The sequence below is a fragment of the Protopterus annectens genome, chromosome 1.part2, assembly GCF_019279795.1.
Source record: "Protopterus annectens isolate FY-2018-M chromosome 1.part2, PAN1.0, whole genome shotgun sequence".
In the NCBI taxonomy this organism is placed as follows: domain Eukaryota; kingdom Metazoa; phylum Chordata; order Ceratodontiformes; family Protopteridae; genus Protopterus; species Protopterus annectens.
The window spans coordinates 663,153,654-663,297,832 of record NC_056727.1 but is presented as its reverse complement, the minus strand read 5'-3'; positions in this window follow the sequence as shown (position 1 = coordinate 663,297,832).

Here is a 144,179-nt window from a genome sequence, read left to right as displayed (position 1 = left end):
AAAGATAGAGTTTCCCTCAGAACAAATCCTTCCTTCTTTCTGAAGTGAATTTAAACCAATCTATAGAATTGCCTGTGTTTTTTCCTAGCTATGTCAACAAGACAGAATATAAGCTTCACCAACTGGATGTGCATAGACAGTTGCATTTTTACTTGCATAGGACCAAAGATTTCAGAAAGTCAGACCAGTTGTTTGTTTCCTATTCAGAAAATAAAAAAGACATGGCAGTCTCAAAATTACTTTGTCTAAATGGCTTACTGAGACCATCATGTATGTCTATAATTCTCACAATAAAGAACCGCCAGGGAAAGTTAAAGGACATTCAACTAGAGTGGTGTCTATTTCCATTGCCTTTCAATATAGACTCCCATTGGATTCAGTTTGTGCTGCTGCTACATGGGTTAATCCTCACACCTTTATCTCTCATTGCAAAGTAGATGAGGCTTCCCAGAACAGGGCATCCTTTGGTTCCACTCACCTGAAGAGTTTATTCCCTTGAGCCACCCAAGAAAAAGGTGTTGGGGACTCTGTCCCAACCAGCAAGAATGAAGGCGAGATAGGACAACATAACATATAGAAGTTATGTACTCACCATAATGTTCCATGTTTGTTGTCCAGTATCTCACCTTCATTCTTGCATCCCACCCATCCATTCCCCCTCCTGGAGAATCTAGAGGACTTTACAATTGGCAAAATATGGTCTGATTCCCTTCTTGCCTCTTTACCTTTATGACCAATATATTTCATACAGTTTTTTCTGTATGTTAGCATACTCGTCTAGGGAGTAGTCTCTCAAATGAAATCTGGGGAACAGCCGCTAGGCATCCTGGGATAGGTTGTAGCCTTGAGCCAGTGGAAGTTCTCGAGCTTTGGTATGCAGCCGAGTCAGAGCTGAGGATCGGCTCTGAACCCAACCAGCAAGAAGGAAGGCAAGATACTGGACAACAAACATGGAACATTATGGTGAGTACATAACTTCTTTTTTTTCTTCGAGTTCGCCAGAAGCCTCACATTCCGCCAGTATTTCCTTCATTTCAACCTGTGATTTCTGTATTTTTTTTCTATGTTTCGATCATTTTGTTATTGGACTTTATATATTCCTGTAGTGTCTTCCTTATTTTACCCATGTCTGAGTGCATTTGGTTTATGTTTTTCCCTAAATTACTGGAAGCCATCTCTTTCACTAAAGATGAAAGTTGAACTGCTTCTTTGAACAGCTGCAAGTTTTTTTTCCAAAATAGAGCTTTTTCCCTCTTGTCTGGTCGATTTTCACTTTATTTCTTCAAATCTTTTCATTGCTGACATCCAAACATTATAATTACTAGCCAGTAACTGAATTTTACCCACACTGATAAATTAATCCTTGTTGGATTTTTAACATTTTCTCAGTGTTTACTGTGGGTGTGCAGCCATCTTGGAAGTCTGTGATACATAACATTTTAGTATGCAGACAGATACAGCAGGGTATTATTGTCAGAGGATAGGATGTGCTGCAGCCAGCTGTGAAAGAGGGCCTTGGTGAGAAGTCATATTTTGACCTGAATGCAGGATATAACCATTTGAGGTGGAGACAGGCATAGTATGCTGTGATAGTGGCTAAGAGGCAGCATCTTGTTTACAAATTTGGGCCAGATTAGACATAACAAACATTAAGAATGATGTATATAGTAATAGAATCAAGCTATGCATTACAGTGCATGGACTGGGCAGGTTGTGCATAAGAGAGAAGCTACCATAGTAACACAGTACTGAGGGCAGGACATGGTTGTCATCATAACCACTGGAAGGAATGGCTATAATGTCAGGGGTTAGCACCTGGCACAGAGAAGGGAATTAAAGATGTGGATGTGCATGTGTGCCATGGCCTAGTGACTGCAGTGAGCTTGAAAGACTGTGCAAAGAATGGGTGGTACTTCCTTTTTAGGGTAGGTATTCAAAAGAGGGGAGTTGTTAGTCAATGTGTTTGTGGGTGGACAGTGCCCCTATGGGTGTTGCTGCACTGTGGATGTGTGTCTGTGACAGGTCTAGAAGCCTCTCTCTAGGTAATGCTGCTAACCATGCATGTCCCCTTCTTTGGAGACATCCTCACAGAGGAATTACACTAGCATGATCACTGACTGGCAAAGAGGAAAGTAAGCTTTGTGAGTATGAATGGTGGGCTGTGCTGAAGTGATGTCCAACATATATGTCTTGTCTACAGAGGTAGCTATGGAGGGCCACATCACCTTCAAAACTAGTAATAGGCATTGGAGGATGTGGTGCTATATAGGTTCATAGGTTCATAGGTTCATACTAGGCTATCTGCCCGAGGGCATTTACAAGCCTAGCCCATCGTTTTGTGGCTTACGCCACCCCTTTAGTATGGGGAACTATACCCATTATTTTGCTGTGCCTCTGTCGAGCAGTGACACTGAGGTAATCCCTGGGGTATATCTGTGATCTCCCATCCATTGGTCAAGATTTCTCTTGAACAAGGCCAGCGAGGTGCTCTGCCTCACATGTACCGGGATTTTGTTCCACAGCATAGGGAGTCTTTGGGCGATGAATCTATCCCTCCAGCACGTCCTATTAATAGCCGTGCCGAGGTTTAAGTCTCCCGCCCTTGTGGCTCTGATGGATCTAGATTTTTTGAGGTGAAGCATATTCATCAAATCTGGGTTTGACATGGCCTTGTATGTTAGGCAAAGGTCACCTCTGAGCAAGCGGTAAGCGACTGAATAGAGCTGGAGTTCTTTCAGTCGGGCAGCATAGGACAGATTTTTGAGACCCTTTATCCTTTTGGTGAGGAACTTTTGTGGCCTCTCCAGCTGCTGCAAGTGTCGGGTCAGATACATCCCGAATGGGGCATTGTACTCAATCATTGGTCTGATGAGTGATGAGTAAAGGGAGACTATGACCTCCCTTGATCTAGATGAGAATCCCTTCATGATAAGGTGGGCAATGTAGAAGGTCTTCCTAACTACTTTAGCTACATGGGTGTCGAATGACAGACTACTATCAACCTGGGTCCCCAGGTCCCTGATAACTTCTTCTGTGCTCAGTGGATTGCCACCTATTTGGTAGCTGGGGGTAACCTTGTTTTTCCCAAAGGGTATGACTATGCATTTTTTGGCATTTAACTTCAGGCCGTGGCTCTGGCACCAGTTATCCGTTTCTGTGAGACCCTTCTGAAGGATATCTGTGTCAGATGTGTTTTCTACTATGGCGCCCAGTTTGTAGTCATCTGCAAACTTTGTCAGCCATAACCCTCCTGTGTTTGCTTGTACTTCGGAAAAGTAGATGCCAAACAAGAGTGGGCCCAGGACTGAGCCCTGTGGGACACCACTTGTGACAGGCTTTGAGTCTGACATGGCGCCAGCAACTCTGACCCTGTGGGTTGCACTGACTGGCAAAGAGGAAAGTAAGCTTTGTGAGTATGAATGGTGGGCTGTGCTGAAGTGATGTCCAACATATATGTCTTGTCTACAGAGGTAGCTATGGAGGGCCACATCACCTTCAAAACTAGTAATAGGCATTGGAGGATGTGGTGGAGGATATGACCTTCCCATCCCACAGTGTGTCTTCCTTCTGGAGCCAGATGAAATTTGCCCATGTGAATGATGTCAGTCACAGTGTGCTGCAGCAAAAGGTTTCTGGAGGATATATACTACCCTCACCCCCTGTGCACTGCCAACATGTTACCTATTTACACTAAGCCGTTTCTCAGCTTCTCTTACAACCCATGCAGTATGGCAGCCAGCTATGCTGTAGCCTCAGTGGCATCATCCTGTACCTGGATGACTATCCTGCACATATATTGTGTAACAGCCACTGAGACACACAGCGCAGGCATGGGGTGGGATCTATGGCATTGTCTGCCACTGGCATGCTGTCCTCTATTGCTGTAACCATGCTTACTAAAACTGTCAAGGCCAGTGTTGGTTTGTGGCAGGGGATGAATGTGCACCCTGTGCTGCTCCTTTCCTTCATTGGTCACATAGGATTCAGGAGCAGGTTGCAAAAGCTGTGTCTGTAGAAGGAGTAGGTAATGTGCCCACTGAAGTACCCATGGATGACAGTAGAACTGTGGCCACTGACTGCACTATGCTCTGGCTGCCATTATTGTCAGGATTGAATGTTTCTCTGATATCAGGTATGTCCATATCCATGGTGGAAGACCCATACACAAAATCACATCTGAAAGCAGTCAGAAGCACCTTTGTGTTTCAGTGTTATATAGTGACAATCTCAGTTCCCAGTGCTGCAACAGTTTTACAATAGTAAGGCATGCAGTATATCTAACTCCATGTACCTTGTGCAGAATGTTGTGACTATTAGGGATGATATGATTCATGAGAGCTCAAAGCTGTGGTGTGTTGCACTACGTTATACAAACATATATAAGGTGCACTCACCTAATGCCCCACGTGGGCATACCAATCTGGGGCATTACCCATAGACACCCATGATGATAGATGACATTCTTTACCAATGTCCAGTCCTTCAGTGGCTATGAGGGAGAGGTCTATTACCCCAGACAGAGATATCAGAAACTCTTCCATTTCAGTGAAGGAAGTCTGAGTTGATGTTCCCCTCCCATGGCCATCCTCTCCCATGCAAGGGTGGTATCCTTGTTTCAGGCATGGTTTAATGTCAGTGTCCCTATAGAATACTTGCAGTATAAATCTATTATGGCTATTATTGCACTGACATTTGTAACAAGGTTCTGCCGTACATGTGAAGCAGAGTTCCTCCCTAACCAAATTCAAGTGTAACTTGAACAGTTGGATGGAGAACAGGAAATTCATCCCTGGTTTGGCACCTGTATTTATAATGGAGACAAGCATCCTGTAAATGGTTCATCTCTAAGGCCCCTACTATAGCAATAACCCATGCCTGGGTGTGGGTAATGCTGGATTTACCCACGGTTGGCATGGTTTGGTCACGAGGGCGAAGCCCGAGTGGCCAAACAAAGCCAACCGTGGGTAAATCCAGAATTACCCTCACCCAGAAGTGGGTTATTGCTATTATACAATGACATTATTTAAGAAGAAAATAATTACTTTTCTTAAATAATGGCATTGTATAATGCTTCCTTGTTGCCCTTCCGCAGCTGTCTGGTATTCTGCGGCAGTTCTGATATACTGCGCATGAGTATGCCTACGCAGTACATCAGAGCTGTGGGCAAAAGCAACGGAGAAAGCAAGATCTCTGTTGCTTATTTTAAAGCTGTCTCGCCATGTTAAACCCATTTAACATAGCGAGACAGGTTTTAAAAAAAGGCAACTGAGAAAGCAAGATCTCCATTGCTTTTTACACACTGTCTCACTATGTTAAAGGAGTTTAACATAGCGAGACAGCTTTAAAAAAAACAACGGAGATCTCCGTTGCTTTTTTAAACCTGTCTCGCTATGTTAAACTCCTTTAACATAGCGAGATAATGTTTTAAAAAAAGACTTATACTAATGGAAAAAGTCCGGGCGACCGGACCTTTTTCCATTAGTATAAGTCGATTTACAATGTGCACGCTGACCAATCAGCGTGCACGTTTTGGAATATTAATGGGGGGTCATGGTATAATTGGAAATATTTCATCTCCCAAGCCCCTGTTTATACTCATCAAGGGTACCAGAGCATGTCAGAGATTTGGGATGCATTGCTAGTGGTTGTTAGCCTAGTTAACACACATGAACCTATGTCTGCAGAAGGCCCAGTCACTTTTGTCAGTCTTGAGGATCTAGCAGCCATGTATATATAGAACCTGCAGTAAGATGCCGGTCTCTGCCTCAGAGAACTTCTCCAGATATTTGTACTCCTTAAGAGCCATCTTGCCCTTTAAATGGTAACATATAGCTATGGTCTGTGACTGGGAAATGATAATTGCTGTAATCACACTACAGCTCCTCCATCACTATATCTGAAGAGAGCATAGACTTTACAATGCCTTACTCACTACAGTGGCACAAGCCCACCCCACGGATTGCTGCCATAAAATATCTATCTGGAGCTGAACACAGGTGGTCTGTACCATATCATACCATCCAGTATGCTCCAGAAACACCTGTTGTCACAATGTGTGGCTCCCATTGCATCATTACATGTGATCTGTGTACAGTTCCCCCACACCATCTGGGACTGTACCTACTTGTTGTCTCTTTCCCTTCATCATTGCCTTGCAGCATGCAGTACCTACATACTAGGCAGCATGTTGCTATGTTCCATAGTCTAAAAGAATAAAGTTCAAACACAACAAACCTATGCTAACACTGTGGCAGTTGTCAAGTGTTGTGTGTGCCCCAACCTTAACAGAAGTACTATACAGCAGCATGACAAGGCTCACATCAAGCCATTCCTGAGTATTTTAGGTACAACCCCAGACTTGTTCCCCAGGTAATTAGTTGTAGCTAAATGTTCTTAAAACACACTCCACCAGTAGGGCAAGTGTACACGCATACAATTTACCACAATCCAGATAAGTGACCTTACAAGTGTTGCAACCACCCCAGTATTCCTTAGAAATCTCACAGTCAGTCTAGTATCCCACTGGTTAATAATACTATAGTACGATGAATACCATTATGGTAGTGGCTGTTTTTATTACACATTTTATGGGGCATGTAGCATGCCAGTTTAAGCTAATGAGGCAACTGAGGTTAATTATATCTGAATCACAAGTTTTACATATTATACATATAGGTGTAACTATGGACGGGATTTTGATTTATACAAAGTGTGCACATGTAAGCCAGTGGGTCGTTCTCACCCCAAGCACCACTCTGGCATGCTGTTCATTTATGCATGACTATTACTAGCAACAAGCACTGTCATGCTGCCCTGCTGCCCAGTGATGCCCATCGTGTGATATTCATCATATTGATCACTGCTGCTACTGTAGATTTAGCTATATGAGATACATTATGGCAAGGGTATAACAGCTGACCAGCTTCCAAACCTTCAGGGCTCCTACCATTGGCCCAAATCATCAGGCAGCTCAAGCTTGAGCTGACTAAAATGACAGGTTTGTGAGCCAAGTCCTTTAGAGCTTTCCTGCTGCTGAAGAATATGCTCCTCTGAGGCTTTCAAGGATCAACAATCAGATTGTGCTATTCTTTTGATCAGCAGATAAGTCCCCTTAGTGGGAAAAAAACTTCCACATTTAATAACACTTTCCTCTGCAGGAAAATTATTTTAAATATGTAAAACAGTTGATCGATCAGCCAGCACAGTAGAATGTGAGACAAATGCAACATTTATTCACCATATAAAATAAAATGAAAGGGTAAGTGCTTTCATGCCAAACAACCTGGTGCTTCTTCAGACCCATAAAGTAACAATCACCAGCTTCTAATATACAAGGTTTCAAACTCAGCGGTTTAACCCATGTGACCTAAGAACTGGCTTTAAAGGTACAGAATCATTTAACCCCATGCTATCTGCTTGCAGCTCCAAAATCCATTTAAGTTCCAGGCACTCAGTTTTAGCTTTAACATCTCCACCTTTGATATTCACATTAAAAAGTTGTATCACAAAAATTCAAACATATGGTTAATATCAGCATTAAGTTGCTGCCTATATAATGCATTATTTTTATCACACCTTTTAATGTCATGCTGGCGGAAATTGGGCTACTGTTGGCCAAAGGAGGAGAAGAGGTGGAAGGCATGGCTGAAGGCAGGAAGAGAGAAGAAAGGCTAGGACTGTGGTAGTGAGAGTCGGAACTTTGAATGTTGGCAGTATGACTGGTATAGGGAGAGAGCTAGCTGATATGATGGACAGAAGGAAGGTTGGTATATTGTATGTGCAAGAGACCAGATGGAAGGGGAGTAAGGCTAGGTGTATCAGAGGTGAGTTCAAATTGTTTTATCATGGTGTGGATGGGAGGAGAAATGGCGTAGGAGTTATTCTGATGGAACAGTGTGCGAAGAGTGTTTTGGAGGTGAAAAGAGTGTCGGATAGAGTGATGTTTATGAAGCTGGAAATTGATGGTGAAATGATTAATGTTGTTAGTGCATATGCTCCACAAGTTGGGTGTGCAATGAATGAGAAAGAAAAATTTTGGAGTGAATTGGATGAAGTGGTGATGACTGTACCCAAGGGTGAGAGAGTGGTGATTGTAGCAGATTTAAATGGGCATGTTGTTGAAGGGAACAGTGGGGATGAGGAAGTGATGGGTAGGTATGGTGTTAAACAAAGGAATGCAAAAGGTCAGATGGTAGTGGATTTTGCGAAAATGATGGATATAGCTGTGGTGAATACATATTTTAACAAGAGGGAGGAGCATAGGGTGACTACAAGAGTGGGGGAAGATGCATACAGGTGGATTATATCTTATGTAGGAGGGTCAGTTTGAAGGAGATTGAAGACTGTAAAGTGGTGGCCGGAGAAAGTGTAGTTAGGCAGCATAGGATGGTGGTTTGCAGGATGACATTAGTGATCAAGAAGAGCAGGAGGATTGTGAGGGCAGCACCAAGGATCAAATGGTGGAAATTGAAAAAGGGTAATTGTGAGGTGGAGTTCACGGATGAGTTAAGACAGGCACTGGGTGGCAGTGAAGAGTTACCAAATAGCTGGGTAACTACAGCAGAGCTAGTAAGGGAGACTGCTAGAAAGGTGCTTGGTATCACATCGGGACAGAGGAAGGACAACAAGGAGACATGGTGGTGGAATGAGGAAGTACAGAAGAGTATACAGGCAAAGAGGTTGGCAAAGAAGAATTGGGATTGTCAGAGAGATGAAGAAAGTAGACAGGAGTATAAGGAGATGAAGTGCATGGCAAAGAGAGAGGTGGCGAAGGATAAGGCATATGAAGAGTTGTATGAAAGGTTGGGCACTAAGGAGGGAGAAAAGGACCTGTACCGATTGGCTAGACAGAGGGACCGAGCTAGGAAAGATGTGCAGCAGGTAAACATGATAAAGGATAATGAGGGAAACATACTCACAAGTGAGGGGAGTGTGTTGAGTAGATGGAAAGAGTACTTTGAGGGGTTGATGAATGAAGAGAATGAGAGGGAAAGAAGGTTGGATGATGTAGGGATAGTGAATCATGAAGTACAATGGGTTAGCAAGGAGGAAGTAAGGATAGCTATGAAGAGAATGAAGAATGGAAAGGCTGTTGGCCCAGATGACATACCTGTGGAAGCATGGAGGTGTTTAGGTGAAATGGCAGTGGAGTTTTTAACCAGATTGTTTAATGAAATCTTGGAATGTGAGAGGATGCCTGAGGAATGGAGAAAAAGTGTTTTGGTACCGATTTTTAAGAATAAGGGTGATGTGCAGAGCTGTAGTAACTACAGAGGGATTAAATTGATCAGTCACAGCATGAAGTTATAGGAAAGAGTGGTGGAAGCTAGGTTAAGAAGGGATGTGATGATTAGTGAACAGCAGTATGGTTTCATGCCGGGAAAGAGCACTACAGATGTGATGTTTGCTCTGAGAGTGTTGATGGAGAAGTACAGAGAATGTCAGAAGGAGCTGCATTGTGTTTTTGTAGACTTGGAGAAAGCATATGACAGGGTGCCTAGAGAGGAGTTGTGGTATTGTATGAGGAAGTCAGGAGTGTCAGAGAAGTATGTAAGAGTGGTACAGGATATGTACAAGGGTAGTGTGACAGCGGTGAGGTCTGCAGTGGGAGTGACGGATGCGTTTAAGGTGGAGGTGGGGTTACATCAAGGATCAGCTCTGAGCCCTTTCTTATTTACAATGGTGATGGACAGGTTGACAGACAAGATCAGACAGGAGTCCCCATGGACTATGATGTTTGCAGATGACATTGTGATCTGTAGTGAGAGTAGGGAACAGGTGGAGGAGACCCTGGAGAGATGGAGATATGCTCTAGAGAGAAGAGGAATGAAGGTCAGCAGGACTAAGACAGAATATATGTGTGTGAATGAGAGGGAGGCTAGAGGAATGGTGAGGATGCAAAGAATAGAGATGGCAAAGGTGGATGAGTTTAAATACTTGGGGTCAATAGTTCAGAGTAACGGTGAGTATGGAAGAGCGGTAAAGAAGAGAGTACAGGCAGGATGGAGTGGGTGGAGAAGAGTGTCAGGAGTGATTTGTGACAGACGAGTACCTGTAAGAGTAAAAGGGAAGGTCTACAAGAGGGTAGTGAGACCAGCTATGTTATATGGGTTGGAGACAGTAGCATTGTCAAAAAGGCAGGAGTTTGAGCTGGATGTGGCAGAGTTAAAGATGTTAAAATTTGCACTGGGTGTGATGAGGGTGGACAGGATTAGGAATAAGTATACTAGAGGGTCAGCCCAGGTTGGAAGGTTTGGAGATAAAGCCAGAGAGGCAAGATTACGTTGGTTTGGATATGTACTGAGAAGGGATGTGGAGTATATTGGGAAAAAGATGCCAAGGATGAAGCTACCAGGTAACAGGAAAAGAGGAAGGCCTAAGATAAGGTTTATAGATGTGGTGGGAGAGGACATGCAGGTGGTTGGTGTGACAGAGCAAGATGCAGAGGACAGGAAGAAATGGAAACAGGTGATCCGCTTTGGTGACCCCTAACGGGAACAGCTGAAAGATGATGACCTTCTAATGTCATACATATGCTCCCTAATGTGATCCTTTAAAGCACGATTTGTCTTGTCAGTGTAAAACATCTACATGATGTACACATACCCAAACATATCATATTACTAATTTTACAGTCGACATAGAAATTAAACTCATATACTTGCTTGGTTATAAGATGAACATATCTATTATCATTGCAAACAAATTTACACATGCTACAAGCTCAGCAGGGAAAAATACCTGTCCTAACATATTTAACCATTTCCTTACCTAGTGACTTGTAGCATCATTTTCTCTTCAAAGAGCTGTTATTCCTATAATAGAACTGAGGTGTCTCAGCTAGTAATCTCCTAAAATGATTTCAAGTCATAAAGATTGAAGAAGCTTGCAAGGGATATAGCTGACTTTCGTGACCTTTTTATTTTATTTTATATGGTGAATAAACATTGTATGTTCTGTAGTCCTATCTCACCTTCATTCTTACATATGGGTTCAGAGCCGATCCTCAGCTCCAACTCTGCCAATTACAAAGCTTGAAATCTCTTAGTTGGCTTGTGGCAAGGTAGGTATCCCATAGTGCACTAGTAAGAATCCTCAGATCTTGTTTGCCGCATCTATGAGTTCAGAAGTGCTCTCTTTCTTGGCAGTGGCTAAGTTGGATTTTTCTTCATTATTCTTGTCTACAGTGAATATTTTTGATAAATATTAGTAGCATAGTACAAATAGCTTGATTGTTGTTATTATGGTAGTAAAGTAGTTAGCGTGTTTTTTGACTTTTTGCAAAGTTGTTGTTGAAAACTTTTTGGCCATCGCTTCCGCAGGCCCCTTTTTCATCTGAGTGGTATCCCTTCCTTGGTGTGCTAGTTTTTTTGCTATATTTAGATATCTTAGGAGTAGGTCCGTGTTTGGGTTAGGACCTTTTTTTCTAAACTTGTGTTTTTGACTAGGATAAGTAGTATAAAACTAATAGTTGTGTGCAGTGCTCCTTTATTAACTCGTATTAGTTAGAAATATTAGTTGGAGTGTTTGTTGAATTATTGCAATTGCTGTTGCAAATTCTTGACATAGCTTCTCCTCTGTTTACAGCTAGGTCCATTTAAGTTAGAGGACCTAGCCGTCTAATGTGAAGTTGTTCTATCTCGCCATTTTGTTCTTGCACGTGGGTCGGAGCCGATCCCTCTGCTCCGAATCGTCCGCTTTCAAGCTGAAACTCGCAGAGAAGCTCGAGACATAATGTATATCCCATGATGCTCTACTGTGAATCCCCAGATCTAGTTTGCCACTGTAATGGATCAACAGCTCGTCGGAGGAAGCTCGGGCCAGTGATTTAAAATTTCTTATATTATTAGGATTTTTTGTCTTTAAATTAGTATTACTTAGATTTCAAACCTTCTTGATAGGATTAAGGTTTTTTGCCTGTTAGTATAACTTGTTCAGTATTTCTAAAAAGTTTTTCTTCAGGGCTTTAGGCCTCTCTTTCTTGGGCGTGACAGGGCTCTGTCAGCTATTGTGTTTGTGTGTTATCTTCAAATATAATCTTGTGTGCATTATAAATCTAGTGTGAGTAGTTAATATTAGATAGTGTTTATAAATATATATACATACATATATATAATATTCTGTAGGAACTTAGTTAATACTACTGTGTTGTTGTAGTTAAGTAACTATTTTTCTTAGACCAAAATTTAGGGACCTGAATTATTTAAAATGTCAGAGAAACAAAAGTCAGGGTTTAAAAGGTGTGAGTGTGGTCATAAGATGTCTGTTACAGACAACCACTCCACCTGCATCTACTGTTTAGGTTCTGTACACCTACAAGAGGTGTGCTCTATCTGCCACTCCTGTAGCGCCAGAGTTCTCTTGGAAAGACGGAGGAAACTGGTAGATAGAGGACTCCTGAAGCCTGATTTTCAGGCTACCTTAGACAAGGCTGACCTCTCTTCTAAGGCTTCGAAGGGGCAAAAGTCTTCCAAGGGATCCTCGGAGCCCAAGTCATCGGCTCCGAGTTCCTCTGGTATGGTTCATGCATCGGCTCCACAGGCCTTGGAGCCGTGCATCGATCCTCTACCTCGGAGCCCAGTTGTGGAACCGATATTGAAGTCTCCTCAGTCTCCAATTCTTCAATCAGTTCCATCTTTGGCTCCTTCGACCCATCCCTCGACGCATTCTTTGAGGCTTTTTGATGTGGATCTGGACCGAATGGTCAAGAGGCTATTAGAGAGCCCGGCCCTGGCCAAAATGCTGTCTGCTTCGAGCCACTTGGCTTCAAAGCCTGAAACCCCAGCCATAACTTCGCCACCTCCTCCTCCGAAGCCAATCAAGCTTTCGGAGCCGGGGCAGGCGGAACCGATGTTGGTAGAGCCTTCGGAGCTGAGGTTTGATCCACCTCCCTTGGCTCCATCAACCTTGATCTCCTCGGTTCTGACCGGGGAATCTTGGGGCCGACAGTCCCTCGCTGGCTCCAGGGGGGGAGAGTCGAACCAATACCTTGGTTCCGACCCTTCCACTCGGGGCTTCAGCACAGGTGGCCTCGTCCTCTGGATTGGAGCAGGGGGGTCTCAGCTCGGGGAGAGCTGCCGGCCTCTTTGGAGCCGACGGACTTCTCGGACTGAGATTCTAGTGCCTTTGATGCCATGAGGAAGGTCATGTCTGCTAAGACCACTACCTCCTTGGATCTGTCTTCCCTTCCCCCTAAAGGGCCTCGTTCCACCTTTTCCCCACAGATCCCCACCAAGCGTCGAGATCCAGGGCCTCAGGTATCCCCATTGGGTGGCCCCTCCTCCCTGGGGACTTCACCGGATGCACCCACCGATGAAGTACCTAGGAAGAGATTGTGCAAGAGGAGGCACTTGGATTCCCCACAGGAATCCCTGACATCGGATACCGACTTGGAGGAATCAGAAGGGTCCCCACGATCCCCCTCAGAAGATGTCTCATTTGCAGACATATTGGAAATCTTAAGGCAGAGGGGTGATTGGCAGTCCCTTGCCCCTACTGAGGACGAGTCTGTCCTCCTGAAGGCCTTTGTTCATTACTTTCCCTACTGATAAGGCCTTTCTAACAAAAGGAGTCCCGGTTGATGCCATGGTGGTGGCGGCAGCCACCAAGAAAGAGATGTCGGAAACCTCTTCTGCTGTCCATCCTCCTAATAGAGATTCTAGGACTACGGACAGATATGGGAAAAGCATTTTTAGTTCTGCGGCATTTTCCATGAGATCGCTCAACTACCTGACACATTTTACCCGTCTTCAACAAGATCTCCTCAAAGAACTGGGAGATACTCTCCAGGGTAACATAGCTGATGCAGTTTCTGAGAAGGTGACTGCACAACTCAACACCCTCAATTCCATAGTAAACTCATCCATGCAACTCATTTCTTATGCTGCCGATGGATCGAGTAGGGCGGCAGGCTCAGTGATAGCTCTTCAGAGACAGTCCTGGATGCACCTTTGCTCCTTTGCGGAAGGCTTTAAGTCTTCATTCGTCAACACCTCATTCGATGGATCCGCCTTGTTCGGACCCAATGTTAAGGAGACACTTACTAGGTGTGAACAAGAAGGAAAGACTCTGTCTGCCATCGGAGTCCATTTTTCCACTCCAACTAGACCGTACCCCAAAGGGCAATGAAGTGGGAAAATGTGGTTCCGGAAACCCCAAGGAGCTTTCCAAAACACACCTACTGATACCCCCTCTAGAGGCAGAGGAGGGGGGGGCAAAAACGGAAGACGCTATCCAAATGACAGAGGCGGTCCGCAAAACCAGGGTGACAGGGAACCGTTCTCTGGGAAGCCCTACCAGCGTTCCTGAAAGGAAGCCTGGCTGTCCTACTCTGGAGGCAGTCAGGGGTCACTTGGCTTTATACCCAACTGCCTGGCTAAGCATTACAATGGATTCTTGGGTAAAAAGCATCATTGCCAGAGGTTACTACATTCCCTTTACAAGACCCCCCCCCCCATGAGTACAAGGATCCCAGACATTCCACCCAGTCTGAGAGAACTAGCAGCCATAGAAATTCAAAACATGCTAGACAAAAGAGTCATCCAGCCAGTCCAGACAGACCGAATAGGATCCGGAACTTACTCAAGGTTCTTTTTAGTTCCAAAGAAAACAGGGGACTGGAGGCCCATACTAGACCTCAGCAAGCCCAACACCTTCGTCAAGAAGGAGGGGTTCTGGATGGTCACGCTGCAATCAATTCTCCTGTTCTTAGCAACGGGTGATTGGATGTGCTCTTTAGATCTCAAGGATGCTTACTACCACATCAAAATGGACAGAGCATCCAGAGATCACCTGCATTTCCGGCTGGGGGCCAGTCATTACCAATTCAGAGCCCTGCCCTTTGGTCTCACCACAGCCGCCAGGGTGTTTACCAAATGTATGGCAGTTTTCACGGCTCACCTGAGACGATTGGGATTCCGGGTGTTTCCATATTTGGATGACTGGCTCCTCACCGCCACCTCCAGGCATCAACTAATACAAGCAAGAGGCTACACCATAAACCTTTGATGTTAAGTTGTCAATCTCGCCTTCATTCTTGCTGGATGGGTTCGGAGCCGATCCTCGGCTCCGACTCGGTCAATACTAAAGCTCGAGAGCTAATTCCACCAGCTCGAGGCTCCCCTATATCCCACAATGCTAGGCGGTAACTACTCAGATCTTGTTTGCCGCTTAGCTGACGAGGTGCTTCTTCTACCGGCTCTGGCAGGTTAGTAAGTTTTCTTGTTTATAAACTTCAATTTCTACCCCTATTTTTTCCATTTAGTTTAGTTTTATATAGAGTATTCCATTAGTTTAAATCGGGCCCCCCTTGTGTTAGAATTCCCGTTTTATCCCCTTTTTAACTTTTAGGCCTTTGGCCCACTCCCTCTCTTTTCCCTGTCCTTCAGTGTGACTGGATTTTTATTTGGTTAAGGGTGTGTCTGTGTGTTGTGTTTTTTTTTTTTTCACACAGCTTTTTAGGATGTCTAAAGACTCCAAGGTCTCAGACTTCAAGAAATGTGATTCGTGCTGTCAGAAAATGTCTCTGACAGACGGTCACACTTCTTGTGTATATTGCCTGGGACCTTTGCACCTGCAGGACTCATGTGCTGTGTGCCATGCATTCAGCCCTAGAGTCCTGCAGGAACTCAAAAACAAGTTAATTCTTTGAGGCTTGTTAAAGCCTGAAGGCCCCCCGACCCAGTCTGCATTGGGGAAGCCTTCTAAGACTTCCAGGCTGTCGGCTCCAGTTTCAGAGCCGTCCCCTGGAAGCATTAAATCGGCTTCAACATTGGCTCCGGCTGGAGCCGATGTTTCAAAATCTCATACCGTTACCTCGGCTGCGGCTCGAGCCAAGGTTGGCAAGACTCAGTCGGCTCCGATAAGCTTATTAGAGCCACCTTCAAAGAAGAGGTCTAGGTCCCCTTCCATCAGCTCCATCCACTCGGCTCTGGGATCCCCTCTTCTGTCGGAGCGGAGCCATAGGTCTCATTCCTCTCTGTCCTCCAGGCTGTCCGACCATGATTTACAAAGGGTGGTGAGTAGACTTCTCAAGTCCGAGGCACTGGCCCAAATGCTGCATAGCCCTACTCAACAGTCAGCGGCTATTTCCATCCCTGATTTTATTCCTCCTCCGACTCCTTTGAGTTCGGAGCCAGGGCTCATTGGAGCCGTGGCTGTCGGTGCTTCGGAGCCGATACCTTCCCTTTTGGCTCCGTCGTCTGCTCCGATTTCCTCAATGGAGGGATCTCGGCGCCGAGCTTCCCTCGTCGGCTCCGAGGGGGCGAGTGTCATCGGACCCTTGTCCGACCCCGTTCTCCCTCTCGGGGTGTCGGCGCTGGTGAGTTCGGCTCCAACATCGGCCTCGGAGCCGTCCCTGTCGGTGCCGGGGGGGTCCTTGTCTCCTCCGAGTGGGGACCTCCGGCCTTGGCTGATAGGGGCGCCTTCGAGGTCATGCGGACCGTGCTAGACCCAGTGTCTACCCCACAGTCGGCTCTGTCAGCTCCTCCCTCTTCAGTGCCTGCAGTGGTTTCTACCCGTCCCCTTGTATCAGACCACAGAGAGCCAGCTCCTCAGGTTTCCCCATTGGGAATTTCCTCCTCTTCCGAGGCCTCTCCTCATCCGGTAGGAGAACCCCCTCGGAAGAGACAGTGCAAGAGGAAGCACATTGACTCCCCTGAGTCTATCACCTCTGACACTGACTTGGAGGAATCTGAAGGTTCCCCACGGTCCCCCTCTGAGGATGTCTCCTTTGCTGACATCCTTGAAATCCTGAAACAGAGGGGGAACTGGCCCGCCCTTAACCCTTCAGAGGACGAGTCAGTTTACCTTGAGGCATTAAACTCTCGCCCTTCCACCTCCTGGGTGTCCCCTCCCTTTGACCCCCTTATGGAAGTGGTGGCAAGGAAGGCTTGGACGGCCCCTGATTCAGTGGAACCTACCCCAAGGAGGCCATCAAAATTTATTACTCCCCCTAAAGAGAAAGAGTTTCTATCTAAAGGTGTCTCTGTTGATGCCATGGTGGTGGCCTCAGCCAGTAAGAAGGAGTTAGCTGATCCTTCGGTACCTGTCCATCCTCCTAATAAGGAGTCTAGGACCATGGACAGGTACGGTAAGTGGATGTTTTCATCAGCGACCTTTTCAATGCGGTCGCTGAACTACTTGTGTCACTTCACCCGTCTCCAGAGAGATTTGCTCAAGGATATGGGTGAGGCCATACAGAATCCAATAGCTGAGGGGTTCCAAGACAAAATGAACTCCCAGTTGGCAACCCTGAATTCGATTGTTAACTCCTCCATGCGGCTTATCTCATATGCTGCTGATGGGGCGAGTAGGGCCGCAGGCACAGGTGTAGCTTTACGACGTCATGCCTGGATGTGGCTTTGCAATTTTGCGGACCCTTTTAAGGCGTCCTTCACCAATTCCCCCTTTGATGGCTCAACATTGTTTGGTCCTCAGGTGAAGGATACATTGACTAGGTGCGAGGAGGAAGGTTAGACTCTCTCTGCCCTGGGAGTCCATTTTTCTACCCCTTCTAGACCTTATCCAAAAGGTCAGAGGGGAGGGAAAATGTGGTTCCGCAAACCTCAGGGAGTCTCATCTGACGCACAAGTTCGATTCCCCTCTAGAGGCAGAGGGGGGAATAACAATAGATGCCGCCCTAGGGGCAGAGGAGGTCCGCAAAACCAGGGTAGCATAGAAACTTTCTCTGATAAACCCTTTCAGCATCCCTGAGGAGCTGCCCGGCTGTCCACCTTCGGAGGCAGTCGGGGGAAGATTATCACTGTACCCAAAAGCCTGGCTTTCCCTCACTCAAGACAAATGGGTACAGTCAATCATATCCGAGGGTTACAAAATTCCCTTTATTCACATCCCAACCCAAAGGATCCCTTCCAGATGTTCCACCCAGTCTAAGGGAACAAGCAGCACTAGAAATATCAAAGCTGCTGTCAAAAAGAGCTATCCAACCAGTCCCAGCAGACCAGCAAGGATCCGGAATCTACTCCAAATTCTTTTTGGTACCAAAAAAAAACAGGTGACTGGAGACCAATACTGGATCTCAGCAAGTTAAACAATTATATCAAAAAAACAAAATTCCGGATGGTCACGCTACAGTCCATTCTACCCTTCTTGGGTCAGGACAATTGGATGTGCTCGATAGACCTTCAGGATGCGTACTACCATATCAAAATGCACAGACGCTCCAGGAGTTTTCTCCGCTTCAGGCTGAGAGCCAGTCACTACCAGTTCAGAGCCCTGCCCTTTGGTCTCACTACAGCCCCCCGAATGTTTACCAAATGCATGGCAGTGGTCGCGGCTCACTTGAGACGTCAAGGATTCCAGGTGTTTCCATATTTGGATGACTGGCTCCTTACCGCCACCACCAGACATCAACTGCTTCTATCCAGAGACTTCACCATCCAAACTTGCCAAGCTCTAGGCATTTCAATAAATTTCGAAAAATCTACCTTGTCGCCTTGTCAATCTATTAACTTTATAGGCGCCACCTTAGACACACTCAATCTTTCCGCCAAACTTACAGAGCCAAGAGTGTTAGATATCTTCAAACAAGTTTACCTTCTACAACAATGCAACAAGGTCAAAGCCAGGGTAGTCTTGAAGGTATTAGGACTCATGGCAGCTACTATCACCCTTCTCCCCTTAGCTCGTTTCCACATGCGGATCCTCCAGTGGATGCTGTTTACTCAATGGTCCTTCCAACAGCTCCCGATGTCTCACATCATCCTAATAACTCAATCATGCAAGAATCACCTGTCTTGGTGGATCACACCACCTCAAGTTCTCCAGGGCAGACCTTTCATTCCCCCCCCCCCCCCAGTCGCCAGGGTGACAACGGACGCCTCCCTGATCGGGTGGGGGGGGGGGCATTATCAGGGCAGGACAGTCCAGGGCACGTGGCAACCTTTCGAGTGCCACTTGCACATAAATGTCTTAGAGATGAGAGCAGTGCTTTTAGCGTTGCAAGCCTTTCAGGACTCTCTTCCCACAGGGACTATTGCAATTCAGACGGACAACATGTCTGTAGTGTGGTACATCAACAAACAGGGTGGAACCAGGTCCTACCCCTTATGTTGAGAGGCACTCAGACTTTGGCAGTGGGCAATTTCTTCTCACCGTTTTCTGATAGCAACGCACATTCCTGGGAAGTCCAACGTGATTGCGGACAAGTTGAGCAGGGCCATTCTCATGCCACACGAGTGGTCTCTAAAGAAATCAGTGCTGGAAGAAGTCTTCCAAAGATGGGGCCAGCCTTGCTGCAATCTTTTTGCTACTCCCCAAAACAGCAAGTGTCATGACTTCTTCACTCTCTTCCCGTTACCAGTCCATCCCACCAGAGACGCTCTAGTCCACGATTGGCCCCGGGGACTTCTGTATGCTTTCCCACCCTTTCCACTGATATCTCAATTTATTCAGAAAGCTATCGCCTTGAGAGTTACAATGATCCTCATTGCCCCTTACTGGCCTCGGCAGATATGGTTTCCTTTCCTCCATCATTACCTGTTGGAGCAGCCTTGGCATCTGGACCCGGTGCCAGATCTTTTGACCCACCAGTCGGGCCAGCTGGACCTCTCCCTTCAATCTCTCAACCTCACAGCGTGGTTTCTCCGATTCCTACACTAGCCAGGCTTCCCTTAATCTCTCATTCGGTCCGAAACATCCTGATAGCCTCTCACAAGTCTTCTACCAGGAAGATTTATAATAGTAAGTGGAAACGTTTTTCCTTCTGGGCAGCATCAAAAAATATAGACCCCTTCACTGCAACTATCCAGTCTATCCTAGACTTTCTGGCAGAGCTCTTTCATTTAGGCTCTTCCTCATCTACCATTAGAGTACAACTAGCTGCTATATCTAACTTTCATGTAGGTGTCTCAGACTCCAGTATCATGTCCCATAAGCTCTGCAAAGCCTTTTTAAGAGGTGTTTTTCTGCTCAAGGCCCCAATCAATGATCCCCCACCTCAATGGGACTTGAATTTGGTCCTAGCATCCTTGATTCTCCCCCCCTTCGAACCAGCGGCTTCATGCCCTCTTAAGATGCTTTCATGGAAAACACTTTTTCTAGTAGCCATAACTTCAGCTAGAAGGGTATCTGAACTTCATGCTCTGTGCAGTCATCCTCCTTACTTAGTTTTCCACAAAGACAGGGTGTCCCTCCGGACTAATCCGTCCTTCTTACCTAAGGTTTCCTCTGAGGCAAACCTAAACCAGACGATTGATCTCCCCGTCTTCTTCCCTGATTATTCCAACAGGTCGGAACAAAAGTTACATTTTCTAGATGTTCACCACCAACTTAGATATTATTTAGACAGGACTAAACAGTTCAGGAAATCTGATCAGCTTTTCCTGTCTTATGTGGAAGGGAAATTGGGCCTTCCAGTTACTAAAGTGTCCTTTTCAAGATGGCTTACCTCTATAATTACCTTCATCTATGAAATCAGGCATCAAAAACTGCCTTCAAGACCTAGAGCTCATTCAACTAGGGCATTAGCTACATCTGTAGCTTTTCAGGACAGGCTGCCAATAGATTCCATTTGTGCAGCAGCCACATGGGCTTCTCCTCATACCTTTATTTTACATTACAAATTGGATATGGCCTCCAGAAACCGTGCCAACTTTGGTTCCACTGTTCTCAAGAGTCTGTTCTGATAGGCCACTCGGGATAAGGTGCTAGGGATGCGGTCCCATCCAGCAAGAATGAAGGCGATATTGACAACTTAACATTAAGAAGTTATGTACCTACCATAACGTTCCATGTTAGTTGTCTTCTTCTCGCCTTCTTTCTTGTGCCCCACCCTCCTTCCCCCTAGCCTGGACAGACCGATAGGAAATTTTGGGATCTTCCTTTGGGGTTTTCCTTCCCACATGTTCTATCACCTCTATTCTCCCTTTTATGTTTGTGGTAGCTTACATACAGGTTTATATAGAGGTGGGTTCTTTTTTCTCCATACTGTGGAGACCAGAACTGCTTGGTTTAGCTATCAAACGAGATCTGAGTAGTTACCGCCTAGCATTGTGGGATATAGGGGAGCCTCAAGCTGGTGGAATTAGCTCTCGAGCTTTAGTATTGGCCAAGTCGGAGCTGAGGATCGGCTCCGAACCCATCCAGCAAGAAAGAAGGCGAGAAGAAGGCAACTAACATGAAACGTTATGGTAGGTACATAACTTCCTATTCCCAGTTGGGTATAACCCTAAACTTCGGAAAATCTGCATTATCGCCCTCGCAGCATATTACATTTATAGGGGCAGAACTGGACACCGTCAATGCAAGGATCACATTGCCCCAATCAAGAATCGTATCTCTAAAAAATCAGCTGTCCAGCCTGTTAGCCCGGAACAAAGCTCCTGTGTCCCAAATACTGCAGCTTTTAGGCACAATGGCAGCCACACTGATAGCAGTTCCGTTAGGTCGAATGCACATGCGAATACTCCAGTGGCTAGTCTTCGCACAATGGTCTTACCAACGTCTGCCCATGTCACATGAGATCCGACTAACGAATCTTTGCAAGAAGGATCTCAATTGGTGGTTGAACAATGACCAATTGATAATCGGACGTCCCTTTGTTCTTCCCCAAACCATAGCCACAGTTACCACGGATGCGTCCCTGATAGGGTGGGGGGGCTATTTCAGGGAAAGAGTGTCCAAGGCACTTGGTCAGTCATGGAAATACATTTGCATTTAAATGTCCTAGAGCTGAGAGTGGTGTTCCTAGCATTGCAACACTTTCACGATTCTCTTCCTCTAGCTACAATTGCTATCCAGACAGACAACATGTTGGTAGTCTGGTATATCAACAAGCAAGGAGGAACCAGATCATACCCCTTATGCCGGGAGGCTCTAAGAATTTGGCAGTGGGCTGTATCCACCAGACACTTTCTGATAGCAACGCACATCCCGGGGTCATCCAACGAGATAGCGGACAGACTGAGCAGAGCCATGCTGTTGCCTCACTAGTGGTCTCTCAAACAGAAGGTGGTGGAAGAGATCTTCCACAGATGGGGCCAGCCTTGCTGCAACCTATTTGCTTCACCAATGAACGCCAAATGCAGCAGCTACTTTGCCCTTTATCCCCCACCGGGGAACAAACCAAGGGACGCACTCGTACATGATTGGCCCCCGGGCCTCTTATATGCCTTTCTGCCAATACCCCTAATTTCCAGATTCATACAGAAAGCCAAAAGTCTGGAAAGGACTGTGATATTGATAGTCCCGTCTTGGCTTTGACAGATTTGGTTCCCCTTCCTGCGTAAGTATCAAGTGTAAGAACCATGGATCCTGGACCCAGTGCTGGATCTTCTGACTCATTCGTCGGGAGTTCTTCATCCCTCACTCACCTCTCTAAAACTGACAGCTTGGCTGCTCCAATTCCCACATTAGCCAGGTCTCGAGATTTGTCTTCTGCGGTCCAGCATATTATAGTTTCTTCTCATAAACTATCTACCAGGAATTTATACAATAGCAAGTGGAAATGGTTTGTTCACTGGGCCTCTCAACATGACATTGATCCTTATGTTGCACCTGTTCATATCATCTTAGAGTTCTTATCTTCCTTGTTCCATAATGGTGCAGCAGCTGCCACCATTAGAGTGCAATTGGCAGCTATTTCCAATTTCCATGTGGGGTTTAATGGGTCTAACATCATGTCGCATAAACTATGTAAAGCATTCTTAAAAGGAACCCACCATCTCAGACCACCCATCAGACATCCTGTCTCTCCCTAGAATTTGAATCTGGTTTTATCCCAATTGATGCTCGCCCCCTTCAAACCCGCTTCATCCTGTCACTTAAAGTTCCTGTCTTGGAAAACTATATTCCTGGTAGCCATTACATCTGCACATAGGGTCTCCGAACTTCAAGCCTTGTCCTCCAAACCCCCATATTTGATTTTTCATCCCGATAGAGTTTCCCTTAGGACTAATCCTATCTTTCTTCCCAAGGTCTGTTCAGAAGCTAACTTGAATCAGTCCATTGAGCTTCCAACCTTCTTCAGGCACCATACCAACAGACTTGAATATATGTTACACAAACTTGATGTACACAGACAATTGAGGTTCTATCTAGATAGAACGAAAGATTTCAGACAATCGGATCAACTTTTTGTCTTATGCAGAAAATAAGAAAGGTTTTGCAGTATCAAAAATCTCATTGTCTAAGTGGCTATCTGACTGTATCAAATCCATTTATGCTTCCACTAGTCAGCCATTAGAATCTAACGTCAAAGCCCACTCGACACGAGCTGTTTCTATGTCATTAGCTCATGCAGCTCGATTACCCTTAGATACCATCTGTGCAGCTGCCACGTGGTCAAAACCTCACACGTTTATCATTCATTACAAAGTGGATAGGACCTCCAGGGACAGGGATTCCTTTGGTTCCACTGTGCTCAGGAATGTTCTCCCGTGAGCCACCCAGGATCAGGGTGCTTGGGACGCTACCCACGTGTAAGAACAAACGGGGAGATAGAACAACTTCACATAAATAAGTTATGTTCTTACTATAATGTTCCATGTGAGTTGTTCATCTTGCCTTTTTGTTCTTACATTTCCACCCACCTTCCCCCTCCAGTCGAACAGGATGGTTGCCTTGGTAGATTGGTCAAGTTGTCAGTCTATATTGCATATTCTATGTTTCCTATCTACAAACTTTTAGCTACCTTCATAGGTAGACACTATAGTTTCACTTATTCCTGTAGGCTGTCTTGGTTGCAGCATACTAGATCTGGGGATTTACAGTATAGCATCATGGGATATACACTAGGTCTCGAGCTTCTCTGAGAGTTTCAGCTTGAAAGCGGCCAATTCAGATCCGAGGGATTGGCTCTGACCCACGTGTAAGAACAAAAAGGTGAGATGAACAACTCACATGGAACATTATGGTAAGAACATAACTTCTTTTTTCCTTCTCTAGTGTGTTGTTTCCTCAGCAGGGCTAGGCCCATTTAAGTTAGAGAAGCTAGTCCTCTGTTTCTTGCTCGTCCTTGCATGCTGTTCTTGAGCAGGGCTAGGCCTGTTTAAGTTAGAGGACCTTGTCCTCTCCTCCTGCTTTTCCCTCCTGTGATTGTGTTTTTGTGACAATATGTCTAAGGAATCAAAGGATCATAAACCTTCGGGTTTTAAAAAGTGTCTCAAATGTTCTCAAAAAATGTCCCTGACTGACAAACATAGTAATTGTGTTTACTGCCTTGGAGCCATACATCTTCAGGAGACGTGTTCCTTTGGTCACTCCTTTAGTTCTCAAGTTCTCCAGGAAAGGAAGAACAAATTGATCCTGAAAGGTCTCCTTAAGCCTTCCTTTGAGTAGGATTTAGCCAGCTGTTCATCATCGCATTCCAGGTCTCCCTCTTCTAAAAAAGAGAAGGTCAAGTCAGCCAAGAGACATTCTCCCACTCCAACTATTTTATCTGGACCTCCACAAAAATTACAAAAGTGGAAAAACCTTTTACCTCTTCAGCTCCATTGTCCTTGGAGCCGTTCAAGGTATTCGACATCGACACTCCAGTATTGGCCCCAAGTTTTTCGGAGCCGACTACTGAACACGTATCTCAGAGCCGATCTAGAGAATTATTACCAGTCTCCCCAACTCTCAGATCTCCTATTTTGCAGAGATCTAGATCACCTACTTTGTCTTCCAGATCCTCCAAGAGTCTTTCTGAAGAGGATGTAGAGAGAGTAGTGCTTAGACTCTTAAAGTCATCAGCACTAGCTAATTTGTTGCCGGCTCTGACCCAATCAGTTCCGGAGCTGTCTAAGGCCATACTTCCTGTTTCTCTTTCTCCTCTGAGTCATGTTGGTCCATCAGAGCCAGAGCTATCGGTGCCACTTGTTGTGGAACCATCAGTTCCAGCACCTCTTTTGTCTGTCTTGGAGCTGAGTTCCACTCCGACACCTTTGGCGCCTTCCTTGGTGTCTAGGAGCCAAAGCTCACCTGTTGGCCCCGGCAGGGACACTTGGACCGAACTTCCAAGGTTCCGAGCCTATCTCTCAGTGCGCCAGCTCGGTTGAGCTCGGATCCTACATCTATCTTGGTGCCGATCGCTTTGGAGCCGAGAGCTACTTCCATTTCCTTGGAACCGGGGGTGTCTTTGGAACAGGAGAGATCTGCCTTTGAGATGATGAGGAGTGTGCTGTCTAGGTCTTCAGCTCCAAACAAGGGTACCGATGCTCTTCCCCCTCAAGCACCAACCTCTGTCTCTGCACCATCTCTCTCTCTCTTGACAGCAGAGACCCGCAGCCTCAGGAGCCCCCATTGGGTGGCCCTCAGTCTTTCAAGACCTCCCCAGAATACCCTTCTGAGGAGCCTCCTCAGAAGAGAACTTGCAAGAGGAAGCATGTAGACTCCCCTGATGAGCCCATAACCTCTGACACTGACCTTGAGGAGTCAGAAGGGTCCCCTAGGTAGTCCTCTGATGATATATCTTTTGTAGATATCCTACAGATCCTGAAACAGAAAGGTGGCTGGCCCACTGTCACCCCTTCTGATGAGGAGTCAGTGTACCTAAAGGCTTTCGGGTCTTAACCTTCAGCCTCTTGGGTGTCTCCACCTTTCGATGAACTCTTACATTTAGTCAGTCGAAAGGTGTAGGAGACTCCTGATGCCATGGAGCTAGTCCCCAGAAGGCCCAACAAATTTCTTTCAGCCCCCAAAGAGAAAGAGTTTTTGACTAAAGGTGTGCCTGTAGATGCCATGGTGGTGGCAGCAGTCACAAAGAATGATAGATAGATATGGGAAGTGTATCTTCTCTTCAGCAGTTTTTACACTCAGATCGCTGAATTACCTCACCCATTTCACTAGGCTTCAAAGAGATCTCTTAAAGGAGCTAGGAGATACTGTCCAAGGTACCTTAGCTGAAGGAGTCCCTGAGAAGGTTACTGCTCAGTTGTCTACCTTAAACTCCATTGTTAACTTCTCCATGAGGCTGATATCTTATGCAGCAGATGGAGTGAGCAGGGCAGCAGGTTCAGGAGTTTCCCTTAGGAGACACTTCTGGATGCGTGTATGTAACTTTGCGGAGCCCTTCAAATCTAAATTTACCAATGCCCCCTTTGACAGTTCCTCTCTGTTTGAACCAAAGGTAAAAGATACACTCACCAGGTGCGATCAGGAAGGGAAACTCTCCCTGCCATGGGAGTACATTTTTCCATCCCATCTAGACCATACTCTAAAGGTCAGAAGGGCAGGAAAATGTGGTTCAAGAAATCTCTGAGATTTTTTCCGTACGCACAAGGTGATTCTTCCTTCAGAGGCAGAGGAGGAGGAAGTAATGGTAGCTGTCACCCTAGAGGTGGGGGGGTCCACAAAACCAGGGTGGCAGTGATTCCTTTTGTGGAAGTCCCTATCAGCGCTCCTGAAGGGAGGTCTGACTGCACATCTCTGGAGCCAGTTGAGGGTCGCTTATCTTTGTATCCAGAAGCCTGGCATGACATCACCCAAGACAAGTGAGTACAAAGAATAATTTCCAAAGGATACTCCATACCCTTCTCTTCTCCACCTCATCCCACCAAGAAAATCCCAGATGTTCCACCCAATCACAGGGATCAAGTAAATATAGAATTCCAAAAGTTGCTTAAAAAGAGAGTCATCCAAACCGTCCCCGCATACCAGATAGGATTCAGAACTTACTCCAGATTCTTTTTAGTGCCAAAATGAACAGGGGACTTGAGGCCCATTTTGGATCTCAGCAAGTTAAATGAATCAGTGAAGAAGTCCAGGTTCTGACTGGTGATACTGCAGTCTATACTCCCTCTGTTAGGGAAAGACAATTGGATGTGCTCCATAGACCTCCAAGATGGGTACTATCACATAAAAATGGACAGAGCATCGAGGAGTCATTTATGCTTCCGGCTGGGAGCCAGTCATTACCAATTTCATGCTCTGTCCTTTGGTCTCACCACAGCTCCAGGGTGTTCACCAAATGTATGGTGGTAGTAATGGCTCACTTGAGACGTCTTGGATTCCAAGTGTTTCCGTACCTGGACGACTGGCTCCTGACTGCCACCATCAGGCACCTCCTTCTACAAGCCAGGGATTCAACCATCCAAGTCTGCACTCAGCTAAGGATTACTATAAATTGGGAAAGGTCTGCCTTGTCGCCCTCGCAATATGTGACTTTTATAGGTGCAGAAATAGGCACAGTCGCAATCCTTCCTGTAGACAAAATACAAAATCTAAGACAGCAGATATGCAGTCTACTTCCACAACACAAAGTCAAAGTGAAGACAGTGCTCAAACTTCTAGGAACCATGGCCTCTACTATAACTCTAGTTCCACTAGCTAGACTACATATGAGAATTCTTCAATGGCTACTGTTTTCTCAGTGGTCTCTTCAACAACTGCCTCTGTCTTATCCTATTTTGATAACAGAATCTTGCAAAAAGGACCTTTGTTGGTGGATCCAGTTCAATCAACTAATGATAGGGACACCATTCATTCCTCACCAGCCTGTTGCTACTGTGACCATGGATGCCTCCCAGATAGGTGGGGGGGGGGGCATTATCTTAGCAGGACAGTCCAGGCACATGGCAAGAACATGAGGCTCACTTACATATCAATGTTCTAGCGTTGCAAGCACTTCACGATTTTCCTCCTCTAGGGACAATAGCAATCCAATCAGACGATATATCAGTGGTATGGTATATAAACAAGCAAGGATGAACCAGATCCTACCCCCTATGTCGAGAGGCTCTTCGTGTTTGGCAGTGGGTGATAACTTCCCAACACTTTCTAGCTGCTATGCATATCCAAGGGACAACCAGTGTGATAGCCGACAAGCTCAGCAGGGCAATCCTGATGCCTCACAAGTGGTCTCTGAATCAGAAAGTCGCGGAACAGATTTTTCGCAAATGGAGACAGCCTTGCTGCGATCTGTTTGCCAGCTCAATGAACGCCAAATGCAGCAGCTACTTCTCCCTTATCCACCCCAGGGAAGACACAGAGAGATGCACTTGTTCCCAATTGGCTCTCGGGACTTCTTTATGCCTTCCCTCCCTTTCTGCTAATATCAAAAGTGATCCAGAAAGCAAAGACATTGGGAAGCAGAATGATTCTTATCACTCCTTACTGGCCTTGTCAGATTTGGTTCCCCTTTCTCGGGCCTCACCTTCTGGATGATCCATGGACTCTGGACCCAGTACCAGACCTTCTGACACATATGTCAGGCACCTTCCAGCCCTGTCTCCACACCCTCAACTTGACAGCATGGCTGCTCCACTTCCATCCCTAGTCAGACTTCATGATTTCTCCCCTGCTGTTACACAAATCCTAACGTCTTTTCGTAAGCCTTCTATGAGAAAATTGTACACTATCAAATTAAAAAGATTTTCTACCTGGGCACGAGAGAAAAACATAGATCTATATACAGCCCCCATTCCCTTGGTGTTATAATTCTTAACCAAACTTTTTCATCAGAGATCAGCTGCTGCTATAATCAAAGTTCAATTAGCAGCAATCTCCAATTTTCATTTGGGACAGCATGAATCTAATCTTATGGCTCACAGATTGTGTAAATCATTTTTGAAAGGGACTACCTTGCTAAGACCCCCCCCCTTTCAAGAACCTGTATCTCCCTGAGATCTAAATTTTGTTCTGTCCAAACTTACTTCCTCACCTTTTGAACCCGCACATACCTGTGAATTAAAGTTCCTTTCATGGAAGACCATTTTTCTAGTTGCCATCACAAGCACTGTCAGTCAAAACTCCTTACTTGATTTTTCATAGAGACAGAGTTTCCCTTCGTACAAATCCATCCTTTATCCCCAAGGTTTCTTCTCAATCTAATATAAATCAAACTATTGAACTGCCAGTCTTTTTTCCTAATCATTCAAACAAAGTGGAATATAAGTTTCATCAACTTGATGTTCACAGACAGTTAAGATTCTATCTACATAGAACCAAGGAGCTTAGGAGATCAGACCAATTGTTTGTATCTTTTTCTGAGTTAAGAAAAGGTATGCCAGTCTCCAAGATAACATTATCAAACTGGATTTCCAATTGTATATCTTTTATTTACTCTTCTAATGGCAGAGAACTCCCATTTAAAATTATAGCTCATTCTACCAGATCTCTATCCACATCTGCTGCCTTTCAAGCCAGAATTCCAATTGACAGTATATGTGCAGCAGCAACTTGGGCTACCCCCTCATACCTTTATTACTCATTGCAAATTGGACTTGGCCTCCAGGGGTAGAGCCTCCTTTGGTTCCATGGTTCTTAGGAGTATATTCCAATGAGCCACCCGAGAAAAAGGTGTTAGGGACGCTGTCCCATATGTAAGAATGAAAGCGAGATAGGACTACAGAACATAAAGAAGTTATGTACTCTCCAAAACTTTCCATGTTTGTAGTCCATCTCACTCTTCATTCTTACGAACCCACCCACCTTCCCCCATCCATGTATCCTTGGAGGATCTGGAGACAAGATAGTATCTATCTTCCTTAAAGGGGAGACCTTTCATCTTTGTTGTTCCTTGTGGAAATACTTTCTATCACTTTTTTAGACAGCAGCAAACGCACTATGGGATACCTACCTTGCCACGAGCCAACTGAGAGACTTCAAGCTTTGTAATCGGCTGAGTAGGAGCCGAGGATTGGCTCCAAACCCATATGTAAGAATGAAGGGCTAGATGGACTAACATGGAATGTTATGGTGAGTATATAACTTCTTTATTTGCCTCACATGTTGGCCGATCGATCGACTGTTTTATCTGTTTGGACACATTTTTGTTTGATCAACTTTATCCGTTATGTTTTGTTCTATTCATATTTTCATATTATAAAGTTATTTTAAAGCTAGAAGTTTGTGTTTTAGCAGACTGTCATGAGATTGCATTGTACTTCTAAATGAGAGTGCTCTTTTTTCCTGTCAGTTTTAAAAGTTGTTTAAAGTATTTGAAAATCATTTTTTCTGTCGATACATTGTGTTTATTTTACTTTTGGGGGCTGAAAAAGTGTTTTAGAGTGATTTTTCACTGTACTTTTATGTGAAAAATTTAGTTTTGAAGACTTTAAATTTTTACAAACTTTTGCTAGCTGTTTTCTCCAAGAAAGAGGCAGCATTTTTGGCTTAACCATGGAATAAACTGTCGATCCCTCAGTCAGTCCTTCTTTTGACCAAAAAAAGAAAAGGTTAAGCAAACAGCCTTTGCCACAGCAGGAGGCTAGCAGTTTGCCTCAGCCACAGGTGGGTAACTGTATTGTGGTCAATTGTACCTCAGACTACTCATCATTTACCTCTGGTGTAGTACCTACAACCACTATGAACTGAGGGTTAGCCACATCATCTGCAACTGTTGGGGTCCACTCAGTGGGCAAGGGAGAGCCACTCTTGTAGGTCCTGTGAGAGGGAACAGGGATGGTTTACTTGTTTTGTCAGAATGTTGTATCCATCCCTGAGGAAGCTGTTGCTGCTGCCATTAATAAAACTGTTGGCCCCATTTTCTGTCAAAAAGAAACAGAAAACTAAATATGTATCTACCCCCACCCCAAATTTCCTTGGATGGGAGTCATTTATTGAGTCTGGCTCAGGGTTTAATTCAGGCTATTGATTCTTCTTATAAAGTAGTTTCTGGTGAAGAAAGAAAGAAGGATTCCTCTTTGCCTTAAAAGATTCAAGATTCTGAATCTGGACAGGAAGATGAAGAGATAGATACAAACTTTTCTCCTCAGATTTATGATTCAGACTCAAAGGAGAGCCGAGTTTCTGCTTCTTCCTTTGTGGGTTTCTCTTTGAGACTCTTTATAGATTGTGTCAGTTTTTTCAGCGGGAGTCTGGGAGAACACTAAGGTTTCTCGGTACCTCAGAAAATACTATGAGCTGCTACAGAAGGAATTTCCAGAACCTTCAGCCATTCCTCCAGTTCTGTCAGCTTTGAAGAATGTGTGCTTTATTGTCTGAAATGTTCCCTGATAAGTGATTGATGCGCCAAAAAGGCAGATAGGCTGTACAGAGTTACTCAGTCTTTTACATTTTGTAATCTTCCCAAACCTGACGCAGCAGCTTTAGATTTAGTTAATCCTATTGCTGCTAAACATTTAGTTAATTCTAATCCTATTCTTTTTTATAAGGATGGGAAGATTATTGGCGTATGAGAAAAGTGTATGCTTCTGCAATTTTGATTTTCAGAATTTTGAATTGTAAGGCTCATATGTTAAAGTTTGTTCTGACTAATTGTGAAATATGTGGAATGCTGTGTCTGCAGTTTCTTCTTGAGAGACAAAATCTGCTTTAAATAATTTAATTTCTTTTGTTCTACAAGTCACTACTCGCTTTATTCAGTCTGTGTATGACTCAGATGATTTTTCCAGGTCTATTGCCACTGGTACTGTTTTGGGGGGTTTGCTTGCTGTGTTCTCTAAGCTCCACAGATAATGTTAAAAATGAGATTTAAAATTTCTCTTTTGGATAGAGATTTAGTTTCTGGTCCCTCTGCTGTAGAGGTGATCAAACAGTGTGACAGAAGGAGTAAGATGTTACAAGGAATCTCTAAGATTTTTCAGGCCTCCTTTTACAAAATTTCTAAGGGATTCCCTAACCTCTCATGCAATTTTGGCAAAAAACTAAATAAACAGTCTCAGCAAAATGTAGGTAAACAGACATTTAAGAAGAAATGTCAGGGAAGTTCCAAAAAGAATTCTGGAACCTTCCAAAATAAAGGACAGTCCAACAAGTCAGAATGACTGAGACTTTGACCGCCACCCCACACTAGCAGCCCCCATTTCCATTCCAAAAAGTCTGAATCTTTGCTTTTTTCTTTGGTAACAAATAGTTTCAGACAAATGGGTTATGAAGATCTTTCATTGAGGTTACCTCTTATTCTTCTTTCAAGTTTCCTGGTTACATTAGATTTAAAAGATGCTTAGCATCACATCCTTATTCACAGGCTCATAGGTTCATAAGAGGTTACTAGGCTAATGGCCCTAGGGCCTTAACAAGCATAGCTATGTAATACCCTTGTTCCTAGTTGACCATGGTTAGAAGGTCATTGTTAGGAGAGGAAATCAGGGGCAACTCACCCAGATTTCAAGTGTTTTTAAAGGATTTTTTGACATACTGGATCTACTAACACAAGATTAGGGGAGTTTGATGCACCACTATCTGAATCAACTTCTATTGCCTACCTGGATGAGTGTATCTTAATTCCCTTTAGGAACCTGTTTACTGCAGACATGCTGCAGCTACTAGTAGAAGCAAGAAAACCTGAGAGTAGAAAACCATATATTAGCAAAAGGAAAAAGGTTTTCCAATTGGTGCCAACACCATAACCAGCACCAATTCAGAGCTAGTTTTTCTCTGATTTTACAATATATGTGTGAGTTACTATCATATGGCCTTTCTTTCTCCTCCATCAATCATTTATTGGCAATTTCAGCATGTCTGCCCATAGATCCTCATCTTTCAATGTATTCTAATGCCAAAACATTTTTGAAGGGCGGTTTGCATAAGCGGCCTCCAAGAAAAATTGTGGCTTTTCCTTGAGATCTTAATTTTGTGTTAGAAAAACTAACACTTACTCCATTTGAACCAGTTATTCTGGCTGACTTGAGGGTCTTAACATAAAAAACTGTCTTACTGATTTCTCTGACCTCTGTAAGGAGGGTATCTGAGCTGCAAGCTCATGTGGTGAGTCAGCCCTTTCTCATTTTCCACAGGGACAGGATTTCTTTCAGAACGAATCCTTCTTTTATGCCTAAAGTTGTATCCAAGTTTAGTTTAAACCAAATTATGAATCTCCCTGTTTTCTTTCCTGAACCTAAAAATGAGGTAGAAAGGACATGCCATACTTGAATGTCCACAGACAACTCATGTACTATCTTGGCCCAACTAAATCTTTCAGGTCTTCAGATCAATTGTTCATTTCTTGTGAAGGTAAGAAGAAGGGGCAACCTGTATCAAAGCAGACGATTTCCAAATGCTTGTCTAAGGCTATTACCATTTTATTATACTTAACAGAACAAAACTATTCAAAGCAGAGTCAAGGCCCACTCTACCAGGGCCTTGGTTTCATCTATAGCTTTTTGAAAATGGTTGGATTCTAGAAGTGCTCTAGAAGTAACAACTTGATCTTCTTCATATCCTTTTATTAATCCCTATAAACTTGATTCTTTCTCTAGGTCTAGATCAGACTTTGCAATGACCACTTTCCAGGGGCTCCTAGACTCTTCTCATTTCACCTCTCAAATCAAGTAAGCTATGGTAATCTGCACATATAGTACCTAAGGCCACTGCAACAGTGATCAGTATGATGAACATAGTACAGTTGTGTAAGTAAACTTATTATAGCAGTAGACATTTGAATGATCACTGCTGCAGTAGGCTGTTCTACCCTCTCTGTTATTTAGTATGCTGTTTATGCCAGGGTGTGAATACTTATTTTCTGTTGTTCCTAGCATTGTCCTATCAGGGCTTAGCCTCCCTCCCCATGTTGTCATGAAAGTTCTGAAGGGCTTGGTGCCCAACCCTGTCTTTTTAGTCAGCTCATTTCAAGCTAACAGTTTGGGTGCGTGGAAGGTGTCCTGAAGCTTTGGAAGCTGGCCATCTGTTATACTCTTGGCAGGACATAGGGAATATAGTGCAGGCTACTGCAGCATTGATCATTCAAAAATCTATTGTTATGTAAGTTTATCTACACAGCTGTAATTATCCACAGTGTGCATCGACTCAGTTCTGCTATAATTTTCCACAAGATTGCAACCTGTGAGGTGGGCATGGCTTCTGAAGGTGATGGCTGCAGAAAGGTTCTTGAGTGGTGCAACGAAAAGATGAATATCTTTCTATAGTTACTGCTTAGGAAACACTGGGAACACCTGCTGGGGAATTTTTATGAGGGTCCCCAGTACAAATGGCATGACTTGCACTATCTTTCCTGGATGGTGAATAATGTCACAGGTGTCACTCACACTGATTAGTACAGGTAGAGATACAGTGATATGAAGAGCCAATGAGAATAGGAGGTTATGGAAAATGCTCCAGATTTTACAGTAAGTACTTATGACAGAGAGTTAATTGTGATTATTCAAGCTTAACTGTGCAGATGTTTAAGGGAAATGTGAGTCTTGAACATCTCTCCATTTCTTTTAAAATTTTTGGTTCCTGGTAAAATTTAGGATAACTAGTTAAGATACCAGAGGCATATGGAAAGTTTCCCCAGGTGCAGGGGTACATATATACTGCAGATGTTATAACTGGATATATTTTACATATCTGTAGTAATGTCTGTTTGTGCAGTGCTGCTCCTTAGTTTAAACATTGAATACTGTTATTGTATGTCTACCTACCCAACATCATTTTTCCACTGTTTGCTTAAAGACAGCTGCCAGTGCCAGCTACACCAGGCATGCCATGGGTATGCATCTGGCAGGCAGCCATTGTTGCGTAGTGGTGGCTATTATGTGTCATGTTACATTAGTGCCACATGATGCCTGTGATCCATATTTAGGATATGTTTTTGTCTTATGAGGTTGTGTCCTGTAAGCGTAACCATGTTGTACCATGCACAGTCCTGTCTGGTAGGCCACATCTGCCACCTTACTGAAGTTGCCTTGGACACATGTCATTACACTAGGCATTTCCTCAGTCATGTTCTCTGATCTCTGCAGTCACTATTTGCAATGCATGCAGTGTTCACATGACATACACTTATGGCAATTAGGTTAGGCAGCATGTAATCTTGTCTCTTGTGACGCCCTACTGATCTTAGTACTGTGTGATTTGACAGGTGTAATGCATCCTTTGCTATTGCATACATTGCAGCATTTTACTCCTCCAGGAACTATTATGCCAGAGAATGTTCTACACATTAATGACAATTGTTCTTTTTTTCCCCTTTTCTGTCTCTCCCTTTATTGCTGTCCTTTTTCAGATTTTTTTGTTGTTTTGTTTCTCTCAATTTATGTTCATATTTTATGCAGTGTGCTGCACAGCTGTGGATGTGGAGTAGCAGTGGTCACCTTACCAACCCCCTACCTTGTCATCAGCATCTGGGTCTCCAGCTCTGTCCAGCCCATTCTCTCTGCTGAGTGCTGCAAGTCATCCAGCAGGAGATGACCTGGAATGTTGCCTGGTGACCTCCATCAGTCTGTCTCCTCTGAAGGGTGTATGCTCCCTGTCATTGGAGACACCTCCTGTGAGTCATGATATGTCACCTGGCAGGAGTTGGAAGGTCTGGTGCTGGTGTTGGAGGACTAACAGCTGAAGACCCACATTGAAGGCCTGGAGTATGTCCTCATGTATCTGGCAGAGTTGTACCACTCCTTGGCCCTGACCAGCTGGCCACCATTTTTTGGGCAAAGCCATGAGCATAGTCATGGATGTAACTGACCTCTGGTTAGGTTTGGCACTGGGCAGCATGGTAGTCCACTGTCACCCCACCCCATCTCCCATCATGGTGTTTCCCTTTCTTGTGTTTCACATCGCTTCCCAGTCTGTGGTCCAGTCTTCCATATTACCAACTGTCTACCTTCTGTCTCTCTGCCTGTGTATCTCCAATGTGCCCATTTGTGTCAGTACCACCCCACCGGACTTTGTTTGTCCTATGTGTTTGTTTGTGTGCCCCTGCTACCATCCCTATACCCTCTTTCCTGCCCTCACAGTTACATTGCTACCTTCCCCTTTTACCATTGTTGGTAAAAAGGGAAAATGGGCATCTGTCTCACAAAAAAATAACTTTCATCTCTATCACCATCCCAGTCTTCCTTTCCTGTTGCCCTTCTCTGTGTTCCTGTGCTTGCTCTTTCCAACTGTCCTGTACATCCATGTCCTTCCCATTTACAGCAACATATTAGTCTGGACATTGCTATACAGCCCTTATCAGAGGTCTTAGCTTAGCATGTAGTGACACATTGATACACAGGTAAATGTGCATTCTAGCATGCTTGCTACATGTGTGCTAGCGGGTTCATCAGTTTACATGACCTATGTGGTGCCATGCTGATCATCATGTAACCTGCGGGATTTTTGCTAACAGAGTATCTAATTCATGTAACTCCATCAAAAAGTATTGATTGTAATACATTGTTAAGTATGGCCATGTAAGTGATATTTCTGAGTCCCAGTCATAATCTAGTGCAATGATCTTTTGTGAGTGACTAAACTTTCCCTTTATAACTTGATGGGCAATGTAATATGTTTTTGTGATTATAGTAATGCACAGTTGTCAAACTCTAAATTGTACAGTTTAATTTGTATAATTAATATATATGTTTAGAGAAACTGTACATAAAACTAAAACATTGCATAAATATATATGTATGTTAAAATAATAGTAAAACATCCATTACCACAGAACCCCAGTTTTACAAAGGCAACAAGCATACCATCACCCAAACTATTAAAAGAAAAAAAATTATAGTGGGAGACATTTTGCTTAAATATATATATCTTTCAGATCTTGGAGTTACTGCTAATCTAATTCACCCTTTAAAAAATGAATGCTGTCTTACCAGAAAGCTATATAAATGTTAGAAAAGAATTACACTACTGATGTCTAAGCCACCTCATCCATACTTATTCACACATATCAGCCTAATCAGCACTTATTCATACCTATCAAATTTGTATTTGCTATAAGACAGGACAACAGGTGCTTGTAGATGTGAGCTGCAGTAAATCTGGGTGTTTTCAAAAATATTTTAAGTTGAATAACTAAAGTGAAAAAAGGAAGCTAGCAGGTACGGCTGGTGCAAGGCAAGCAAGCTAGTAAGACCCAAATGAAAAAATGCCAGCACCAAGAATGAATTGAGTAATAGTAGCTTTATTTAAGCTGAAATTCTAGACCGGTTTCAGCACATGGCTTTCATCAGTAGATTGTTACACATAAAATGAGAAGGCCCTGCTATAAATACCTTTATAACTGGAAGTAGAATGACATCATTTCCTGTCTCAAGAGGAAAATGTAATTGTTACAAAAATAAAAATAGAAATAAATATTAGTATACATAATGTAATACAATTCAAAATGCATGTGCTTTCAAAATATACACGTTCTAACATCAATATTAAAGTCAAAAAAGAAAAAAAGAACAATGTTTGAATTATGATAATTTGTCATTAAGTCCAGGGGAAAACAAACTCCCTAATTTCACTATCCATCTTTTCTCTTTGTTATTCAGAATATCATAACATCCAGTTTTAAAAGCACGGTTGCCTATAATGTTGTCAATGATAGTGAATGAAAACTTGGCAGTGGGATGATTCATAGTGTGTCTGTATAAGGCATTTGTAATCCTACCATTTCTGATGTCCCCCAGGTGTTCAAATATTCTAATTCTGAACTGTCTGGATGTCTGTCCAACATAAAAGGCTTGGCATGTGCATGTTGCAAGATAGATAATCCAATCCAAACTACAGTTACCAAAAAAACAATATCATATAAATGACCAGTGTTTTTGCTAGTAAAAGTTTTAGTTTTAAATATGTAGCCACAAAAGCTACAATGACCACAAGGGTATATTCCAACTAGTTTCTCACCTGTTAATGTTCTTTGGGATAAAGTTTCATCCCTAGAGTTAACTTTCTTATAATGTGAGAAATGAGATCCCAGTGTTTTCCCTTTTCTGTATGAAAATGAACATTGCTCCCCCAAATAGTCCTCTAAGAGTGAATGAGACTTCAGTATGTTCCAATGTTTATCTATAATATTAAGAAGATGTTTAGTATTTCTACCATAGGTTGTAACAAATCTGCAAGTTTCTTGATTGGTCTGTTTTTGATGTTCTTTATATTCCAGTAGTGAATCCCTAGATTGGTTTTTGCTCCATTGCATGGCAGAACTGATAGTATGTCTAGAGTATCCTCTAGTAAGAAACCTATTGGCTAAATCATCATGATGTTGTTTTAAATCTTGCTCAGAGGAGCATATGCTTTTGAGCCGCAAAAACTGTGATTTAGGAATGTTATTAATTGTGTGTTTTGGATGTAGACTGTTGGCATGGAGCAAGGTGTTGAATTTGGGAAATTTTCGATATACAGAAGTTTTTAGTGTATTGTCTGGTTGGCGCTGTAAAAAGACATCCAAAAAATGTATTTCATTATGATGATAGTCCACCGTAAATTCTGTACCCCAAATGTTTCCATTAAGATGTTCAACAAATTCTTGAAGATAATCACTGCCCCCTTTCCACACTAGCCAACAGTCGTCCAAATATCTTCTCCAGATATCAATCTCTGGTATATATACATTGTGCAACTCATCATAGATGTTGTGTTCCTCCACATAACACATATAAAGGTCAGCATAAATGGGTGCAAATGAGGCACCCATTGCTGTACCCTGTATTTGCCAATAGCAGTCTTGTTTGAAGTAAAAGCTATTCTTGGTAAGGATATGTTCAGCCATGCAAATAAGTAATGTATTGAATCCTGGGGCATAAATATTAGCTTTGTTTAACCAAAAATCCAAAGCTGCTAGTCCTGCCCAGTGTGGAATACTAGTATATAGAGATTTGACATCTAGGGTACACATTAGCCAATCCGGCTCCAATTCTGATTCAGAGACAATTTACAGAAATTCAGTAGTGTCTTGAAGTCTGGCTCTAATTAAAGATAGAAGGGGTTTCAATTTTTCAGTTAAGAAAACAGAAAGTGGTTCTGTAAGTGATCCAATCCCAGACACAAGTTGAATAACTAAAGAAGATATTCACTTTATTTGTTCAGTGTAAATTATTTTCTTACATTTAGAACAAGAAGGAATCACCACATAATAAAACATAAGAGGAAGAAAAACAAAAAAATATATATATATTTATTTATGTGTTTACTGGGCTACAGCAGTGATCAAAATGGCAAGTTGCAGGCTTAGTCCAGGTTGCATAGTACAAGACAGACACACAAATAGTACACAGTGAGAGTTAAAGACATAAACTTTAACAGCATACATAAATCTTCATAGTACATAATCATCACAAAATGTATAAGTTGGCATCAATTCAAAAATGAAAAAAAAAAAAAGTTAGAGACCACTATATAGGAACACAGTAGCATTATTTGTATTGAGAAAGCTTACTATGAAAATAAAGTTAGAGGCTGCTGAATTGACAAACTAGGCAGTAATACTGTATACAGATATGCAGTGGTATAGAGTGTCATAAAAACACTAAAACCCAGAGTGGAATTGCAGATTTAGAGTTTTAGTTAGTCTTGAGTTGAATCTGTAGAGGGCCCCGTCATCAGCAGTTAGTAAAACCTGTACCTTAGGTTAATCAAAATTGCAGCTTGATAACAAAGAATGAGAAAAGTAGTTGGGCCATTACTGATCCTTATGGTATATTGGATTTTAAGGTGGCTTCAGATGAGGAGAGACAAATTTTTGCTCTGAAAGATCTGTTTGTGAGGAAGTCTTGAAATCATTCTGAGGTCTGAGGGCTAATACCAATGCTATTTCTTTCTGTTTTCCATACATAATCAGAAAGAGGAGAAAGACACATCATGTAATATCAAATCAATGAACATAATGATACATTAAATCATATTAAATAGTATTATATTTGTTTACAAATAAAATATGCATAATTTTATATTCAGTTGAGTACAAATGTCTGACAGGTCTTACAATCAACTACTATACAGTTAACAATAAAGTTGTAATGCCAGTTAGCTCAAAGGATTATTAAAGCTATGAACTATTAATGAGCTTCATCCTATAGTCCATGGTTTGATTCCCTTTCCCTCCATTGGCCAGCGGTGTTACTCTGAGTAACAGTAACTCACTTAACCAGAGAGTGCTCCCAGGTTACACCTAAAAAGAGGCATGTGGCGAGTGGGTTAACCTAGTTAACAAATGAATAAAGGAACTATTTTTTATTAAAACCAACAAAGACATACAAAAAGACCCAGCCATACAAAAATGCAACACACAACAACACAGTATCAACAAACAGAAATACAAAGTCCATTTTCTAATTGTAGTAATGTCATCCAGGGTGGGCATTGTAGGAAAGTAATGGAACTTCCAGAAATGGAAAAGCCTCTGCCTTTGGCATCTGACCTTCTAATACCTCTGGATGATTCACTATTTCCCTACAATGCACACCCTGCTGGGCATTGTTGCTTACATATTTGTCACTAAAATGACTTCTATAATAGTTTATATCTGCTTTCACCTTTATTACTATTAAAGCACAATAATGTTTATAGCTTCATAGGTTTGTACTAGAGTATCAGCCACCAGGGTCTTTATAATCATAGCCATGCAACCCAACCCAGTTATGTTCTTGAGTACATTGAACGTCTGTATCGAGGGGGGTTGTTAGTAAAGAAGTAATTAGCGGGTAAGCAGTGCATACTTACTAAAAAAATAAATGAGCTAAGATCTTGTTTCTTAACCACAAGCACACAGTCTTCCCCAACAAGCATACTTGTGTTACTGGTCTGTCCTGAAAATACATACATAAAATATTTTAGACACAGGCAAAAATGCCTTTCTAGCCTGCCAATATACCAAAATAAGAAGTTATGTACTTACCATAACATTCCATGTTTGTAATCCATCCCGCCTACATTCTTGCTGGATGGATTCGGAGCCGAACCTTGGCTCCGACTCGGTCGTTACTAAAGCTCTTTAGCACAGTGGACCCAAAGAATGACCTGTCCTGGGAGGCCAAATCTAATCTGTAACGAGTGACAAAATTATGAGGTCTTGCCCATGTAGCTGCTGCACAAATGGTATCAATTGGAAGTTTGGATTTGAAGGCATATGAAGCTGATACTGCTCTAGTTGAATGGCCTCTTACATTAGCAGGCAATTGTTTCCCCACACTTTTGTAAGAAAATGAAATGCAGTCTGAAAGCCATTTAGACAGAGTTACTTTGGAAACGGGCAAACCTTTGTTTTTTTCTGAGAAGGAAAAAACAATTGATCCGATTTCCTGAAATCTTTAGTCCTGTGCAGGTAAAATCGGAGAATTCTATGGACATCAAATTGATACAGTCTATATTCTTATTTATTACTATAACTGGGGAAGAATACTTGTAATTCAATAGTTGTGTTTAGATTATGTTCTGAGCATACCTTAGGGAGAAAAGAAGGATTAGTTCTTAGGGAAACTCTGCCCTTATGGAAAATAATATATGGAGGTTGAATGGTCAGAGCTTGCAATTCTAAAACCCTCCTAACAGATGTTATAACTACTAAGAACAATGTCTTCCAAGACAAAATTTCAAGTCGGATGAAGAAGACGGCTCGAATGGTGGAGAAATCAATGAAGTCAGAACTACATTTAAGTCCCAGGTCTCCGAAGGTTGCCTGATTGGAGGTCTGAGAAGGAGGACTCCTTTCAAAAATTTTTTGCATAAAGAGTGGGACATAATAGAATTTCCCATGTTCCCAAAATAATAATTTGAGATGGCAGCCAACTGAACTCTAATGGTAGCAGCTGTAGCTCCTTCTTGAAAAATAGATGCGAGGAAGGACAGGATAGACTCTATGGGAGCTGAGTAGGGATCTATGCCTTGTTTTTTCACCCAAATGGAAAACCTTTTCCATTTACTGGAGTATAGTTTTCTGGTGGAAGGTTTGTGGGATGAAATGAAGATGTGTTTAACAGTAGTCAATTTCAGGGTTTGGAGAGTAGGATGGAACTGTCCCGATTGGTGAATCAGGAGGTCTGGAGATGGTTCCAGAATCCATGGTTCCTCCAAGAGATAAGGCCACAGGAAGGGGAACTAGACTTGGTGAGGCCAGTAAGGAGCAATGAGGATCAGGGTACTCTTCAACAGTTTTGTTTTCTGAATCACTTTGGGTATGAGAGGAAAGGGTGGGAAAGTGTAAAGAAGTCCCGGAGGCCAATTGTGGACCAGAGCATCCCTGGGTGACATCTCTGGATGGGGAATGAGGGCAAAGTAGTTGCTGCATTTGGTGTTCATGTACGTGGCAAACAGATCACAGCAAGGGTGGCCCCATTTGCGGAAAATCTCTTCTGCAACTTCTGTTTTCAGGGACCACTCATGAGGCATCAGAATTGCTCGACTCAGTTTGTCTGCTATCACATTGGACTTCCCTGGAATGTGCATTTCTACCAGAAAATGTTGATAGTTCATCACCCATTTCCATACTCTTTGTGCCTCTCGACAAAGTGGGTAAGACTTGGTTCCCCCTTGCTTGTTTATGTACCACACTACAGACATGTCTGATTGAATTGCAATTGTCCCAGGTGGAAGAGCACAGTGAAGTGCTTGCAACGCGTATAGCACTGCTCTCATCTCCAGAACATTTATGTGCAAGTTGTTCTCTTGATTCTGGCAGATACCTTGGACCGTCATTCCCAGATAATGCCCCCCACCCTATCTGGGAAGCATCCATGGTTAAGACTGCATTTTGTTGAGTTAGAACAAGGGAACGACCTAGATAAAGCTGATCTGCATGTAACCCCCATGTTGTATCCTTCTTGCAGGAGTTTGTAATGCGTATTTGGTGGGACATGGGTAGATCCTGCATTGACTGCTGGTCAAATAGTAGCCACTGAAGCACTCTCACGTGTAGATGGGCTAGGGGAACTAACAGAATGGTGGATGCCATAGTACCTAGAACTTGAACTATCCTGGCCTGTACTTTGTCTTTGGTCAGCAAGAGTCTGACTTGGTTGTGCAATGATTCTATCCTTTCTGGTGTTAGTTTTGCTGTCATGGTGGTTGAGTCTAGGTCTGAGCCTAAGAAGACAATATGCTGCAATGGAGGTAAAGCAGATTTTTTAAAAATTTACTGTAATTCCTAATCTGGCGTACAAGGATAGAGTCTCGTCCCTGGCTCGGATCAGTTGGTGCTTGGTGGTAGCAGTGAGGAGCCAGTCATCTAAGTATGGAAACACCTGGAATCCCTGATGTCTCAGGTGAGCCATGACCACCGCCTTACATTTGGTGAACACTCTGGGGGCTGTAGTGAGGCCAAAGGGCAGTGTCCAAAATTGAAAATGAATGGCTCCAAGCCAAAAGTATAGATGTCTTCTGGAGTGCCTGTCCATTTTGATATGGTAGTATGCGTCCTGAAGATCTATGGAGCACATCCAATTGTCTTTTCAGATAAACGGAAAAATTGACTGCAGAGTGATCATACAGAACTTTGATTTTTTTTACAGACTTGTTCAGCTTGCTGAGATATAGAATTGATCTCCAGCCCCCAGTCTTTTTTGGAACAAAAAAGAATTGTAAGTTCCGGATCCTATTTGCTCTGTGGGAACTTCTTGGATGACTTTTTTTTCAAGCAACGAGATAACCTCTAATGTTGCATGGTCTATTTGATTGGGTGGTACATCTGGTAAAGACCGATATTTATGGGGATCACAAACAAAAGGAATGAGGTAACCTCTGGAAATTATATTTTGTACCCATCGATCTTGAGAAATTTGTAGCCAGGCACTTGGGTACAGTGACAGATGACCCCCGACTGCCTCCAGAGATGGACAGTCGGGCATCCCTTCAGGGGCGATGAAAGGGTCGATCAGATAAAGCATCTCTATCACCCTGGTGTTGTGGACCCCCTCTGCTGTGAGAGCGGCACCTTCCATTATAACTCCCCCTCTGCCTCTAGGGTAGGTTTGACCCTCTGTTTGAGGGAAACCTTTTTGGGATTTACGGAACCACATATCTGAAGTAGTTAACTTCATTTGATCAGCAACCTGTGGGTATCGGATCCGACCTGGATCCAAGCCGGCAGCTTTCCAAGCTAAAGATCCGAGCTCTCAGCTCCTCCCCCTTACACATAATACCCTGCTACCTCCCTCCGGTCCTTAGATCACATTTGCCGTGGCTTCTGAAGCATAAGGGATGAGCTCTTAGCATTTTAGGTGAGAGGAATTTAGGAGTTTGTTTGTTAAAATCATAGCAATTTTGGTGTGTGAGTGTGTGTAGTAGATCCGTAGTTAAGTTAAACTGTTTTTTGAATTACTCTTAGTGGTAAATTAGTGATGTTATGTGATCCTATCTCGCCTACATTCTGACTGATGGGTTCGGAGCCGATCCCTCGGCTCCGACTCGGCACGCTTATGCCAAAGAGCGAAGTCTCTTATTGGCTGAGCTTACTATATCCCAGGATGCACCACTACCATTCCCCCAGATCTCGTTTGCCGCTAACTAGCAAAGACGTGGTCTCGAGCTGGCTGAGCTAAGTAGTGTTTTTCACTAACTTTTTCTGTCAGGAAATTTCTATTTCTATAACAAAAATCTGTTTTAACGGCTATACCGTACTTTTTGTGTGTGATTGGGTATTTTTGTGGAAAATTTGTGTGTGATTGTGTGTTTGTTCTGACTAGAGGCCCCCCTTGAACTGAAGGGCCTTTCCCTGTCAGTAAATTTAATTTCAAATCCTTAGGGATTCTAGGATCCCCTTTAGTTATTTTCTGTAGTTGTCGGACTGTCAACCTTAATCGGCAACCGTGAGCTAATCATTGTAGTGACAGTCAATTTATAAACAGTGTGTTTTTCTGTGTTACTGAATTTGTTGCTATAATGTCTCAGGCTCCTAGGCCTTGGGCTTTAAGAAGTGCACTAAGTGCAACTTTAAAATGTCAATCACAGATGACCACTCTCTGTGTTTATTGTTTGCGCTAAACATTTGCAGGAGTCCTGCAGCGTGTGTCATGCGTTTTCCTCGAGGGTCCTCCAAGAGAGGAAAAATAAACTTATTTTGAAAGGCCTTATAAAACCCTCTTTTGAAGAAGCATTGGCGTCCTCTCCTTCTCCTGCTAAAGAAAGGGCGTCGGCTCCGACCAGTCCGTCGGGCCCGACCGCCAAAAAACATAGGCAGGCTTCTCCTTCCGCTCCACGGACTTGGAGCCGAGGCGAACGGTCTGCCTCGATGCCTCCAGTCTCGACTCCTCTGGGTTCGGAGCCGACGGCTGGGGCATCGAGAGGCGGGTCACCTTCATCGGCTCCACTGATCTCGGAGCCGATGAAGGTTGTCCGCTCAGACACTTCCTCCTCGGCGCCGAAGTCCTCTTCGGCACCGATGGAAATGGACTTGTGCTCTCCTTCGGTGCCGATAGTTATTGAGTCGCCTCGGAGCTGGTCCCCTAGTCCCTTGGAGCCGTTGGAGAGACCTACTCGAACCCGTTCGGTCTCCTCCAGGTCATCGAGGATGTCAGATTCGGACATAGACAGGGTGCTCCAAAGACTGTTCCAGTCCCCAGTCTTTCAAAAATTTGTTTCGGCTCCAACCCAATTGGCTTCGGAGCCGATAGCCCACTCCATTGCCATTCCTCCTCCGACCGCTTCGGCTCCGTTGGAGCAGGTGCTGATGGAGCCAGTGGAGATCCTAGGGTCGGCTCCGACCCTTACTCCAACCCGCCTTCGGGTCCGAGTTTGCACGGACTTCTTCGGCCGGACCCGGGGTGACGTTTGGGACCTATGCTGTCGGTTCCGAGCCTCCCTCTCGGTGCTTGACGCGGGACTTCCGTCTGTTATCATGGCTCCGGGGACCGGACACTCCCAGGATTCTGGGGTCCGGCTTTCAGAGCTATGAGGAGTGCCTTGGCCAAGTCTTCTTCGGCCATCTCTACGGCTTTACCGGCACCTTCCCTGGGCATGGAGACTGGGTCTTTGGCAGTTCCCCTGTCTTTAGGCAGCGGAGCCCTGGGGCCTGAGGTTACCCCGCCTGGGGGTTCCCCTCCTCCTGAGGGTTCTTCGGAGTTGTCTTTGGAAGAGCCCCCAAGGAAGAGATCGTGCAAGAGGAAGCACGTGGACTCCCCCGAGTCTCTTACATCGGACACTGATCTTGATGATGCGGAGGGGTCCCCAAAGTCATCCTCGGATGATGTCTCATTTGCAGACATTCTAGAAATCCTTAAGCAACGAGGCGGCTGGAATTCCAAACCCCCCTCCGTTGATGAGTCAGTGTTTCTCAAGGCCTTCGGGGCTCAGCCCTCCGCCTCCTGGGTGTCTCCGCCCTTCGACGAGCTCCTGGATTTGGTTTGTCGGAGGACGTGGGAACACCCAGATACTGTGGAACCAGTGCCTTCTCGCCCTAACAAATTTTTGTCTGCCCCACCCGAGAAGGAGTTCTTGACGAAAGGCGTGGCTGTAGATGCCATGGTGGTGGCATCTGCTACCCAGCAGGACGTGGCAGAGGCTTCAACGTCCGTCCATCCTCCTAATAAGGAGTCTAGGAGCATGGACTGCACGGAAGCGCACCCTGACTTCAGCGGCCTTTACTCTGAGGTCCCTGAATTATTTGGCACATTTCACCAGACTACAGAGGGATCTGGTCAAGGAGCTCTCAGACTCCCTCTCAGGTAACCTAACTGAGCAGCTAGCCCAGTCGGTTAGCTCTCAGTTGGCTATCCTTACCTCGATTTCTAACTCGTCCATGAGGCTCATTTCATATGCAGCTGAAGGCGGGCGGCAGAGCGGCAGGCACAGGCGTGGCTCTCACGGAGACAAGCCTGGCTCCGCTTGTGTCATTTCGCGGAGGCCTTCAAGTCTTCCTTTGCCGACGCTCCTTTGATGGGTCCTCTTTGTTTGGACCCAAGGTAAAGACACTCTTACCTGCTGTGAGCAGGAGGGAAAGACTTTATCTGCCGTAGAGCACGTTATTCCACTCCCTTCGGCCTTATCCCAAGGCTAAAGAGGAGGGAAGATGTGGTTCCAAAATCACAGAAATTCTTTCCCCAACAGCAGGAAGATTCCCTTCCAGAGGCAGAGGACGGGAAATTATTCTGGGAGATGCCGTCCCAGAGGCGGCAGAGGCCCCGCAATGGAGACCGCGAGTCCTTTCGTGGCTCTTCAGCCTCCCACACTCCATGAGGGATTGCCTGGCTGTGCTGCTCGAGCCAGTCGGGTGCCGTTGCCAAGCACCTAAAAGCCTGGGAGTCTATTACTCAGGACAGATGGGTGCTTGAGATTATTGCCCGAGGTTACACGATTCCCTTCACACACTCACCCCCACCGTCCAAAAAATCCCGGACCCACCACCCAGTCAAAGGGAAATTGCAGCCGAGAAGCTTCAAAGCTGCTGAAAAGGAGTCATCCAACCGGTCCCCAAAGACCAGATCGGATCCGAAACTACTCAAGGTTCTTTTAGTGCCAAAAAACACAGGGGACCTGAGAGCCATATTCGATCTCAGCAAACTAAAGCAGTCCGTCATGAAGTCCAAATTGGATGGTCACCTTACAATCCATTCTCCCATTGTTTGAGAAAGATGTTTGGATGTGCTCCATAGATCTCAAGGACGCCTATTATCACATACCGATACATCAGGCGTCCAGGAGGTATCTGCGCTTCAGCCTGGGAGACAGTCATTTCCAATTTTGTGCTCTGCCCTTTGGTCTCACCACAGCCCCCAGGGTGTTCACCAAGTGTTTGGCAGTAGTGACTGCTCACCTGAGGAGTCTCGGATTCCAAGTGTTTCCCTATCTGGACGACTGGCTCCTGACTGCCACCACCAGGCATCTACTACTAGAGAACCTACAAGCCACCATCTCCCTGGGTGCTTCCCTGGGAATTACATTCAACTGGTCAAAGTCTGTCTTGCTGCCTTCTCAGTGCATAAGATACATAGGAGCAGAGATAGACTCAAAATTGATGCGAATCTTCCTTCCTACTGAAAGGATACAAACATTACAAGGTCAAGTCCGAGCCCTGCTTCTAAGATCCAAAGCCCCAGCCAGGTTGGTCCTGCAACTTTTAGGTTCAATGTCTGCCATGGTTCTCCTAGTTCCTCTGGCAAGATTGCACATGAGAATTCTTCAGTGGCTGTTATCGACACAATGGTCCTTTCAGGATTTCCCCCTCAATCATCACATACTGATTACAGAAACGTGCAAACGGGACCTCCGCTGGTGGCTTCAGCCATCCAATCTGAATCAGGGAAGACCTTTTGTTATGCCCTCTCCGGTAGCCACCTTGACGACGGATGCCTCCCAGACGGGGTGGGGGGGCATTGTCTGGGCAGGTCAGTTCAGGGTCCTTGGCTTCCAAACGAAACCTTTCTCCATATCAATGTGTTGGAAATGAGGGCTGTACTTCTGTCCCTACAAGCTCTCCACAACTTTCTCCCTCAAGGCATTATCGCTATCCACACAGACAACATGTCGGTGGTTTGGTATCTAAACAAACAAGGAGGGACCAGATCTTACCCCCTTTGCAGAGAGGCCATGAGGGTGTGGGAATGGGCAGTGGCTACCAACCGCTTCCTGGTAGCGACCCACATTCCAGGAAAATCCAATGTATTGGCAGACAGACTGAGCAGGACTATTCTTTCTCCTCACGAGTGGTCCCTGAACGAAACTGTAGCAGCTCAGATTTTCAAAAGATGGGGGATTCCGTGCTGCGACCTGTTTGCAACACCACAAAACACGAAGTGCAAAAGGTTCTTTTCCTTGACCCACAAGGGAAGCAGCTACGGATGCTCTAGTCCAACCTTGGCCAACAGGACTGCTTTACGCTTTCCTCCGGTTCCACTCCTTCCCAAAGTCATCCAGAAAGCTTCCCAATTGGGGTCCACAATGATTCTAATTGCTCCAGACTGGCCTCGTCAGGTATGGTTCCCCTACCTACAGAAATATGCTCTGGACGGTCCCTGGTTTTGGATCTAACTCCGGACCTTCTGATTCATCAGTCGGGACAACAGCACCAGTCCCTTCACACTTTGAAATTAGCAGCTTGGCTCCTCCACTTCCGACCTTAGTCAGAAATCACAACTTGGACCCTGAAGTTATTCACATTTTATCTTCAGCCCACAAACCCACCACTAAGAAATTGTATCACAGTAAGTGGAAGAGGTTTGCTATCTGGGCTCAACTCAGACGCTTAGACCCTATTACTGCCCCGATACCAGAGGTCTTGAAATTTTTAACATCCTTGTTTAATCAAGGATCTTCAGTCTCTACTATTAAGGTCCAACTAGCAGCTATCTCCAAATTTCACGAATCCATAGACCCACCTTTGATGAGTAGCAGATTATGTAAAACTTTCATGAAAGGTGCTGTGCTTTTAAGACCCCCAGTTTTTCATCCTGCGCCTCCATGGGATCTTGATTTGGTACTTAGTGCCTTAACATCTCCTCCCTTTGAACCGCTGCTACATGTGAGTTGAAATATCTGTCTTGGAAAACTGCCTTCTTAATTGCAATTACCTCTGCAAGAAGAGTTTCAGAACTTCAAGCCCTATCTATCAAACCACCGTACTTGATTTTTCACAAGGATAGAGTATCACTTAGGCCTAACCCATCCTTTGTTCCAAAAGTTTGTTCTAATCTCTGTCTCCAACAATCTCTAGAACTACCAGTTTTCTTTCCAAAATTTTCAAACAAAGCGGAATACACCTTGCATAAGTTGGATGTTCACAGGCAATTGCGCTTCTATCTAGACAGGACTCAACAGATTCGAAAGACAGAGCAATTGTTTGTGTCCTTTTCAGATAATAAACTGGGTAAAACCATCACTAAAGCGACTAGTGCCAAATGGATTAGAGATTGCATAGCTCAGGCTTATTCCTCTTCAAATAAGCAACTTACAACATCTGTCAAAGCTCACTCTACTAGAGCTATGGCTACCTCTATTGCATTTCATTCCAAGCTCGCTATTTCTGAGATTTGTGCTGCGGCTACTTGGTCCAACCCGCATACTTTCATTTCCCACTATAAATTGGATGTGGCATCTAAAGGGCGAGCATCATTTGGTTCCACGGTACTCAGGAGTGTTTTCCAGTGAGCCACCCAGGATTCAGGTGCTAGGACGCTGTCCCATCAGTCAGAATGTAGGCGAGATAGGATCACATAACATCTTTTAGTTATGTACTCACCATAACTTCAGATGTTTGGGATCCATCTCGCCTACATTCCTAATACCCACCCTCCTTCCCCCTGCCTTGGAGATCAGAAGAGATTGAACGGTTTTGAGCTCTACTGTTTTTATCTTGTTTCATCTGACGATGTTATATAAGCAGTGCGTGCATGTGTGCATGTATGCGGACAAACTAGATCTGGGGGAATGGTAGTGGTGCATCCTGGGATATAGTAAGCTCAGCCAATAAGAGACTTCGCTCTTTGGCATAAGCGTGCCGAGTTGGAGCCGAGGGATCGGCTCCGAACCCATCAGTCAGAATGCAGGCGAGATGGATCCCAAACATCTGAAGTTATGGTGAGTACATAACTAAAAGTTTTCCCTTCCCCTTACTGTGTGTGTTAGGGTGTGAGCTTGTGTGTGATGGCCGAGGGCCCTAAGGCCATTTTTTCAAAATGTGCTGAGTGTGATCATAAGCTGTCCCCAGTGGATGGCCACACTCAGTGCGTTCTCTGCCTGGGGGTAGCCCACTTAACATCGGGCTGCCAGATTTGTGCAGCCTTTAACCCCTGGGCTCTGAGGGTCAGGAGAAACAAGCTAATCCTGGCGGGACTCTTGCCCCCAGATTCTTCTTCCTCTTCTCCCTCAGTGGCGCTAGTCACGGCTGCTACTGTCCAGCCTTCAGCTCCCCCGCCCCTGGCTGGGACTCAACCTCCTGCTGTTTCCCAGGGAGAGGGGGACTCTTCTAAGAAAGAGAAGGGGCACCGCAAGAAGGAAAAGGAGAGGGATAGGCACAAGAGCCATAGGCGGTGGGCCGAGTCAGCCCCTTCGGCTCCACCGGCTAAATTGATTTGTTCCCCCGTGAGGGTTTCCAAGTCTTCCTCCTCTCGGCTCCATTCTCCACGCTTCTCTCCGGAGCTGGAGGAGGAGTCCCGGTCACCCTCGAGGTTGTCTAGGTGGCCTTCCCGGCCTGCCTTGATGACTTCTTCTAGGTCTACCAGGAGTCTGTCCGATGCAGATATGGACCGGATGATGCGTCGATTCCTGCAGGCCCAGATGCAGATGGGAGTGCTCCTGCCTCCCCCCCAGGAGGGAGCTCGACCCCTTTCTTTGCACCCATTGCTCCTTCTCCGATCCACTATCAGGTTTCGGAGTCGTCGGATCCGAGTCATCTCGGAGCCGGGGAGTTGATGCCGATAGTAGTTGCTACTTTGACGCCAGCCTTACCCTCGAGTTTATCGGGTCATCTTTCGGATCAGAGCTCTCGGGGCTAAGAGCTGAGCTTCGGATCCACTGGGGTGAGTGTGTCTTCGGCTCCGTTGCTGTTGGAGCACACTTCCATTTCGGGTCTGATTGCGTCAGCTCCGGCACCGGTCCTCACGTTGGAGCCGAGGGGAATACTCTCGGAGCCAGGGGAGACTGGTTCACCTTTGGCTTTCGACGTGGTGGAGAGGGTGCTGTCGAGGAGTTCAAAGTCCCTGGTCCGTGCTACGGATCCACCCTTCACTCCCTCGCATATGGGCCTGTCTTCCATCGTCCGGCCCCAGGGACAGCCTGTGTCTGCGCCCCAGTTAGTTCCCATAGAGGAACAGGACCCCATTGGTGAGCCCTCCTCGGACAGTCTCGCCGGGGAGGTACCTCACAAACGAAGGTGTAAGAGGAAGCACTTGGACTCCCCTGAGTCCCTCACAGAGGACACGGATGTAGAGGAAGGGGAAGGTTCCTCCAGGTCACCCCCAGAGGACGTCTTCTTTGGAGACATTATGGAGATGCTGCGCATAAGAGGGGGGTGATCAGCCCAGAAACCTTCCTCGGATGAGTCTGTGTTTCTGGAGGGGTTTGACTCAGGCCCGTCTACCTCTTGGGTGTCCCCCCCAGCCGACCCTTTGGTAGACTTGATTACTACCAGGGCTTGGAAGGAGCCGGACACTGTGGAGCCAATCCCTAGGAGACCGGATAAATTCCTTAGTCCCCCTTCTGACAAGCCGGCGTGGAATAAAGGTTCCCCGGTATATGCCGTGGTGGTGGTGGCTGCCACCAAGAAGTAACTGGCACAAGAAAGTTCCTCGGTCCATCCTCCTGATAAGGAGTCTCGGATGATGGACCGCATTGGAAAGTGGAAGTTTGCTTCAGCCACCTTTTCTATAAGGGCGCTGAATTATCTGGCTCATGTCATTAGGCTTCAGTGGGATCTGATAAAAGAGTACACTGGGTCTCCCCCAGAGTCCATGGCGGCTGAGGAAAAATAAACTTTCTTGGCTTGCATGGCCACTCTAAAGTCAATATCAAACACTTTTATGCGGCTTCTCTCCCATACCATGGAGGGGGAGGCTAGAGCCAGCGGAGCAGGAGTCACCTTGTGGCACCACGCCTGGCTCCATCTTTGCAACTTTGCGGAACCCTTCAAGGAGTTCTTTGAGAACGCTCCCTTTGACGGTTCTACACTATTCGGCAAAACCGTCCGCGACACACTACTCCAGAGCGAGAAAGACGGGAAGATGCTGTCTGCCATCGGAATCCGCTTCTCTGTTCCTCAAAGGTCCTTCTCAAGGAACCAGAGAAGGCAAAAGAAGATGTGGTTCCAGAAGTCTCAGCAGTCCCGTCCCGCTCAGGACCCTTCGTCCTTCAGAGGCAGGGGAGGACAAGGTGGATGCCAGCCCAGAAGCAGAGGGGGGCCGAAGAATTTCGGGTCAAGAGAACCCTTCTCCGACCGATCCGTGCAGCAGCCCTGAGGCGTTGCCCGACTGTCCCTCTCTGGAGGCAGTCAGGGGGTGTTTTTCAGAGCATCTAGCAAGTTGGGAGTCCATTACTGCAGATAGCCGGGTGCTCCGAATAATATCCAGAGGTTACTCTATCCCCATCCTGAATCTTTCCCCGTTAGGGAGGCACCTTCCCGATGTCCCATCCAATCAGAGGGAGGCCGCAGCTTCAGAAATAAAGAAATTACTAGAAAAAAGGGCCATCCAACACATCCCCCAGAGCAGTCTGGGTTGGGCAATTACTCCAGGTTCTTTTTGGTGCCAAAAAAGACGGGGGACTTAAGGCCAATTCTCGACATGTCAGCCTTGAACCTGTTCATTGCCAAAGAGAAATTCTGGATGGTCACTCTACAATCTATTCTCCCCCTTCTGCAGGAGAATGACTGGATGTGCTCCATAGACCTCAAGGATGCATACTACCACATTCTCATGTACAGACGATCCAGGAGGTTTCTCCACTTTCGGCTGGGGGCCAGTCATTATCAATTCAGGGTTCTTCCGTTTGGCCTCACCACAGCCTCCATGGTGTTTACCAAGGTCATGGCAGTTGTGGCAGCCCACCTGAGTCTTCAGGGAATTCAGGTCTTTCCGTACCTAGACGACTGGCTCCTCACCACCCCCACCAGGCATCTACTTTGTTCTGACATGGATTATTTTTTACTCTTGGCCCATCACCTAGGCATTACCAGAAATTTTAGGAAGTGTTCTCTTCATCCTGTTCAAGTTCTGGATTTCATAGGGGCCAGGATAAACACGCTTCAGTCCAAGGCCTTTCTGACAGCGGACAGGTTACGCACCTTGTCACTCCATGTAATAGCACTTCTACAGTCCCCAGCCCCACCCACAGAATTAGTCCTGAGAGCCCTAGGATCCATGGTGGCAGCCATCAGCCTTTCACCTCTTGCTCAGCTGCACATGAGAGTCCTTTAATGGACCCTTCAGGTCCAATGGTCCCTCCTCCTACACCCATTGGATTCACCGATTCCCCTAAGCAGGGTTTGCAGGAACTCCCATCTTTGGTGGCTTCATTCCCGAGAGCTTCGGGAAGGGAGACCATTCATGATGCCTCTACCCCAAACCATGCTGACCACGGATGCTTCTCGCCTTGGGGGGGGGGGGTGGAAAGATCGACAATTGCACTGGATTAAAAATCGGATAATGTCTTAGAGAAATATGTAGGGGACCGGTGTCATTACTCATTTCGGAAAGGGCGGTCTTTGGGTTCTTTTTTTAGTCATTACAAGGTTTATTACAGAGATGCATGTTCCATTACTCAAGCTCACCTTTTTACAGGCCCTGTTTCTGGATGCTATCCATGTGGTCATTGTACCTACTGCCCTAGGGTGTTGAAATGTTGGACATTTTCTTCACAAAATTGTCCACAAGTTTATGATATATTATGTTTTGCCAACTGCAGTACATCTTGGGTGATTTATTTGGCCCAGTGCAGTTGTCGAGCTTCTATGTTGGACAAACTTCCCATCATTTTAAAGTTAGGATAGGGAAACATCTTAGTGGTATTAAAAACAAAAAGGGGTCCAGTTCATTATATAAACACATTTCTAAACACCCTACGGGCAATTTTTGTTTTGTGGTCATTGATCACATCAAGGACAGACATGTACAATCCCATGTTCTACATGATAAGCTCACTTATAAAGAGAAAATGTGGATCATCAAACCAGGGGCTCTAGTTTCCCCTGGCTTGAATGATCATTTTTGAGGCATCCAATTCATATAGTTGTTGTTATATTTTTGTTGCTATATTTGGGTTTATATACTCATTTATATAATTGGGACAACTGGGTTCATTTGTAACACATTTCATGTATTTTTGAACTAGCGCACTATTTTATTGATGCACTAGAGGGCGCTCCATGCTTCCTATTTGAAGTTTATATAAGTTGCAAGACAGGAAGTTAGTTTTTGTCCTTATTTTGTACATCATGTTTGGTTGCTGATGAAGGATTTACAGAAACCGGTACAACCATGTTGGTGTACGGTTATGCTATGTTGCTGTCTTAAATTTGGACATTAAATGAAGATTGCCTGATTCCAGGAGTTTAGTGCTGGCTTTTCATCCAAATAAGTGTCAGAAGTGACAGATATGGGTGAGTCAATATGCTTCCTCTTACAAACTCTCTTCCTAGGGACCTCTCCAGTGGGGTAATCTGGGGAGGTTTCGGAAGAGTGGACAACTCCTATGGGGGCTCCTTGGGGCTCTGGTTCCCTACACTTAGGGGCAGTTCGGTGAGAAGAGGCTGCTACCAGCTGCTGGAGGGATGTTGGGTCCAGTGGCAGGGCTTTAGCACTTGCAAAGCTCTCTCTCTCTATCACCTCAAAAGCCTTACCACCCCGCTCCGAAGAAGACCTCCCCTCCAAGGAAATGGAAGGTCAACTCCGAACAGGAGGAGCAGGCTCCGAAGCGGACGTGGGAGCTGAGCTCACTCAAGTTGTAGCACCAAGAGGGAGGGTCAGATCAGAAGAAAAACCGGGGTGACTATCCCTTCTGGAGTTGACTGGAGAGCGTCGCTCCCAGACCCCTCGTCTCCAGACTGAGACGATGAATTTAGAGTTATCAGTTCCGAGGAAGCAGGAAGAGTTCTTGGAACTGAGGGTTCGAGCAGTATATGACCCGAAACATTAGACTCCAAAAGTGAGGCAATCGGCAGAGGAACAGTAGACTGAGGATGGGATGGATTTGAAACCTTTGGGTCTGGAGAAGCTAAAATTTTTGCCAGCGCCGGGTCAGAGAGCAGCCTCTTCGCTACCCGCTCTACATCCTTATCAGATAGTGTCCTGGAGGAATGGGTGGAGATAGATGGAGATCTCCTCCTTTCCAAAATAGGAGATCTTAATGTTGGTGAAACTGATTCCAAGATTGGTGAATGTCTCAACACAGATGATTGTCTTGGAGCCGATGAAACAGACAGCACCGAAACCGAAGAAGCAGAATCGGAGGCAGAACTCTTAGGCTTCATCGCTTTTGATTTTTTTTGGTGGTTCTGAAGCAGGAGCTGATGGAGATTTCCTTTTGTAACTTTTAGAGACTGTCTGACCTTGTTCCAGCTGTTCTTGGAAGGAACTACTCATCAGACCCCTATCAGTAAGTTTCCTTTTATGTTCATTACGAACCCTGGTGCTGAACACATGACAAAAAGTACAGGGTTCTTGCCAATGAGGCGCCCCAAGACAGTACACGCAACTGGTGTGACTGTCGGTTAACGACATTTTCTGAGAACACTTATCACATTTTTAAAGCCAGAAGGGCGGTGTTGTGATCTCTATCTTTATCCGTAGACATTTTGTTTTTATGACAGGAAAAGAAACAAATATGATAATAATAGTACTAGTACAACTATAAACAGACAAGGTATGTTTTTTTTTTTTTTTTTTTTTATATAGAAGAATACTAGCACACATAGAGGAAAGGCCCTCTAATTTAAATGGGCAACTACAGCCCTCAAACTTAAACAAGATATACAATCCTTAAAGAAATAGACAGGGAATGCTAACACTCATGCAATCACTCTAGATAACAGAGTAAAACTACAATAAGAAAGACGAAGTATAGGCAAAAATATCAGAAAATTCCACTTAGCCAATGAGCCAGTAAAGAAGACAACCTTGAAGCTTTCGCGGCAAATGAGATCTGGGGAATTGCTGTGGTGCACCATGGGATAGGGGATAGCCTTGAGCCAGTAAAAACTCTTTAGCTTTAGTATCAGCCGAGTCAGATCCGAGGTTTGGCTCTGAACCCATCCAGCAAGAATTACGGTGAGACAGGACTACATAACATCAGTTATTTCCATAATATAATAAGTGTTCAGGTTGTTCTTAAAAATATCTAAACTAGTACTTGCTTTAATGTAATCTGGCAGTCTATTCCATGCATCAGCTATTCTCTGGGAGAACCAGTACACCTCTCATTCATATATAATCTTTTACATGGGTTCTTATGATTCTCTACTACTTTTTGATAATGCCAAACATTCACAGAGGTAGTCGTCTCTTAATGCCCTATATGCCTGAGTAAGGTCTCCTCTTAAGTGTCTATGACATATTATACAAGTTCAGATATTTTAGTCTTTCATAATAACTTATAATTTTCACATTCTTGGATACCCCTGGTATATTTCCTCTGTTGTTGTGTCTTTCGGCTTTTCCCGGTTAGGGGTCGCCACAGCGGAACTCCGGTCCACTAATGATTGGCAGTTGATTTTTACATGCCGAGTTGCCAGCCCTGATGCACAACCTTCAACAAAGGTATGCCCATTCACGCATGTATCCATGCAGAAGACACTCTAACTGAGAATCGATCTGGACAGTGTCTTACTGTGAGGCGACAACACTACCGCAGCACCACCACTTACTTATGCATGTTTTCTTATAAGTTTACCATATTGTTCCATACTAAAGGCTGAGTCTAGTGTAATTAACAGACACTTATTTCATCATGTCTGACTTCCTAGACTTTATAAAATGAGAGTGGCAAGATGCTAATATGCTTGGAGTTAGACAGAAGGTAAAGTAACCGAGGAGATAATAATAATAATAATACCTGTAGGACCACTAGACAGACAGACCCTTTTCAGGGGCAACTTGGGAGCAATGTCTGATTAAGTGACTTACTCAGGGTCACACAGCAGGCAAACAAGGGCTAGGGGAATTAAACCCCATACTACAGGAAGTACAAACTTAATCTCTGCTCCAAATGACAGATTACAAAGATACACATTTTATAAGACTAAAGATATTTGATAGAAATCCATGACATGTTTAAAGTCCTGCTGTATGTAGTCCTTAACAAAATAACGTCATTAACATTTCTCTGAATAAAATTCTTCTCTTTTATTTTAGGCTGTCACTGAGATATCCATCTAAAACAAGCCTGGTAAGATCCATTCCAGTCCATGAAGTATTTTTTTTTAATTAAAATGTTAGCATTGTGATGTTTTTTTTTTTTTCCCAAATAGGAGGTGAAATATGACTGGGAGAAATATGGCTGCCTTCTGGAAGTCGAACGCTCAGAGCGTTTCAAGCCAAGATTAGCACTGTACGTATTAGATGCATTATGAGCAGAAGTGCATATTGTTAACTTACATAAAATAGAGTAGCTTTAACATTACAAACATAAAAACTGATTACCACTTCATTTGTTACAAATCAGTTGTTGCTATGTTGTTGACAACATCTAAAAAAAAATCAAAGCTGCTGGAATTGCTTTTTTTTAATCTGTTGTTGCTTATGCGAATATAGCAAAAAGCTATGCTGTGATATTTACTCTATGACATGAACCAAAAGCTGAAATATAATGATGTGAAGTTGCTCAATCTCGCCGTTCATTCTTTACTGATGGGATACAGCCAAATGCAAAGCTCGAGGTCAAGTCTGTATCCCATGATGCATCTGGAAGTACCTCAGATCTAGTTTGCCGCTGCACTAGATCGTAGGTTCTGCATTAGCTCGGGCCAGTAAAATTGTTTTTTTACTTATTTCTTACTTACATTTACATAGTTAGTTTAAATAGCTTAGGTAGTTTATTAAAGCTCTTTCAGCTTTATACTGTGTGTTACTGTACTTTAGTCCCTTCCCTTAGTCTGTTTAAAAATGTTTTCTAGTGGGCCTCTCGTTTTAGGCCTAGTTTAAACTCTTTGCTAGTCAGTAGAGTGTGCTTAGTCAGTGACCTTTGTCACTATTTTGCTAAAAACATTTTAGTGTGTAGTTTTTCTGTGTAGTGTATTTAGCCTTCAGTTTGTTTAGGAAAGGCTTAAATTTATAATTACTGTTAGAGTTTTATTATTAACACTAATTTTGTCTGACTGAATATTTAGACAGGATATTATATCTTAGCAGCTATCTCCTTTTTTCTGTATAGCCTTCTATTATTGTGTGTTTAAAATGTTGTGGTGACAGTAAAGGCTTTTCCTGTCACATTTATATTTGAATTTATATTTACATTGCATTTCGGCATGTGTGTGTGTGTGTGTGTGTGTGTGTGTGTGTGTGTGTGTGTGTGTGTGTGTGTGTGTGTGTGTGTGTGATTTAGCCTGATATGGCTTTTGGTAGAATTGTTTTGTGTGACAGTAATTCTTCTCCAAGTTTTCCAATGGCTGACCAAGACAAGCATCCCAAGTCTGGGTTTAAGAAGTGCCCAAAGTGTGGCCAAAAGATATCTGTAACAGACAGCCACATGAATTGTGTATACTGTCTAGGAGCCCTGCATTTACAAAACAGCTGTGCTATTTGTCATTCCTTCTCCTCAAGGGTCCTTCAGGAAAGGAAGAGAAAACGTATCGACAGAGAGTTGTTGAAACCTTCATTTCAAGAAGCTTTGAGTGACCAAGATGGATCCAGCAAGTCCTCAAAGTCTTCCAAGACTTCGGACTCTAAGAAATCAAAAAAACTTTGACTTTGGCTCCACTGCCATCAGAACCAACAGTCTTTTCCTTTCAGAGCCAGTAACCAGTCTTGGAACCAGTGTCCGAAGCTCCAAAGAGTCCATTACTTCAGTCAGTACCACCTTCAGTACGCTCCTCTCAGTCCTCTATCAGCCTGTCAGATCTGGATGTGGATCATGTGGAGCAGAAGTTGTTATTGGCACCGGCCTTGGCAAAAATTTTATCGGCTTGGACCCAAATGGCTTCAGAGCCAAAGACCCTTGCACCAGCTCAAACTATTCCTCCTCCAAGCCATGCTAGTCCTTCGAAGCTGGAGGAGTCAGACCTCATGATAGTGGAACCCTCTGAGCCAACACCTGCTCCAGTGTCTTCAGCTCTGTGCACTCTGACATTCTCGGTGCAGATCGAGGACTCTAGGGACCGACACTCTCTTGTCGGGTCTGGAGAGGATAGTCAAACTGACTTGTCAGTTCTGACTCTTCCTCTTGGAGCTTCAGCTCGGATGAGCTCGTCTCCTACCTCTGGTTCGGAGCCCACTGACCCAGTGCCAGGGGTGTCGACGGTATCTTCGGCTCTGTCTGTTCCCACACATCGGAGCAAAGGTGCTTTTGATGCCATGAGGAGAGTCATGTCTCTTAAGACATCCTCAACCTCAGGTCTGCCTTCCTTCTCCCCTAAAGTGCCCGTGTCTGCTTCTGCCTCACACATCCTTACCAAGCGTAGAGACCCAGAGCCTCAGGAAGCCCTATTGGGAGGACCCTGCTCTTCTGAGACCTCACCAGAAGTTCCCACTGGTGAGGTTCCCAGGAAGAGATTTTGTAAGAGGAAACATCTAGACTCTCCTCAGGAGTCTCTAACATCAGATACTGACTTAGATGAGTCAGAAGGGTCCCCACGGTCCCCCTCTGAGGATATCTCATTTGCTGAGATACTTGAAATCCTTAGGCAGAGGGGTGACTGGCAGTCCAAAAGCCCTACGGAGGATGAGTCAGTTCTCCAGAAGGTTTTCTGGTCTCAGCCCTCCACCTCTTGGATGTTGTCCGCCCTTTGATCACCTGATGCATCAGGTCTCATGAAGGGTGTGGGAGTCTCCGGATACTATGGAGCCTGTCCCTAGGAGGCCTAATAAATTCATTTCTGCCCTCATTGACAAACCATTTTTAACAAAATGTGTTCCAGTTGATGCCATGGTGGTGGCAGCAGCCACCAAAAAGGAAATGTCTGAGACTTCCTCATCTGTCCATCCTCCTAACAGAGACTCAAGGATTATGGATAGATGTGGGAAGTGCATGTTTAGATCAGCAACCTTTGCTCTTTGTTTGCTCAACTATTTAACCCATTTTACCAGGTTACAAAGAGATCTCCTTAAGGACCTAGGAGATACTCTTCAGGGTACAGTAACTGCAGGAGCTTCCAACAAAGTTGCCGCTCAGCTTGCTACCCTTAATTCTATAGTCAACTCATCCATGTGCCTCATCTCTTATGCAGCTGATGGAACGAGTAGGGCAGTGGGTACAGGAGTTGCTCTTAGTTGACACTCCTGGATGTGCTTGTGTTCCTTCGTGGAGCCCTTCAAGTCATCCTTCATGATCACTCCCTTTGATGGCCCATCCCTCTTCGAGCCTAAAGTGAAGGAAACCTTAACCAAGTGTGAACAGGGCAGAAAGACTCTGCCGTCAGTGTCCATTTTTCCACCTCTACCCGACCCTACCCTAAAGGTTAAAGGGGAGGAAAATGTGGTTCCGAAAAGCCCAAGGAGCCTTTCAGGACACACGTGGTGAACCCCCCTCCAGAGGCAGAGGAGGGGGCAATAATGGAAGATGCCGCCCTCGCAGCAGAGGGTGTCCGCAACACCAGGGCGACAAAGATAACTTCTCTGGGAAGCCTTACCAGTGCTCCTGAGAGGAGGCCCGACTTTCCTGCTCTGGATGCAGTCAGGGGTCACTTATCTTTGTATCCAGACGCCTGGCTCAAATTAACAAAAGGCAGCTGGGTACAAAGTATAATTTCCAGAGGATACTTCATTCCATTCACCACACCCCCTCAACCCATAAGAAAAATCCCAGACGTTCCACCCAGTTACAGGGAGCAGACAACAATAGAGGTCCAAACGTTGCTAAGAAAAAGAGTCATCCAACCAGTCCCAGCAGACCAGACAGGATCCGGAACTTGAGATTCTTTTTGGTTCCAAAGAAGACTTGGGACTGGAGACCCATATTGGACCTCAGCAGAATGAACCAATATGTAAAGAAAGAGAAGTTCTGGGTGATCACACTTCAGTCTATACTTCTTTTTTTAGGGAAAGACAATTGGATGTGCTTGATAGATCTCAAGGATGCATACTACCACATAAAAATGGCCAGGCCATCCAGGGATCATCTGCACTTCTGGCTGGGAGCCAATCTTTACCAGTTTTGAGCCCTTGCCTTTGATCTCACTACAGCCCCCAGAGTGTTTACCAAATGTATGGCAGTGGTCATGGCTCACCTGAGGCATGTAGGATTCCAGGTGTTTCCGTATCTTGACAATTGGCTCCTTAGCACCACCACCAGGCATCAAGTCATTCAGGCCAGGAAGTCCACTCTGTCACTCTGCAATCATCTGGGCATTACAATCAACTCAGAAACATCTGCCTTGTTGCCATCGCAGCATATCGTTTTTATCGGGGCAGAGTTGGACGCCACCATCACCACACTAAGGCTTCCAATAGAAAGAGTATTTCTTCTTCATCAGCATGTCAGTGTTCTGATATCAAAAGACAGAGCACCAGTATTAGAAGTTCTGAAATTATTAGTTATCACGGCAGCAGCAATTCTAGCCATACCACTAGCTCATATGCACATGTGGATACTACAATGGCTGTTCACTCAATGACCTTACCAAGAGCTTCCCATGTCTCACACTATAATGATCACAAATTCCTGCAAAAAGGACCTTCAGTGGTGGTTGATCTCACTTCACGTCATGATAGGACGCCCATTTATGCTACCCCCTCCAGCAGCCAGAGTGACCCCGGACGCTTCTCTGATAGGATGGAGGGGGGGGGGCATTTTCAGGGAAAGACAGCCCAAGGCACATGGACCGATCAAAAGACACATCTGCATATCAATGTTCTGTAGATGAGAGAAGTACTTCTGGTGTTGCAGTTCTTTCAGGACTCTCTTCCTCTGGGTATGATTGCGATTCAGACAGACAACATATCGGTGGTCTGGTATTTGAACAAACAAGGAGGAACCAGGTCTTACCCCCTTTATCGCAAGGCTCTCAGAGTATGGCAGTGGGCTGTTTCCACCCAGCGCTTTCTGTTGGCAACACACATCCCAGAAAAATCCAACATGATAGCAGACAAGCTCAGCAGGGCTATCTTGTTGCCCCATGAGTGGTCCCTCAAGAAAGAAATAGTGGACAGGATATTCCACAGGTGAGGCCAGCCTTGCTGCGACCTTTTTGCCAGTCACATGAACACGAAATGCAGAAGCTACTTTGTCCTGATTCCCCCTCTGAGAGAAGCCCCAAAGGACGCATTCGTACATGATTTGCCTCCAGTTCTCTTCTATGCTTTTCCACCAATCCCATTGATACCCAAGGTTCTACAGAAAGCAAAAACCCTGGGAAGGACCATCATTCTAATAGCCCCTCATTGGCCTCATCACATTTGGTTCCTCTTCCTTCGACTTCATCTTTTGAAGGACCCTTGGATTCTGGACACAGTCCCAGACCTTCTGACCCACTCGTCGGGGGAGCTTCATCTCTCTCTGCAGTCCCTGAAGCTGACAGCTTGGTTGCTCTAATTCCCATCATAACCAGATTCCATAGCCTTTCCAATGAGACAAAACAGATCCTTTTATCTTCTCATAAATCTTCTACTAGGAAGCTATATCTTAGCAAATGGAAACATTTTCTATATGGGCTTCTAAAAATAATATTGATCCTTACCAAGCCCCTATGGCCTACATTTTAGAGTTTTTGACTATGATTTTTAACAAAAGAGCTACAGCAGCAACAGTTCGTGTTCAATTGGCTACTATTTCTAATTTTCATCTTGGATTTGAAGGGTTGAATATCATGTCTCACAAGTTATCCAAAGCTTTTCTCAAAGGGACTTTTCATATTATACCACCTGTGAAATCTCCCTGTTCTCCGTGGAATCTAAATTTTATGCTTTCCCGGATAATTCTTCTGCCATTTGAACCAGCTTCCTCTTGTGACCTCATATTTTTGTCATGGAAGACCATCTTTCTGGTAGATATTATTTCTGCCTGCAGAGTGTCAGAGCTTCAGGCTTTAGCCATCAAGCCTCCATATTTGATATTCCATGCTGGCAAAGTCTCACTTAGAACAAACCCCTCATTTTTGCCCAAAGTTTGCACTGAAACCAATCTCAACCAGATTATTGCGTTGCCAGTCTTCTTCTTCAACCATTCAAACAATTTAGAGTATATGCTGCACAAACTTGATGTTCAGATAGCTCAGATTTTATTTGGATAGAACAAAAAATTTCAGAAAATCAGACAAGCTTTTTGTTTCGTTCTCAGACTCCAGGAAGGATAGACCAGTGGCTAAAACAACTCTGTCTAAATGGTTATCTGATTATATCACCTTTGCCTATTCAGCTGCCAATATGCCTTTGCAACATAAGATTAAAGCTCACTCAACCAGAGCAGTTTTTACATCTTCTGCTTTTTCTGCCAGACTTCCCATTGATAACATTTGTGCAGCAGCCACTTGGTCAAAACCTCATACCTTTATCACTCATTACAAAGTTGACAAGGCCTCCAGGGACAGGGCCTCCTTTGGATCCACAATCCTGAAAAATATACTCCTGTGAGCCACCCGAGGTTGATGGTGCTTGGGACAGTACCTATCAGTAAAGAATGAACGGCGAGATTGAACAACTTCACATAAAGAAATGATGTACTTACTATAATGTTCCATGTGAGTTGTTCATCTCGCCTTCATTCTTATGTCCCTCCCTCCTGCCCCCTCCTGGGCTGTTAGATGACCGAGATGCTCGATCCATCCTGGTTACTCAATCCTTCTATACCTTTCCCTTGGGAGTGAAAGAATGACATATGGTATTATTATACACAGCAAACAAGATATGAGGTATTTCCAGGTACATCATGGGATAGGGATTTGGCCTCAAGCTGTTTGAACACCTCGAAGTTTGCAACTGGCCTTATTGGAGCCGAGGGATCGGCTCCGAACCCATCAGTAAAGAATTAAGGCGAGATGAACAACTCACATGGAACATTATGATAAGTACATAACTTCTTTTTTAACTCCTTAAAGTCAATTAATTTTATGTCAGTACAGTTACTGAAAGCAGATATTATAACATAAATTATGTGTAGTAATGCAGAATGGCATAATACGTAACTTGTTTGTATGTTTGAATGTTTGAAATGAAATACACAGTTAACCAGAAAAGCAGGGTATACAGCAATGCTTGAAATCTTTACCTATGCTGGCAGTATTTTAATATGACATTTACTGCTTCTCAAAGATGTCCCAAACCATTCGGTCACTTAAGAGGAAGAAGCAGCATATTGTCCAGACTGTTCTCAGCAATGTTGAAGAAGCATTGACCTGAACTACAGATATTCTTGAGAGCTGAGAGGTGGAAGAACTATGCTGACATTGACAATACTCTGAATGCAGTACACATGCTGTCTTCTGAGGAGGCAGCAAAAAGCAGATAATGGAATTTGATCCTTTTCAGTAAATGAGATAATTCTGTCAGTTAAATATTTCCATTGTGGTTAGGCTGAAAGAGTAGATGAATTTTATCTAAAAAAGGCTGCAAGCACTGAACATTGTTGGGGTGTTGTACTAATGTACCTTTGCCGTATTGTGTGGAAAGATGAAATAGCACTTTTGGACTGGCAGACTGCTGCAGCAGTGTCCATTTTTAAAGTGGGTCATGAGGTTTTATTGCTTTTATAAAGGGATCATGCTGCACAGCCTTGTTGGGAAATTTTAAGCTAAGAGTGCTAGAAAGGAGACTGTACTTAGCAGTGAACTCACTAATCCAGTAGCATGGTATACTTTCCCTTCTAGCTTTGCAGTAAATCATTTTTTACATGGATATCTTAGGAGTCATTGGGTTGTGCCAGTACTTGTGTTTTGTGGACTTAGATAAGTCATATGATAGTGTACCCTGGAATGTCTTGTGGGAAATGCTATAGCAGTATGGAGTCCGTGGGGTACAGGTGCAAGCCACTCACTATTGATATTTGAGGAGTTAGAATTATTTCTTGTCTACTTTGCTCAACTTACTGCTTTTGCAGCATTCACCAGGACAAGTGGCTTAAAAAATGCTGGTGATGACACTGGCATTTAATGCTGAACTCTTACTGTAAAAGTTCATGGATTTTAACGTGACAGTGAGAACTGACTTGAAAATACAACTATCACCAAGAGGAACTGTTGGAAAATACTCTACTTTTGGGGCATTCTGCTTTTCAGTTAAGATTTTAAGTTAATATGCCTCATTTCCAGTTTTGAAAGGTGTAACTCTTTTATTAACAGTTTCCTTTCTGTATAAAAACACACTTCACCATACAGATTTCTGCGTATATGCTGAGAGACAATACAAACCCACAAGGAAATATTCTAGTATTCAAAACTAAGGATGTGTTGCTGTGAGTCTTGCATTTATTCTCACTAATAGGTCAGATCCATCTCGGCCTTTCCAATAGCTCAAAGTCTTCAACATAACTTGTGGGCCTCTTCCCTACCCAACATGCAGATGTTCTTCCTGTTTCACTGTTGCAGTCATTACATTTGGGTAATCTGCTGGCAGGTTGCCCTCAGTCGTCCTGAATAACAAAGTCTTGGGTCCTGTGTTGGTTGCTGTCTCTTCTTCCATGACTTCAGGGCTATAAAAAATGCAGCCAGCGCTATTTTAATCAGTCTTTCTTGCCGCACTGTGCCCGAAGCAGAAGCAGTTCGCAAGTGCTGGTCGGCCGACTCCTGGAATTTTCGTATTCGAGTTTCAGAACCGAAGTCTTCAAACTAAAGCTAAGTACCCCGTTGGGGAAACTTTTTCTTGCTCTTTACCGATGTCAGTAAAGGTTAATAATTGCATTACTTGTGGGAAGCAAATACCTCATAAGGATTTTCATTTGTACTGTATTCCTTGCATAGGCCCTGAACACAACGTGCCTTGCTGTCGGTTTTGTGCTAAATTTAACCAACGCACTATTAAGCGTCGGTATATTTTTGCTTCCAAATATTTTGGTTCAAGATTTAACTACCCTGAAATGTCTTCGATTAGCAATCTGACTACTGGAGTTCACAAAAAACGCAAGGAAAAAGACAGAGACAGACCGTCGAGGTCCAAAACTGACAACAAAGCTTCTCTTAAGCCAGTCGCCGGTTCGCTGGTACTCAGTGAGGTGCTTTCGCAGCCCCTGATACCCGCTACTTTTGAGTCGCAGGCCTCTACCGAGATCCATTCGGAGTCTGGTATGTCACGAGATTCACAAAGTATTGAACCTGTGGATGTCTCTCCCTTGGATGGGTCTGGAGCCTTTGAGCAGGCACCGGCTTCTGAGGTTGTTTTCAGGCCTCAACATTTTTACATTAAACCGATGCCAGCAACAAAAACAAGGTCAAAAACAACTTCTATCTCTAAAAAACTGACGCATGAGCCACATGCTCAGGCCCATATGCCTAAAAAACAGATGATCAAAATGGCTGAGGATTTAATTACCTTGATCAGGGGTCCCCCCCCCCCCCTTGCTAAGAGGCCTAGCAAGGCACTGATTATAAATCTTCAGATCAGGTTTCCATTTCTTCTGATTCCTCTTCTGATCAGGAATTTTTTATTCCACCCTATGAGGATTCTGATGCAGAGGAATCCATCCCATCTGCATCTCCTCCTGAGGATTACTCTTTTGGAGAGACTTTGCATACTTTAAGGGAACATTTTCAATGGGAGAGTCAGGACTTCTCTGAATCAAAAAAGAGGCTTAGGGATTTCCTTCTTCATCCTCAGCATAGGCCTTTGGCTATACCTCCTGTATTAGACATTGTTGAGGATGTGTTCTCGGAATCAAGCATGGCTCTTGATTCCCTGCCTCTGGCTCCTAGTAAGACAGACAGATATTACAGGGCTCTTGACTCCCACAAATTTCTTTTCAAAAATCCTGCTGCTGATCCTGAGACTATTTCTCAGGGTCCCAAGGGTGTTAAGGCTTCTACTGCCAAAAATCCTACCCCTTCTGATAGAGATTCCAGGGCACTGGATAGATGGGGTAAGAAGGTTTATACATCTGTAACCTTGGCAATCAGGACTTTAAACTGCCAGTTTCATATGCTTAAATATCAAAAGCATGTTATAGGCTTACTAAAACAAAAAATGATGTTGATTTCTGATTGTGTGGAAAATAAAGAGTTTTAAGATTTATTGCATTCAGCAGAACAGGTTGGAAAGTGTACTTTGCAATGTGGTTTTGATTTCTTGGAGGCCTCTTGCAGGGCTGCCGTTACTGGATCTGTGATTAAAAGACATGACTTGTTTCTGGGCCTCTTGCTGGGAATCTTGCAGCATGGCTAATCAACTAATTATTCAAACCACATCTCAAGGAACAAAATCTGCCTGATCATGTTAAAGCTAAATTGTTGGATGCCCCTTTGCAGCATGATACTCTGTTTGGGAATAAGGCAGAAGAGGTTTAAAGAAAATGGAAGACAAAGCTGAATCTATGCAAACTGTAAAAGATTTCTTGCAAGAGCAGCCACCCAGGTTCAGTAGGCACTGGCCTACTAAAAATTGGTCCTTTCCTGTGTCCAACAGAGCCACTCAGGGCAAACCCAGCCACTCAAAAGGCTCCAGATATCAATCACAGGGTTCTTATAGGTCAAAGCAATGGGGTGCCTCCACCTCCAAATCTGGAGGAAACAAAGCACAACCCTACAGTAAGCAGTCTCAATGACTTTCCTCTACCATCTCCAAGCACTTATCTTTTGACAGCCCCCTTGGGGGGAAAACTAGCACTTCATGCTCAAAACTGGCAGTTAATTACCCAGGACAAGTGGGTATTAAACATAGTATCCCAGGGGTACAGATTTCATTTCCATACTTTGTCGATTCCAAATGGATGGCCAGATCTGCCACAAAACCAGTGGGCAGAGGCCCAGAAACAAGTCATGTCCCTCATGGATATGGGGGCTATTCAACCAGTACCAGAAAAGGAAAAAGGACAAGGATTTTATTCAAGACTTTTCCTGGTACCCAGAAAAGACAATTCATGGTGTCCAATACTGGACTTATTGAATCTGAGCACGTTCTAGGACATTCCAAAATTCAAAATGCTGACTTTACAACAGCTACTGCCTATGCTAGGCAAGAATGCTTGGTTAGGAATGCTTGGTTAGTAACTCTAGACTTAAAAGAGGCATACCTGCGTATCCCAATAAGGGAATCATGCAGAAGATACCTCCGCTTCAAAGCAGATTTTTTGCATTACCAATTCTCTGCACTGCCCTTTGGCTTATCTACTGTTTCCAGGGTCTCTACAAAGTGCCTGGCACCAGTAACTGCATTCTGCAGACAAAGAAACATTCAAATTTATCCTTATCTGGACGATTGTTTCATTCAAGCAGAGGACAAGGACACTCTTCTTCAACATCTGGCATTTGTAAAAAGGCTTCTAGCATGCCTAAGGTACACCATAAATGAAAATAAATCACAACTGGTACCCTCTCAAATAATTACATTCCTGGGTGCAAGCTTGAATACAACTGCCCAGATGGCTTACCTCACGCCAGACAAACAAAGGCACTTGACAACATACTTCAAACAAATGGCAACAAAAACCCAGTTATCTGCAAGATGAATTCTGCAGGCTTTGGGGTTCATGGCATCCTGCATTCTACTAATTCCATATGTGAGACTGCATATGAGAAAACTTCAATGGTACCTAAAAAGTTTATGGAGTCAACATTGTCACAGCCTGGAAACAATGATTCCTCTCATTCCCTGCCTAGAACAGGAGTTTCTTTGGTGGGCAGATACATGCCACCAAAACAAGGGGCTGTCATTCACTCTACCCCCTACCACCCAAACCCTAACTACAGATGCATCAGACTAAGCTGGGGGCCCACCTGGCAGGGAGATGCATTCAGGGCAAATGGAGCCCAAACCAAATGCATCTGCATATCAACCAGAAAGAAATGCAATCTGTTCAGAATGCTCTGACAGCCTTCAAGGACTTTCTTCATCCAGGACAACTACTGATAAAGATGGACAACACCACAGTTATGTGGTACATAAACAAGCAGAGGGTACACATTCCTAACCCCTTTGCAGACTAGCCATGGCCTTGTGGAACACAACCTTGACTTACCAAATAGATCTTCAAGCTCAATTCCTGCCAGGAAAGCAAAATACTCTGGCAGACAACCTAAGCAGAAATCTTATGGATTTACACGAATGGAAACTGGATCCACAAATCTTCAGCATGTTAACACAGAAATGGGGGAGCCCAGGCATAGATCTATTTGCCACTCCCCAAAACTATCAGTTGGACAAATTCTGCACAAGAACTCATCACAAAAAAGCATGGAAAGTGGATGCTCTGTCCTTCAGCTGGAAATACCTATCAGTCTATGCCTTTCCCCCTCTGCCTCTACTCTCCAAGGTCTTACTAAAAGTCAGACAGGAAAAAACAAAAATGATCCTAATTGCTCCGGACTGACCTCGCCAGCACTGGTATCCCCTTCTAAGGAATATGTCATACCTTCCTCTGTGGTACTTGCCTCAAACACCTAATCTACTGTCTCACTAATTATTCAAACCACATCTCTCAGTAAACCTGTGATGGATGTCATTTTGGAAGCCAGAAGGCCTAGTGCTAGAAAATCTTATGCTGATAAATGGAAGAGATTATGTGCTAGGAACCAAGCACAAGGAATAGACACAGCAAAGACCAATATTCCTCAGATTTTACAATACTTAACTGAGATGCTTGACAAGGGCCTATATTTTTCTTCAATAAAAATCCATGCCTCTGCCATCTCGGCTCATTACAACACAGAACCTCCCCTCTTTTCTCATCCACTGCTTAAACAGTATCTCAGACGGGCCAGAAATTTAAGGCCTCCCAGGAGATCACCAACTCCTGCATGGGGACCTCAGTTTTGTGCTGGAAAAACTCACCCTGCCTCCTTTTGAACCAGCAGCTACTGCGGATATAAAATTTTTATCTTGGAAGACAGCTTTTCTTTTGGCAGTCACTTCAGCAAGAAGGGTTTCAGAACTACAGGCTCTCATGGCAGTGGAGCCTTTCATTATATTTTACCCAGACAGGGTGGCCCTCAGGACCAATCCCTCTTTTATGCCTAAGGTGATATCCAGTGTGGCTCTTAACCAGACCATTCACCTGCCAACATTTTTCCCAAATCCGTGGAACAAGGGTGAGCGGATTCTGCATTCATTGGATGCACACAGACAACTAAAATTCTACTTAAACAGGACAAAATCTCTAAAATAGTCTGAGCAACTACTGGTAGCATTTGCTGCAGGATCAGAGGGGAAGGCTATATCAAAGCAGACTGTTTCTAAATGGATAAGCCACACTGTATTCATTTCTGCTATTTGCACCATGGTAAATCTGTGCCCAAGGGGATCAGATCCCATTCCACCAGGGCTGCCTCTACTTCAGCAGCTTTCCTCAGAGGGTTCCCAACCAAAGACATTCTAGAAGCTGCTACTTGGAGCTCTGTTCATACATTCACAAAGCATTATCATTTACCTCTCTTCTCTAAATCCAGGGCAGGCTTTGCCACTGCAATCCTGCAGGGCCTTATAGCTGCTCCTAATGCTGTTTAGTTCCATCCTCCCATCCATAGCTTTGGGATGCTACCCAAATGTATTGACTGCAACAGTGAAACGCGAAGAACATAGTACAGTTGTCTACACTTACCCTAAATGTAGATGTTCAAGTGTATTCACTGTTGCAGTCCGGATTACCCACCCGCCAACCCCCTTTCTATACCTTCTCTTTCCTTCACTATACTCTAAAGCCTTTGTGGTGTATTTGCTTTTAGTTGAAAGTATATTTTTTGTTTTTAAAGTGCATTTATATATTTACAGTTTTATATATATATTTTTGCTCCCCATTTGGGGTGCACCTGACATCTGGGGCAAGAAAAACTGATTAAAATGGCGTTGACTGCATGTTTTATACCCCTGACAATCTGACATCATGGAAGAAGAGACAGCAACCGACGCAGAACCCAAGATTTGGTTATTCAGGCCGACTGAGGGCAACCTACCAGCAGATTACCCAAATGTAATGACTGCAACAGTGAATACACTCGAACATCTACATTTATGGTAAGTGTACACACCCGTACTTTCTCCTACTTCATCAGATCTTGTTTGCCGTGCTGTGAGAAGGCTTTTCAAGTAAGCTTGGGGCTAAGTTTAATTATATTTCTTCTCTTTAATTGTATTTTTTCTCTTATTCCTATAATTACTAGTTAAATGTAATCTTTCGCTTGTTCTTCCTTTTGTCAATACCCTTTCTGAACGTAAGAGTGTTGATGCACACCCTTTTTATTTACAAGGTGTTCCCCTCCCCCTTCCTCCCCTTCTTTTGGGATTTATTATAGTTGCAGTGAATTCTTCCTTATTGGTTACCATTTGTTTTAGTTAGAGAACAGTCAACCAAGCTTTGTTTAAAGTCTGTTTAAGTTAGAAGATTTTTTCCCTTGTTTTCAAGTCCGTTTAAGTTAGAGGACTTCCCCTTCTTCTCCAAAGTCTGTTTAAGTTAGAGGACTTTCCTTCCCTTCCCTTCCCGAAGTCCATTTAAGTTAGAGGACTTCCCCCCCCCACCCCACCCCTTGCCCCCTGAAGTCCGTTTAAATTAGAGGACTTTCTTTCTTCACTAATTTTATTGTAATGTTGTTAGTATAGTTTAATATAGCTTAATTGTAGAGTTTCTTTGTATTAGTTATTAGCCTTTTCTGGTTCAGGGCTGTTCTTTAGGCTGCCTTTGAATGTGTCCCAAAAGGAAGGTAAGCCTTTGGGCTTTAAGAAATGCAAGGAGATGCCCCTCAGTGATTTACACTCTTTGTGCGTTTACTGTTTGGGGCCTCTTCATTTGCAAGAATCATGCTCTATCTGTCATGCCTTTAATTCAAGGGCATTATTAGAACATAAGAACAAGTTGATTCTGAAGGGGTTGATTAAAACCCCCTTCTCTGAGGCTATCTTGTCCTATCCCTCCTTTCCTAAATCTGACACGTCTGAGAGGTCAGGGAAACGGTCATCTCCTACTCCGAAAACTTCATCGGAGCCAAGAACCAAGCAAACAAAGTTGTCTGCTCCAGCAGTATCTATGGAGCAGACAACCACTACTGAGCCAGGGACCTCCTCTGATCACTCTAAACTTTTGGATTTGAAGACATCCACAGAGTCAACTCTGAAGTACCCAATGACATCTGAGTTTCATTATCGGAGCCAATTTCCATCCTTGGAGCTGATAACTGCTCGCCATCCATCGCCCTTTCTTGCTAGATCTAGAACCACAACACTGTCCACAAGGTCTAGCAGGAGCCTTTCAGATGAAGATGTGGACAGAGTTGTGCAGAGGTCTCTTAAGACACCTGCTTTGGCCAAGCTTCTTTTGGATCCGAACCCAAAGGAGTCAGATCAGACTCACATTACCCCATTGGTGCCTACTTCTCTGAGTCATCCTTCAGTCTCGGAGCCGGAAGACTCTGATATTCAGCTAGTGTCTGTATTGGATCCAAGACCACCTATTGGTTCTTCGGATCTGATTTCTGCACTGAATGTTTCTGCCCAGTAAGAGCAAGAAACTTCTGGGAGCTGATGCTCACCAGCCGGGTCCACAGAGCAGATTTGGGCCACTTCGGATCTGACACTGTCTCTTGGGGCCTTGGCTCAGATGGGTTCGGCTCTGTCATCCAAACATCCATATTTAATTTTTCATAAGGATAGAGTCTGTTTATGTACCAATCCTTCTTTCCTCCCAAAAGTCATATCAGAAAGCAACCTAAACCAAACTATTAAGTTATCTGTTTTCTTTCCTAATTAGCAAAACAAAGGCGAATACTCTCTACATCTCCTGGATGTTCATAGACAATTGTGTTTCTACTTGCACAAGACTTCAGAATTTAGGAAATTGGATCAGCTTTTCATAGAAAAGGTCTACCAGTCTCAAAAGTTACATTGACTAGATTGCTCACCCTTTGTATATCTCATATATACTCCTCAGAAAGCAAACCTCTCCCCTTTCCTGTTAAAGCACACTCCACCAGATTAGTTGCAACTTCAGCAGCCTTTCAAGCAAGGCTTTCATGAGATGGTATCTGGGCTGCAGCAATATGGGCTAACTCTCATACCTTTATTACTCATTACAAACTGGATTTGACCTCTAGGAGTAGGGCTTCTTTTGATTCTATGGTTCTGAGGAATATTCTTCCATGAGCCACCCGGGAATTACGTTGCTTGGGACACTGTCTCATCAGTGAGAATAAAGGCAAGATTGACAACAACACATAAAAAAATTATGTTCTTACCATGATGTTCCATGTGTGTTTCCCATCTCGACATTTATTCTCACAACCCTGCCCCCATCCCCCTCCTGGAGGACTAAGTGGACTATGGTTTCAATGATCTCTATAGCCTCAGAGTTTCCATATTATTACAGACTATAATTATCTGGGTGGGCAAACAAGATCTGAGGAAGTAGGGGAACTGCATTCTGGGTAGGGAAGAGGCCCACGAGCTATGCTGAAGACTTTGACCTATTGGAAAGGCCGAGATGGATCCGACACCTGGGATCCGACCCATCAGTGAGAATAAAATTCGAGATGGACAACACACATGGAACATTATGGCAAGAACATAACTTCTTTTTCAATCGCATCTAGCTTCATGGAGCAGGAAAACATTTAACAGTTACATTGCCATGCCCTTATGAATGCTAGATGACACGGTATATAATTTCTGCTTTTCTTGCCAGACAGTAATTACTGTATTGAACATCAACATTTTCATTACATTACTTTCCTGTTTGTGTGTTTCAGTCTTTTTCTGTATTTTAAGTATTATCATCCATTATCAGAAGTTTTTCAATGATGCCAGCCAGCATCGACTACATTTTTCATTGTTAATTCCAATTGTAATAGTTCCGTACTACCACTGCGAGTATCACTTTTGTCTTTTATTATTCCTTTTAACATCTACCTAAAAAACCTGTGTTTGAAGCAGCGTCATTTGATGAACAGTATGGTATAATGTCCTTCAGCTGCCAGGTTGGATAATACCTAAAACATTCTTCATTTGATCTAGTGAGGTCATTGTTCCCCTGTACTCTTCACTTATCAGACCAATGATCGAGTACAATGCCCCATTCGGGATGTATCTCACCCGACATCTGCAGCAATTGGAGAGACCCCAAAAGTTCCTCACCAAAAGGATAAAGGGACTCCAAAATCTGTCATATGCTGCCAGATTGAAGAAACTCCAGCTCTATTCAGTTGCATACCATCTGCTCAGAGGTGACATGTGCCTGACATACAAGGCCATGTCCAACCCGGAATTAATGGACGTGCTCCACCTCAAAAAATCCAAATCCACCAAAACCACTAGAGCAAGCGACTTAAACCTTAGCACGGATATAAATAGGACGTGCTGGAGGGATAGATTTATCACTCAGAGACTCCCTATGCTGTGGAATAAAATCCCGGTCCATGTAAGGCAGAGCACCTCGCTGGCTCTGTTCAAGAGAAATCTTGACCTGTGGATGGGAGATCGTAGGTTTACCCTGGGAATCATCTCTGTGTCACTGCTGGACAGAGGCACAACAAACTAATAGGCACAGTATTTTTTCATATAAGGGGTGGTGTAAGCCACAAAAATTTGGGCAAGGCTTATAAATGCCTTAGGGCAGATAGCCTAGTATAAACCTATGAACCTATGAACCTATTTACATTCATTGATACTGATGGACACAAGATTTAAGAGAATGGATGACTTTTCCCCAGTCATTTTTAAGGGAATGGATGACTTTTCCCCAATCATTTCTTCTCAAAAGATGCTGTGAAAATATGGTACTTGGTTAGAGATCAGTACAGTGGATGCCACTGCTGCAAACCAACTCTTAACTTAGAGAACTACACAACATTGAAACGAACACTCAAGAATTCATCAGACAGCATTTCCACATGCACTCAAAGATACAAGCACTACATAGACATTTTTGTTTTCCAGGGGAGTCCGCTTCATCTGCCAGATCAAAACCTTCTCTTTCCTCCTGTCTTATATCATATGCTTTCTTGGGGGTAATAGAAGGTGCTAATCCTCATCAGTTAGGAAAAGGATTTTACTCAAGAATGTTTTTGGTGCCAAAGAAAGAAAACTCCTAGAAGCCAGTTCTGGATTTTCTTTCCTGAATCAGTTTGTGATATTGTCAAAGTTCAAAAGGCTTTCACTTCATTACCTGTTTCTTCTTCCTTTGAATTTTCTAGAAACCTTAGATTTAAAAATATGTATATCATCCCATTCCTATTCACCCAGATTTCAGGTATTTCTAAAGACTTTGCTTATCTGGATTACATTATCAGTTATCTGCAGTACCGTTGGGCTATCCACTGCTCCAGGGGTGTTCATAAAGTGTCTAGCTCATGTTAAAGCCCTTTGCAAGCTACAGGATATCCACATGTTTCCTTATTTAGACAACTTGCTAATCTTTGCAGAGTCTTTTTCAAACTGTCAAGAATCTCTGTCCTGGGTAAGAGTTCGTCTGTATAGGGTGAGAGTCCATGAAAACATTTAACAGTCTTTTTTGACTCTTCCACACAGGATTGTATTTCTGAGGTGCTTGCTGGATACCTCAATACAAAGATCTTTTCTTCCGCAATAAATAAATAAATATTTAGATCTACTCCAGGAGTTTATCACTTGGAAATCTGTCAGAGTGAGGGGATACTTCAGGATTTTGGGTTTCATGTCTTCCACAATTGTTATGATGCCTTCTGCAAGACTCCACATAAGAAAGATATAATAATACTTGAAATCTCTCTAGTCACAGCATCAACACCCATTGTCATTTCAAATCCCAGTTTTGGGAGTTGTGAAAATGGAAATCACTGGGTGGAAACATCAAATTTGTAGGAATCCAGGTCTCCCATTCTTCCCTTCTGCTCCAAAGCAGTCAGTCACAATAGAGACATCAAATTTTGCTTGGGGAGAAGTGTCAATGGTTATAAAAATTGCAGGATCTTTAGACAAGAAATACAAACCAAAACACATAAACATAAATGAGATGCTAGCTCTTAGAAGGCTCTCAACTCTTTGAATCATCTGTGGTCCACAGGATCTCTTCAAGTGGTTACAGACAGTACCACAGTGATGTGGTGCATAAACAAGCAAGGCGGTATCAGATCTTATCCACTATATAGACTATCCATGAATTCCTCAGATAGAACTTTTTTTATCCTCTCTGAAAAATCAATAGGCAAAATTCTGGTCTAGGACTCCACACAAGGATGCCTGGAAGATGGATGCTTTTTCTTTTCTTTTCCTTGAACAGGAATGTTCCTGTATATTTTTCTACCTTTTCCAGTGATATCCAGCATATGTCTGAAGATTCAGAAGGACTCCCCAAAGATCAGTGTGGCGATTCTCTTCTGGCCCAGGCAACAGTGGTTCTACCTTCTTTTGCAATTGGCCAAGGAGAAATTACCACAAGCTTCCTCACAGACTGGATTTCCTCACACAAGATCAGTTGTGTTTGATGCATCCAAACCCCCAAACAACTACTACTGACTGCCTGGATGATAGGATCTTAACTCACTTAAGTCTAAAATGCCTTTTTTGTATTCTTCCAGTTCACACCTATAAAGCAGTGATTAACAAAATAACACTAAGATTGTTAGGCTAAGATGTCCTGCAGGGAAGAAATTAATCTTTGTTTGACACTTATTATTCATATTTTCAAAGTTATGTTAATATTTTCCTAACTGAAACACCTACTTGTTATTGACGTTTATGGTGTGAAACACCAAAGTGGGAAAGAGAACAATTCATATTCAAGGCTGGTTTAAATCACACTGTACTGGAAATACTACTAGTTGTTTGCTAGTAATTATGAAAATAAGCAATATTTCAATATGTACATAGTACTTCAAAAACTGAATGACTTACACTGTTGCATGACATTAAGTGAAACCCTAGATGTTGTTGAAGAAAACTGCCTTTGATATTTGCACTGTAAGTTGTGCATCTTGAGAGACATCTGATATTATTTGTTTTGCTAATTATACAATTAAGCATATGATGTTAAGTTGTCTATCTCGCCTTCATTCTTGCTGGATGGGTTCGGAGCCGACCTCGGCTCCGACTCGGCCACTCTAAAGCTCGAGAGTTGGTTCCACCGGCTCGAGGCTCCCCTTATATCCCACAATGCTAGGCGAGAGTTACCTCAGATCTCGTTTGCCGCTACAGCTTCGAGGTTGGTTATTCTACCGGTTCCTGGTAAGTTTTAACTTTTTCTATAAAAAGTTACTCTTGTTTCCCTTTTTTTAGTTTAATTATTCCTAAGTTAGTGTAGTTTATTAAACTCTATCCCCGAACCTATTTTCTTCCCGTTTCTTGTCAAAAGAACTTTTAGTTCTTCCCTTGGGCCTTAGGCCTTCCCTTCCCTAGGGAGTGTTTGTGTAGTGTACTACTGCTTATTGTACTTATATTTAGTATACTTTTACTATAATTGTGTTTTTTGACAGGGTATAACTGGTGTGTTTGAGTGTGTGTTTGTGTTCACCAGTTAGGCTATGTCTAAAGAAGCAAAGGTCTTCGATTCAAGAAGTGTGATGCGTGCTGTCAGAAAATGTCTCTGACAGACGCTCACACTTCTTGTGTCTATTGTCTGGGGCCTTTGCACCTGCAGGACTCCTGTGCTGTCTGCCATGGCTTCAGCCCCAGGGTCCTGCAGGAAAGAAAAAACAAGCTCATTTTGAGAGGCTTGTTGAAGCCTGAGGATTCCCTGTCTGTCTCAACAGGGAAGCCCTCCAAGGCATCGAGGTCTTCGGCTCCGCTTCTGAGCCGAGACCTCAGGTTGTTCAACCTTTGCCTTTATCGGCTCGGCTGGAGCCGATAAGACTCAGTCCACAGTTTCTGTGGCTCCTCGCTCGGCCGGAGCCGAGGTTATCGAGGTACCCGTGTCGGCTCCGACAAGATCTTCGGAGCCGACAACCAGAAAGAGGTCTAGGTCACCTTCTCTTGGCTCCGTTCATTCGGCTCCAGGTTCTCCCCTGCTGTCTGAACGGAGCCAAAGGTCTCATTCCTCTAGGTCATCGAGGTTGTCTGATCATGACCTTCAGAGGGTGGTGAGTCGACTACTCAAGTCTGAGGCACTAGCCCAGATGCTTCAGAGCCCGACTCATCAGTCGGTGCCTGTCCCGTCCATCAACTCCTTCCTCCTTCGACTCTCTTGAGCTCGGAGCCGGGTCGTGTCGAACCGAGACTGTGGTCACCTCGAGCCGAGACAATTGTCTTCGGCTCCGCTGCCGGCTCCGCTTTCTTCCATGGAGGAATCTCGGCGCCGGACTTCCCTCGTCGGCTCGAGGGGTGAGTGGCATCGGACCCTTGTCCGACCCCTCTCCTCTCGGTGCTTCGGCGCTGGTGAGTTCGGCTCCGACATCGCCTCGAGCCATCACTGTCGGTGCCGAGGGGTCTTTAGCTCCTCGGAGCGGGACCTCTGGCTCTGCCTGACAGGGGTGCTTCGAGGTCATGCGGAGTGTGTTAGAGCCTGGCTCTACTCCACAGTCGGCTCCGCCAGCCCTCCCTCTATGCTGCCTCAGGGTAAGTCGACTCACTCCCTCATCCCGGACCGCAGAGAGCCAACTCCTCAGGAGCCCCTGTGGGATTTCATCCTCTTCCGAGACCTCTCCTGATTTGGCAGAAGAGGCCCCTCGGAAGAGGAAGTGCAAGAGGAAGCACATTGACTCACCTGAGTCTATCACGTCCGACACAGATCTGGATGATTCTGAGGGTTCCCCCCGTTCCCCTTCTGAAGATGTCTCTTTTGCAGACATTCTGGAGATCCTTAAACAGAGGGGAAATTGGCCAGCCCTCAACCCTTCGGAGGACGAATCTGTGTATCTTGAGGCGTTTGGCTCTCGCCCTTCCACCTCCTGGGTGTCCCCCTTCGACCCCCTCATGCAGGTGGTTGCTAAAAAGGCATGGACGGCTCCTGATTCAGTGGACCCCACTCCCAGGAGACCCTCCAAATTCATCACAGCTCCAACAGACAAGGAATTTTTATCAAAAGGAGTCTCTGTGGATGCTATGGTGGTAGCTGCCGCCACAAAGAAGGAACTGGCTGATCCTTCAGTGCCTGTCCATCCACCTAACAAGGAATCTAGGTCCATGGATAGGTACGGGAAGCGGATGTTCTCCTCAGCGACATTTACTATGCGTTCGCTGAATTACCTGTGCCATTTCACTCGTCTTCAAAGGGACTTGATCAAAGAAGCGAGTGAAATGCTTAAGGACCCTACAGCTGCGGGTTTCAAGAAAAATGAACACGCAGCTGGCTATCCTTAATTCTATTTCCAACTCCTCCATGCCTCCTCTCTTATGCGGCCGATGGGGCGACCAGAGCCGGTGGAACAGGGGTAGCCGTACGTAGGCACGCCTGGATGCGGCTATGCAATTTTGGAACCTTTCAAGACGTCTTTCACAAACTCCCTTTGATGGATCATCCCTTTTGGTCCACAAGTGAAAGAAACCCTGACTAGGTGCGAGACGGATGGCAAGACCCTTTCTGCCGTCGGAGTCCGTTTTTCCACTCCTTCTAGGCCTTACCCCAAAGGCCAGAAGGGCCGAAAGATGTGGTTCCCTAAACAATCTCAAGGGACTTCGCCTGACGACAGAGTCGGTTCCCGCCAGAGGCAGAGGGGGAACAACAATGGTAGACGCCGCCCTAGAGGCAGGGGGTCCGCAGAACCAGGGCAATCGAGAAGCCTTCCGATAAGCCCTTTCAGCATCCCTGAGGTGTTGCCCGACTGCCCATCTTCGAGGCAGTCGGGGAAGATTGTCACTGTACCCAGAAGCCTGGCTATCCTTGACACAAGACAAATGGGTACAGTCCATCATTTCGAAGGTTATTCTATTCCCTTTCTTCGCTCTCCAAGTCAGTCAAAAATCCCTTCCAGATGTTCCACCGCTCAAAGGGATATAGCAGCTTTGGAAATTTCAAAACTGCTTGCAAAAGAGCTATTCAGCCAGTGCCAGCAGACCAACTAGGATCCGGAATCTACTCAAGGTTCTTTTAGTTCCAAAGAAAACAGGGGACTGGAGACCAATTTTGGATCTCAGTATCTTGAACAGATCGGTCAAGAAAACAAGATTTCGGATGGTCACGCTGCAATCCATTCTTCCCCTGTTGGGAAAAGGAAACTGGATGTGCTCTATAGACCTTCAGGACGCGTACTATCACATAAGAATGAACAGGCGCTCCAGAAGATTCCTCCGCTTCAGGCTGGGAACCAGTCATTTTCAATTCAGGGCCCTGCCCTTTGGGCACACCACTGCCCCGGTGTTTACCAAATGCATGGCAGTGGTAGCTTCTCACCTGAGACGACAAGGATTCCAGGTGTTTCCATATTTGGACGACTGGCTCCTCACAGCTCCCACCAAGCATCTCCTTCTGATGGCCAGAGATTACACTTTTCGCCTGTCAAAACTGGGTATCTCAATAAATTGCGAAAAGTCTGTTTTGTCGCCTTGTCGCACTATTACCTACATAGGCAAATTAGATACTGTAAACATGTCTGCAACACTAACGAACCAAAGGATATCAGACATTCAAAATTGGTATCACTACTTCTCAACAACAACAGAACCAAAGCCAGGTTAGTTCTAAAGGTGTTGGGAATCATGGCAGCGCCATACCCTCCTTCCATTGGCCAGATACCACATGCGGATCCTTCAGTGGATGCTCTTTTCTCAATGGTCATACCAGGAACTTCCAATGTCTCACACCATTATGATCACGCAAGCGTGCAAAAGCATCTCATGTGGTGGATGTCTTCCCCAGCTCCTGTTGGGGAGACCTTTGTTCCACCTCCTCCGGTTGCTACTCTGACAACGGATGCCTCCCTGATCGGGTGGGGGGCATTATCAGGGCAGGACAGTCCAGGGCACATGGCAACCAAACGAATGCCACTTGCACATAAATGTTCTGGAGATGAGAGCAGTGCTTTTAGCGTTGCAAGCCCTTCAACACTCTCTTCCCTTGGGAACGATTGCAATCCAGACAGACAATATGTCTGTAGTGTGGTACATCAACAAACAAGGCGGAACCAGATCATACCCCTGTGTCGAGAAGCACTCAGACTGTGGCAATGGGCGATTTCTTCTCAGCGTTTTCTGATAGCAACGCACATCCCCGGAAGTCCAATCACATTGCGGACAAGTTGAGCAGAGCTATTCTCATGCCTCACGAGTGGTCTCTGAAAGACTCTGTAGTGAGAGAGATTTTTCTCAAGTGGGGTCAGCCTTGCTGCGATCTTTTTGCTACTCCCCAAAACAGCAAGTGCAGAGAATACTTCACTCTATTCCCTTTACCAGGCCAACCCAGCAGGGACGCGCTAGTCCAAGTTTGGCCCCGGGACTTCTGTATGCATTTCCTCCTTTCCCACTGATCTCTCAAGTAATACAGAAAGCTATCGCTCAGAAGGCCTCATTGATCCTCATTGCTCCTTACTGGCCTCGACAAGTGTGGTTCCCCTTTCTGCATCGATTTCTTTTGAGCGACCGTGGAATCTGGACCTAGTTCCAGATCTTTTGATCCATCAGTCGGGTCAGTTTCATCGCTCCCTCCCCTCTCTGAACCTCACTGCTTGGTTCCTCCACTTCCAACCGTAGCCAGGCTTCCTCAATTATCTCACTCTGTTAGAGATATTTTGATAGCTTCCCATAAATCTTCCACTCGAAGATTTATTTGAGTAAGTGGAAACGATTTTCATATTGGGCACAAGGAAAGGACATAGATCCTTTCACCGCTTCCATCCAACTAGTCCTCGATTTTCTTGCTGAACTCTTCCATGCAGGTTCATCTCCATCTACTCTTAAGGTTCAATTGGCAGCTATTTCTAATTTCCATGTGGGTATTTCTGAATCCGCCCTAATGTCCCACAAACTCTGCAAAGCCTTTTTGAAAGGAGTTTTTCTGCTCAGACCTCCTGTAAGAAATCCTCCTTCTCCTTGGGACCTAAATTTAGTTCTTGCTTCTTTGATTCTTTCCCCTTTCGAACCTGCAGCTTCATGTTCCTTAAAGTTATTATCATGGAAAACTCTCTTTCTGGTGGCTATCACATCAGCTAGAAGAATTTCAGAACTTCAAGCACTCAGTTGTCGTTCTCCTTACCTTGTGTTCCATAAGGACAGAGTTTCCTTACGAACTAACCCGTCCTTTTTGCCTAAGGTGGTTTCAACATCAAATCTAAACCAGTGCATTGACCTCCCTGTCTTTTTTCGGGAGTATTCAAATAGGTCTGAACAAAAATTACACTGTCTGGATGTTCATCGTCAATTAAGGTACTACTTGGACAGGACGAAACAATTCAGAAAATCTGATCAACTGTTTGTCTCCTATGCGGAAAGCAGAAAGGGACTTCCAGTTTCAAAGGTATCTTTATCCAGATGGCTAACATCTCTGATTACCCTTGTTTATGAGATTAGACACCAAAAACTGCCTAATAAGCCTAAAGCACATTCCACCAGAGCTTTGGCTACTTCTCTAGCCTTTCAAGACAGACTGCCTATTGACACCATCTGTGCAGCGGCTACTTGGGCTACTCCTCACACTTTTATTTCCCATTATAAGTTGGATTTAGCTTCTAGGCATAGAGCTAATTTTGGTTCCACTGTTCTCAGGAGTCTGTTCCGTTAGGCCACCCGGGACAAGGTGCTAGGGACGCGGTCCCATCCAGCAAGAATGAAGGCGAGATAGACAACTTAACATATAGAAGTTATGTTCTTACCATAACGTTCCATGTTAGTTGTCTTCTCGCCTTCTTCTTGCGTCCCACCCTCCTTCCCCCTGGCCTGGACAGACCTAGAGGAGTTGTGATCGTGACCTCTCTTTCTACCACCTCTTTCTTAGCTATATGCTATTATGCATATTTCTTGTTTCAGGATGTAGGTCACCCTTCTTCTCCCTGTTGTTAGAGGTGGTCTCTGTTATAGTTATTCTGTTTTATACTGTTACTATCTTAAGCTGGGGTTAGCTTACAAACGAGATCTGAGGTAACTCTCGCCTAGCATTGTGGGATATAAGGGGAGCCTCGAGCCGGTGGAACCAACTCTCGAGCTTTAGAGTGGCCGAGTCGGAGCCGAGGTCGGCTCCGAACCCATCCAGCAAGAAGAAGGCGAGAAGAAGACAACTAACATGGAACGTTATGGTAAGAACATAACTTCTATTTTTCATATTTATGTGGATATTTCAACAAACATACACTTATTGAAGAATTTCTTCTTGTCATGTGAAAGTTTGTCTAGTTAACAAAAATGTTCTAACAGTATATGTCTGGGTTGTACAGTTTCAAGATATGAAAATTTGTTTGTAAAAGTTTAGAAAAAATATAATTTGTTTTTTAGGCATTATAACATGTTACAGTTTTTATGGAAAAGACTATGAATGCATCATCTGTTATCACAGTAAAGAATACTTATTGACAACATTGCTATAATAGATTTTATTGTTCACAAAATATTTACATTTATTTATTTAATGCTTTTTAAGTTTATTTTTCAGTAAATGTTTTGGAATGCAAGATATGTGTGGGTTACCAGAGGTATGACATTTCACACCACATAGGTGTTAATGATTTAATATCTTTCAGGTGCTTGTTTTCTGAGCACATGCAGAAACAATTAATGAAGCAAGAAAATTTGCTCCTAGAAATCATATATAAACTAATGGAAAAAGTTTCTTTGTTGGTGCCAACAAAAGATCAAGCACTCATTCAGGGATAGTGTTTCTCTGGATTTACAGTATTTGTATGAGTTACTATCCTATGGCTGCCATTCCAACTTGTCTGTACATGGATCCCCCTCTTCCAATGCAAGTTTATGTAAAGATGTTTTTGAAATAGATACTAAATAAGAAACCTCTCAGAAAATTGGTGGGTCCTCCTTGGAATCTCTTCTTGCTCAATTTGAGCAACCTCATCTGGCTGACTTGAGGTTCTTAACATGGAAACCAGTTTGGGTAATTGCTCTGACTTTTGTAAGAAGAGTATCAGAGTTGCAAACTCTTATGGTGGGTCACCCTTATCTTTTCTTCCACAGAGACAGGGTTTCTTTGAGAAATAATCATTCATTAATGCCTGAAATGGCATCTGATTTTAATTTAAGCCAATCTATTCATCTTCCTCTTTTCTTTCCAGAACCCAGAAATGAGGGAGGTGTCCACAGACAACTCAGGTAATATATTAACATACAAAATCTTTCAGGACTTCTGATCAGTTGTTCATTTTTTATGAAGGTAAGAAAAATGGATAATCTATGTCAAAGCAGACTATTTCCATATGGCTGTGTTGGGCTGTTACCTTTAGTTATTCTCACCACAACAAAGCTAGTCCAGGCAGGTTCAAGGCTTACTATACAAAGGCTTTGGCTTAATCTATGGCTTTTTGGAAAGTTTTTTTTTTCTAGAAGTATTCTAGAAGCAGCAACTTGGTCATATGTGCATACTTTTACATAGCGCTATAAACTAGATCCCTACTTCAAGTCTATGACATGCTTTGCTAGAATCATTCTCCAGGGGCTCTTGGACACTTCCCTTTCCACATTCCAGTTATTTTAAGCTATGGTAATCTACCCATATAGCTAAGGCTACTGCAGCAGTTATCAGTATGAACATAGTAAGGCTGGGTAAGTAAACCTACCATAACAGTAGATGTTTAAATGATAACTGCTACAGTTGACACTCCCTCCTTTCATTCATCCTTGTTTTTTGTTGGGGGGGGGGCTTCCACGCTGTGGTCATGTATTTATTTCTCTTCCTAGAAAAGTGTTTGCAGGGTTTAGCCTTTCTCTTTTAGTTGGTATTAAAGCTCGGAAAGGCTTGGTGCCAAAACCTGTGTTTTTAGCCAGCTCAACTTGAGCTGACTAATGTTTTAGACATGTGGAAGGTGCTCTTAAGCTTTGGAGGCTGGTCAGCTGTTATACCCTATGCAGGATATATCCCATATAGCTTCAGCTACTGCAGCAGTGATAATTCAAACATCTACTTTTATGGTTAGTTTACTTACGCAACTGTTGTTTGCCTCAAGTAGGGACTTTACCTGTATACCCAATCTAACTCTGAATGTTAGGTCCTAGACTGTATTCCCTTAGTCTATTCTAATTATAGAAAAGGAGCATCAGTCACTGCAAACAAAATCCCTGTGTATCTCGTACTAAAAACACATAGCAATTTGTCAAACTGATAAACTTAACTGCATTTGACAAAACAGTGCTGTAGCAACTTTGTCAAGTCAAACAAATCATTTCTGTAACATACAGTCAATACCCCACTATACTGACAAGAATAATGTGACAACCCCTATTATCCTAGATCAGTAATTAAGGAGCTTCAATCCTCACTACTGACTCCAGTGTGAGACTGTCACTTAAACAGGAGTAAAATTTCACAATTTTCCCACAAGAGCACAAGAGGAACACACTCTGTAGATTGGAATTGGACTGTATACTTCTGTCCATCCCTAATGCAACTTTTTATTACACAATTTAGAGCAGTGCATCCCAGTTTAAGACCTCTGATACACTCACACATCCAAACACTTATGGAAAACCCTGACACAGATTTCCAACTGTGTCCCTTCCCCAAAATAATATGATAATGCTGCCACCAATCAGTGTGTCTTCATGTCCTTTTAAAGAGGTGTCCACTTATGAAAATTAGATATTAACAGAAATAGTAGCAAATGACCTAAGCAGCCAGGCATTCATAGTGGCTTTAGGAATTATCAAAGCAAGTATAAGCACTCTTCAATCACTAAACAAAACACTGACTGAGCAGCCATAATATAAGATAATAAAAATATTTAATAATAAGCAAAATTATTAAAAATATGAAACAGTAATTTCCAATAAATAAAAATAACTCAGTCACCAGGGAAGTGAAATCAATACTGAAGGATAGAAATCTAACATTTAGAAAAACACTAACTGATCTAACTGATTAGTTAAAATTTCTTATCAGACTAAAGAACACTGGCCATGATCTAAACTAAATTACTACAATAGAGCAAAGGCAGGCTCACAGTTCTTGGTGAGTCCTTTTGGGTCACCACTGCACAGTACATTTGTGAACAACTCACAACTATAACCGATAACCGACTACTGTAACTGACAACTGTAATTGACTTCAACTGTCTTCAGCAGGCTCTTTTATAGACTAAAACAAAAGTATAAGTCATAAATGGCAGACCAGAGGTTATAAATCCACAAAAATTTGGTCTATTAGTCCACAGGTATAAGTGCTTTCGTCCCAATCAAATCACATAAGGAACTTCATCAGATAGAAAGTTTTAAAATTTAAAAATCAAATAAATAGACTTGAATAGGTGACATCACTTCCTATGCCATATTTAAAGGGAAACTGACAAGCAAAATCTTTCATTACTGTTTAAATGCAGCTGTAAGACATAAGATACGTAAAATGCAACAATAAACACAGAAGTAAAATGCACAAGACACAAAGAGATATAAGAATTTCTCAAATTAGTATAAAAATATATAAATAAGTAAATAAATGAATAAAAAGCATTTGTTATAGTGTTGTATTCTATCCACACCCCACCATCAATTAATATGCTTTGAGCCTGATAAATAGAACAGCAAGTAAATGACATATTCCAAAAGAGTTTCTTTAAAAATTTTAATTAATATCCTTAGAATGCATAGAATGTATCAGATCAGTAGTGAAAACAGTGCTGGTAAATGTAAAGAATTAATACATATACAAAATTTAAAAAAATGGATTATAATGTTTGATATTAATTCATAAAACCAATTGTGTTTGTACATATAGTTCATCTTCTGAGGGCTTTCAGTTTTAATAAACTACTAATGGACAAACTGTCATTAAGACCAGGCCAATGTACAGCGTCCAGTCTAAGTTTCCAAATCAACTCACCCCTTTCAAGAAGGTATGGCCAAGCTGCCCCCTCTCTATATGTTTTTGAACTTCTAAAATAATGAATTTGAACTGATGTCCCTTGTTAATCTTCACATGTTTTGCCAGTGCATTACAGTCATATTCAGCTCTAATGTTCCTAACATGCTCACTAATCCTGTTTTTAAGTTTACTTTCGGTTTTACCGACATAAAAACAAGGACAGTTAGAGGAAATTGCACAGTAAACAACTCTTTCCGTAACACACAAAACTCTCCCTGGTATTTTGAATTTTGACTCTAATGTTGTTAACAGTGGTCTCACCAACATCAAGAATGTATGAACAGAATTTGCATGTTCTACATTTTGACATGTGCCCATTAGCTCGTGGAAAATACAAATGTTTAAATAAATACTTCAGGTTAGCCCCCTTCCTAAAAATGCAAACAGTTCTGTCACCTATAACATCCAAAAAATATTTTTCACCCATTAATAGGTTCCAGTTCTTCATTAATATTTCTTTAATAATGGGGTCCTCACATGAAAAAGTGGTGGAAAAACTAGATTTATAGTTAATGGTGTAACTCATCAAGTGTAAACCTGGGGAATTCCCCATATGCTCTACTTCTGAAGAGTCAAGTAGAGATCTAGCTTGTTCAACAATATCTAAATCATGGGAAACCTCTTGGTTAGTCTAATTGAATAAGTGTGTTCCTAGAATGGGTGCAAAATGTCCATGCTGTCTTTTAACCATAACTTCTCTCATAATATTCTCAATAAATTGTAAAGGATATCGTCTTAAGTAAAACATGTCCTTAAGTTTATGACATTCCAACACAAAAGATTCCCATAGGGCAACCATATGTGCAGCGCAGACAAACTACCCCTTAAGCACTGCATGTTTCTGTGAAAAGGAGTGGCAGCTGTCAAAGTGAAGAAAAGAGTTGGAATATGTTTCCTTTCTGAATATTTCTGCAATATATCTGTAGTGCCGGGAGTCCTTAATGAGAAGGATGTCTAGATATGCAATACTATTTTCTTTTATTGTGTATGTAAACTTCAAAAATGATGTAGTGTTAATAAATTCTATAAAAAGGGGGAAAGGTCATTTGGTCCTTCCCATAAGATAAAAATATCATCCAAATATCGAATATAGGTATGGCAAAATGGAAAAAAAACTTGATGGTTTGAGATACCTTCTTTCCCACTCCAACATAGCTATGTTGGCATAGAGACCACAACAGGCAGAACCTATTGCCACCCCTTGTTTCTGCAGATAATATTTTTTATCAAATAGGATAAAATTACTTCTAAGGACCATATCTAAGATTTGTTCATACATGTTTATTCTTTCTTGTTCAACCTCTTTTAGTAGGAGGTAGTCACAAAACCACTCTTCCCCTACATCATGTGGAATAACGGAATACAAGTTAACAACATGAATAGTAACAAAAAGAAAATGTTCTTTACAAATAGTATTGTTAATCTTTTTAAGAAAGTCCCAAGAGTATATACATAGGTGATTTTCTTTCAGTAAAAAATTCTTAAGTTCAATATCTAGAAACTTTGCTAGAGGATGGGTGATTGAACCCCTAGCATCCACAATCAGATGCATAGGGGGTTGTTCAATGGTCTTGTGTATTTTAGGCAATCTGAAGATGGTTGGGACAATCGGAAACAACAGAAATGTAATGGAGTTCCTGAATAGAAATTAGGTCATCAATAATAAATCATTTAAGAAACCTTTAATTTTATAGTAAATACCATGTAGTTCATTTAGGGAACTCATATCATATGTATTGGTTTCTAAAATTGCCTTCATCTTTAAATTGTAGTCCACCATGTTCATAATTGCAACCCCCCCCCCCCCATCTAGTTTCATGATTCTGAACCCAGGTAGTTGTCTCAAAAAATGCAGTTGTAGTTGTTCTTCACCATTTAAATTACTGTTATAATGTTTAAGCCTGTTAGGTAAAGCTCTAAAATCGAACTGTCAGACCCTTTCAAAATTGGCCAAGGCTGGGTGGAATGGGGGGGGGGGGTTGTATGTGCGAGAAATCAAGAAAAGTACTTTCACATGTTCTGTTCCCTGAAATAAAACATTTAAATTAAGTTTTCTTACAAATAATTTAAGGTCGAGAAGTGTGTTTACTAAATTTAAGTGCTTGTTCGGCACAAAAGTAAAACCTTTTGACAGTAAGTCACAGATATGAACATTCATCGCAACATTAGAGAAATTATAAACTTTAAAATCATTTCTACTGTTAAATTCAATATGTACAGATGGGAGAAGTACATCATTCATTTCATCTTGTATAAACCTAGGAGATGGCTTACTACAGGTAATTTCTTCCTCCTCTGTGTCAACTTCAGTATCAGAAGGTAGAGAAGAAAAAATCAGATTGTCATCTAATATAGAAATAACAGAAATTTCTAAACAGTTAATCTCCTCCCCCTCCAGGGGTGGTTGTTTCTCCCCTGTTGCCTTGTTTATCTGTGTTTTGTCTGCGGCCTGTTTTTTCATGAGGGTTGTTGTCTTGTCCCTTTATCCCTCTTTGCTACTTAGGGAGAAGCCATTTTAGTTAGAGGCTTCCTCCCTTTGGGAGCAGTAGGCATTTAACTTAGAGGCTACCCCCTCCTCTTTCCCCTCTTTTCTTTCTTCAAAAAAAAAAAAAAAAAACACACTCTTTCTTGTTGTTACCTTTATGTGTTTATAATGTCTAAAGAACCTACTAAGCAGTCAGGATTTAAGAAATGTGACTTGTGTTGCCAAAAAATGTCCCTTATGGACGGGTACACAAGTTGTGTTTATTGTTTAGGTGCGGTCCATCTGCAGGACTCGTGCTCTGTTTGCCATGCCTTTAGTGCATGGGTTTTGCAGGAGAGGCGCAATAAACTTATATTGAGAGGGTTATTAAAACCTCAGGTTGAAGTTGCATTGGATACTCAGCCTTCAAAAACAACCTGATGAAAAACTGGCATCTTCATTGGCTCCACCTTCAGGGCTGACAAAGTCAAAATCCAAATCTTTTGATCCTTCGAAGTGGATTGTTAGCTCCCAAGAGTCCTTTTCTTCGGAGGATCCATCTGTGGCTTCGGAGCTGTCCCGGACACAAAAGAGATCGAGATCTCCTTCTTTGGACCCAGTGAGATCTGTGCTTCAGTCTCCACTTCTGCAGTCAGTGGCAGGTAGTCACCGGTCCTCAGCCCACTCCTCTCGATCATCCAGGAGTTTATCAGATGATGATGTGGACAGTGGTGAAGAGGCTACTCAAGACACGGGTATTTGCTCAATTGTTGTCGGGCCCAGCCCAGAAGGAAGTGGTGCCATTGTCCAAACCAGTCCCTGTCTCTATTCCTCCTCTGATTGCGTCCATTTCGAAGCCAGATTGCATGGAAGTAGTAGTGGTGGAACCGTCGGTTCTGACAACCCTTGCCTTGTTGGTTCTAACATTCGCTTCGACTTCCTCGACAGTCTGCTCTGTCAAGGGGCCTGGGCACTAAGACTCTCTCATCGGCTCCGAGGGGGGAAGTGGCATCAAACCTTTGCCCGACCCAACTCTCCCTCTTGGAGCTTCAGCGCAGGTGAGTTTGGCTCCCACATCTGCCTCGGAGCCATTGCCTTTAGTGCGGAAGAGGTCACCAGGCTCCTCAGAGCTGGTGCCTCCCTCCGTTCCAGACCACGGCAACTTTGAGGTGATGAGTGTGCTGTCCACCAAGACAGCCCCACCCCCAGCTCCACTGGCTTCGTCCCCATTGATACCGGTGTCTGCCTTGGATCCTTCTCTCCATTTGAAGCATAGGGAACCGATGCCCCAGGATGCTCCACCGGGCGACCCCTCTTCTTCCAAGACCTCCCCTGAGCATGCCTCAGAGGAGGTTCAAAGGAAGAAAAAAATGTAATAGGAAACATGTGGACTTCCCTGAGTCCGTCACCTCTGACATGGACTTGGATGACTCGGAAGGGTCCCCACGGTCCCCCTATGAAGATGTCTCACTCTCAGACATCCTGGAGATCCTTAGGCAGAGGTGAAACTATAAGTACCTTGACCCTTCTGAGGATGAGCCTGTGTACCTGGACGCATTTGGTTCCAGACCTTCCACCTCCTGGGTGTCTCCGCCTTTTTGACCCACTTTTGTCTGTAGTGAGTCGAAAGGCATGGAGTGCTCCAGAGTCCATGGTGCCCATCCCGAGAAGGCCTAACAAATTCATGACTGCACCAGAGGACAAGACCTTTCTCTCTAAAGGCGTGTCAGTTGATGCTATGGTGGTGGCAGCAGCCACCAAGAAAGAACTCCTGGAGACTTCCTCTTCTGTCCATCCACCAAACAAGGAGTCCAGAGCCATGGATAGATATGGGAAGCGTGTTTTCTCTTCAGTGGCCTTTACACTTCGGTCACTGAACTATTTGACACATTAGACAAGATGCAGAGGGATCTCCTTAAAGAGCAGAGAGATACCCTTCAGGATCCTTCAGCTGAAGGAGCGGCTTCCAAGTCGGCTAACCAGCTAGTGACCCTAACCTCCATTGCTAACTCCTCCATGTGCCTGATTTCTTACGCACCTGATGGAGCAAGTAGGGCTGCAGGCACAGGCGTGGCTCTTTGCAGGCATTCCTGGATGCGCCTTTGTCAATTTGCGGAGCCCTTCAAGTCCTCCTTTATGAATGCCCCCTTTGACGGCTCGGCCTTGTTTGGGCCGCAAGTTCAAGAGACTCTTACCAGGAGTGAACGAGATGGCAAAACTCTCTCTGCTGTAGGAGTCCATTTTTCCACTCCATCCCAGCCTTATCCCAAAGGCCAAAAGAGTGGCAAATAGTGGTTCCGTAAATCCCAGGGAGCTTTGCCAGACACTCATGGAGATAATTCCCCCAGAGGCAGAGGGGGAAATAATAACAGGAGATGCCAACCTCACAGCAGGAGGGGTCTGCAACAGGGTGACAGGGATACGTTCTCTGCCAGGCGCTTTCAGAATCCCTGAAGGATTGCCTGGCTGCTCATGTCTGGAGGCACTGTACCCAAGAGCCTGGCAAGATATAACAGAAGAAGCGTGGGTACAGTACATAATATCCAGGGGTTACAAAATTCCCTTCTTACAAACACTCCTAAGAAGTCAAAAATCATCAATCCCAGATGTTCCACCCAATTTTCAGGATCAAGCAGCCTTAGAAGTAAAAACTTTGCTGCAAAAAAGAGCCATTCAGGAAGTCCCCACAGACCAGATAAAATCCGGAACTTACTCAAGGTTCTTTTTAGTTCCAAAGAAAACAGGGGACTGTAGACCTATCTTGGATCTCAGCAAGTTAAACAGATCAGTAAAGAAGACCAAGTTCTGGATGGTGACACTGCAGTCCATTCTACCCTTTTTGGGTCAGAATGATTGGATGTGCTCTATAGATCTCCAGGATGCGTACTACCATATAAAAATAGACAGGCAGTCCAGGAGATGTTTATGCTTCTGGCTGGGAGCCAGTCATTACCAGTTCAGAGCTCTGCCCTTTGGTCTCACCACAGCCCCCAGGGTGTTCACCAAATGCATGCTCAGCTTCTTAAATAAGAAAAGTGCAGTATTGGCAGCAGAACATGCACACTACAAACTCCTCAGCTTTTTAAATAAAAAAGTGCAGTATCTGCATCTCTAAATAAGAACAGCAGCAGAACACATACCAAACTCCTTGGAGGCTTAAATAAGACAAAGTGCAGAATCAGCAGCAGAACACAGACACTACAAACTTCTCGGCTTCTTAAATAAGAAAGTGCAGTATTGGCAGCAGAACACACACACTACAAACACCTCAGCTTCTTAAATAAGAAAGTGCAGTACTGGCAGCTCTAAATAAGAACAGCAGCAGAACACATATCAAACTCCTCGGCAGCTTAAATAAGACAAAGTGCAGAATCGGCAGCAGAACACACATACACACTACAAACTCCTCAGCAGCAGAATAAATAATTAAATACCTCCTCGGCAGAGGAACCATTCCTACTTCCCTTCTAAGTTTCCTTGGCTGTGTATTGTAAACATTCCTGCTTCCCTTCTAATTTTGTTCCTGGAACCACCAATAACATCCAAATAAAACCTGAGTTGCACTGCTGAAGGTATAGAAGAAAGCAAAGCCACAATAGAAACAAAAACTTTGATAACCACCACGGTCTTCTGATAAAAATGTATAAAAGCTTTTTTAATGGATAAAATCTAAGAACATAAATGTGAAATAAACACACAAAAAATCCGATAAGTGCTTTCGGCTAGACAAGCCTTCTTCAGATCGTAAATGAATAACCGTGCTACTTTCATTAATAAATAGTGAATAATCAATCCCAATGCATATTAATATGAGATGGCTCTTAATAACCAATTACATAATTTTTCCTGTTTCTGGCCGGACCAATAATAGCTCCTAAAATAACTTTAATTGCTTGGGGTATGTGAGTCGCGCTCGCCTATCATCAAATGCATTAACCTAAATTAGCTCCAACCACATAAAATCATAGTTAAAACAGTGATCTAAAAATTGTTCATATGTAGAGTCGGGTTCTTCAAAGTGTTACAAGTCTTAAGTATGTTCTTTAAATTAGTAAAAGTTCTCTTTGTCACAAAAAAGATTGTGAGTGAATGTCCATGCTATTTCGCTAATAGGTAGAAAACAACCAATCTCAAAACATATTAAAATGAGATGTAGCTTATTAACCAACTACATAATTTTCCTGTCTCTGTCCAGACCAACAGCTGTTCCTTATATGACTTGATTCAATTGGAGCATGTGAGTCACGCTCGCCTATAATCAAATGCCTTATCCTATGTAAGCTCCAATCAAATTATTTAGCAACCACATTACTTAGCAGTAATTACTAATGAAGCAATGAAAATACTAAGCAACAACCTACAAAATGTTCATAAATAGGATCAAGCTCTTCAAAAAGTTCCTATCCTTAGTTATATTTTCTAATTTTTACATAAAATCCTGTTGTGGCAAAAATATCATGACTATCAGGAAAGCATTTTGAAAATGCACAGAACTGGAGGATTTTCAGGTTTGTGAGAAACTGCACAGTTTTGCATTTAACCATTCATAATAATGACACGAATCATTAGAAATATAGCTATAAATGAATTAATCAAGCTAACTCTTATATCTTAAACATCGCTCTTTCCTATCTCAATCATTTGCAATTTTGTAAATGCCATTGCTAAATAATGGCCATTGATAGAATCTGCAGCTCTTCTTCCTGAATGTTAAGTTGTCAATCTCGCCTTCATTCTTGCTGGATGGGTTCGGAGCCGATCCTCGGCTCCGACTCGGCACTTGCTAAGCTCGAGAATCACTTTTACCAGCTTGAGGCAGCCCTATATCCCATGATGCAAGGCGGTAATTACCCAGATCTCGTTTGCCGCTTCGCTCATGAGGTCACCTTCTTTACCAGCTCCTGGTAAGTGAACTTTCTTACTCTTTTCAAAGAGATTTAACCACCATAGTTTTTATCCCCTTTTATAGTTAGTTGTTCCCGATTCACTTAGACCCTATTCCTGTTAGTTCCTCGACCCCTTTTTATAATTTTTCTGTCAGTCAGGCCTTAGGCCTTCCCATCCAACTTTTTTCTGTCAGGATTTTCTTGTGTAGGTGTGTCTGTGCTTTGCTTTATTTAGTGTAATTAAGGACTGAGTGTGTGTGTGTTAGTGTCCTACTAGATCATGTCAAAAGACACTAGGGTCTCAGGTTTCAAGAAGTGTGACTCGTGCTGTCAGAAGATGTCTCTGACAGACGGTCACACTTCTTGTATTTATTGCCTGGGACCCCTACACCTGCAGGACTCCTGTGCTATTTGTCATTCTTTCAGCCAGAGAGTCCTGCAGGAACGTAGAAATAAGTTGATCCTTAGGGGTCTCCTTAAGCCTGAGAGCTCCCCGGCTAAGGTCGGTTCCGGGAAGCCCTCTAAGCCACCCAAGACCCAGACTTCGGTGTCCAAGTCTGTGGCCTTGGTTCTGACTCCTCCAGAGTTGATATCGGCTCCGTCTGGAGCCAATCCTTCCTCCTTGGAAGTTTCTGTATTGGCGCCGATCGGCACCGATACCCTGGCTTCGGCACCCGTGTCGGATCCGGCTGGAGTCGACACCCTAGCTTCGAAGCATGTTTCAGCTCCGGCTGGAGCCGAGATGTCTCTACCTCAGCTCGGAGCCGACAAGCTGTCGGCTCCAACTGGGGCTGAAGGTTCGTCAGCTCCGATGGCTCTGTCGAGGAAGAGGTCTAGATCTCCTTCACTGGAGTCTATCCACTCGGCTCCGGCCTCCCCTTTACTTTCGGAGCGGAGCCATTGGAGCCGATCGTCAAGGTCTTCCAGGCTCTCAGATCATGATTTGAAGAGAGTGGTGAGTAGACTACTAAAATCACAGGCATTGGCCCAGATGCTCCATAGCCTGTCTCAGCAGACGATCACTATTCCACACCCTCCTGAGATTCCTCCTTCGACTCTCCTACAGAGCTCGGAGCCAGAGATTATTGGTACCATGACTGTTGCGGCGTCGGAGCCGATACCACACCTTTCGGCTCCGTCGTCTTCGACTCCTATCTCCTCCTCAAGACCGTCCTTGGAGGGATCCGGTCATCGGGCTTCCCTGGCCGGTTCCGAGGGGGCGAGTGGCATCGGACCCTTGTCCGACCCCATTCTCCCTCTCGGAGCTTCGGCCTTGGTGAGCTCGGCGCCGACATCTGCTTCGGAGCCTTCCTTTTTGGTGGGGCCGGGGATCCCCATTTCTTCGGAGCAGGGTCTCTCGGCCGTCCCTGGGAGGGGAGCCTTCGAAGTGATGAGGAGTGTGCTAGCCCCCGAGCTTAGTCAACAGTCGGTTCCTTTAGCTCATCCCTCTACGGTGCCTGTAGATATCTCTTCCCACTCTCTTGTTCCCGGACCCAGAGATCCATCGCCCCAGGTTTCCCCACTGGGAAGAACTTCCTCTTCCGAGGTTTCTCCTGATCCTTCAGGAGAGCCCCCACGTAAGAGGACCTGCAAGAGGAAGCACTTAGACTCCCCTGAGTCTACAACATCAGATACCGACTTAGATGAGTCGGAGGGGTCCCCAAGATCCCCCTCTGAGGATGTCTCTTTTTCAGACATCCTAGAACTCCTAAAACAGAGGGGAAACTGGCCCTCCATTAATCCCTCCGAGGATGAGTCGGTATACCTGGAGGCTTTTGGATCTCGACCCTCCAACTCCTGGGTGTCTCTGCCTTTCGACCCCCTCATGGAGGTGATAGCTCGAAAGGCATGGGCATCTCCTGATTCTGTAGAACCAGTCCCCAGGAGGCCTTCTAAATTTATCATGGCCCCCTCTGAGAAACAGTTTCTTACGAAAGGTGTTCCAGTTGATGCCATGATGGTGGCAGCCGCCACCAAAAAGGAACTTGCAGATCCTTCCGTACCAGTCCATCCTCCTAACAAGGAGTCTAGGACCATGGACAGGTATTGTAAGCGGATGTTTTCCTCAGCGACCTTTGCTATGCGTTTGCTGAATTATTTATGTCACTTCACCCGACTTCAAAGGGACATCCTCAAAGAATTGGGTGAGGTAGTACAGGATCCGTCAGCTGCTGGGGCTCAAGAGAAGATTGCCTCTCAGCTTGGAATCCTAAATTCCATCACTAACTCCTCCATGTGGCTCATTTCTTATGCAGCCGATGGGGCGAGTAGAGCCGCAGGCACAGGAGTGGCTCTTAGACGTCAGTCCTGGATGCGGCTTTGCAATTTCGCAGACCCCTTTAAGGCATCCTTCACAAATTCTCCCTTTGATGGCACTACTTTGTTTGGGCCTCAGGTGAAGGACACATTAACCAGGTGCGAACAAGACGGCAAGACTCTTTCTGCCGTAGGAGTCCGTTTCTCCACCCCTTCTAGACCTTACCCCAAAGGTCAGAAGGGAGGGAAAATGTGGTTCCGAAAATCTCAGGGAGTCACGCCTGATGCACGTGGTCAGTTTACCCCCAGAGGCAGAGGGGGTAATAACAATAGACGCCGCCCTAGGGGCAGAGGAGGTCCGCAAAACCAGGGCAGCAGAGAGCCTCTCTCTGACAAGCCCTTCCAGCATCCCTGAGGTGTTGCCCGACTGCCCACCCTTGGAGGCAGTCGGGGGGAGATTGTCGCTGTACCCAGAAGCCTGGCTTTCCCTCTCTCAAGACAGATGGGTACAATCGATCATATCCGAGAGTTACAAAATCCCCTTCGAGGAAAGCCCCTTCCCTCAAAAAGGTTCCCTTCCAGACGTTCCACCCGGTCTAAGGGAAATTGCGAAGCTAGAGGTATCAAAGCTTCTAAAAAAAAGGCCATCCAACCAGTTCCAACAGATCAATTAGAGTCCGGAATCTACTCAAGGTTCTTTTTGGTTCCCAAAAAGACGGAAGACTGGAGACCAATATTAGACTTCAGCAGACTGAACATGTCTGTCAAAAAGACAAGATTTCGGATGGTCACACTTCAATCGATTTTGCCCTTTCTGGGCAAAAACAACTGGATGTGCTCCATAGACCTTCAGGATGCGTACTATCACATAAAAATCCACAGACGCTCCAGGAGGTTTCTCCGCTTTCGGATGGGGACCAGTCATTTTCAATTCAGAGCCCTGCCCTTTGGTCTCACTACAGCCCCCAGAGTGTTCACCAAATGCATGGCAGCGGTCACGGCTCACCTGAGACGTCAAGGATTCCAGGTGTTTCCATATCTCGATGACTGGCTCCTCTCAGCCGCCACCAGGCATCAACTTCTCCAAGCCAGAGATTATACTTTACGTCTCTGCGGTCAATTAGGAATTTCGGTCAACTTCAAAAAGTCTTCCTTATCGCCCTGCCAATCTATTACCTTTATAGGCGCAAATCTAGACACTACTCGGATGTCAGCAAACCTCACAACTCAAAGAATCCTAGATATCCAAAACCACGTTCGGATCATCCTATCCAGCAAAAGGGTACAAGCCAGGTTGGTCCTGAAAGTGTTGGGCCTCATGGCAACTGCCATCACACTTCTTCCTCTGGCCCATTTTTACATGCGTCTCCTGCAATGGATGTTGTTCACCCAATGGTCCTTCCAACAGCTTCCCATGCGTCACAAGATCCTGGTGACACAAACCTGCAAGAGCTATCTATCCTGGTGGACTTCTTCTCCCCTAGTCCATCAGGGCAGACCATTTGTCCCCCGGCCCCAGTAGCCACGGTCACTTTGGATGCCTCCCTGATCGGGGGGGGGGGGGCATTATCAGGGCAGGATGGTTCATGGCACGTGGCAACTGTTCGAATACCACCTGCACATAAATGTCCTAGAGATGAGAGCAGTGCTTTTACCGTTGCAAGCCCTCAACAACTTTCTTCCCTTAGGAACTATTGCAGTTCACACAGACAACATGTCCGTGGTGTGGTACATCAACAAGCAGGGCGGAACCAAGTCCTATCCCTTGTGTCGAGAAGCTCTCAGACTTTGGCAATGGGCGATCTCCTCTCATCGGTTTCTGGTAGCAATGCATATCCCCAGGAAAACCAACATAATAGCGGACAGATTGAGCAGAGCTATACTCATGCCTCACAAGTGGTCTCTCAAGCAATCCATAGTGGAGGAGATTTTTCAGAAGTGGGGCCGCCCATGCTGCGACCGTTTTGCTACACCCCAAAACAGCAAATGTCCAGACTTCTTCTCTCTCTCTTCCCACTTCCGGGCCATCCCCCCAGAGATGCTCTTACCCAAGATTGGCCCCGGGGACTTCTTTATGCTTTTCCCCCCTTTCCGTTGATACCACAAGTACTCCAGAAAGCTACCGTCTTGAGAGCCAAAATGATTCTCATTGCCCCTTACTGGCCTCGACAAATTTGGTTCCCGTTCCTTCATCGCCATCTCATGGTGCAGCCTTGGCATCTGGATCCAGTTCCAGATCTTCTGACCCACCAGTCGGGTCAACTACACCGATCAATTCGTTCCCTCAACCTCACTGCTTGGTTGCTCTACTTCCTTCCTTAGCCAGGCTTCCTATGATCTCTAACCCCGTTAGAGATATAATAGTAGCTTCTCTAAAGTCCTCTACCCGGAGGATTTACTCTAGTAAGTGGAAACGTTTCTCCTTTTGGGCAAAGTCTAAGAACATAGACCCTTTTACTGCCCCTATTCAATTGGTCTTGGACTTTCTTGCTGAAATATTTCACTCCGGTTCTTCTTCTTCCACAGTTAAAGTCCAGTTGGCAGCAATCTCTAATTTCCATGTCAGATTTGCAGACCAGAATATTATGTCTCACAAACTTTGTAAAGCCTTTCTCTAAGGGGTGTTCCTTCTTAAGCCCCCTGTTAGAGATCCTCCACCACAGTGGGACCTAAATTTAGTGCTGGCATCCTTGATACTTCCCCCTTTCGAACTGGCTGCTACATGCTCGTTAAAATGTATTTCCTGGAAGACTCTCTTTCTAGTTGCTATTACTTCGGCTAGGAGAGTGTCGGAACTACATGCCCTCTGTGTTCGTCCCCCTTACTTGGTCTTCCACAAGGATAGAGTTTCCTTAAGAACCAATCCATCCTTCTTGCCCAAGGTTGCTTCTAAAACAAATTTAAATCAATCCATTGACCTTCCAGTATTTTTTCCCAATCATTCTAACAGGGCAGAACAAAAACTGCATTGCCTAGATGTTCATCGCCAACTCAGATATTATTTGGACAGAACAAAGCAATTTAGAAAATCTGATCAGCTTTTTCTTTCTTATGCTGAAAATAGGAATGGTCTTCCTGTGTCTAAAGTAACCTTATCCAGATGGCTATCTTCCACCATTTCCGACATTTATCAGCTGAGAGGCAAACAGCTGGTCTCAAAACCTAAAGCGTATTCTACTAGAGGTCTAGCCACATCTACAGCTTTTCAGGCTAGACTACCCTTGGACACTATTTGTGCAGCAGCCACTTGGGCCACTCCTCATACCTTCGTTTCTCATTACAAATTGGATTTGGCCTACAGGAACAGGGCAAGATTTGGTTCCACAGTTCTCAAGAGTCTGTTCCATTGAGCCTCCCAGGATAAGGGTGCTAGGGACGCGGTCCCATCCAGCAAGAATGAAGGCGAGATTGACAACTTAACATTGAGTAGTTATGTACCTACCATAACGTTCCATGTTAGTTGTCTTCTCTCACCTTCTTTCTTGCGTCCCTCCCTCCTGTCCCCGTAGCCTGGACAGACCTTGATTTCCCCCTTTTCTCGGGGACATTGTTCTCCCTCGGACACCAATTAGCTCGGGATCTCTGTCACCTGGTTCCCCTTACAGTCTTCTAGGTTAATTATTCTGCTTTCCTTGTGGAAAGATTGCGGGCAGTTTTCCTCTAGATACCAAATGAGATCTGGGTAATTACCGCCTTGCATCATGGGATATAGGGCTGCCTCGAGCTGGTAAAAGTGATTCTCGAGCTTAGCAAGTGCCAAGTCGGAGCCGAGGATCGGCTCCGAACCCATCCAGCAAGAAAGAAGGCGAGAGAAGACAACTAACATGGAACGTTATGGTAGGTACATAACTTCACATTTTGGCCTATTAGATAGAGTATTTCTATACTGCAGCCAGTGTCAACTAGTATGATTGCTTTTCATCCATTGGTTTGAAAAGGCAATGCTCCATCCTAAGTATTTTACATAAAATTCAACCTATTAAATATTGTATAATAAAGAAAAAAAAAAAGGTTCTTGTTCTTTCAAGCTGACATGTAGGTAAATGACCAAGATCCTGTCTAACAAAAGGCTATATGTAATTAAACCAACGATGTTCTTCTTCCCATAATGGCTTAACTTTAAAGAACAAAACTTGGGAAGTATTAAAGATGCACATTGCGGTCTGCACTAACATGTATTACAAATTCAAATTTAGGAAAACATACAATAACCAAATGCTCCATTGGGCATCTAGTACCAATTGTAGTAAAGTTAATATTGTCTCCTTATAAAGAGTGTAAGAATATAAAAATAATATGTAAAAGTAAATCCAATCACCAAGACTAAAGCGACTCTTAGTCGCTAAAGCAAAAGGTGATGAAAAATACTCGCCTTTGCATGTTTAGATAGACTTCCAATGGGCATCAAGAAAAACCTATGTAATAAATGCTACTATCATATCTTTTGAGCAAACAATTACTGCTAGCTGCTGCTAGCATAAATTTGACCAAATACATTACTGTATAAAGTGCTATCGATCATAAAAAACTTGTTGCGGTATTCTAAGAAACCTTTCCTTTCTGTTACCAAAAATTATATTTTTCGTCAATTATTATAGTTGCCATAATTACTATTTAAGGTTCAATGGAAAACTTTACAAGGAAGACCAACCATAATAATAGTAATGGTAGACTCAGAATAATGGCCATTACTCATTTAATTTTATAATAATTAATTTTACTACATAAAAAATAGTATGTTCCTTCTTAACACCATTAACATCATCAGAAATGCTCACACGTTATGTTGAGCACTTGAGCTCAATTCTAACAGGCTGTTCACGGAGCTGATGTCATCGTGCACGTGATGACATTAGCTCAAAACAGCAAAAACAATTTTTTTTAAAAAAAAGCCAGGAAATTTGGAAATTAAGGGGTGCCACTCAAAAATCATGGCAACCCATTATTTGGACCTCAAAACCAGGAAAAAACAGGAAATTTGTACAGTTGAGAGGTGTGACAGTCATATAGATCTGATCGCCAGGGGGAGACCTATACAGATCTCATACCTGAAGCTGAAACTGGTGTGGTGGCTGTTTCAGAGAAGGAGCTATCATGTATCAGTAAGTCTGAAAGTGAGTCACAGCTGCTGGAAAGTACTGATGTTCCCTTGGACATGTTGACTGCAAGCATGGAGGTGAGTGGTAGTACTCATATTGACAGTGAGGTACAGCACTAGGCATCCTGTGGAAGGGGAGCTTGGGAGGGTCACAAATGTAGAGTTAAGAAAGGCTCAACTTATGCACCCTACATTACAAAGCTTGAGAAAGATGGTTAAGGAAGCACTTGAGGCTCAAGGAATTGGAAAATCTGTATACAGGAACAAACTTTTGCTGTATAGAAATTGGATTCCTAAGGGAGGGTTGAAAGGTGAGGTAGTATTGGAGTTTGTAGTGCCTAGAGCCTACCATCTGTCACGTTTAGCTATAGTCCTTAATATTCCTTGTGCAGGGGATATTGAAGCAGGGAAAAAATGGTTATATAGAAAGTGGACTCCTAAGGGAGGGGGTGAAAGGTGAGGTATTACTGCAGCTGGTAAAATCTACAGCCTACCACCTGCCACTTTTAGTTATAGACCCTAATATTCCTTGTGCAGGTAATATTGAGGCAGAGAAGGAAGATTTGTTGTAAAGAAAGTGGACTCCAAAGAGAGGGATGGAAGGTGAGGTAGTACAGCAGTTGGTAGAGCCTAGAGCCTGCTGTCTGCCACTTCTAGCTATAGTCCCTAATATTCCTTTCAGAGGGTATATTGAGGCAGAGAGAGGAGGTTTGGTGTATAGAAAGCAGACACTAAGAATGGTCTGGAAGATGAGGTAGTATGGCACTTGGTAGAGCTTACAGCCTACCAATCGATACTTTTAGCTATAGTTCCTTATATTCCTTTTGCAAGTAATATTGATGTAGAGAAGGTGGCAAATGGTTTGCTAGAAATTTTCAGCAGGGTAGATTCCCCAAGGGAGATACTGATTGACCAAGGTACCAACTTCATGTCAGACCTCCTGACTTGCTTGAGGAAGCATTGTGGGGTGAAACATTTGAATAACACCCCCTACCATCCCCAGACTAATGGTCTTGTGGAGAGGTTAAACTCTACATTGAAGACTATGCTACAGACATTTACAGACAAGTTTAAAAGGCCAAAGTTAACCATTAAATCCTGAAAGTGTCAGGTGGGTATGGCAGAAGTCACTTACTTAGTATACAGAGTTGGGAGTGGTAATATTAGGCTAAAACCTGGCAAAGTAGAAGCTATTCAAGCTTGGCCAGTTCCTGTTACTAAAAAGCAAGTGAGAGCATTTCTAGGGACAGCGGGGTACTGGGGAAAATTTGTGCCCAATTGTGGTGCAGTGGCTGAACCCCTTATGACCTAACTAGGGAAAATAAACCTCATAAAGTAGTGTGGACTATAGATTGTGAACAGGAATTCCAAAAACATAAGGAGATTTTGGTAGGAACCCTGTGTTGGCCAGCCCAGATTACAGTGAAGCGTGTGTTATTGTAAGTGGATGCTTCGGATTGTGGCGTGGGGGCTGTACTTATCCAAGTTTCCTCAGAAGGAGAACAACACTGCAGTGGGGTTAATAATGCCAATGCAAATGGATTTCCCAGGAGAAGAGTGGGATAATATTCCCAGACAGACCCATTTTCTCATGCATCATTTTTCAAGGGTCACTGAAAAACCTTGTTTGGGTCATGGGGAGGGGGATGTAAAAAAAATTACACTCTGTTGTTTGTGCTGACATGCCTGGCTGAGGTTTTGTATGTAGTTTTAGCCTGACCTGTGTATTATTATGCCAGCATGACTAGCTATGATGGTGTAGGTGAGTTCTTACATGGTGATTTGTGATCTGCTTGTGCGGAATGATTTAGTCACAGTCAAGAGGTGAACCCAGAGCTCATGGTCAACATCATACTATCTATATACCCTCTCAAATACATGACTTTAGTCTGCAAACATTTGACTTCCTGTTCACATTGACGCTGTTCCTCTCTAGCCTCCAGTTCATATTGGCGCTGCTTCTCCCTAGCCTCCAGTTCCAGTCTCCTTAATTGTAGATGGATTCTTAGGTCCTCCAAAGAAAAGGTGGACTGTCCTATCTCTGCAGTCTGTATATCCCCATTACCAAACTGGATATCCTTTGAATGACTGGTCAGAGCTGAAGCTGCAATTAATGCTGAAATCATTTTTTTCCTTTGTCAGGCTGACATGCACCAGTCCTCTGGCTTCACACTCCTTGGCTAACTGGCTCTTTGTCAGCTTACTATAGTTTCTACTGACATTTTCTGCCTGCTGTCCCTGACTAACTAATTAAAACTAAAATAAAACTGTGGTGAACAGATATTCTGTATGTTTACTTCATGGCTGTCAAGAGTGCACACCTTTAATGACAATTACCCACAGGCTACTGAAGTCCAATTAAAAATATCCCACCGCTGCCACCAATAAATTTGACATACAGTTAATACCCCACTATACTGCCAACAATAATGTGATGTCCCCTACTGTCTTGGGTCAGTAACTAAGAAGTTTCAATCCTCACTACTGAGTCCAGTGTGAGACTGTAACTTAAACAAGAGTAACATTTCACAATTTTCCCCTAAGAGCACAACAGCAACCTCATCTGCATCCCTGAAACAGCTACTGGGTGAATCAATTTTTCAGATGTTTATGTGTTGACCCAATATCTTGTAGAGTTGTTGGTAACCTTGCCTCTGGGAGAAGGAGATTCTATGTGGCTAGGATACTTTTTGTGAAAGCTTTTCACCTGCAGCTGTGGTATAGTATGATCTAACCAGGAGAGACTAAATGTGAGGATTTTAAAAATGATTGTGCTTAACATTAGTATTGCCCTATCTTTTACTGGAAGCCAAAATGAGTCAGTAAGTTGCAGCATTATGTTTGTATTGGCTGACCAAGATGACAAATCAAAAACTTTTGTTTTTTGCTGCTACTTCAGAGTAATCTGTTTGAACTTTACATAGCAAAATCACTTTTATTTATTTATCGCTAATGGTATATCCTGTGATCTTGACTACTGTCGATGTCAACTGAAAAAAAAAACAGCCAAAGCATTGTAAACATCAGATATCATTACCAAAGAGTCATCTGTAGAGTCAAAGTATTCATGCTGATAGCCAGATATATTATTAGGTGCTCCATCAATGGTATTCATCAGTCCAATGTGAAAAACACTGAGTGACAGGAAAATAAGGTAGGGGCAATGGACAGCCCTGTCTGGCCCCAACATGTTGGCTTTTTGTAGTTGATTGTTATTAAAAAATACTAAAGTGTGTATCAGAGAAAAAAAATCAGTTGAAGAAATGACAACAGCAGTTTAGCAGACCCAAAGAAGGATGAAAGACTTCAATTTTGAAAGCAACTGATGATTTGATTCAACAGTCATATCATTCAACTTTCCAAGATGGCTGCACACTGATTGCTAGCTTAACGTCAGCTGTTCCAGTGTGAAATAAAGGAACTGAAAGATAAGGGCCAGGAACTCTGCTACTCTTATTAAATTGAGTTAATGGCCAGTAAGTACACGGTCTGGATGCCAGCAAAGAGGAAACTAAGAGAGCCTGAAACAAAATCAACTAGAAAACGTGAGAAGAAAACACTGACTGGGCAGAGTCTTGTAGCTGTTCAGCAAAAAGCAGTTCAAGCTACAGCTTTGATGCAGGACCTGGCTTCCTGTAATCTAGTGGAAAAATTAGTCAAATATGTTCAGAGCTGATTAAAATAAATGAAACACTAAATGAGTATATTAGCTCAAACAACAAAAGTTTGGAAAATGGAAGAAGCTTTAAACAGATATTCAGATGAGCTAATAAAACTGAAAAAAATCTGAGGTCCAAATGAAAAAAAGGCTGGATGAGTATAAAACTGTTCAAGAAGAGATGTTTCAAAAACTGTATTATTACAGGACAGGAAAATCTGAGATTGTGTGCTGTACCAGAGAAACTAGAAGGAACAGACTATATTAACTTTATGAAGGTATATATAAGCAAGTTGACTGGTAATTCACAGCAGGAACTGTTAATTGAAAGGACACAGTGTATATATGCTTCAAATCTGGCCATTTGAAAGCACTAAAAACATGTTTTAGTAAAGATGCAAACCCTCCTGCAGAAAGAGTTGATCATGACAAAACTGTGGCAAAAAGGCAAAGTATTAAAAATTGGAGATAGTAGAGTGTATGTGGAAATAAATTATTCACTGCACACCAGGCAGAAGAGAAGCAGAATTATTCCAGCAGTCAGAAAATGATGAGAGGCAGGTGCGAGATTCAAGCCACTGTCTTCATCTGTCTTCATAATATTTTTGCCTGGACGATCAAATTCATTTATATTCTAAGTATTTCTATGAATGTTTTCATGATATAAATTGCATGTTTTATAGTAAAACATTTTAGTTGTTCTTGAAAGTGATAAAGATACTAAAGCAAACAGATTCTTTTTTCTCTGTATTCATTTTTAGTATTAACAAATGTAGGCATTACAATACAGAAATAGAAAAAAAAGACTAGACAAAAGTATGTTTACCTTAATGGACTGTAACCATAGGTTGTTGGGAAGAGGGATGGGGAGCAAAACAAACATATGTTAATATATGAAAACCTGATATGTTTTCTCTTACTTTTGCATAGGTGAATGTGTGGATTAAGACCTTTGGCTTAATCTAATAAGTTGTAAGTGTAAGCAAGTAAATAAGAGAACATGGAATATAATGAAAAGTTTTCCTTTAAAAATAAATGTCTCAGCTTGAATTTAGAAACTTGCAGCCAGGGATTACATTTTGCACATACATTTCCCTGGAGACAGAAAATAGGGCAATCAAGCCAGAACACTAGTTTCTTCAAGGCAGAGAGGTAATGTTTTCTGAAAGTGTGCAAGTTGTTTTTCACATCTGAGAGGGGAAGAAAGACAAAAAAAAAAGAAGAACCGAATAGTTTAAGTAGAAGTACAAGTAATAATATGCATCTCAGAATGGATAATCTCAATTTTAGCTTAATTAAGGCCTGTATTTGCAGCTGTCAGTTTGTGATGATTATTCTTATTAGGGGAATTATACTTCATTATTTGATTATGCACATAGTGTTGTTTGTATGCATTAATTTAACATGTTATGGGCATGTTCTGGAAGGTTTTTTTAGGGTTTTCATTAAACAAAAAAATTCTTGTAAAATGTGACATAGGATAAGAAAAATGTATAAAGGATAAACCTGCCAAACATAATAATGGCAACACTTTCCATATTATCTTGGAATGTGAATGGTTTCACGGGTATAGACAAAAAAGAAAGAATACTTAATTATATTAAGAAATGTAGAGTGCAAATACCAATGCTATAAGAGACACATTTGAAAGAACTTAGCATGTGAATTTGATAAAGAAATTATTTCACGATGGATATTCAGCAGAATATCAGGGACAAAGGAAAAGAGGAGTACTTATATTAGTTGCTAGAGAAGCTCCAATAGTGATAGAAGTTTGAAAAAGAAAGATAATGATGGTAGATTTGAGGTAATAAGGGGCTACTGGCAAGTAATGATGATTACAATGGCATGTATTTAAATTTCACCTAAAACTGCTATTATGGAACTTAATAAATGGGAGAAATAAAAAGGTTTCAACAGAGAATATTACTTATTGGTGGAATTTGATTTGCAGCAGTGAGGATGCATCTCGGCACGCAGAAGGGAATATGTAATAAAAACGGGTTGATTTCTGAGGACACTTTGTGAAGATATTTGGAATGGGATATGTAAATTCAGTAGTAGAAACTCCTAGAGAATTTGCATATTATTCCCCTGGGTACAATAACTGGGCTAGATTACAGAGAAATTATATTTCACATCAACATGTGCATTTAATTGAGAACTTTTGGCACACATCTAATAATTATTTCAGATCATGTAATTACTAAAATAAAACAAGGCTGGTGAAGTAAAGATGAGACACTGGTGCTTCCCCACCTATCTGTTAAAAATAGAGGAATTTAAGGAATGGGTAGTGAAATCCATTCAGGAGCTATTAGGGAGATATAGAAAGTACTCCAGAAATTACAGCTACTGAGTGGGATAAAATGAAAGTGGAGTTTAAAAACAGAGTAGAAATATAAGAAAAAAGACATATTGTTAAGAAGTAACAAGAATTATTTAGAGGGGATGACAAAGGTTAAAACATTACAGAATAAGGGGAATCTCACAGAACAAGAAGAGGAGCAATTGCAGTGTGGTAAAATGAAAACAAGGGAGTACCTGGATAATATGCAGGAGTTTAGAAAGACTGCTGTTAAGCAACTGTTTTTTAATAACTCCAGAGCACGCAAACTTTTGGCAAAACAGCTAGGCAGCAGAAAGGAGAAAGGGTTGTTACCAACTTAAACTGCCTATAACAAGAAAAATAACCAAAGTTCCTGTGGTGGTATTAGAGATATTTTTGAAATTTTATAAAAGTTTGTATAAAGCAGAGAAGTAGGGAAGTCAAGAAAAAGCATAAATGAAAATATTTATAGAATACTTAAATGTGCTGAGTTAGAGGAAGAAGAGGTTAACAGCTAACAGTTAAAATGGGAAGAGAATGGATAAAAATATGATGTAATAGCCAATCTGCAGGTATGTCTCCAGGAATAGACTGTATTCTGGTGGAAGTCTGCAAGCTAGGAGGGAATAAAGTGAAAAAGATCAGGAAGGTTTTGTTTAACAGTATTTTAAAAGGAGAAGAAGCACCAACATCCTGGAAAAAAGCTGTGGTGGCTGTAATATCAAAGGATGGCAAAGAACCTTCAGATCTAACATCATGTATGCCTGTTTTAATTTTGAACAATGATTGTAAAGTGTTTATGTCTATAGTGGCTAAAGTAATGGCAAAGGTATTGCAAAAATTGCTAGGTATAGATCACTGTGGTTTTATGGAGCGCAGGCAAACATTTGACAATAATAGAAAAATGATAATCCAGAAGGAAGTAGAATGTAAGAAAATGCTGCTGTTGTTGGTGGGTCTTGATGCAGAGAACACATTCAACAGAGTAAGCTAGGATTTTATGAGTAGGGCAATAGTAGCATTTGTATTTCCTGATACAATAATAAGGAGGATATATGAGGGATCAGAGGCAAAAATCAAAATGGGAGGTTTCCTCTCTGATAATTTTTGTGTCTGAACAGAGAAACCATGCAGGGGTGTCCTCTTTCCCTTTGTATTTGTGCTATATTTAGAACTGTTGGCAAAGAAAGCAAGGGACTCAGAATTTCAAGGATATAATTAGTACAGTGTTCAAAAAAGTTTGCATTATTTGCTGCTAAAATTATTTTGTATCTGATAAGATCAGAAAAAGACATTGCAGTACTGTGGAAGATTATGAGACAGTTACAGGTCTTTTTTTAGGATATAAAATTAATAAAGATAAAGCAAAGGCTATAGCTGTAAACTATATACCCACACATGAATTCATTCAGTAATGCACAGATTTCTAGGGTCTTGATAAAATGAAGTATTTAGGAGTATGGGTTAAAAATGATTCTATTATTACAGGAAATGATATGTGAGAAAAGATAAAACAAAGATAATATAAAAAAATGAAAAATTGGAAGTGCTTTCCTGTGGATATGGATAGCAATACGTAGGCAGTAAAACTGTTTTAGCCTCTTTAGTTTTATACACGTCAGGCAAATTTTTTTATCAACAAGAGGGAGAAGTTGTGGATAGTAAATGCAAAAGAGTTGAAGGATTTTACCTGAGAGTGGAAGAGGGCAAGAGTCAAGTGGGATACATTGAGTCTTCAAATAGAGCAAGGCAAATTAGGATTTCCTGATCTGAAGAGATATTTTTGAGTTACAGACTTAAGACTCTCATACATAAAACAAACAAAAAGCTACAATTCAAATTGGAAATGGATGATGATGAAGCAGGGGGTAATTCAAGACATAAGGGAAGAGTGTAATTTTGGATTCAAATCCTTAAAGCGAATAACATCAGTTATACAGAATATTATATTGATAAAGTAGCAGAACATATATTAATAATTAAGCCAACATAGGAATGGAGAAAGGAGATTCTGCTAATAGGGATAACTGCAACCAGAGGTATAAAGAACAGGCAAGAGAGGGTTGGATATTACTGGAGGAAGTTGCCAAAGGAACCAAGGTATTGGGTTCAAATAATTAGAGAGGGAAATGGAATGGAATGAGAAGAGGCCAAGAAGACATTTGGACTGCAGGCTAGAGATTGTCTTGCCTATTAATGATTGATATCAGAGTATATGCAAAAAGAAATGGATAGTCGGTATCATTGATCCATTCATCTCGGCCTTCTGTTAGCCTTTCAGATTTGGATGTAGCTCATGTGGTGCAGAAGCTTTTACAGGCACCAACCTTTGCAAAATTGTTATCGGCTCCAACCCAAGCGACTTCGGAGCCGAAGACCATTATCCCAGCTAAAGCTCTTCCTCCTCCATGCCATACCAGTCCTTCAAAGCCAGAGGAGACAGACTTGTTGATTGTGGTGCCTTCGGAGCTGACCCCTGCTTCAGTGTCTTTGGTTCCGTTCACTCTGACATCCTTGGCGCTGATCGAGGACTCTAGGAGCTGACACTGTCTAGTCGGGAGGATAGTCAGACCGACTTGTCAGTTCTGACATTGCCTCTCGGGACTTCGGCTCGGTTGAGCTCGGCTCCTACCTCAGGCTCGGAGCCCACTGTCCCGGTGCCGGGGGTATCGACAGTTTCCTTGGATCCGTTGGTCCCTTTGTGTCAGAGCAGGGGTGCCTTCAAAGCCATGAGGAGAGTTATGTCTCCTAAGACATCCTCAACTTCAGGTTCAGCTTCTTCATCCCCTAAAGTGCCTGTGTCTGCTTCTACTTCACAGATCTTGGCAAAGCGCAGAGACCCAGAGCCTCAGGAAGCCCCATTGGGTGGCCCTTGCTTTTCCGAGACCTCACCAGAAGCTCCCACTGATAAGGTTCCCAGGAAGAGGGTTTGTAAGAGGAAACATCTAGACTCCCTTCAGGAGTCCCTAATATCTGATACTGACTTGGATGAATCAGAAGGGTTCCCATGGTCCCCCTCTGAGTATATCTCATTTGCAGAGGTACTTGAAATCCTTAGGCAGAGGGGTGACTGGCAGTGCACAAACCCTACTTAAGATGAGTCGGTTCTCCTGAAGGCTTTCGGGTCTCAGCCCTCCACCTCTTGGGTGTCTCCACCCTTTGATGAGCTTATGCAGCTGGTCTCACAAAGGGTGTGGGTGTCTATGGACTCCATGGATTCTGTCCCTAGGAGGTCTAATAAGTTCATATCTGCCCCCAAGATAAATCCTTCTTCACCAAAGGTGTTTCAGCTGATGCCATGGCGGTGGCAGCAGCCACCAAAAAGGAAATCTCAGAAACTTACTCTTGTATCCATCCTCCTAATAGAGACTCCAGGATCATGGATAGATAGGGGAAGCGCATGTTTAGTTCATCGACTTTTGCACTCCGTTTGCTTAACTATTTAACCCATTTCACGAGACTACAAAGCGATCTCCTTAAAGAGCTGGGAGATACTCTTCAGGGTACAGTAGCTGCAGGAGCTACAGACAAAGTTGCCTCCCAACTTGCTAGTCTCAACTCCATTGTTAACTCATCCATGCACCTCATTTCATATGCAGCTGATGGAATGAGCAGGGTAGCGGGTACACAAGTTGCTCTTAGGAGACACTCCTGGATGCGCTTGTGTTCCTTTGTGGAGCCCTTCAAGTCATCCTTTGTGAATACCCCTTTTGATGGCTCGTCCCTTTTCAGGCCCAAAGGTAAGGAAGCTTTGACCTGGTGTGAGCAGGAGGTAACGACTCTGTCTGCCATTGGAGTCCATTTTTCCACCCCTACCAGACCCTACCCCAAAGGTCAAAGGGGAGGGAAAATGTGGTTCCAAAAAGGAACCTTTCAGGACACATGTGGTGAACCCCCCTCTCCAGAGGCAGAGGAGGGAGCAATAATGGAAGATGCTGCCCTTGCGGCTGTGGTGGCCCGCAAAACCAGGGCAACAGAGATCACTTCTTTGGGAAGCCCTACCAGTGCTCCTGAAAGGAGGCCCAACTGTCCTGCTCTGGAAGCAGTCGGGGGTCACTTATCTTTGCACCCAGATGCCTGGCTCAAAATAAGAAATGACAACACGGTACAAAGTATAATTTCCAGAGGATACTTCATTCCATTTGCCACACCCCCTTCACTGACAAGAAAACTCCTGGACATTCCACCCACTTACAGGTAACAAGCAACAGTAGAGGTCCAAACGTTGCTAAGAAAAAAGTCATCCAACCAGTCAAAGCAGACCAGACAGGATCCGGAACTTACTCAAGGTTCTTTTTAGTTCCAAAAAAGACTGGGAACTGGAGACCTATACTGGACCTCAAAAGACTAAACAAACCTGTCAAGAAAGAGAAGTTTTGGATGGTCACACCAGTCGATTCTTCCCTTCTTAGGTAAAGACAATTGGATGTGCTCGACAGATCTCCAGGATGCATACTATCACATAAAAATGGCCAGGCCATCCAGGGATCATCTGCACTTTCAGCTGGGAGCCAATCATTACCAGTTTTGAGCCCTGCCCTTTGGTCTCATTGCAGCCCCCAGAGTGTTCACCAAATGCATGGCAGTGGTCATGGCTCACCTGAGATGTTTAGGATTCCAGGTGTTTCCATACCTAGACGATTGGCTCCTCACCACCACCACCAGGCATCAACTAATTCAAGCCAGGGAATCCACTCTGTCACTCTGCAGCCAGCTGGGCATTACAATAAACTCAGAAAAATCTGCCTTGTCACCATCACAACATACCATCTTTATCTGAGCAGAACTGGACACCACCACCACCACCACGCTAAGCCTTCCAGTAGAATGAGTTTTACTACTCCATCAGCAGGTCCGCATTCTAATATCCAAAAATAAGGCTCCAGCATCAGAAGTTCTAAAATTGTTAGGTATGATGGCAGCAGCAATTCTGGCCATACCACTGGGCCATACGCACATGCGGATACTGCAATGGCTGTTGTTTACTCAGTGGTCTTACCAAGAACTCCTCGTGTCTCACCTGATAATGATCACAAACTCCTGCAAAAAGGATCTTCAGTGGTGATTGACCTCACTTCATGTCATGATAGGACGTCCATTTGTTTTACCCCCTCCAGTGGCCACAGTGACCACGGACACTTCCCTGATAAGGGGGGATTTCCAGGGAAGAACAGCCCAAGGCACATGGATCGATCAAGAGACACATCTGCATATCAATGTCTTAGAGATGAGAGCAGTACTTTTGGCGTTGCAATACTTCCAGGACTCTCTTCCTCTGGGTACGATTACGATTCAGACAGACAACTTGTTAGTGGTCTGGTACTTGAACAAACAAGGAGAAACCAGGTCATACCCCTTTGTCGTGAGACCCTAAGAGTATGGCAGTAGGCTATATCCACCCAGCGCTTTCTGTTAGCAATGCACATCCTGGGGAAATCAAATGTGATAGCAGGCAAACTGAGCAGAGCAATTTTGTTGCCCCACGAGTGATCCCTCAAGACAGAAATAGCGGACAGGATATTCTGCAGGTGGGGCCAGCCTTGCTGCAACCTTTTTGACAGTCACATGAACACGAAATGCAGAAGATACTTTGCCCTGATTCCCCCTCTGGGAGAAGCCCCAAGGGATGCACTCATTCACAATTGGCCCCGGGGTCTCCTCTATGCATTCCCACCAATCACGTTGATTCCCAACGTATTACAGAAAGCAAAAGCCCTGTGAAGGACCATCATTCTAATAGCTCCTCATTGGCCTCATCAGATTTGGTTCCCCTTCCCTTGACTTCATCTTTTGTAGGACCCCTGGATTCTGGGCCCAGTTCCAGACCTTCTGACACACTCATCGGGGGAACTTCATCCCTCTCTGCAGAACCTGAAGGTAACAGCTTGGCTGCTCCAATTCCCATCATAGCCAGGTTCCATAACATTTCTAATGAGACAAAGCAAATTCTCTTATCATCTCATAAATCCTCTACAAGAAAGCTATACCTCAGCAAATGGAAACATTTTTCTATATGAGCCTCTAAAAACAATATTGATCCTTACCAAGCCCCTATGGCCTCTATACTAGAATTCTTGACCATGATCTTCAATAAAGGAGATGCAGCAGCAACAGTCTGTGTTCAACTTGCTGCCATTTCTAACTTTCATCTTGGATTTGAAGGATCGAATATTATGTCACACAAATTATCCAAAGCCTTTCTCAAAGGTACCTTTCATATTAGACCACCTGTACAATCTCCCTATCCCTCATGGAATCTAAATTTTATGCTTTTCCACATTATTCTTCCTCCATTTGAACCAGCTTCCTCATGTGACCTCAAATTTTTGTCATGAAAAACTATCTTTTTAGTGGCTATTACTCTGACCGCAGAGTGTCAGAGCTTCAGGCCTTGTCCATTAAATCTTCTTGCTTGATTTCTTCCATGCTGACAGGCTTACTTCGAACAAACCCCTCTTTTTTGCCCAAGGTTTGCACTGAAACTAATCTTAACCAAATTATTGAGTTACCAGTTTTCTTCCCCAATCACTCCAACAATCTAGAATACATGCTGCACAAACTTGATGTTCATAGACAGCTCAGATTTTATTTGGATAGAACAAAAGATTTTAGGAAATCAGATCAGCTTTTTGTTTCCTGTTCAGACTGCAGGAAAGGTATGCCAGTGGGTAAAACAACTCTGTCTAAATGGTTATCTGATTGTATCACCTTTGCTTATTCAGCTGCCAATATGTCCTTACAGCATAAAATTAAAGCTCACTCACCCAGAGCAGTTTCGACATCTTCTGCTTTTTATGCCAGATGTCCTATTGATAACATTTGCACAGTAGCCACTTGGTCAAAGCCTAATACCTTTATCACTCATTACAAAGTTCATAGGGGCTCTAGGGACAGGGCCTCCTTTGGATCCATGGTCCTGAAAAATATACTCCTGTGAGCCACCCGAGGTAGATGGTGCTTGTGACACTACCCATCAGTAAGAATGAACGGCGAGATAGAACAACTTCACATAAAGAAGTTATGTACTTACCATAACGTTCCATGTGAGTTGTTCATCTCGCCTTCATTCTTACGTCCCTCCCTCCTATCCCCTCCTGGGTTTTCAGAAGAGCAAGATGCTAGATCCTTCCTGGTCACTCAACCCTTCTATACTTTCTCTTATGGAGTTATAGAATGACATATGGTATTATTATACACAGCAAACAAGATCTGAGGTAATTCTAGGTGCATCATGGGATAGGGACTTGGCCTCGAGCTACTTGAAATCCTCGAGCTTTGTAGTAGACCAACTCGGAGCCGAGGGATCGGCTCTGAACCCATCAGTAAGAATGAAGGCAAGATGAACAACTCACATGGAACGTTATGGTAAGTACATAACTTCTTTTTTTTTCTGTGTGAGCATCTTATAGATCTTATATAACAGGTATTTTATTTAATTTGACAATAAAAGAAAAAAAAAGAACTAGAAGAGGAAACACAGATATTTTGATTGAGCAACATTCTGTATTTGACACTCTCTTACAATGAATCCCTGTTAAGTATAGCCATCAACAGGCAGAAAAAAAAATATTGATGAATTATCTATGTAATGCAGAAAAAAATAGTAATACTAAGTCTAGAATAGACAGATATAGACATACAGATATCCATGGCTCTTTTTTAAAATATAGAATCACTGTAGCTAACTAAGCCATATAGATTCATTCGACATAAAATATTTTGAGGGTTTATTTAATACCAGAATGAACAGGCTAGTTGTAGTAAAATAAAGATTGCTGACATGGCTGTGGAGAGGGGGTAGGCTTAGGAACATGGACTAAACCCTGTAAGAGATGTCAGTACTGTGACTATATAGATGCAGGAACAGAATTTGAAAATCCAAATTCTTATGAGGTCTTTCATTTGAGCGTTAATGCAACTTGTAGTACCCCCCCAATGTGGTATATTTGGCTACGTGCCAGTTATGTAATAAATTCTATGTTGATAAGACCGATAGATTGCTCAAAGATAGAATAAGAGAGCATATATAGCATATTAAAAAGAAAAACATATTTAATGCCCTTGCAAAGCATGTGTCTGAGATAAGTGAAATACATAGTTTTAAATGTATGGTCTTAGGCAGATGTTAAGGGGGGGGTGATATCAGAAATAGAATGAAGAGTTAGAGGCAAACTGGATTGTGAGGTTGAGGGCTGATGTAGGACATGGCTTAAATGACCATGTGCCATTGAGACCCATTTAAAAAAATAGACCATTGCGTAGCTGATGTTTTTAAATGTGTTATATGTGTACATATTTTTCTGCATTTGCATTTGATGGTACATATTTTTAAATGTATACATTTTTATATGTTTTTAGAAGCATTTTTCTTTAAATAGTTAAATGGTTTTGTCATGTGATTTGTGATGATAGTATAAAATAGATGTTTTAGCAACAATGTAGATACACCTGAAGAAGCATTAAGTGAAAGCGCTTGTGTTAATAAACAGCTGTGTTGGTTGAAGAAACTGGAGCCTTGCCATTGCTTTTTTTCTGCATTTATTCTTGGACCTTTGGTGGCTTACTGCAGAGGCACATGGATTTTGTTGGTTTTGCTTTTCATTTTCATTTTGTTCTTTTCCAACGATTCCAGGATTATGGCTACAAGAAATGAGAACATTGAGTTAAGTTACAATCTTGTAACATATTTAAAATGGACTGAATCTAATATTAACTTGTTCATTGATAAGGTGAGCGAAAATAAGAATCCACTGCTTGAAAATGCATGTACTGTGGAAGGAACTGATTTTCATAATATTGACTTTATTGCACTGAAGAGTGACTTATTTTCCTTGGAGAAAGATCTATTTAAACTTAAACGTGTGCAGTATGAAATGCTTCATTTAGAAGTGTCAGTTGCAGAGAAAGTAATACCCCATGGGTTAAGGGTGTTAAAGATGCCTACTCAAACGGACTGTGATCTTGTGCTTTTAAGTGAATGGCAGCAACTAAACCTGAGCACAAGCTTGGGTTATTTAAAACTGTTGGTTGCTGCAGCAGGCAGGGAAGAGACAAATGTACTAAACCTAATTAGGAAAAAATATGTTGATCTCTACAAAAAATATGGTGCTGAAGTGACTTTAAAACCAGTAAATGACTCGATGGATAATGCTGTGACCTATGCTAGAAAATTGTGCCAAATTAAGCTAAAGAAACTACAAAGAGACCGTACAGATTTTGCGCTGGGCAATGTGTTCACGTGGCCACGGGAGTCCAATACAGCCACGGAGCACACTGGCATAGCGAGAACGATGGAGACGGAGGCCTCAGTGAATCAGAGTGCACAAATAGAGGCAACATCTAATCTGGTGGCTGTTAATGCACAGGAAGAAGAAGAGGGGCAGATTCAAAGCACAGAGGAAGGGAGAGACAGCGTGTTAAACACATCGGCAACTGGAGCGAGAAGAAAAACTTTCTCCACAGTAGTGGAAGTTCACCGTGAAGAGAATGGTAATATCTCCAGACCAGGAAGGCAGAACATGGAAAGTACCCCCCCCCCCCTTTTTACACCCACATGGACAGTTGAATCTGACTTTTCCACTTCTGACCAGGGAAAGGTCTACAAGCAGAGGGGGCAGAGGACAGTACAGAAATCAGTGGAGAGGGAGAAGTATAATGCAAAACAAGAGGAAATATGTAGAAGAGTTGGTGAGTCCATACACAATAAAGAAAGCGTTCCTGAATGTAAAAACTTAGTAGTTAACCTATCATTGAATATGTTAACACAATATGAACTTAATGTTTTGGAAAAAGGTTTATCCTTTATCCCCACAGCTGATATGGACATTACAGATTGTTTTTGATATTAAAATGTTCACTCGCAACTTAATGCTTAAAATTATGTTTGATAATAATGAAAGTGTCGAAACTTTTAATTTTATGAAGCCCAGTCTTTTTATACCTAAACAAAATTCGTCGGTTAGCGCTTTTGAGAAACTTTGTTTAGAAGATGTATATAAGTTGTATTATGAAGAGAAAAGTAAACAGAATAAGAAAAAATGACATAATATAACAAAAAAAGAGTTTGAAGCTCTGATAGTCCTCCAGATGGACCCCACTATCATGATACGGCCAGCTGATAAAGGTGGACAAATAGTCATTATGAGTAGAGAAGACTATGATGCAAAGATGCATGACTTATTAAAAGACACTAAGTTCTATAAATTGATTTCCCCTTTACAAGTGAGACGAATGATAGAGAAAGTACATAGTGAACTCAAAAATTTAGAAAGGTTGGGCCTTATAGATGATGGCCTTCTAAAGTATTTTTTAATACAAAATCCTCTCACTCCTAACATCCAAGGATTGCCAAAGTTACATAAATGTAAGGTAAACCCCCCTATGAGACCAATCATAGTAGGAAGGAATTGGTGCACAGAATCCATTTCCATATTTTTGGATAAAAATCTTAGAAATTTATTGAGTAAGTCAGAATATATTTTAAGAGATACTGAACATTTTATTAGAGATCTGTATGAGTTTTCCAGGAAGGGAGAAATGACTGAACTTACTTTGTTGGTTACACTTGATGTAATTTCTCTTTTCACAGTAATTCCGAATGAGCTTGGAATCAATAGTGTCACAGAGTTACTAGAGAAAGATGGAAATTACACAAGAGAAAGGATACAGCTAATACAGATCTTATTGGAACTAGTGCTTGAGAATAACATCTTTATGTTTAGGGACAGAATATACTGGCAGTTCAATTGTGTTGCAATGGGCACATCATGTGCCAACAGTTATGCGAATGCAGTGATGTCAGCATGGGAGGTAGAGAATGTGGAAAGGGGTCCCTATAAACAGCACATACTGTTTTTTTGAAGGTTTGTAGATGACCTCTTCCTGTTATGGAAAGGGTCAGTAGAACAATTATTGGATTTTGTGGAATGGATTAATAATTCAACACCATTCCTTAAATTTACATTGACTTGATCCTTACTCTGAGGTGAATTTCCTGGATGTCAGTATAGTGAGAGGAGAGGAAGGGGAATTAAGTACAAAAATGCATAGGAAAGAATGTCATGCCAATAAATTGCTAAGGAAAGATAATATGCATCCCAAGTATGTGTTTAGAAATGTTGCACATAACCAGTTGTATAGGGTGTCAAAGCTTAATGTTAAACAGAATGACTTTAAACAACAAGCAGAATTGGTAAGTACAGAGTTGGTGGAAAGGGGATACAATAAGGATGAAGTACTTAGTAATATGATAGAGACAGAAAAATTAAGGGGTACGAGAACACAGCCCTATTTTTCAGAATCTTGTGAAAACTCTGGGGTTAATAAAATATATAATAATAGTAAGCTTAGAATGTGTGTTAGTTATTCAAGAGACATAAGAAAATATACCAATATTATTAATACTCATTGGAATCTCTTGACCACAGATAGGCAAGCGAGTACGTTTCTGGACCCACATCCTCAGTTTACGTTTAAGAACAAAAAGTCATTGAAAAGGAGACTGTGTACACTGAGAGATCAGATAGGGCATTCTAAAGATAGAGGGACTAAACCCTGTAAGAGATGTCAGTATTGTGAATATATAGATGTAGGAACAGAACCTGAAGATCCACATTCTCATGAGGACTTTCATTTGAGCGTTAATGCAACTTGTAGTACCCCCAGTGTGGTATATTTGGCTACGTGCCAGTTATGTAATAAATTCTATGTTAGTAAGACCGATAGATTGCTCAAAGATAGAATAAGAGAGCATATATATCATATTAAAAAGGAAAGCATATTTAATGCCCTTGCAAAGAATTGTCTGAGACAAGTGAAAGACATAGTTTTAAATGTATGGTCTTAGGCAGATGTTATGAAAATAAGGGTGGGGGTGATATCATAACTAGAACGGAAGAGTTAGAGGCAAACTGGATTGTGAGGTTGAGGGCTGATGTAGGACATGGCTTAAATGACCAAGTGCCAATAAGACCCATTTTAAAAAATAGACCATTGCGTAGGTGATGTTTTTAAATGTGTTATATGTGTACATATTTTTCAGCATTTGCATTTGATGGTACATATTTTTAAATGTATACATTTTTTATATGTTTTTAGAAGCATTTTTCTTTAAATAGTTAAATGGTTTTGTCATGTGATTTGTGATGATAGTATAAAATGGGTGTTTTAGCAACAATGTAGATACACCTGAAGAAGCATTTAGTGAAAGCGCTTGTGTTAATAAACAGCTGTGTTGGTTGAAGAAACTGGAACCTTTCCTTTGCTTTTTTCTGCATTTATTCTTGGACCTTTGGTGGCTTACTGCAGAGGCACCTGTATTTTGTTGGTTTTGTTTTTCAGTTTGAAAGTTGAGACTGGGACTAATTACCAGTTTTGCAAAGAAGTGACTAGTTTTAAAATGGTAAAATAAAAGAATAAGGACAAACACAGATTTTTTTCTGTGACAGATTGAATGCAATGTTGAAAATATTGAGTAGTAATATATATATATATATATATATATATATATATATATATATATATATATATATATATATGTGTGTGTGTGTGTGTGTGTGTGCATGTGTGTGTCTGTATGTATATATATATATATATATATATATATATATATATATATATATATATAGTGGGTGTTTGGGTAAGATCCAAGGGCTTTTAAATGATCAAACTGTAAGAATGCAACATTTATAAAACATAGTTAAAATAAAATAAATGTTATCAAAGGCATACTATTCTTTTTCAAAAGTTAATTAATCTGTACTTGCTTTCCCAGAAAATGTATTTATAACCATGTAACAAAAATGGAAAGTGAAAGTCATCAGTTTATTCCTTTAAATTCCCAAATAACCACTGATGCTTAGATGCTGCTTTTTATTAACAACTTGAAACAGTCTGGTTTCCACATTCTGTAGTTGGAAACAATTTAATGTGAGAATATATAATGCATTTTAAATACCATTTTAGTGATAAGTGCATTTTGAGTAGTGTCCTTTAGTACACAGTTGTTACTAATCTGCATTGAATTTAACATTCTCACTGTTAATGCAACTGTAACTTAATAATTAAATGCAAGGTATTATTAATTTAATATTAAACTTAATTTGGATGCCATCCATAGCATGTGTTTCTGTAAATGCAACTCAGTATGGTTTTAAAAAGTGTAGCCCCATATAATAATTTAATTACATACAGTTATAAATATACCTTTATTATTATTATTATTATTATTATAAGCAGATCACATTCTTCTTTTTTCTTGGTTCACTTAGTCAAAATACCCCACAGTTTAGATAATCACTAATGCATATTCTTCTTCTTCTTCTTATTATTATTATTACCAGCAAATGTAGCACCTAACTATTCAGTCAGATTGCTGCTTATTTACTTCAGTGATGGAAGTGGCATATGCAGCAGCAAGTCTGATGCATTCTTTAAAAGCAAGAGCACATTGCCTCAGATGGATGGTTTTATCTGTCACTTCCCTACAAAGCTCAATAAATTATCATATAATTAATATACATTTGGAAGACATTTGAGGCATTAAAATTAGTAAATTCCTTCACTGATTTGTTAGCACAACAAATGGATATGTTTGACAGATAGCAGAGAGCACTAAAGCTCTGAGTAGTTAATGAGCTTTTTCTTGTGCCCATTGTATAGGGTTTGATTCCTTCCACCTTATTTTCCTGCTGTGTGACTCTGAACAAGTCATTTATTCAGACAGTGCCCTTGAGTTACCCCTGAAAAGAGGCAGTTTGTCCAATGAGCTTACCTAATCAACTCACAGCTCAAATGGTGTAGTGGTACATTGCTCTTACTATGGTGTACAGGGCCTTGGGTTCAAGACCTGGCAGGGATGGTATAGAAAATTCACTCCTGGGATAACTCCAGTGGCTCTACTCGACAGAGGCACTGGAAACTAAGGTCAGGTGGCACGATACCAGGGTAATCCTGTGGCTAGGCTTGTAAAGGCCCCAGGGCCATAATCCTAGTACACACATATGAACAAATATCTAAAAATACTCAAAGTTTAGTAACATTTATAAAAAATATAGTGTCTTAATTTTATATTTGGAACTGCAGCTACTAGTTAAAAAAAAAAAAACCTTAAGATTGGAAAAACAGTACATTTTTAACAGTCAATTTTTCCATGCAGCATTATAAAGCTTTCAGTTTGCCAGCTCTACTGGCAGAAACAGAGACAAATGACTACAGCCCATTCAACCAGACTTCAGCTAATGGCTTAGGTGCCTGCAGGAGCTAGCTTGGGGATTGGAGAGGAATGATGAGGTTTAGCTTGCTTGCTTCTTGTCTGGGGGACTGAGGAGTATGTACCAGTGCATACCGTGTTTGAACCCCCAGTGAAAATCAAGGATCACACTGGAGTTCTTTCTACAAGAGAGACAGAGCCTTTGATTACATCGTGTGGAGATGTGAATGTACATCACATTGCTGAATTGCATACCTAACTCCGTGAACACTATGGACATGTGCAGCAGAATGGTAGGGATCAGTACTAAAAACCATCCCCTACCATGTGAATTACAGCTCCCAGGCCTGGTCCCCATCTCATCCCCATAGAAAAAACAGACTATAAAGTTGCCATCGTGGGGAATTATGAGTTCCATGAATGGTCTAGATGGTCAGTGAAGGAGCCAGGATAAATGGAATTAAAAATAAATCAGTTTGCCAGTTTATGAGTGCATATTATATATTTTTATTTTCTGTAAAAGTTATTGTTACTGACTGAGCAGTGCAAGTAAAGTACAGGAATTATGTTTTACTCCTTTTGCAATACACCAGCACATTTATTTTAAAAGAAAATGCAGCTACTGCATACTAACATAACAGTTTAGTCCTTGCAGTAATGGTCTCAAGAGTCTTAGTGACCAAACTGGATTACTGATTTTAGTTTTGTTTGGGAAAGGGTACACAGTAAATTCCACTTTATATTCAGGCACTGTGGCTAATAGACTATTGACTGATGAGAAGAAGCTAATTTATTCAGAGCTTCTTTGTGCCTGGCTCAGACACCTGTGTCTATGTGACTTGAATTGCTTCTAAAACCATCTAGACCTACAAAGCTGATATAAGTATTTTTTTTTTTTGTTTGTTTTTTGCACTTGCTGTAACTATCTCAGTGCTATTTAACACTTGTGTTGAATTTATTGATTTGGTTGAATTTATCACTGTTCTTCAGCCTGCACTTCTTAAAGAAATGCCATCTCTTTGTTACTGTACTGCTGTTAAGTTGTTTTAACAGTATTTTTATATTTTCTAACCTCCTCTGATATTGTAAAAGCTGTTCTGAGTTTGCTAAAGTTCTCCTGAGTTTGCCAGAATATTTCTAGGTTTTGCAAAGTTTTTCTGTGCTTGTAGAAATTCTCCTACATTTGTGCTGTTTTTTCTGTATTTGTGAATATTTTTCAGAGTTTGTGAACTTATTTTTTAAGTATTCCTAGTTGTGTGTGAGTTCTGCCTTTTTTGTAAAACATTTGTTGCTGCACTTGAGCTCAAAACTAATCTGTTTTACATTAAGAGGTTGTTTTTTTGCACTCTGGTTGGAGCAGAGTGCTGATTCAATCCACCTGAGTTGGGAACTGCTGGTATAAGGATTATTGTGTGTTTATTTGATTGACCTGAGGGTTTACGTGTGTAAATCTCTTTCATCCAGCTGGTTTAAAAGTCTTACATCCTTATGAGACTGATTATTTATTCAGAGCTTCCCTGTGCTTGACTAAGACACCTGTGATTATAAGACTTGGACTGATTCTAAAACCATTTGGACCTACTAAGATGATATAAGTTTTTTTTTTTTGCATTTGCTCTATCTCAGTGCTATTTACCACTTCTGTGTTGCATTTATTGATGTGGTTGAATTTATCACAGTGTATCAGTCTGTACTTGTTAAAGAAACACAATCTCTTTGGTACTGTTACTGCTCTTAGGTTGTTTTAACAATATTCTGATATTTCCTAACCTGCTCTGATACTATAAAAAGTGTTCTGAGTTTGCCAAAGTTCTCCTGAGTTTGTCAAGATATTTCTAAGTTTTGCAAAGTTTTTCTGTGTTTGTAGAAGTTCTCCTGTGTTTGCACACTTTTTTCTGTATTTGTGAACATTTCTCAGGGTTTGTGAACTTATTTACAATGATTCCTGATACTGGATGAGTTCTACCTTTTGTTGTAAAGCATTTGTTACTGTACTTGAGCTCAAAATCAGTTTGTTTTACATTAAGAGGGTTTTTTTTTGCACTGTCTTCAGAGCAGAGGGCTGATTCAACCCATTCAAGTTGGGAACTGCTGGTGGAAGGTTTAGTGTGTGTTTATCTGATTGGCCTGAGTAAATGTCTTTCATCCTGCTGGTATAAAAGCCTCTGCACAAATGCAGTTGCCCATACCTTGTATATAAAGTAAACCTCCCAGTTTAAATTCCTGTTTAGGCAATGCTCTGCATAGTCTCCCACTGTCCACAGTTGCTCAAAGATCTGCTAGTTTGTGCAGAAGGCAGAATCACCACAGGTCATTTAATAGTATACTACTAAACACTCTCACTTAGACCTTTAAGTGATACTCCCCTATTCCTTCCCATCTACTACGGATCTAGTATAATGAATCGGTGCTTTCCTGTCAACTCTGTTTCTGGCCTGGTGGATATGGGCATACTGAGGCAGTGTAGTAACTGCCTTATGTTCACTGACAACCATGCAATTTTAGAACCAATAACGACAGTGTGTGAGAAATGTAGATACACAATGTCATTGGAGGCAAAGCTCTGATATACACACAAAAAAATGCAAGCCAGGTTGTTAGCATTACAACCAAAACACTCACTACCAACACTAAGGAACAGATACATAGCCCCACATATGTATAGGTATGCACTTGTCATCTACCCAAACTTCCAAGGCCTTCTAAAAGCATCTCATAGTGGTCCTACACAGACTCAAAAAAGACAGCACCTCACTTAACACATAACTCTGAATCATAGTAGCCCTGCTTCCAAGCCCATAAGGAAACACACCGCAGAGCCAGACATTCTAGTTACTGGGGATTCCATTGTAAGAAAGACTAATGTCCCTCTTACCAGGCTAAACAAGGAGAAGGTCACAGTGAGCTGTCTGTCTCTCCAGACAGCTCGGCCAGGATCCGATAGATTACGCATGCACTTAGATCTTTAAACCACAAGTGCCAATATGACATGGTCATAGTCCATGTGGGTGTAAATGACCTAAGATGTACCTAGAGAACTATATGAAAAGAGACATGATAGAGCTCTCTGAATATGTATCCCAGATGGGTAGGAATCTACATTGAGTAGCATCCTACCTTCACCAATATTGACAGAACAGTACCAGCAAAAAAATAATTGACTTCAATAATTAGCTTAGTTTCTGGCGTCACAACAAGGGGATCCAATAACCCCCCCCCCAACGTAACAAAAATTACTCACAACTACCTAAAGGTACTGCTGCTCAACAGTAAGATTTTAAACAAAAAAAAAATACATTCCCTGGAAGCACTCCTCACCCTGGCGAATCCAGACCATACATGCCATCAAAGAAACATGATTTAGAACCATAGAAACCACCCTAGCTGTTAAAGGTTACAATACTTTTCATACATTTAATCCCCCTCAGCTCAGAGTAAAACAAAGGGAGAAGGTGTCTCATTGTTTCCAAAGGACAAGTACACTGCTAGACTGGTCCAACAACTTGAGACACTTGAGCTGCTCTATGCCCAACTAATCATAGGTGTGACCTCCTATCATAAAATAAATTTGCTATTGCTATTGCTAATATCCTTGCTAGCTTCAGATCTTGTAACAGAAGTTTGGAAAAACAACACCTCCTTCCTAAAGCTACTGATATCTCTGAACATTCAGCCTAACTCCATACTTATGGGTGACTTCAACTACCCCTCTATAAACTGGGAGACTTATACAACCAATAATTCACTTACTCAGAGGTTTTTGGACTCCAAACATGCAAACATCCTGGAACAACTAATTAGCTCCTCAACTAGGCATACTAATATCGTAGACCTAGTACTCACGAGCATGGTGGCATGCTGCTCCCTCTCATGCATTAACTCCTCTCTGGTAAAATCTGACCACAGAATGATCTCCTTTAGTATTAAAACTAACCCAGAACCTCCATCAAACTCCAAATCTGTTAAAAACTTTCATAAGGCCAATTACCTTAAACTAAGTAACAGCTTATTAAACTTCCAGCTAGATATCAATCCTTATATCATAAGGTGGGTTGTGAACTGGCTCACTGATAGAATCCATACAGTGAAAATAGGGGAATCCACCTCCAACAGCAGACCATTAACCAGTGATGTTCCACAAGGATTAGTCCTGGGACTTCTACTCTTTCTAATCTATTTCTCCAAAGTACAAGCTAAAACCAAGGGACTGTGGCTGACAAAGTTTGCTGATGACTGCAAACTGGGTGCTGTCATAGAATCTCCAAACAATGTCAGCATCCTTCAAGATGGTCTTACGCAAACAAATGACCAGTGCCAAAGTCATGGCCTCATACTCAATGCAAAAAAATGTATTGCCATCCATTTTGGTAAGAGCGATGTTCCTGCAAATTACCACATCAATGGCAATACCCTAAGTATGCACTCAGTGGTGAGATATCTGGGCACTCAGGTTGACAGCACCCTTACCTTTGATCACCATGTTTCCACAGTGGTAAGAAGGGTATTCTATATGGCTCATCTCATAAGTAAGGGCATTGACTCAAGAAAAGGAGAAGTTATCACCTCCCTGTATTCTTCACTCATTAGGGCAAAAATTGAGCACAATATCCCTTTTGGTATGTACCTTTCAAAGCACCTTCAGCAAATGGAGAGACCACAAAGGTTTGTCATAAGGAAAATTCAAGGTCTTCAGCAGCTATCCTATGTGGATTACCTGAAATCATGGTCACTTTATTGTATTTCATACAGGTTACTCAGAGGCAATATCTGCCTTGCATATTAGGCGATCTCTGACCCTGCTTTACTGGAAATGCTGCACATCCGCAAGTCAAATGGCACATGAATTACTTACTCTAAGTACCAAAATCTGGTATATAACATTAACAGAACCTGCTATATGGACAGATTTGTCTCCTAGAAGTTACCACATCTTTGGAATAGACTCCCACTTCACGTCAAACAGAGCACTTCATTGGCCCTCCTCAAACACAGTCTGGATGATTGGATGGGTAACAATAAATTTATCCTGGGGATTCCACCTGTGTCCCTAATGGACAGGGGCAATACATGCTGATTGTGGTAACAAGGGTAAATTTGGCTAGGTTTGTAAGGTTCCTTGGGCAGTTAGCCTAATAACTTCCTATGATCCAAGCCCCTCCAATCCTGGATGACATTGAGGCCTGCTCTGAGTTGTACACAAAAGCATTGTACAACCACATTCAAAGATGCAGAGAGGAGACAGTACCTATCCAAGTCAAAGCTATGATTACTGGTAAAAATAAATCACCTTGGTGGCCCGCCAGCATAAATAGGCTATTCAACAAAAGGGAATAAAATCCTTTCTAAAGCCAAGAAGGAACAGACAAAACAGTGCAAAAGGCACTCACCAGTCCAAACAAAAATTAGACAGCTGGTCAAATCTGCCAAGACAAACTATGAGGAAAAGCTAGCCTTCCAAGTAAAAGCTAAACATAAGGCTTTTTAATTATGTGTGTAATCTCAGGGGAAACACTCAGCAATGTACCAAGTTAATAATGAGTGGCAGCACTTATACCCAGCCTGAAACTATAGCTAACCTGTTGGCTGACAAGTTCAGTCCAAACTTCTCCCCCCTCATCACCTCCTACCACCCACAAAGAAATACTCACAGCCACACCCCTACTGATCTTTATGAGGGAACAGATCTTTACTGCACTCACTAAAGCCAAAAACACAGCCTGCATGAGTTCTGACAACATTCCGTGATACTTATTAAATAGTTTGAAACAGAATGTATCAGGTCCACTAGAAACCCTCTTTAACCACAGCCTCCAGACAGTCCCAAAGGAATGGAGGACAGTCATCCCTCTGCACAAGGGGGATCCATCAAGTGACCCAGGGAACTACAGATCTGTGTTGTCCCTCCTCTAAGGCAGTAATCAAGGACCCTCAATTCTCACCACTGACACTGGTGGGAACATTCACTTAGAACAAAAATGGATACACACAGTATTTTCAGATGCAGCTGTCTGCACCAAGCACAATTTCCCATAAAAGCACACAGGGAGCACACTCTCAACCTGGGGCTATACTTCCTCTCCATGCGGCAAATAAGACTCCACCTTTTTCTCTACAGAAACCAGTGGTCTGTGTCTCTGTTCCAGGTAGCTGACACACACACTCTTTGAGATTTGATTTTCATTTTCAAGCACACACACACACACACACACACACACATCTGGGAAAGGCTGGCACAGATTTACCCATTATACCACCTCTACACAGTTATGCAACTATCTCTTGCTGTCTTCACTCTACAGTATCAAAAGCAGATGATATATTTTACTTTGTATAATTTGTATATAATGTATACTGCCTTTGTTATTCTGTCTAGAAATTTATGATAAGATTGTATGTCTGTTTTTAAGTTGTTATCTCTCTATGTATGTAGAAAATGTGATTGTATTTAAATTTCTTTTGTATTTGGAGCTTTTCTCCCTGGACCTCCACTGAAAATGGGCACTTTTTAGCCCAGTGGACCATTCCGGTAAATAAATGCAAATAAATAAATAAATAAATACTTTAAAGCTCTTACAAGGATACTCAATTAATTTTAATAAAATTAATACTTATATAAATGGTAATGTTTCCAAGTGGCAAGGCTTTCAGGAGCATGAAGCGACAGTGTCATCAAACAAATGCAATTACTCTCCAAGGTTAAAGTATTTTCTAAAAGACTAAATAATAATAAATAAACAGAAGACATGAAAATACTGAATATCTATTTACAATAAACACCAGAATTTCAATTCACAGGAAATATAAAACATAACACAGATGGAAAGACTCAGACAGATACAGAAAAGACAATATTTAACTAGTCTCACTATTTTCTTAACTGACTAAAGAATTATTGTTTCCTACTTACTATCTAGAGCAAGGCAAGATGAAGTGGATGAGAGTCTTTGTTGTCAGTTCCAATAACAGAGTGCTGAGTGTCACTATCACCTCTCTCACTGATATCTAAAATAATTTCAGTGTGGGGTATAGAATAACATCACACTCGGTCACCTGATTCTGTGGTTCCCATACTACCCCCCGTGACTAAAAGCTGAATCATGATCTATCACAGATGTGTCATGATACACACCTAGGGCTTTGTTAAGATATCTAGGGACAGTAAAACAATTCCAACCCTTTCATCCCTCCTGTAGAAACTAACCGGCCATTCTCTGGCACCCCATGGTAGCAATTAGTGCACCAATAAGGACGATAAGACCCCAGGCCTTTCACAGGCATTGTCTTTCTGGCTGCATTCAGGTCTATGAGGTAAAGTCTTTATGGTCTAAACCAAATCATTTAATTTCTGGCTATTTTTCTTAAGGTAAGCTGAGCTAAGCTTAACCCCTTCCCTTCCAGCATCCTCTGTTAACATATATACATTTCCTCAGTTACAACAGTACAGTCTGATATAAATGTATATTTGTTTTCTGTCCAGTAGGACCCACTGTTGATGCATTTTTTAACACAAGCATCTGTACAAATCAGTTTGGTATACAAATTACATAAAATTGTTTACAAAATGTCACAAGACCCATAAGCTTGACCAGTCTTATCTGCAAGTCCATGGAGAGAATTATCATGGACCTGATCAATAGCAACATAAGAACCCTCCAAAATCTAGATCAGACCCAAGTTGGCTTTGTCAAAGGGAGGTGTTGCTTACAAAATCTGGTGGACTTCATATAGATAGTCACTAGGACTGTAGATGAGGGTAAAATGGGACACACTGCTTATCTAGACCTGGCCAATGCATTTGACGCAATCCCCCACAGAGGGATCATAGATAAACTTATTGAGTTAGGCATAGGTTCATAGGTGTGTACTAGGCTAATGGCCCTGGAGCCTTTACAAGCTTAGCCCATAGAAGTGCCCTGGCATCATGCTGCACCACATTAGTTCCCAGTGCCTCTATCAAGTAAAGCCACTGGAGTGATCCCTGGGTGAACTTTCTATCATCCATCCACTCATCAATATTTCTCTTGAAGAGGCACAGTGAGGCACTCTGCTTGACATGTATGGGAAGTCTATTCCAGAGCATGGGCAGTCTCTGGGTGAGGAACCTGTCCCTCCAGCATGTTCTGTTGATTGTGGTAATGAGGTTGAGGTCTCTAGAGTGTGTGGTGTGGAGGAATTGGGATTTCTTTAGATGTAGCATTTCTAACAGATCTGGGTCAGACATGCTTTGTAAGTCAAGCAAAGATCTCCTCTAAGTAGGCAATATGAGACAGAGAATAGCTGGAGTCTTTTGAGTCTGTCCATGTAGGATATGTGTTTAATGCTTAGTATCCTCTTTGTGAGGTACGTCTGTGGCCTCTCCAGCTGTTGTAGGTGTCTAGTGAGGTACATGCCAAATGGGGCATTATACTCAATGATTGGTCTAATGAGGGAAGAATAGAAAGAGATGATGACCTCTTTCTTTCTGGATGCAAAACCCTTGGTAATGATATGTGCCACATAGAAGGACTTTCTGACCACAGTGGCAATGTGGTGGTCGAAGGAGAGGTTGCTGTCAACCTGTGTCCCCAGCTCTCTTATAAAGCCTTTAGTGTTCAGTGTGCTCTCATCGATGTGGTAATTAGTGGGAACTAAGTTTTTACCAAAGGGAATGATGACACATTTTTTGGCATTAAGCTTTTTTTGGCATTAAGCTTAAGGTCATGGTTTCGACACTAGTCATTGGTCACAATGAGGCCTTTCTATAGGATGTCTGCATTACTTGGGGAGTTAATAATGTCTCCCAGCTTGCAGTCATCTGTGGATGTGGTCATCCAGAGTCCCTTTGTTTTGGCCTGGACTTCTGAGAAGTAGATGCCGAGCAAGAGAGGACCCAGGACTGATCCCTGTGGGACTCCACTTCGTGTCTGGTCTGCACTCTGACTTGGAGTCCACTACTTTCACACTGTGTGTTCTATCTGTGAGCCAATTTGTAGCCCACCTAGTGATATAGGGGTTGATGCCTAGTTTGGTGAGTTTATCAATTATTCCCGAGTGAGGAATGGTATCAAAGGCCTTGGCCAGATCGAGGTAGGATGTATGCACTGTCTTACCTTCATCCACAGCCCTGGTGACTGACTCAAAGAAGTCAACCAGGTTGAGCAGGCATGATCTCCCTTTTGCAAAGCCAAACTGCGTGGGGTCTAGAGTTTGGAGATTTCCTATATCTTTGTTAATGAAGTCCATGATGATGCGGTCCATAGCTTTACATATCTGACTCATTAGGTTAATGGGCAATAATTCCCAGGGTCTGCAGTTGCTCCCCCTTTATGGAGAGGGATGACTGTAGCAGTGTGCCATTCGGTAGGGACAAAGCCTGAGGTGAGACTGTGACTAAACAGGGCACACAGATGTGGTGCCAGTTCACCTTGTAGTTCATGTAGAACACAGCCAGGGATATTATCGTGTCCCATGGAAGGTGTATTCTTGGCCTTGGACAATGCAGCTTTAACCTGTGCTGCAGTAATGCTGGGTGCCTGGCATTCATCAGGTATTGTGATTGGTCTTTGGGGGGGTAAAGTTGGCACTGAATCTGTCAGCCAGTATGTTGGCAATATCTGTTGGCTCAGTATAGGAGGTACCATTGTGCAGTAACTCAAAGCAAATCTGGGTATTGCCGTGGAGGTTCTTGATATAACTAAAGAAGGCTTTGTGGTTGTTTTTAGTGTCTGCTGCAATTCTCTCTTCATAGCTGGCTTTAGAGGATTTGATGAGGGATCTCAACTTTTTCTTGAGGCGAATAAGGGAATTTTTCCAGTCTTGGGACTTCACCTTTTTCTGCAACCGTTTCTCCTTTCTGTTGTTGAGTTTATTAATGGCAGGAGACCACCAGATTGGCTTCCTTTTTTTGGAGGAGACCGTCTTGGTTCTGTTCGGCATTGCTAGTTCCATGCATTTATGTACATGTTCGTACAGTGCATTGATGTATGATTTGGCAGTCATGCAGCTTTTTTCCATTGGCATGGGTGCCGTGAAGATAGCCAGCTCTGTTTTTAGGAGCCCAAAGTCAGCTTTGGAGAAGTTTTTCAAGGTGGTTACCTTTGCGAGGGTGTAGGTGAGATGTGGATTTCCATGGTGAATACTTTATGGTCGGATCTGACCATGGAGGGATTGACTACTAGTGTAGAGCAATGGTCGCTCATGTTAGCAATAACCGGGTCAAGGATATTGCTTCCTCTAGTGGGGGTCAGAATGAGTTGCTCCAGGGCATTGGAATTGATGAATTCCAGGAAGCGTTGCACCAGTGTATTGGAGCTTGAGTAGTTCTCCCAGTTGATGGAGGAGTAGCCAAAGTCTCCTAGTATGAGAGTGCTGTGTCACATCTTGAAAGATTTGAGGGTGCTTAGGAATGTGGAGTGAGAGTCTAGGGACATGGCTGGGGACCTATAGCAGGCTATGACCTGGATCGCCATCTTACCCAATATTAGTTGTACCTGAAGTATTTCAAATGCGTTATGCTGGGCTACTAGTCTGGAGGTGTGGATATCCTTTGGAGACACCACTGCCTTTGGAGCTACGATCCATGTTTCAGGGCAGAAAGGTGTAGAATGAGTTATAGCCCGGTAGCGCAGGGGTGCTTTCTGATGCTTTAAACCAGGTCTCCATTACAGCAGAAATGCCAGTGTTCTCCATTTTGAGGAGTGCTTTGAGCGAGTGCATCGTGAGATTTAGACTTCTAGCACTGAGCAGCATGACCCTTAGACTGTATTTATTAATAGCTGTTATGGTGGTAATTTAGTCTTTGGAACACTACCTAAGAAAGGCACTATAAGGGTGGCAAGAGCCTTAGTGTAAACCAAAAAATAGCCAGCACTAACAGAACACCATTTATTTAAATTATAAGGTGTGAATACAGAATCATACCGGTTTCGGAAAATAGCCTTCTTCAGTGATACTAAAACATTCTGTTCACTGACTATATATAGTCAGAAAGCTAATTAGCTAACAAATTAGCTAACACATTGATGAGTGTTCCTTTAAAGTGACACGGTATAAATTTAAATTAAACTGATATATATATATATATATATATATATATATATATATATATATATATATCCACATTTTTGTCCATCTATTAAATTATTTATAGAGACCAGTTAACCAATGTATAAAGCCACATATTATTATTGTACATTTTATACAAAAAACTTACAAATGATCATTTAAACCTGGGTAAAATAATCCACCAAGTCTAATAATCCATGCTTTTTCTTTATGATTCAATAAATCATGACAACCAGATTTATCACTATAAACCCCCTTAACAACATCAATGATCTGAAATTGAAATTTAGCATTAGCACGAGTCAACGTATGTTTGTATAAAGCACTAGTACAGTATTTGTTTCTGACATTACTTAGATGCTCAGATATTCTAATTCTAAAAGGCCTAGATGTTTGGCCTACATAAAAAGCCAAACAAGAACATGTCACCAAATATATTACCCAACTAGTTCCACAGGTACCAAAACATCTAATGTCAAAAATTTTTGTGACATTTTTACTGGAAAATTCCTTGGATTTCTTAATATGAACACAAAAAGAACAGTGGCCACAAGGGAAACAACCCCTCAATTCATCTCCTAACAATGTACGCTGTACCACGTCAGCATTGGAACTTATACCTCTCTTGTACCAATTGAAGTAAGAGCCCAATGTAAGGCCTCTCCTATAGGAAAATAAACATTCTTGGGGCAGAATATTAGCCAACCTTGAGTTGGTCATTAGAATATTCCAATTGTTGTTAATCACCCTTTTGATAACATTAATATTTCTGCCAAATGTAATAAATCTAATAGGTATCAATTTGGAGGTATTTTTCTCCTTATATTTCAATAAATCATCACGGTTAAACTGCTGTGCCCACTTAAAAGCTGATACTACACCCCCATATTTATATCCCCTAACTAAGAATCTTTTCCTAATATCCTGTTGATAGAATTCATAATCATCCTGATTTGAACAAATTCTTTTAACTCTTAAAAATTGTGACTTGGGGATATTTTTAAAAATATGTTGGGGGTGTAAACTGCTGGCATCCAGTAACATATTATATTGTGGGTATTTATTTTAAATTTTTGAATCTAAAGTGTGGTCCTTGTTCCTGTTCACACATACATCCAAGTATTGAATTTGTTGATATGGTACATTTAGAGTAAATTCAATCCCCCAAACATTGTAATTAAGATATTTTACAAATTCTGACAGATATTCTAAATCACATCTCCAAATAAACCAACAGTCATCTAGGTACCTTCACCATATATCCAGCTCCTCTATATATATATTATGGGATCTATCATAAATTAGACATTCTTCTAAATATCTCATAAAGAGGTCAGCATAAATAGGGGCGAATGAAGCCCCCATGGCTGTACCTTGAACCTGTAAATAACAATGTTGATGAAAATAAAACATATTTTTAGTTAATACATGCTCAACCATACAAATAATTAAAGTGTTTAAACCCGGTGGATAAATATTACTTCTTTTCAACCAATATTCTACTGCTTGCAACCCAGCCCAATGTGGGATATTGGTATATAATGACTTAACGTCAAGCATTCACATCAACCAACTGGGCACAAGTTGGGAGTCCGTAATAATTTATAAAAACTCTGTAGTGTCATTTAATCTAGATCTAACTAGTGTCAGTAGTGGCTTGAGATGTAAAGTCAAAAATTCTGAAAGTGGATCTGTTAGTGATCCATGACCTGAAACTATGGGTCTACCTGGAGGTTTTAATAGATCCTTGTGAATTTTTGGCAGTAAATAAAACATTTGTTTATTTGGATTCACTACTGTTAGTTGCATTTTGGTATTGTTGTCAATAATACCTACTTTTACTGCTTCTTCCAAAAATTCATCAATTTGTTTTTTGAACATATCAGTGGGATCCAACATGTAATGTTGTTTATTATTAAGTTGGGTATAAGCCTCAACCATATATTGTTCTGCATCCATTATAACCACCACACCACCTTTATCTGCTGAAGTAATGACAATGTTTGGGTCAGTTCTTAAGCTCTCAATGGCCTGAATTTCTGAATCAGATAAATTTCTGTTTAACATAGAAATCGCTTCCTGTTTAAAATGTAAATCTTTAATCACCTTTTCCTGAAAAATAGCCACATATTTTTCCATCGGTGGCTGAAAGGTAGATTTATGAAATCGAAAACCAGTGTATCTTTGTGAGTTATTTATGTCCCCAAAATACAATTTTAAATTAAGTAATCTACAAAATGTCAAAACATCCTGTATTAGATTGTATTCGTTGACAAAAAAGCCCGGAACAAAAGATAGCCCTTTGTTTAATATTTTTAATTGTGTTTCATTTAAAGACACAGATGAGATATTATGAACATTTGCATAAACATCTATTTCTGAGTTAGAACATCCATTAACATTTCCAAGTTCTTTACTGTATCTATGTTTGTATTTTCTACCCCCCCCCGTGTCTCTTAACCCTAAAGGGCAGTCCATATTTTTGGTTCTCTTATGTATTGGGGACTCCTGACTAAAAATGGGTTCATGTTCAGTAGTTGAAGATTCTTCACCTGAGGTACTGCTAAGATCTGTTTTTGATCTTTTTAATATAGATCTGGGTCTCTTTTTCCTAAATTTGGTTAATGGAAACTCCCCATCTCTAAACCTAACAGATTTTCTAATGCCAAAAGGCTTACCATCTGCATAATCTGTGACATCTCTTTGAAATGTCTGTATATTTTTGTCTTTTAAATTTTGTTCTAGCACCAGTAAATCCTTAGAAATTTGGCTAAACAAGATTTATATACAGTCTGACCCTCAAAGGGTTTGATATTGTCACATAAAGTATTTGCCTCCACAATATTTGCATCAATACTTCTCTCATAAAAAGAGATGAGAGTATCCACAAATAGCATAGTTGCTGTGTGTTGAACTTTGACCCATTCATCATTAAGTTTTTCATCCGGGCCACTCAGAAATGGTTGAAGTTTTATTGTAAGTCCCCTGGGTGTGATGTTCCTAACTTTATAGGCTTTGAATAACTTGAGATTCCATACATTACTTCTAAGTTGCCTCATACGTTTGGTTATTTAAAAAAATAACTCTCTACAATGATCCCCAGGGTCTCTTACCCTGTTATTATCAGAAGAAACATTTTCCCTATGGATATCAAATATTTGAACATCATCCTTGTCCTGGGATAAACCCTTCAAAATTGTTGTCAAATCCATTCTCTTGCTATATAATGTGTATAATGTTTTGATCAAAATTGGCCAGTCTGCATCAAAACCAAAACTGTCACTATATAAAAATTAACTCCATATAAATAGGTAAATATACTCAAATAGACATCCAGTGGTTGGGAGAACTAACACTCTGACTTCCTTTTATTCATAAACCATAAAAATTAGGCCCATCCATTAATACATTGAAGTTGTTCAATAGATGCAATAAACGTCCAACGTCGCAACCATGAAATCAACCATATGTGAACATATATCTTCCAATGTATATTATAAAATCTAAATCAGCATCATAATTTAGATAACTGACTATAAACGTCACCGCGTCGTCAGATATCATATATAAAATTGAATATGATTATCTTTTGGCCCAAAATCAATCTAAATATATAGTTCTTTCAACCACAGATGATATAATTATCAATTTCCTATATGGAAATATAAAAAGAAATATATATATAAATGACAGTTAGGCCATGATGCTATACAGACTTAAATATCAAAACCAAATACACACAAGTATTAAGTATTTCTTAAAAGAATTCCAAAATTTTAATTATCTTTTTATAATCAAAAATCCAGAATTCTGGATCTTATAGTAACAGTAAAGGGCCCTTCAAAGGACAAAAATGTATCCCTTTACCCCAAACACTCATCCAAAAATCTGGATGATTAATAATATCGACCAAAACCTAACCTGATATTCATATGTCATACATAATTTACTAGATTTCAACTTATGTGTTAAAAGTCATTTCAAAGAGGTTATAGCGTTCAATCATTAATAGCAAATGTCTTGTTGACATGAGTATTATACAAAAAAATATACAAAATTGTATTATAGTTTACCCATAAAGTCACAAACCATAATTTTCATACACAAAGCAAAAATGTTCATTTATATAACATAATAAGCAATAATCCTAAATATTAACTCTTTTTAAACAAACTGAGAATATTCACTAGAAAATGTTAGTTGAATATAAACCTGACTGTCATGTTGATTTATCAAACAAATTAGTCTCACCCAACAGTAAAACAATTCACATTATAAATCCAAACATAAGTCCATATATTTCAGTGTCCTTAATAGAAAATAAGGCAGACAGTACCATCAAAAATATTGCATCTAAAATAGATGCAACAACCCAAAAAATATGTCCTGAAAAGTTAGTATGTCCAAAGAAATTGGTAACGAACTGTTCCAAAAAACATATTTTTCGAAATCTTCTATAGAGATAGTATGTTCCACATCAAACAATGGCAACTGCTTTAAATGTTCCACGTCTTTCTAAAAGAAACAGTCCATTCAAAAACAAAGAGGGATGAAAATCCTATTATGATGTTAAATCAGAGTCGCCGCTAAAAAACCTAACAGCTCGTTAACATATTCCGTTTAGAAAGCATATTAGTTCACTCTGCAACACAACAGTTCACATAAATCCATATATCATTCTCAGCGCCCTCAATGGAAACCGTGAAACAAAAACAATGTCCCAAATATCTCATTTAAAACAAATGCCACCGCCAAAAGTATATGTCCGAAAAAGCAATTGGTAGTAAACTGTTATAATATAGAAATCTTACTGCTGGTGAGTTCCAAAAACACAGTTGTCTCCACAAAAACTTTTATAAAAATAATGAGTACCGCATTACACAATGGCGACTTGTTTAACATATTATTCACTTTTACACAGAAAAATAATCCATTTCAGAAGTTTGGAATAAATCCCATATTCGTAATAATCCAAAACCAAAGTTATTGGATAGATGGGCAAACGAACAAACGAACACGTCTCACCAACTGAAACTTCACACGCTTAAACTGAAACACGACTCCATGTATTGTCTCAGGAGTCCCCAGCAAGATACAGGAACAGGAAACACCACAAATAACCTTGCACGCAGGACTGGTGCAAAGGCCAAAGAAAATCACAATGTAAACCAAAAAATAGCCAGCACTAATAGAACACCATTAATATGGGGATGTAGTATCAGCTTTTAAGTGGGCACAACAGTTTAACCGTGATGATTTATTGAAATGTAAGGAGAAAAATACCTCCAAATTGATACCTATTAGATTTATTACAACATTTGGCAGAAATATTAATGTTATCAAAAGGGTGATTAACAACAATTGGAATATTCTAATGACAAACTCAAGGTTGGCTAATATTCCGCCCCAAGAATGTTTATTTTCCTATAGGAGAGGCCGTGCATTGGGCTCTTACTTCAATTGGTACAAGAGAGGTATAAGTTCCAATGCTGAAGTGGTACAGCGTACATTGTCAGGAGTTGAATTGAGGGGTTGTTTCCCCTGTGGCCACTGTTCTTTTTGTGTTCATATTAAGAAATCCAAGGAATTTTCCAGTAAAAATGTCACAAAAATTTTTGACATTAGATGTTTTGGTACCTGTGGAACTAGTTGGATAATATATTTGGTGACATGTTCTTGTTTGGTTTTTTATGTAGGCCAAACATCTAGGCCTTTTAGAATTAGAATATCTGAATATCTAAGTAATGTCAGAAACAAATACTGTACTAGTGCTTTATACAAACATACGTTGACTCATGCTAATGCTAAATTTCAATTTCAGATCATTGATGTTTTTAAGGGGGTTTATAGTGATAAATCTGGTTGTCATGATTTATTGAATCATAAAGAAAAAGCATGGATTATTAGACTTGGTGGATTATTTTACCCAGGTTTAAATGATAATTTGTAAGTTTTTTGTATAAAATGTACAATAATAATATGTGGCTTTATACATTGGTTAACTGGTCTCTATAAATAATTTAATAGAAGGACAAAAATGTGGATATATATATATATATATATATATATATATATATATATATATATATATATATACATATCAGTTTAATTTAAATTTATACCATGTCACTTTAAAGGAACACTCATCAATGTGTTAGCTAATTTGTTAGCTAATTAGCTTTCTGACTATATATAGTCAGTGAACAGAATGTTTTAGTATCACTGAAGAAGGCTTTTTGCCGAAACCGGTATGATTCTGTATTCACACCTTATAATTTAAATAAATGGTGCTCTATTAGTGCTGGCTATTTTTTAGTTTACATTGTGATTTTCTTTGACTGTTGCACCAGTCCTGCGTGCGAGGTTATTTGTGGTGTTTCCTGGCAAGAGCCTTAGCCAGTACCCAGAAACCCAGGGGTGACAGATGCAGGCCATCTCTGGCAAAGCATCACAGTTTGTCAATCATGTCATCCCAAGCAGACAGATGCTGGATCCCCTTAGAATGACATGAGAAACTTAGTCAATTGTTGAAGTCAGTCATTTTTGTTTGTACTGCGGTATCATTCTGAGTGACGGTAGGATACTGCTCAGGGGTAGGGTCATACCTGCCTGGGCCACATAATCCAAAAACTCCACCATGTCTCTTTTCATGTAGTCCAGGGAGGTGCATCTCAGGTCTATAAGGAGGATTCTGAGGTGTGTTCCAATAAACTTTGTCTGTGTAGATACAGCTGAGTCGTGGCTTGTTGAGATTGCTCTATTTTTCTTCTTTTCGGTGGACTTTTTAGAGCAATTCTGTTCCCGTTTGTTTTGGTCTTTGGAGTATTTGTTTGTGGGAATGGAAGAGGCTTCAACGTCATTGCAAGGTAATCCAGAGAGAGGCGGAGATATGGCTAAGATTGACAGAATGATTAAACAACTATCGCAATTGATTGAATTGTTGGCGCCCACTTGTCAATCACTACTTTTGGCATTGTCATGCCCACCGGGGAACCAGGAAATGCTAACTAGAAGTGAAAATGTCATGAACAAAGTTAGTTTGGCAACAGAATTCGGTGATGGCAATGGACATAAACAAACTAAGGACACAGGAGCTTCTTGTGATGGTTTTCCTTCTGTTTTTAGGAGCAACCAGATGAATGATGTGCAAGATGATGCACTACTCAATAATGACGATACAAACACGGCCAATGGACAGAACCATTATGGACAAAGGTATAAAACTGACTTTAAGACTTTAATGCAGTTAAAATACTGCTATAATGAAAAGAAAAAAACATCCTCAGTTTCTGAAGTGGACAGAAATTTAACGTATGAGCATAATGTTAAATTGTTGGATGAATTACTATTTAAATATAAAAATATGGACATTAAAAATGCATACCTAAAGGAATGTCTTAGATTAAAAATTGTACCAAAAGGTTTAAGAGTGTACAAGTACCCCAATAAAGTGAAAGGGGGTACGGATTTTCATAAGGACTTATTATAAATTTTTGACAATTGTGGTTTTGAAATAATTAAAGCTATAATGAGAGAAAATGAAAGAGACATGGAAGGTTTATATGGTAGGATTGATGAAATCAACCACAAAATTACAAATGACCTTATGTTCTCTATTGAGGATGGGAAAAGAAAATACTATGATACACTAAACAAAATTGAAGGTAAAATAAGAAACGGTTATGAAAGGAAAAGTAGGAAAACTGAGAGAGATGTTAAAGAGTACAAAGATAAAGTGAACTATCCGAAACATAGGGAGTTCTTTAGAAAAAGGAACAATAATGTATACGAGGAAGAATGGAGACAGGAACCTTTTTTATGCAGGAAGCAGGTGAGCAGATAAAGAATATAAATGATCCTTCTGAGTATCCCCCTTTATGAAGATCAGAAAGAATAAAAAACAATTACCAAAAAAACTACCAATGTGAGAGTGTTCAATCTCGCCGTTTGTTCTTACACATGGGTTCAGAGCCGATCCTGGGCTCCGAGTCGGCAGCTTAGCAAAGCTCTGCATCGAGAAGAAGCTCGAGACCAACCTATCTCCCACAATTCCCTCTGCCCTTACCTCAGATCTAGTTTGCCGCTGCAACTGATCACATCGTTTGAAGAGCTCTGAGCCAACTTCTAATAAGATTTACCTTTTTTTCTTCAAAAAATTTGATCTAAAGTTATTGGATTGTGACACTTTTTAGTGTGTGTGTGTGTGTATGGGTCTTCGGTTCCGATTGTCTAAATCTTTAGTGTTTTAAGACAGTTTTGTTTAGCATTAGGATACTAGGGCCTTCCCCACTCACTAAATTTCAGATTTGACTTACAGTTCTTACTTCAGAACATTATTTCTTGGCCTTTGGCTAAGTTTAAGTGTATTGGTGTAATTTCTCTAGTTATTGTGACTTTTTTGACATGTCTGACAAGGTTAAGTCAGGTTTTAAGAGATGTCAGTGCGGACAGAAGATGTCTGTCACAGACAACCATAGCTCCTGTGTCTACTGTCTTGGCCCTCTCCATCTTCAGGAGGACTGCTCTATATGTCAGTCCTTCAGTGGAAGGGTCATGACAGATAGGCGCAGGAAGCTCATGGACAGGGGTCTTCTGAAGCCTGCTTTTCAAGAGGCTTTAGATAAGTCAGACGAGACTTCTAAATCTTCGAAGGAGTCTAAGATTTCGGAGCCTACGTCATCGGCTCCAAGTTCTTCTTTTAAAGTTCGTTCACCGGTTCCACAGACTTCGGGGCCGAGTATCGAACTAGTGTCTGTCACCGAGCCTCGAGTCTTGGAACCGGTGACAGAACTGCCACCTCCGGCTCTTTTGAGGTCGGCACCGTCTTCGATTTCTTCGATGTGGTCTTCCAGGCCCCTCTCCGACACCGATGTAGACCATGTGGTGCAGAAGCTGATGGAGAACACGGCCCTGTCCAAACTTATTGCAGTCTCCTCTCAGTTGGTGTCGAGACTCGAAGGCCTTCCCTTGTCTCCATCTGATCCTCCTCTGAGACCTGTTCAGCCCTTGGAGCCGAGAGACGCTGATTTGTTGATTGTAGAGCCCTTGGTGCCGGAACCGTCCCTTTCTCGGTCGGCACCATTTACCTCGACTCCGTCAGAACCTCTCCCGGACTCGCGGAGCCGACGATCTATCCTTGGTTCCGGGACCGAGAGCCGAACCGATGTTTCGGTACCGACTCTCCCTCTCGGTGCCTCGGCACGGATCACCTCGGCTCCATCCTTGGGATCGGTGCCCTTGGCTTCTGCGTCGGAGATTCCTCCACATTCTTCGGAACTGGGGGATTCCTCGGCTCGGGGCCTTCGATCTTATGAGGAAGGTATTGTCTTCCCAGACAACTACCTCAGCAGAAACAGCGTCTCCCTCCCATAAAGGCCCGTTATCCTCTTCTGCACCTACGGCTACTCAAAAGCGTCGAGCACCAGTGTCTCAGCCGCTCCCAGAGGGAGCCCCCTCTTCCTCGGAGGCTTCATCGGATGCCCCCCCGAGGAAGTCCCGAGGAAAAGATTGTGTTAGAGGAGGCACTTGGATTCTCCACAAGAGTCCTTAACATCGGACACTGACTTGGATGAGTCAGAGGGGTCCCCAAAATCACCCTCGGAGGATGTCTCTTTTTCTGACATCCTGGAGATCCTAAAACAGAGAGGTGATTGGCAAGCCCTACCCCCTTCTGAGGATGAGTCAGTCTTGCTGAAGGTATTCGGTGCTAGCCCTTCTTCCTCCTGGGTCACTCCGCCCTTCGATGAGTTGATGATTTGATTGCTCGAAGGGCGTGGGAGACACCTGACACAGTGGAGCCAGTCCCCAGAAAGCCTAATAAGTATATTACAGCCCCTCAGGATAAGGCATACCTCACAAAGGGAGTTCCAGTAGACGCTATGGTGGTGGCAGCTGCCACTAAAAAGGAGATGTCTGAATCTTCCTCATCTGTCCATCCGCCTAACAGAGATTCTAGGACCATGGACAGGTATGGGAAGCGCATTTTTAGTTCAGCGACTTTTTCCATGCGATCGCTGAACTATTTGACACATTTCACACGTTTACAGAGGGATCTAGTCAAAGAGTTGGGAGATACCCTCCAGGGTACTACAGATGCTGCTGTCACGGATAAGGTTACAGCACAGCTCAATACCCTTACATCAATTGTGAACTCGTCCATGAGGCTCATCTCATATGCAGCCGAAGGGTCGAGTAGGGCTACGGCTTTAGCGATTGCTCTCCGTAGACAATTCTGGATGTGCTTATTTTCCTTTGCGGAAGCCTTCATGTCTTCCTTTACTAACGCCCCATTTGATGGTGCCACTCTCTTTGGCCCCAAAGTAAAGGAAACCCTTACCCGGTGTGAGCAAGAGGGAAAGACTCTGTCTGCTGTCGGAGTCCGTTTTTTCACCCCATCCAGACCGTACCCCAAAGGGCAACGAGGTGGAAAAATGTGGTTTCGTAAACCCCAGGGTTCTTTCCCAAGCACACAGGGTGATGCCCCCTCCAGAGGCAGAGGGGGGGGGCAGAAGTGGAAGACGTTGCCCTGGCGGCAGAGGGGGTCTGCAAAACCAAGGCAACAGGGATACGGTCCCTGGAAGGCCTTTCCAGCACTCCTGAAGGGAGGCCCGACTGTCCTGCTCTGGAGGCAGTCGGGTGTCGCTTAGCTTTATACCCTCAGGCCTGGCAAAGTCTTACCTCAGACAGATGGGTAAAAAGCATTATTACCAGAGGTTACAAAATTCCATTTCTATTTCCCCCGTTACCGCAGAAAAGATTCCCAGATGTACCGCCCCATCTGCAAGAACCTGCAGCTATAGAAATTTCAAAGCTGCTAGAAAAAAGAGTCATCCAACCAGTCCCGGCGGACCAAAGAGGATTCGGAACTTACTCAAGGTTCTTTTTAGTTCCAAAAAAGACAGGGGACTGAAGGCCAATTCTGGACCTAAGCAATCTCAATACCTTCGTCAAGAAAGAAAAGTTCCGGATGGTCACGCTTCAATCGATCCTTCCATTCTTACAGAAGGACGACTGGATGTGCTCAATAGATCTCAAGGACGCATACTACCACATCAAAATGGCCAGAGCATCCAGGGATCACTTGCGCTTCAGGCTGGGAGCCAGTCATTATCAGTTTCGGGCCCTGCCCTTTGGTCTAACCTCAGCC